At 44.0% G+C, this 126,126-nt stretch overlaps 1 protein-coding gene across 1 annotated transcript; it reads right to left on the bottom strand.

Moving 5' to 3' along the window:
• Nucleotides 1-30,279: 30,279 nt before the first annotated feature.
• On the bottom strand, nucleotides 30,280-90,970 carry LOC120937548 (sulfotransferase 6B1-like). The gene is made up of 8 exons (XM_040350863.1): nucleotides 90,878-90,970; nucleotides 78,026-78,280; nucleotides 50,513-50,622; nucleotides 48,563-48,652; nucleotides 38,995-39,121; nucleotides 34,612-34,706; nucleotides 32,191-32,347; nucleotides 30,280-30,511 (listed from the first exon to the last, which is right to left on the bottom strand). The coding sequence occupies exons 2-8, from the start codon at nucleotides 78,228-78,230 to the stop codon at nucleotides 30,381-30,383; spliced, it is 915 nt and encodes a 304-aa protein (XP_040206797.1). The 5' UTR covers nucleotides 78,231-78,280; nucleotides 90,878-90,970; the 3' UTR covers nucleotides 30,280-30,380.
• Between the last annotated feature and the right edge of the window lie 35,156 nt (nucleotides 90,971-126,126).

The raw sequence follows: 126,126 nt of genomic DNA, 5'->3' as shown, positions 1-126,126 counted from the left end.
TCACCAATGTACATTAAAAAGGAGAGGTTCAGATCCATAGGATCGATTGAAAATAGGCATAGAAAAAAAAAAAGAGGGGGTATTAAACAGATCAAACTCTATAGACAGTGGGCTGGATTCAGATAGGAGATACGAGTGCGGGTCGTCGTATCTATGCGCCTGATTCAGAGAATCAGTTACGCATAGATATCCCTAAGATCCGACTGGTGTAAGTGTCTTAGGCTGCATAATCACGCTGGCCGCTAGGTGGCGCTTCCGTATAGTTACGCGAGGAATATGCTAAATAGGTATTTACGCAGATTCAGAAACGTACGTCCGGCCGGCGCTTTTTTTTTACGTCGTTTGCGTTAGGCTTTTTCCGGCATTAAGTTACCCCTGCTATATGAGGCGTAGCTAATGTTAAGTATGGACGTCGTTCCCACGTCGAATTTTTAAAATTTTACGTTGTTTGCGTAAGTTGTTCGCGAATAGGGCTGGACGTCATTTACGTTCACGTCGAATCCAATACGTCCTTGCAGCGTACTTTGGAGCAATGCACACTGGGATATTTTACGGACGGCGCATGCGTCGTTCAAAAAAAACTTAAAAAATGTGGGGCCACGTGAAATTTAAATAAAACACGCCCCCAACATCCCCATTTGAATTAGGCCGGCTTACGCCGCAACACATATGTTATGCCGCCGTAACTAAGGGCGCAAGTTCTTTCTGCATACGGAACTTGCGCCCAAAGTTACGGCGGCGTAACATATCTGATATACGTTACGCCGGAAGAAAGATAGAGCATTCTATCTTAATCCGGCCCAGTGTTTCTGGCAGTGGCGACTGGTGCTTAAAATTCTGGGGGGGGGGGGGGGGCGGCAAGCAAACCTGACAACCTCCTCCCACCGCAGCAGTCAGTCCCCCCACCCTCACCCCGCGCGAGACAGGCGGTGGCAATCAGTGGCCTTACCTTAAGAGACCAATGCTGATGCTGCTCCTTGCTCCAGGGAAGAGCCGGGCCGTTGCTTCTCCTCGCGGTCAAATAGGAAGTGGGAACCGATTAGCTGGGAGTCCTAAGGCTCAGGGGCTGCTTCCTGTTTGGTCAGGAGGGGAATCAGGAAGACAATAGCGAATATTAATTGGCTATTTTCACACAACCGTGTGGGCTCAGGGCGCAGTGCTTTGCACCCCAAGCCCACCCTTTTTTACAGCCAATTAGAGCCCCATGCTCTAATCATGTGATTAACAAACAAAAAAACTCTATTCAAATCCATGTGTCCGACGCCCTGAATGTAGATTAGGGGCTCGAGTGCATGAATAAGGGGGGCAGCAACCCTGCGCACCTAATGGACCGGCCGCCACTGGTTTCTGGTCACCTTAATTTAATAACAGATACACAATATACCAGTGAAACTGCTAGTCATTGTGTGCATAAATAATTGGGGACAATATGTTATTACAGACAGTATGCTTGATGATATTTTAAATGTTATTGGTAATCTAATTATAAGAATATATTGCATATGATGGGCATTGTTGATTTAGCGGTATCTTATTATTGTATTGTGCAGATGTTTTCTGTATGTGTTTTTTGTGCCTTGGGTCATTAATGTAGGTTATCACACAGATATATTCTATTTAGTGAGGAAGTAAGAGAATCAAGGTAAAGGGAATTTAGCCACTGTGCATGTGCACCAATGTTATAGAGTTTTTAAGAGAACCCTCTGTCCTAATATGTAATTTTGTACCTTTCCAAAATGTATTTGATGGAAACCACCCATTGCATAGATGTAAGAGGGGTAGGAGAGATCTTGTGAATGGCAATGGCTAGGACTCAGAAACAAAGGATTTTGGGAGGATACCTAGTATGCAGGCCCGGATTTACTCCCTTTGGCGCCCCAAGGCGCAGTACAGGGGGGACTTTTTCGGCAGGACACTGAGAAGCGGGGGGTGTTGCTGCCATAAATGACATTGAGCATTGGGGGGTGCTGCTGCTGAAAATGACATTGAGCATTGGGGGGTGCTGCTGCCGAAAATGACAAAATGACATTGAGAACTGGGAGGGGGGTTGCTGCTGCCAAGAACTATCTCACCTCCTCTTTCCTCTGTTTTTTCCTCCTCTCACCATCTGCATGACAGGGGGGAATTCCCGATATGAAAGTAAAAGTGTCCTCACCCCTCTCAGCCGCAGTGCCGCCCCTGCACCCACTGCCGCCCCGAGGCCTGGCCTTGTTGGCCTTGTCTGGAATCCGGCCCTGCTAGTATGGCTATACAAGGGTCCAATGGTAATTGAAAATAGATTCCCAGTATCTAAAGAGATTTAGGCATTCCCAAAGCATGTGCCAGTGACGTAATTGTTGGGGAGTGTTATATACCATGTGAATAATTAACAATTGGGTTTTTTGGTAGGCAATAGCAATGTTACAAGTAGAATTCTAAAGGTCTTTTCCCAGTGGTCAAGTGGACCAAAATCCTGCCACCAGCCCTCAGTGCATTTTTATGGTAATCCCATGGTTAATAGAGTCTATATCAGTTGTGTAGCGCTAACCCCCGGAGGAGCCGCTGGTTTGATTTTGGGCCTACTCTCGGATCTATCCACCCTTTTAATGGGAGGGTGTGCCAGGGAGGCTCAAACCCTCCCTGGCACACCAGATAGATGCAATATATTGCAAGTCCCCTTCTTGACTGGGATCACTATAACACATGTAAAATATGCAGTAATGTTATTACCTTTTCTTGAATGCAGTTCTCAGGAGCAAATACACTTCACACAATTAATGTAGTAAACCAAGAATAACTTTACTTGGCAATAAAGGGGTAAATGAATAAACAACAGATTTAATGCACATAAGCATGTATAGTGGACTCTGCAGGCCATCCCTGCAAGAGTAAGTAAAACAAATCTAAAATGTTAATATAAATGAGTCTATAAGTAATTTAGGATAGTCTATGCTCGCGAGCTCCCCCTAGTGGGCAGTTCTGTAAAACACAAGTACAGGTAAACTTGATCAGGCTGGTTGAACTGGGATATTGCAACTGTTTCTTTATGTTGATGTATAGGATGGGATTGTAGTACCTCACAATGCTTCCGCTGGGCTTAGTTTAGCGGTTACAAGATCTATGTGGAGATATCTTTGTCAGAATTTATCTGTTTAAAATCTCAGTAATTCACAGAAATGTGAGGTTTTGGGACAGACCAGGCTATTTGTATATCCGAATCTATGTGTAAATTGGGGCTTATTTTTTTTAATAGTCCTAAGCTGACTTCCTGATCACAAAGATGGAATCCTGCCCCTCCCTGTAATGGTGGCACAAACTGGGTGTGTGAGGAATGTGGGAGGTCCGGACTCCCACACCCTCACCGCCCTGGGCTCATTCACCAACCCCCCCTCCTTCACCCCCCCTCCCCCTTCCTTAGTTAACTCTTTCTGTGCTGGAAAGTAATTAATTCCTTCTCTTTCTTTCTCATCTCCCCCCTCTCCTGCTGAGGGAAGAGAAAAAATTAGGCGAAAGGTTTTTAAAAGACAGACTGCTGTATTCCTAGCATGAGCGCCTGGTTATGTTTATGTATGTGAAGGATTTTTACTAACTTACCTTGGTAGCTTGTTTCCTTCCGCTGAGCTTGATTTAGATATAGAAAAATGGGGACTATGATTCTTGGCTATAACAGTATTACCTACCCTGCCCTGACGGTGGTATGCGTTTCATGACCTGATACATAAAGGGCTTTTTGCCAGTTTAGCTTTTGTAATGTGATGCCCAGGGCCTATTGCTATGATTATTGTCCCTTCATTTCCCTCATGTTCTGCCCACGATGCCCCAGCTGGTGGATACATGGGCCCGCCTGAATGCTGTTCTCTGCTGGAAGCATGGGCTCCGCCTGAATGTTCAAGGCCTTGCCCCGTCCTGCCCCTACCCCATGTGCAGTATTGCACTGTGAACGCAGGTGGTGCTCAGTGTTGCACTGTGAACGCAGATGGTGTCATCTCCTGCCCGCTGCCCGCTGCCCATACTGGATTCTGTGCTCTGCGGCCCACTGGCCCTTCTTCTTCTTCTTCTTCTCTCCTTAGTTTGTCCAGGGGGGGTAGGTAACATGCCACTTCACTAGACAAACGCGAAAGGAAGAGAACGAAGAGAGTGGCAGACCTACCTGGAGGTAGAATCCGCTCATGTGTGCCCTGACCCCAATGCCTTGATTCACCTTGTATGTTGATGGCTCAATGGGGTAGCTGAGGTGGTAGAGAGTGAGCCCCCGTACACACGTCCGAGGAACTCGACGTGCCAAACACATCGAGTTCCTCGTCGAGTTCAGTGCTGAAGCAGCCGAGGATCTCGGCGGGCCGACTTTCCTCATTGAACAACGAGGAAATAGAGAACATGTTCTCTATTTGGCCTGACGAGTTTCTCGTCGGCTTCCTCGCTGAAAAGTGTACACACGACCGAGTTTATCCGCAGAATCCAGCTCCGATCGAGTTTCTGGCTGAATTCTGCCGAGAAACTCGGTCCTGTGTACGGGGCCTGAGTAAATCCTTGCGTTCATTGCTACAGTCCTTGTGTTTACAGTCACAAAAGAAATATGAGGGGATTCTGGGTATCACATTAGAACGTTTTACATATCACATTTAAATGGTTTTATTCCACATACCATGCCATGCCACCCTCAGGGTTAGTGGGAAAGTGGCCCCAAGGGGGGAGCATTCATTATCCCCTTTTGAAATCTTGTTTGAGACAGTCTCTAGATTAGGTTGTTATAAGCTATGACAGTTGCAATTACAGTCTGATACTTTGAGAAATTATGTGACCGCTCTTGGAAAATAGTTAACTAATATCCGTGTACAAGTTTTTTCTTGCATTTCTGATGTAGGTACAGATAATTACCGATATCCCCTGGGTGATGATTAAGAGGTTCCTTCGAAAACATTCTCTGGAGATGAGATATGATGGACTGTGCCATCCACATCTGAATGAAACTATATATCTTTTTTCAAATACATGGGATTGTGATCACTGGGATTTGTGGGTTGGAATATGGTTGATATATAGATCCCAAAGGGGGGTCCCGGATAAGTTTAAAGTGACTACAGGTTTTGAGTCCCATAATCACTGTGATATATTCCATAGGGTAATTAGTTGATTAATGTCAGAGTGTAAAGAAGTTCTTTAATAAGATAATTAAGTTTAATTCTGTCTGTAAATGTTTATGAATATGTTATCCTCAACAACTGAAAATGTATTATGATATGTCAAAGCATAAACATGGGATTAGAACAAAGGTTTAATAGAAAAATTGTTGATTGAGATTGTGTGAAGAATTGTATAAAATTCAGATAATGGTAAACAACATGGTATTTAATATTTAACAGAAAATCCTACAGATCTGGTTGTTGGAATTAATAATAAGTTGAGGATTGAGTAATGTTTACAACAGATTCTAAACTTGGGTTTGGTTTATTATAAGGTTCCCCAGGAAAAATATTAAAATATGAAAGTTATGTTCAATCTAAAAACTTTATAAAATAGTAAAAAATTGTAAAAAATTATTATAAAAATTGTAAAAATAAAAACAAACAAGTGTTTTTTATAATGTGACGTTTCTGACAGAATATAAATCAGTAATTTTCTCGGAGGAAAACGCTGGTCGGTTCATGCACAGGGACTGATCAGTGGGTTTCACAAGATTTGTCTTCTAAACGATCTTTTGTCATTGTTGTAGTCAAGAAATGTCATATTATAATGTAATGTACATGATTTTTGGCAGATGTACAAACCAAATATGTAAAAACTTTAAAAAACGGTTAAAAATTAGAAAAACGGTACAATTCGATTGTATGGTATATGGTGTATCGTATAGATCTTGTACAATCTGGGCAAAGGGGGGGGACAGATGTTTTCTCTTAAGAGATTGTTAAATAGATGTTTTCTTTTCTCTAGCATTTAGAGATCAGGTTACACAGACTGACACTCTGTGACCTTAGCTGACATGACATGACATGACTGAATGCTGGTGTTGAAACCAGAAACCATGTGACTTTCTAGAGATGGGTTTTAAATGACTCTGAGAGTTCATTGAGTTTTTTTATCTCTTTCTCTTGTCTTCTATTTCTCTCTCTCTCTCTCTCTCTCTCTCTCTCTCTCTCTCTCTCTCTCTCTCTCTCTCTCTTTCTCTCTTTCTTTCTCTATTTCTCTCTCTCTCTCTGGTATTTTACTAAAATGTGGGTTTTTGCACCATTTGTTTTGAAGAACATCTTCTCGTAACAACTGGATGTTAAAAAGAAAAGGTCAGTTAAAATAGTGAAAAATAAAGATACAACATGAACAGATGATGCAGTATGATAGAGCCATATTTATGGAACAAAATGCCACTTTCCAGGCTTCAGATTGACAGATGTATTAATGGAGGGGATACTGTGCCTTTATATTTGGATCCATGTAGGGGAACAGTGAAACTTCCTGTATTTTCGTTTGTTTAAACAGTCATGTGACAAGAGTATTCATACTGTATGATCGGTTCTGAAAACTAGTGTAATGTAATGAATAACTTTCTTTAGGAAATAAAATATTTAGGACAGAGACCAATATAAAATTAATGGGGGTAATCCACAAAGATCGTGCGTAACTTAATTTTTTCCATTTAAGTTACACTGCCTTAAAATTTCTACCTAAGTGCCCGATCCACAAAGCACTTACCTCGAAATTTTGGGCTGTGTAACTTAAATTACGTTACGCCGAGCTTTGTGGATCGCGTCGGGTCAATAAAGTTGCGTTGGGGAAAAAAAAAGATACGGCGGGAAAAAAAAAAAAAAATCGCGTCGCTGGACAGAAAGGTCTGCTTTTACATGGTGTACTAACTTTACACCTTGTAAAAGCAGCCCTAATTTTGCGTTTGCAAACTAAAACTTATGGAAAAAAAACAAAGCTGAAAAGCTTTGTGGATCTCCGTAAGTGCTAATTTGCATGCCCGAGGCGGCATTTCGACACGAAATGCCCCCAGCGGCGGATGCGGTACTGCATCCTAAGATCCGGCAGTGTAAGTCCCTTACACATGCCGGATCTTCTGCCTAACTATGGAAAACTGATTCTGTGGATCAGTTCCATAGTTAGGAACAGGGATACGACGGCGTAACAGCAGTTACGCCGTCGTATCCCTTTTGTGGATTTGGCCCAATGTTCTTCTGCAAAATTAAATCGCTTATGAAGGAAAATATAGTAATTAGGTGAAACGGATGCTTTTATGAAATTTAACTTAGTAATGGGAATGTAGATTGGATAAATTATGTTTGCTATGGTCAACAGAGGTTTGTTAATTATAAACAGAGATATACTCCAAGGTTTAACTGAACACCTAGAGGCCACTTCACAAACGTCTTTGTTAAAATCGCATGACCCTAAACATATGGCCCTAGTGAACAAGGGGGGTGCATTTAGAATGTATGGACAGTACTGATAAAATAGTCATTTTAAGGGGGGATTGTGATGGATTAGGCTAAAATCCCTATTTTCAAATTGGGCTAATTCTTTTTATTATTAGAATCACTGAAATGTTTCTCTTTCCTATATTCCTTATACTGTTTATTTGTTTTTATACGCATTATGCATATGTATGTATGGGTATGTCATGTCACAATACTGCTTATTTTCCTTGAGGATTTTATATCAGATATTGTTTTAAAGTTATGAACCCAGCATTGAAAATATGAAGAAACAGATATTACATTGTAAAAAGTTACCATTTGAAATGGAGATACAAAAGGTATTGAAAGCAGCTCCATCCCCCTCACTCTCCACTCTTTGCTCTCACTCCCAAACCACCCTCCCTTCTAAATTCCTCAATTGTAACAGGAGAGCCTCCCCTCCTTTTCACTCGGATCTCCTGAAAGCTTGTGTGACGCTTGGAAGGAAACTTGCTGAGCTGACAATGGACTCTTTATGACACGTAGACTTATAAGGAGGATGTGTGTGCAGCCTTCCCAGGAATGGACTTGTGGGAGTAAACCATCCCTATATGAACTGACCTATGAGGGTGCCATGTGCTACAGACGTCACAGGGAGGGTGGAGGGTACAATGGGCAAAATTATATTGAGGAGGATTGTCTCCGCTATCATTATTCTGAGGAGGGCCTGTGGCAGAGGCTTTTCCCTACTTTCATTCCAGGAGGGTCTGTGGCAGAGACTTTTCCCTAAACTTCAAGTTCATTCCAGGAGGGTCTGTGGCAGAGACTTTTCCTTTAAGTTCCGAGTGATACTCTGGCTGCCAGGTCAGTGAGAGACACCTGTCCAGGTACACTATACCCACTCTGGCTAGAGTGGCAAAGAATTCCATTTATTGTTGGAAGCAGGACTGTTTCCGTATTGTTACGCCTGAGTCTGCTATTTCTCCTTCTACGTCACCTCTACTCTTCATCACAAGTTTTAAAGTTTTTACCCGGCTGGGTAATAAAGAGCGCAGAAAAAGACACCTGTGGTGGACATTCCGTTACTGCTACATTCATTATACCCAAAACAAACCAGCAGGTCCTTTGGGGGTAGTGCTACACGTGGGGGCTCGTCCAGGATAGGCTGTTACCTCAAAAAAACACATTGAGAAGTTTAATCTGCCATTGAAGCAAGGAATTGTCGTGGTGTTGGACTGTGCTGGTGAGGAAAGAGTTAACTCCATAGAGTGAAGTCTGGGCGCACGTGCAGCCGAGTGACTGCAACGTGCGAGAAAAAGACTCGGAGTGGGAGGGGTTACCCACCCCTGCGTGAGGCGTTTTGCGAGTTTGGCGCCAATAGACAGAGTGATTGCCCGCCCACGAGAGAGAGTCGTGCAAGTATGTCTGTGCCCCCAACGCCGTTTGAGAGGTTGAGACCTCCGATGTCTGTACTGGGAATCAATCCGATGCCTGCTGCCACCGGAGTCCCCCTGACCGATACCGGAATCCGAATACGGACCCAGGGGAGGTTCGTACTATTCTCCAGCCTTAGTGTTGAGGCCCTTGGACTGTCCTGCCCCCGATGCGCGGAGCTGGCAGTCCAGATCCTGCCATTTGCTCGGTGAAAAAGATGGCGAGAATATTTGTTCCACGTAGAGCAACCCACTGAGTCTCCCCGTGAGTATCGGGTGGATTGGGTCAGCAGAACAGTGACTGCGGAGGAAGAGGTCCCATGTGCGGCCCCTGCTGCTTCCACCACTACCATTGCTGAGCCTGATGTTGTGACTGTCTCTTCCACCACTGCGATCACCATGTCGTCTGCTGCTACTCCGATCGTGTCGCCGGAGGTAAGCGACACTGAAAACAAAAATAATGTACCTGTTGCAAAGGTGGAAGTTGCTACTGAGACAGTATGTATGGCAATGGTCTCTGCTTGGCTCACTTCTGGAAAAATGGGCCCCGTCAAGGTCTCCCATGGCAGTGGTCGAGGCCTACCTACATGTGGACATGACAAGAGCTCCAGGGAGAACATTGCCCCTGTCAGAGCCAAATCCAAGCCCAAGGACAAGGTCAGTACTTTTGTTGAAGAGCGTGTTTGTTTGCCTGCAGAGGAATATAATACTTCGGAAATTGACTCCTACTCTGATGTTGGGGATGACCACTGGTTTGAGACAGAGCTGCCCGAGTTACAGTGGGGCAGAAATTACCGTGCTTCTAAACCCCGCCAACACAAAAGACGCTTTAGGGATGCTGCCCCACGGGCGGACGTCCCGCAGTTAACCTGGGGAGTTGCGGTGCCAAGCACCAATGTTATTAAAGAAGCTGCATGTATGGCAGAGGTTTACAGTGACAAAGTGGTCATCAAAAGTCCCGGGAAAGTGGATCGAGTTTATTCAATTACCACAATGAATAACAAAGGGGTCATCATCACTTTGTCTGACCCAAGAATTTACCTGTAGAACCAATATCTACAGTGTCATGTTTTTGTGCTGTTTCTGCTACTTGAAGAAGCTATGGACGGGAACGATCGCCTGTTTTAATTTTTTGTTTTTATTCCTTCTCCGGATCCACATTTTGCGGTGATGTGAAGAACTTCGGGTGGGGTTATAATCATAAGTTATTAAGATTAGGGTCCTGCAGACTTCATTGCAGCAAGAAAAAGAAAGAAGAAGAAAGTTTTTTTTCTGAATGCTCTAATTTGACCGTGGACTGCATTAGACTGGTAGTACCAGCGCGCTGACCACTAGGGGCAGTGCTCTGCAACTTCTACCACAGCAGTAAGACTAAGGCCCCATACACACGATAGAATCCATCCGCAGATAAATCCCAGCAAATGGGTTTCTGCGGATAGATTCTATGGTGTGTACACGCCAGCGGATCTGTTTCCGCGGAGAAATCTCCTCTGGGATGGATTCCAGCAGATCGGATATTTGCTGACATGCACAACAAATCCATCTGCTGGAATCCATCCCAACGGATGGATCCGCTCGTCTGTACAGACTCACCGGATCCATCCGTCCAAAGGGATTCCCGCACACCTCGTAATGATTTGACGCATGCGTGGAATTCCTTATATGACAGCGTCGCGCCGTCGCCGCGTCATAATCGCGGCGACGGCGCGACACGTCATCGCCAGAGGATTTCCGCGCGGATTTCAATGCGATGGTGTGTACACTCCATCGCATAGAAATCTGCGGAAATCTTTGAGAGGATTTATCCGTGGAAACGGTCCGCTGGACCGTATCCGCGGATAAATTCTCTCGTGTGTATGGGGCCAAACTTGCACATAATTTCTCCTAAGCCCTTGCAGCTTGGCAAGATCTCAGCACTTGCTTTTGAATGTGTCTCTTTGGGAGGAAAGGAGGCTTCACCTTGGTTGGCAGAGGTGCAGCTTCAATTTCACCCTCAGTGACTATAAATGTATAGTAATGTATATTTGTGTGTGTGTTCTTCCATATCTTTTTGTTTGCAGGTTGTTGATCATCTATAAAAACTGTCGGAAAATGGGGCAGGATAGATAGTCAGGAATATTTAATGTTATAATGCATCACTGTGAATAATGTACAAAGTAATGTTTGATATTTTTTTTATATTTTCCTATCACCTCTATCCTTTCTCTTTACTGTTAAAGCAGATTCAGGCCAGGTGTTCAGGCTTGAACACCAAGCTAGACACTGAGGACAGTGTCTATTCAGGTGGGGGGAGTGTGTAGTGCCTGGTTACTTCAAAGTACCTGTGCTAGTTAAATTTAGAGGGGGACCAGAGAGTTAATTGACTCTGGTCCAGTTAATCTGTTCAAAATTGGGTCTCTGTCTCAGCTTGGGCTATTCTGTTGTTCCTGGGGTGCTGTTCCCACCCGGGCGATAGGTGGCAGCAGTGGAGTCGAGGTTTGGGTGCTCTTTTTCAGCAGCCTATCAGGAGGGGTTTTCCTCGCTGTGCATGCTGGGGGAGAGTATTTATGGAACAGACGCCATTGGTCTGGGTTCTTCTTTGAGTGCGGCACCCACCTTTAGGGTGACTGCATCACGGCGCCCCGGAAAAATGGCCTACCTGGCCAGAGTGCATGTGCCACACAGTGTTCCTGGTTCTGGGACCACGTCAGTCCAGGACATTCCAGTTGTGGCAGGGCCCCAGTAATCGACTGGGTCCCCAATCTTGAAAAATCCCAAGCGAGGAAGCTGTTCTGTGGGGAGTCCATCTGAGGAGAACCAATGAGAGGCTGGCAATCCAATAGGGTCTCGACAAACCACCGGGTATCTAGGTAACTGAGCACTGAGAGGCTGGTCACCTGTCAGTCGGTACCTGTAATCTACCTGAAGGAGATCAAGGCGAAATTCTATTGAGGAGGATTGTCTCTGCTATCATTATTCTAAGGAGGGCCTGTGGCAGAGGCTTTTCCCTAAAGTTCAAGTTCATTCCAGGAGGGTCTGTGGCAGAGACTTTTCCTTCACATTCCGAGTGATACTCTGGCTGCCAGGTCAGTGAGAGAGGCCTGTCCAGGTACACTATACCCACTCTGGCTAGAGTGGTGAAGAATTCAAGGTATTGTTGGAAGCAGGACTGTTTCCCTACTGTTACGCCTGTGTCTGCTATTTCTCCTACTTCACCTCTACTCTTCATCACAAGTTTTAATGTTTTTACCCGGCTGGGTAATAAAGAGCACAGAAAAAGACGTTCCGTTACTGCTACATTCACTATACACCCCTAAGATGGCAGAGGAGCCACGAGGTAACGTGTCACCCAAAACAAACCAGCAGCTCCTTCGGGGGTAGTACTACATGTACAGTATCTATGTTGTGGGGAAGGGATGGATTTCATTGCTGCAGTACTTTGTTGTTCTTGTAAAGCATGGCACAGTTGAAGGTACTGGGAAAAGGGTATGTTTGGCTGCAAATAACTCATTTTGAAAGGCTTGGTAAGACTTGAGGGTGTCCCCCTTGTAAGTCTGATGTAAGAAGAAAATATCTACTATCTTCCAGTTCTCAAAGCCACTTAGTTGTAAATGTTCTGGAAGAAGTTGTTGGCATAAACTGTGTACAGTATGTTTGGTAATAGTGTTTGTTCTTGTCTACACTATGGGGGTTATTTACGAAAGGCAAATCCAATTTGCACTACAAGTGCAAACTACAAGTGCAAAGGGCACTTGAAATTGCACTGAAAGTGCACTTGGAAGTGCAGTCGCTGTAAATCTGAGGGGTAGATCTGAAATGATTTTATTATCCAATCATATGCAAGCTAAAATGCTGTTTTTTATTTTCCTTGCATGTCCCCCTCACAGCGACTGCACTTCCAAGTGCACTTTCAGCGCAACTTCAAGTGCACTCTGCACTTGTAGTTTGCACTTATAGTGCAAAGTGGATTTGCCTTTCGTAAATAACCCCCTTTGTATTAGGTTCTCAACATCAAAGAGGGTTGATTCAGAATTTTCAGTGTTAACATGTGGTCACACCCCTTTAGCACCCGATGGGTTGTATATATGAATAAGCGATTTTGTTTCTATTGCATAATGCAGGTCAGTGACCAGACCAGAGTCTGTAGCTCTCCTTCACCTCTGTCTATTTGACTTACAGTATATTGACACTATATCAACTAAAGTATGCTATAAGCTAGCAAGTGTTTTGCATTTTGCAGAGTAGAACATGGACTGGCCAGAAAGGAATTACTTTGACATTTATTGCAATGCATGTGAACCAAAAATCCCTGTTTTTTATACAACGTTTTCTAACAAATGTTTAAGGGTGTATAGCAGTGTACAGAGATTTGATTCAGAATGTACAGTCTCAACATCAAAGGTACACAAACCTGCTGCATGTTGTAACAGGAAGGTTAAAAAGTAAAGTTTGGTGGTAGGAATAGCAAGACCTCCTGCATCTTTATGAAGTTAGAGGGATTCAAACATGATCCTAACCTGGCTACACTTCCAAAATAAATCTCTCAACAGCAAATCAATTTGTTTACATTTTTGAGGGATCCTCACAGGGACAGCATGTATGGTGTAGTAATTGGTGCATCCATATCATTTGGACTTAGGGCCCTTTCACACGGAGCGGATCAGTAATGATCCGCTCCGTGTGTCCGCAAAGCTCAGCGGGGATCCTCTGTAAAATCCCCGCTGAGCTGGCAGCTGACAGGGCGGTCCCCACACAATGTGCAGGGACCGCCCTGTGTTTCCTCCGCTCTCCCCTATGGGGGATCGGACGAACACGGACCGCATGTCCGTGTTTATCCGATCCGATCCGGCAGACGGAAGAAAAATAGGATTTCTTCCGTCTGCAAATGCGGATCTTTGCAGAGGCGGACAAATTACGGGTGTCAGCAGATGTTCATTCGCTGACACCCGTAATCACATAGGGACCCATGTATGTCCCGTTTTCATCCGCAAACGGACGGATGAAAATGCGGACATACGGTCCGTACGTGTGAAAGGGCCCTAAGGCCTTGTACACACGACCGAACATGTCTGCTGAAACTGGTCCGCAGACCAATTTTTAGCAGACATGTTCGGTCGTGTGTACGGCCGACCGGACAGGTTTCCAGCGGACATTTGTCCAGCCGACTGTTTTGCAGCGGACAAATGTTTCTTAGCATGCTAAGAAACATGTCCGCTGGAAGCCTGTCCGTCGGACATGTTCGGTCGTCTGTACAGACTCACCGTACATGTCCGATCGGCCTCCATCCCTCGCATGCGTCGAAGTGATTTGACGCATGCGTGGAAGCATTGACCTTCCAGAGTCGCGCACGTCGCCGTGTCATCGTCGCGCCGACGGCACGGACACGTCACCGAGCTGTCTGTCCGCGCGGATTTCGGTTTGATGGTGTGTACAACCATCAGACCGAAATCTCCCAGCGGACATGTCCGATGAAAACGGTCCGGCGGACCGTTTTCATCGGACTGTCCGCTGGTGTGTACGAGGCCTTAGTGTGCCCTTCCAATGACAGACAGCTGTAGTTTACACCAACTTCCACACTTCGTTTTTTAATTTAAGCAGTAGGAATTTTATTATACATCTTGGGCCAGATTCTCGTAGTTCTGCGGCGGCGTAACGTATTCGATTTAGGTTACGCCGCCGCAACTTAGACATGCAAGTGCTGTATTCTCAAAGCACTTGCTCCGTAAGTTGTGGCGGAGTAGCGTAAATCGGCCAGCGTAAGCCCGCCTAATTCAAATTTGGATCAGGGGGGGCGTGTTTTATGTAAATGTACTGTGACCCGACGTGATTGATGTTTTTCACGAACAGCGCATGCGCCGTCCCTGGAAATCTCCCAGTGTGCATTGCTCCTAATACACCGCAAGGACGTATTGGTTTTGACGTGGACGTAAATTACGTCCAGCCCTATTCACGGACGAGTTACGCAAACAACGCAAAATTTTCAAATTTCGACGCGGGAACGACGGCCATACTTAACATTGTTACGCCACACTTATGCCACCATATAGCAGGGGCAACTATACGCCGGGAAAAGCCTAACGCAAACGTTGTAACTTTACTGCGTCGGTCGGGCGTACGTTCGTGAATTCGCGTATATAGCTGATTTACATATTTTGACGCGTAAATCAGCTTACACGCCCCTAGCGGTCAGTGGAAAAATGCAGTTACGATCCGACGGCGTAAGAGACTTATGCCTGTCGGATCTAATGGATATCTATGCGTAACTGATTCTAAGAATCAGGGGCATAGATACGATGGGTCGGATGAGGACTTACGACGGCGTACATGGCGCTGCGCCGTCGTAAGTCCTTTCAGAATCTGGCCCCTTGTGCTTTAAATCATCTCCTTCAAGCATTAGCAGCGCTCCTCCAGTGTAATCCACACTGCATGCCTTAGGAAAGTTCAAAAAGTGTACACATAGAGGTGTCTAATACAATCCGCACACTGAGATTGTGCTGTGACTTCTTATGTCCATAAACACCATCACCACACCTCATGGGTTCCACGCCCTACTGATATTGCACTTACCAGATCTCCAATATAATATAGTGGATGTAAACCTGATTCATACAATTTGACCTAAGCACATACATGTGCAGTGTTGTCTTATCTCTCCCCAAAGCCCTAAGTCTTGTGTCTTTCTGCATTTCTGTTCCTCTATTATCAGCATGATAACTTCTGACAAGTTCTCCGACAACTGTGATCAAACCAGCCTGAAATTTGTATCGGGGTAAATGCTATAAATAGATTAGCAGGGAGCTTGTCTGTTCACAGCATAGCTCTGCACATTCCTTACTCCCTTTGCCTATGTGGAGGGGTGTGTGTGTGCCTTTCCTCCAATCAGCTGTCACACAGTGTATACCAAGAATTCACACCCAGTGCTGAACAGGAAGAAAAAAATCTCTAACAAGATGTGCACTTTCTAAAGAATATAGCAAGCTGAAGACAGCAGATATACATGTAAAACTTATGTGAGGAGATTTGTTTAATCTTTGTGTATCATCGGAGGCTGTTTACTTCACTTCACTGGGTATACTTAGGTCCACTTTAAACCTTATAACATTAGACTCTTCATCCATGATAAACCCCACATCATCCGAGTGAAATTCATCTCACACAAGAGAAGAAACACACTTCATAGCATAATTCCCTCGTAGATTTATTGCTAAAAAAAAAAACATCCCCTTTAAAATCACACTTACAAAGGCAGTATAAAAGTAAGAATTAGCAAAAACAGCAAACACTGATTGGCTTAAACGCTGTCTCCCACTGCTCTGTGATGTCCCCATAATCACAGTGATTCCTGGATCGAACAGAATACTCTTGGCCGATCAGTGTTTACTATTTTTGCTAATGCTTACTTTTATACTGTCTTTGTCAGTGTGATTTTAAAGAGGGGTGTTTTTAGCAATAAATCTATGACAGAATTACACTATGCAGTGTGTTTATTTTCTTGTGTGAGATGAATTGCACTCGGAGGATCCTATCTAGAGTAGGGTTTATCGTGGATGGATAGTCCAATTTTATAAGGCTTAATATATTGGTGATCTGGTGAGTGCAATATCCGTAGAAAGTGGAACCCACAAAGTGTGGTGATGGTGTTTATGGACAAAAGACATCTCAGCATAATCTCAGGAAACAGATTGTCTTAGACACCTCTATCTGTACACTTAGACCCCTTTCACACTGAAGCGTTGGAAAAATACCATAAAAACGCCTAGCGCCATTAGCGAGTCTTTGCCACGTTTTTGCCACGCTAGCGCTAAAAATAACGCACCAGCCATTACGTTTTTGAAGTGCTTTGTAGCATTGGCGTTAGCTAACATTTCCAACCCCTACATCACATCCTGTGCATTTCCTAGTCCTGATCCCTCAACTGTAACCCCAGTCCCAGTAGTCCTGATCCCCCAACCCTAGTCCCAGTCCCACTAGTCCCAACCCTAATCCTAGTGCCACACCCCCAACCCTAATCCCAGTCCCAAACCCCCAACCCTAACCCTAATCCCAGTCCCACTAGTCCCGATCCCCCAACCCTAATCCTAGTCCCACTAGTCCCAAACCCCTATCCCTAATCCCAATACCCCAACCCTTACCCTAATCCCAGTCCCAGTAGTCCCAAACCCCTAATCCTAATCCCAGTAGTCAGAATTCCCCAACCCTAATTCCAGTCCCACTAGTCCCGATCCCCAACCTTAACCCTAATCCCATTTCCAGTAGTGCTGATCCCCCAACCCTAATCCCAGTCCCAGTAGTCCCAAACCCCCAACCTTAACCCCAGTCCCAAACCCCCAACCCTAATCCCAGTCCCACTAGTCAGAAACCCTCAACCCTAATCCCAGTCCCACTAGTCCCATCCCTGACCCTAACACTAATCCCAGTAGTCCCAATCCCCCAACCCTAATCCTAGTCCCACTAGTCCCAAACCCCCAACCCTAATCCCACCAGTTCCAAACCCCCAACCTTAACCTTAATCCCAGTCCTACTAGTCCCGATCCCTCAACCCTAACCCTATTTCCAGTCCCACTGGTCCCAAATCCTAACCCTAATCCCAGTCCCACTAGTCCCAAACCCCAACCCTAACCCTAATCCCAGTCCCACTGGTCTCAATCCCCCAACCCTAACTCTAATTCCAGTCCCATTAGTCCCAAACCCCCAACCCTAATCTTAATCCCAGTTCCACTACTCCCAATGCCCCAACCTTAACCCCAGACCCACTACTCCCAATCCCACAACCCTAATCCCAGTTCCAGTTAGGCTTAGCCTATGGCATAGTGTTCAGTTTGGTAGAGGGTAAGGCTTGGGTTAGGCTTAGCATAGGGTCAGGGCTGATCCTAGGCAGGTGCATGGGGTGCAGTGCACCCAGGCACCACAGAGGTGGGGGCACTGAAGCGCCAGAGTGCTCCCCTCCCTCCTCTCTTTGTCCATGGCCAAAGGCAGCTCTCTCCACCGGTCACCGCTGCCGCCACTGTGTTTCCTGCCCAACCCCTGCTTCCCCCTGTCAGAGGAGGAGAGCGAAGCAGTGGCTGTCTCTGTGTGGAGAGAGACCAGCTGTGCAGTGATGTCACTGGGGGAGCGGTCCGTGCCCGACGTGTTCTCTTTGTCTGTGTTGGGGGAGCATGTCTGTGTTTGAGTCATTGCCATTGAAACATTTGTAAAGGGGAGGAGTTGGTAAGATCACCACGCCCACCAGAAATATTTCTGCACCCAGGCGTCTGTGACTCTAGGATCGGGCTTGCATAGGGTTAGACTAGGGTTCCATTTTGGGTAAGCAAAAGGTTATGGTTAGCATAGGGTTCCGGTTAAGGTTAGCATAGGGTTAGGGTTAGCATAAGGTAATCGTGGGGTTAGTGAAGTAGGGTTCTGGTTTGGGTTAGCAAAAGGTACCAGTTAGGTTAGCATAGGGTTAGGGTTGGGTTAGGGTTAGCTTAGGTCAATTGTTTAGTAGTGTTAACAACTGACCTATTTCCCTGTCCAGATGTGACTTTCTCCTTGAAATGTTGACGACTGCCTTGTTGACATGTTGTTATACTTACTATCTCAGCTCCATCAAGGGCTTCAGTAATTGGAGCTCTGCATATTGACTATATACACGGCTTGACTTGCCACTAGAACCAATTCTGGTTTGAGTGTGCTTTTTGTATTCCCTTCTGAAATTGTCCCTCATTTTTTTCCATAGTGTTTTAATCAGTCATACTGGAAGATGTAAAATTAATTGTTGTTTTTATTTACAGATATCATGCCACAGGAAATACTTACACATCACTACAATATGAATTTCGCACTGGAATATCGACCATTAGTGAAATTGTAAAGCTAACTTAGGATGCTATCTGGAATCTGAAAAAAACATTCATGCCTATTCCAAACAAAGACAAATGAGCCCAGCGGTTTTTATCTTAAGTAATTGAAGAATTTTACTTGTTAGCTTTAAAGTGTAGCAGAGACCTTTTATATTGTTTTATGTATTGCTTTTCTCACTTGCACCTTTCAGTTTTTTTTTTTTTTGCTAGTTGCCTACAGGAAAGCCTGCTCTCTGTGCATTGCTATATGTATATGTCCCATAGCTGGGGAGATAGTTCAGAGTTTGGGACTATATTTGTGGACACGGGGTTGGCCTGTTTTCCCTTGTGCTAGGGAATAGAACAGTGAGGTAGATTCAGGTACCGCTGCGCACTCCTTACAGAGGCGCAGCGTCCCGTTTTTGCCCTGCGCCCCCGCAAATTATTTGCGCTACGCTTCATTCACGAAGCAGTAGCCACGTAATTTGCGTGGGCGCTCCTCAAAAATGCCCGGCGTAAGGGCGCGTAATTTAAATGATCCCGTAGGGGGCGTGGATCATTTAAATTAGGTGCGTTCCCGCGCCGAGCGTAGTGCGCATGCTCAGTCGGGAAACTTTCCCGACGTGCATTGCGGCAAATGACGTCGCAAGGACGTCATTTGCTTCAAAGTGAACGTGAATGGCGTCCAGCGCCACATCACCTGCCACATCACCTGGCCACATCACCTGCCACATCACCTGGCCACTTCACCTGCCACAAGATGCGAATTGTCCACTTGCCACATCACCTGGTCATGTCACCTGGCCACGTCACCTGCCACATCACCTGTTCACATCACCTGGCATGTCACCTGCCACAAGTTGTGTATTGTCCACTGGCCACGTCACCTGGCCACTTCACCTGCCATGTAACCTGGCCACGTCACCTGCCACAAGTTGTGGATTGTCCACTTGCCATGTCACCTGGCCACGTCACCTGCCACATCACCTGGCCACGTCACCTGCCACATCACCTGGCCATGTCACCTGCCACAAGATGCGGATTGTCCACTTGCCACTTCACCTGGCCACGTCACCTGCCACATCACCTGTTCACATCACCTGGCACGTCACCTGCCACAAGTTGTGGATTGTTCACTTGCCACATCACCTGGCACGTCACTTGCCACGTCACCTGCCACAAGTTCTGGATTGTCCACTTGCCACGTTACCAGGCCACATCACCTGCCACGTCACCTGGCCACGTCACCTGCCACAAGTTGTGGATTGTCCACTAGCCACATCACCTGGCCACGTCACCTGCTACGTCACCTGGCCATGACACCTGCCACAAGTTGTGGATTGTCCACTGGACACGTCACCTGGTCACGTCACCTGCCACGTCACCTGGCCACATCACCTACCACAAGTTGTGGATTGTCCACTTGCCACGTCACCTGGCCATGTGACCTGCCACAAGTTGTGGATTGTCCATTGGCCACATCACCTGGCCACATCACCTGCCACACGTTGTGGATTGTCTGCAATGCAATGCAAGCAATTACAGCTTTTTTGTTTTTTTAATGGTTTTTCAGAATTTGCCATAATTTTTGAGATTTCTAATGTAAAAAAATAGGTCACCTTTAAAAACGCCTATAAACAAAATCGCGACAAAACGCCGGTACCGCGTTTTGCATCTGAAACGCAGACATTTTTGCGTCTGAACCAATTTTTTTGCTCCTGGAAAAACTAGGTTAAACGCAACTGCCTAAAAATGGCAATAAACTGGACTGTGTGCATGGACACATAGGATAACATTAAATGTGTTCAGGGGCAGTTGAAAAAGCTGTCCAACTGTCTCTGAACACGCGTTTACCAGCATCTTGTGTGCATGGGGCCTTAGTCTTTACTCCTGAAGGTAGTAAACAAACAGATGAATTACTTGGTCAACATTCTTCTCTTTCTATTAAAATGGCATAACATTCCCCTTTTGGTGGTTTAAGACACAACTCCTCTCAAAGTGCACCTGTGCTTAACTAGTCTACAGAAAGTGGTAAACAGCGTCCCAAGATTTTACTTTTCCCATTCAGGAGGGAAAATCCCCACAAGGAGGTACTCACAGATCATGGCCCAGCATGAATTAGGTCCACTGTAATGGGGTAATGCATGCACAGCCACATACTCCATGGGTCACACTCCTGTTTCCCTCATCTAGACAAAGGTTCACTAAGGACCTCCTCTAACACCACACATGTCCTAGATTACCAGTTACCAGGGCCAATGACAGACAGGTGACCAGTTGGCTGTAGACAGGTTTTGGGTTCCTCTCTGTCCAGCATGTGGAAATCCCCTTAGGGAATTCATCAGAGGAATTAAAGCGGGGTTCCGGGCATAATTTTTTTTTTTTTTTTTTTGCAAGCTAAAATGAATCACATTAAATAGTCCCTAAAACATATTAATAGCTCCCCAATTGTTCCAGAAATCATTGCAAACACTTGCCTTATATCCTCCAGCACATGTTGTGGCCGTATCCATCATATGTGTGGGCATGTAAAGCCCAGTTCCTTTTTTTTTCTGGTTTTCAGGGAAAGGTGCATGCTGGGAAATTTTTAGACACAGTAATGCCCAGAGACTCCTGAGAAATGAGTGTCATCATTTCCCAGGAGGCAATGGAGTCTGAGGACAGGAAGTTGAATTCTTCACAGTGGCAGTGTCATTGATTGTCTGTTCCCTGATATAGGGAAAGGTGATCAATGACGTCACGCGTCCAGCCCCGCCCCCATATAGTTAGAAACACATATGAGGTCACACCTAACCCCTACAGCGCCCCTAGTGGTTAACTCCTAAACTGCAATTGTAATTTCCACAGTAATCAATGCATTTTTATAACATTTTTGCTGTGAAAATGACAATGGTCCCAAAAATGTGTCAAAATTGTCCGATGTGTCCGCCATAATGTCGCAGTCACGAAAAAAATCGCTGATCGCCGCCATTAGTAGTAAAAAAAAATTATTAATAAAAATGCCATAAAACTATCCCCTATTTTGTAAACGCTATACATTTTGCACAAACCAATCATTAAACGCTTATTGCGATTTTTTTAAACAAAAATAGGTAGAAGAATACGTATCAGCTTAAACTGAGGAAAAAATTTGTTATATGTTTTTTTGGGGATATGTATTATAGCAAACAGTAACAAATATTGAATTTTTTTTTAAATTGTCGCTCTATTTTTTTTTTATAGCGCAAAAAATAAAAATACCACCAAAAGAAAGCTCTATTTGTGGGAAAAAAAGGACGCCAATTTTGTTTGGGAGCCAAAGTACATGGAATTTGACATTAACCATTTTTTGTAATATTAGTAATTTATTTTAGAAAGTCCTTCTTTTTTCTTTTTTTTGTCAATTAGAAGTAGGTCACAATGTTTTGGGGATTAGTAGCAATTCATGTTGGATAGTTCTTTCTTTGCTAATCAGCTACAGATTGTTTCATGTTTCATGTGGTAGAAGGAAGGGCAGTGCAGACAACATACTGGCTCATATAATATTTATAAGCAGTGCACTGTTATGCCCTGTACACATGATTGGAATTTCCGCTGAAAAAAGTCAGACGGAATTTTTTCATCGGATTTGTGTGGGCCCCATCTGACTTTTTTCGGCGGAGTTTAGAAATAGAACTTGTTTTATTTTTTCCCGATGGAAAAAATTCCCCTCGGAAATTCCTATCGTCTTTGTGGAACTCTGACGGAGAAAAAAACACACATGCTCAGAATCAAGTCGATGCACAGAGCCGGACTGACCGACCGGGATACCGGGATATTTTTCCGGTAGGCTGCCTGTCCTGGGGCCGCAGCATAGCTCAAAGCGCAGTCACGCTGTGTCACAGAGCTCAGTGTGACTGTGACTGTGAAGTGTGAAATGTTCGAGCTGGGCGCGCTGTGAGAAAATTCCCGCCCTCCTCCTAGACCAGCTTGTGTGATAGACGCGGTGTTCTGTCTATCACACAAGCTGGTCTAGGAGGAGGGCAGGACTTTTCTCACAGCGTGCCCGCCCTAGACATTTCCGACTGAGCTCCGTGACACAGCGGGAGGAGATGCCCGCTGTGTGTAATCCACTGGCACTGACTAGTAAGGCGGCAATGTTTGGCAGGTAAGGCGGCAATGATATGCATGGTGAGGTGGCAATGCTGGGCATGGTGAGGTGGCAATGCTGGACACGGTGAGGCACTTTTATGAACAAGAAAAAAATGCTGTTATGCCGGTCTGGTATAATAATGCTATGGGGCTGACATTATTTCCACAGCTGTTTTTTTATTCCCAGTCCGGCCCTGTGGACGCATGCTCGGAACTTCATTTTTCCCGGCTCGTCGTAGTGTTTTACGTCACCGGGTTTTAGACGGTCGGAATTTGGTTTGACAGTGTGTATGCAAAAAAGACAGCTTGAACGGAATTCCGACGAAAAATTTCATCGGATTTTAGGCCATCAGAAATTCCGATCGTGTATACGGGGCATTAGTGATATCTAATTTGTAGAAACTTTCTATGATGATCTTTTTGGGAAATAGTTTTAAATGACAGTATAGTTTTTATGCAATGAAAGTGAAAAATGAATCCGTGCAATAGGACCAAATATTGCCTGTGAGTGAGTATAGAGTTTTTACGCCCTTAATTAATTAATTTAAGCAGCTGCCCCTACCTGATTTATTTCCCCTAGGTGAGATAATGATTTGAGAGAGGATGGAAGAAGGAATGGCGCTAGATTTTAAAATGCAGTGCTGATGTGGTAAATTGTGTTACAGGCGCGTGTACTTAATAGTGAAAAACGCAATGACATATAATCAAATACAGGTAAATTGGTGCATTAAACCTAATTTTGAAATCTTAGTACGAAAAGTAAAGGAAAATGCTGGTGATATCCAAAATGTGTGTGTAAATAGCAATGCGATTATTTATCGGCGTATACCGCGCACTTTTTTGCCCTGAAAAATCGTGGGTGCGCGGTATACGCCGATACCCGCTTTCCTGCGCCGAGTTTGAATACTGCGCCAACATATGCCGAGCGCAGTACACTCGTGTATTGTCGGGCAGTCTCGGGTCCTCTCGCGCTGACGTCCTGGACGTACAGGACGTCAGCGCGAGAGTTGCCGAGCCTGCCCGACGATACACGAGTGTACTGCACTCTGTATATGTCGGCGCAGTATTCAACTCGGCGCGGGAAACGAGCGGGAGGGACGCCGCAGAAGGACGCCAGACCCGACGAAGAGGACACCCGAAGCCGCAGACGGACGCCGGACCCGACGAGGCCGCCGATGGACGCCGCGCAAGACACCAAAACTGTAAGTACAAAAAAACTTTTTTCCACAGGAATTCGGGGCAACTTTAGGGGTGCTCGCTATACGCGGGAGCGCGCTATGCCCCGATAAATACGGTAAGTGAAAATAGATGAATTAGATTGCTTGAGCAGCTGCGATAAAAACGCAGTTCCAAGTGATCCAAAAACAATATATATAATAAAATGGTGCACCTTAATAAAATCCTTGTGCTACAAAGGCTAGTGATATCCACTCCAAAGGTGTGAGATATGACAAAGAAAAAATTAAGTGCCAATAATTATAAATAAATTAAATAAAATGAAAATATTTTTTTTTTTGAAAAAGTGCTTCATGCTGTTGTGAACGTCTAGTTCTATGCTTCACACAGTGATCCACTCCAATCTGTGCTCCTATATGGACCGCACTCACCAGATTTGTGCCCCCTCTTGGGGTTTGCAGCATTCACAGTGTATGCCACTGTGCAGCACCCTGGCAAAGGCACGTCCTGCTGTGGTCCTGGTGGTGCTCTCAGTGTTTATCCCATATACAGGAAAAAAGAAGAAGGAAGGGGTCCCAAGATAGTGTAGTACCGTTTAAAAATTCAGCTTTTATTGGTAAAAAACAAAAGGGTACTCACAATTTTGTTGAAATGACAGAGCATTACTTTAGCATGCAGAAAACGTTTCCGATGAAAAAACTCTAATGGGGCTACACACGATCAGACAGTTTCCATCGGAAATTCCGATCATGTGTACGCAGCATAACACTTCCCCACCCCCAGCCTGACAATGTTGCTGTCCAAAGGTGTCCCTGTGTTCTTTCATCCAGAGGGCAGGTACTCTAAAACAGGAGGTGTACAGTGCCTTGAAAAAGTATTCATACCCCTTGAAATTTTTCACATTTTTTCATGTTACACCAAAAACATATGTAGCGCCTGGTTACTTTAGGTACCGGTGCTATTTAAATTTAGAGGTAGATCAGAGTGTAGTTAAACTCTGATCCAAATTTGTTATGTTCAAAACAGGGTCTCTGTCTCAGCTTGGCTGTGCTGTGGGCTCATTCTGTTGTGCTGGGATGTTCTTCCAACCCCTGTGCAGTAGGTGGCAGCAGTGGAGTCAAGGTTTGGGTGCTTTTCCCCAGCAGCCAATCAGGAGGGTTTAGCCTTGCTGTGCATGCTGGGGGAGGGTATTTATGGGACAGACGCCATTAGTCTGGGTTTGTCTTCTTCGCCGTGTTGAAAACCCACCATTAGGGTGGCCACATCACGGCGCCCCGGCGTTATGGCCTACCTTCCCGGGGCATGCGTGCCATGCGGTGTTCCTGGTTCCGGGGCCATGTTGGCCAGGAGCATTTGAGCAGCGACGGGGACCCAGTGATCGACTGCGACTTGAGGATCCCAAGCGGTAGTGCTGTTCGGTGGGGAGTCTGTCTGAGAAGCGCCATTGAGAGGCTGGCGGTCCAATAGGATTTCGACAAACCACCGGGGATCAAGGTAGCCAGACATTGAAGGATTGGTCACCTGTCAGTCGGTACCTGGGCGGCATAAAGAAGGAGATCCAGGCGTAATTCATCTAGAGGATTGCCTCCGTAACTACAACCAGAGAGGGCCTGTGACAGAGGTGTCTCCCTGACAGTCATTCTAAGGAGGGTCGTGGCAGACTTTTCCTCAAGTTCAAGTTCTTGGCAGTCTGTGGCAGAGACTTTATCCTACTAAGGTTTGAGTGATACTCCGGCTGCCAGGTCAGTGAGAGAGGCCTGTCTGGGTACACTAAACCCACTCAGGCAGGAGTGGTATGGAAAGTGTTACGTATGGGAGCAGGACTGTTCCAAATACTAAGCCTCAGTCTAGGTTCACACTGCTGCGAATTCAAAATCGCGGTAAAATGCGCGATTTTACCGCGATTTTGCCGCGATTTCGGCAGCAATTTAATGTAAATCGCGGCCCGAAATCGCAAAAAGTAGTACAGGAACTACTTTTTGAAATCGCAGATGCGGCGTCGCACTGATTAGGACAGTGCCATTGCCGACAATTGCCGCCGATTTGATATGCGATTTGACATGTCAACTCGCATCTCAAATCGTTCCAAATCGTACCCAGTGTGAACCAGGGCTGAATCTGCTGTTCTCCCTCTTCTTGCAAACTCCCTTTCATCACCAGTTCATTGTTTTTACCCGGCTGAGTAATAAAGAGCACAGCAAAGACACTTGTTGCGGACATTCTTTTACTATTGCTATATGCACCATCCACCCCTAGGAATTCGGAAGAGCCACGAGGTAAATGTGCCACCCAAAACAAACCAGCAGCTCCTCCAGGGGTAGTGCTACACATAAATGTATTTTATTGGGATTTTATGTGATAGATCAACACAGAGTGGCACATAATTGTGAAGTGGAAGGAAAATAATAAATGGTGTTCATTTTTTTTTTTTTACAAAAAAATATCTTAAAAGTGTGGTGTGCATTTGTATTCATCCCCCCTGAGTCAATACTGTGTAGAAGCACCTTTCGCTGCAATTACAGCCACAAGTCTTTTTGGGTATGACTCTACCAGTTTTATACATCTAGAGAGTGAAAGTTTTGCCTATTCTTTGCAAAATAGCTCGATCTCTATCAGATTGGATAGAGAGTATCTGTGAGCAGCAATTATCAAGTCTTGCCACAGATTTTCAATTGGATTTAGGTCTGGGTCTTGACTGGCCATTCTAACACAGGGTTTCTCAAACTTTTTTCAGACAAGACACCCTTTAAAATTGCACACAATCTCAAGGCACCCCTTTCTAATAAACTAATAATTTTGCATAATGTAGCAACATCCACATGGGTAGGACACCAAACTTTAGCAGTGATTTATTCTTCCAAAGCAAATATACCGTATTTATCGGCGTATACCGCGCACTTTTTTTACCTTAAAATAAGGGGGAAATTGTGGGTGCGCGATATACGCCGATCCCCGCTTCCTGCGCTGTTTGAACGCCGCCGCCGACATATAACGAGCGCAGTACACTCGGGTACACTCGGCCAGGCTCGGCTCCCCTCGCTGTCACACCCTGTGCCGCCTCCTAGCCTTTATGTGAGAGGAGCCAAGCGTGCCCGAGTGTACTGCGCTCGGTATATGTCGGCGGCGGCGTTCAAACACAGCGCGGGAAGCGAGGATCGACTCAGAAACAGCGCGGGAGATGCGGGGAGGACACCACCAGGGCCGCAGACGGACGCCGGACCGGACAAGGCCGCCGATGGACGCCGGGCAAGACACCGATGAGGGGCATTCAAACTGTAAGTATTTTCTTTTTTTCAGGAAATTTCCCTTCCAGGTTGGGGGTGCGTGATATACGCCGGGGCGCGCTATACAAAGATAAATACGGTACCTTTGCACACTGGTACTGATTAGTATTCCAATGTTTCTCTTCTACCTCGATTTCTCTCCCTCACTCAGCTAATGTGACCCTGGTACTGAAGGAGAGGGGGAGGGGCAAAGAAGGATGCTGTGCAGGTGCCCAACATCCTCCTTATCAACTGATGACATCCTTGGTTTTTAGGAAACCTAACCTGTGGTTTTGTGTAACTAATAGGCAGGCTGGATCCACCTACTAACTTGTATACAGTTGTTTTAGGTATTTTTCCAAGGCACCCCTTAAAAAAAAAAAAGACATCCCAGGGTGCCTGGCAACCCTGGTTGTAAAAGGCTGTTCTAACACATGAATATGCTTAGATCTAAACCATTCCATTGTAGATCTAGCTGTATGTTTAGAGCCTTGTCCTGCTGGAAGGTGAACCTCTGCCCCAGTCTCAAGTCTTTTGCAGAATCTAACAGGTTTTCTTAATGCAGTTCCACTTGTCCCCACTAGGGCGCTTAAGCCCCACCCACAAACTGATAATAAAATATATCTGCCAGCACTGTACAGACAGGGTTAACTATGGTAAGCACACACCCCTAGCCCCCTCAAAAACATTACAGAAGGGGAGAGCAAAGTATTTTTCTTTAGGCCCCTTTCACATTGGGACGTTTTTCATGCGGTACAGCGCTAAAAATAGCGCTGCTATACCGCATGAAAAATCATGCCCTGTACTCTTCAATGTGAAAGCCCGAAGGCTTTCACACTGAAGCGGCGCGCTAGCAGGAACGCTCCAAAAGTCCTGCTAGCCGCTTCTTTACCGCGGTATAGGAGCGGTGTGTTCACCGCTCCTATACCGCGCCTTCCCATTGAAATCAATGGGAAAGCGCGGTAATACCGCTGTAATACCGCGGTAATACCGCCGCAACGCGGTCGGTATTAACGCTTTTTCGGCCGCTAGCGGGGGTTAAAACCTCACCGCTAGCGGCCGAATATCGCGGTAAAAACGATGGTATAGCCGCGCTACAAATAGCGCGGCTATACCGTCACCGCGGCTGACGCTTCAGTGTGAAGCCAGCCTTACATTTTGGAGTGTTCAGAAAAAAACATGTAAAAGGGTACCCAGTAAATTTTTTTGATTTTTCTTAAATTATGCTTTGTGAATGGGAGCACATAAGCTATAATAAAATGGAACTCTGGGAGATTGACACACTGGAAAGAAGGTGAATATAGCTCTGTTTCAAGTAGACGTTATCCTAATTTGGCTGTAATGGTGCAAATACAGTATTCCAGATATGGTAATTTTTACATAGTTGCATTGGCCCATCTTCCACCAATGTAAATATGTAAGTGCCATATGTGCTGGATTCCCATGGAAGCAGGAAATCTAGGCACCACTACAGTAATCTCCACTAGTTTCTGGGTCTCATGCTCTTCTGCTGCATTGTGAACACAGAAGGTCACTTGTTTGGCATAGGCACCATTCAGGGAACACTTTGCATTTGGTCAACAATTCTCTGATTGAACAAACTTGAAGCATAGTAGTGCAGTGGCATCACAATCTCCATCTTTTTTGGTGTCTACTAAAATGATTTCCAGCTTCCACAGGGATTCCACAGGTATAGTACTGTAAGGGGTTAGCTCGGTAGCGGGGGTGTGTGACCACCTGAGTGGGTTCACTACACACTGAATTATACAGAGAGGCAGCCGTGGGTGGTTGGACAAACAAGGGTTATTGTTTATTCTTCCATATTGCTGGAAACAAGTGCAAGCATCCAAACAGCATAAACAAAACAAAACATAAAATAAACCCTGGGCACTTGGGCCGTCTACCTTCACAACACAGGAACCTACCTATGGAGTCTGGCACAGCCTATTGCTGGGCAGACACTGCTGGTCTTCCAGCAGAAAACAATAGTCTTTTTGATTTTCTTACCACACAGCAAAAAATATCAACAACCACTTCACCTTCAGAAGTCTTCCTCAGCTCACTGCTCTCCTTAACTCAACAAGCCTCAGGATGCAGCATTCAGTAGGAATCCTCTGGACAACTTATAGAGGCCTTAATTTTTCCATTCTGAACAGCTGAAGCTATCCACCGTCCTTAAACCTTTCTGGCTACCTCTGCAGCCGACACCTGATAGTAATCGGTGAATTTTCTAAACAAGGCAGAAATGTATCTCCCGTCTGTGACAACACTAGAGTCGGACCACTTGGCCTTCAGGAGAAAGATTAAAACCCATCTCTTCCAAGGTCAAGAGGTTTTCTTACCCATGAAATGGAAACAGCGCCCAGAGGCGATTCAGTTCGCATGTGTTGAGCTTTACAAGTTCCTTACTCACTCAACACCCCCAGATTTACCTGACTTCCTGTCACAGTACATACATACTTACATGGGTCCAAGCTGTCCAATGTAAAAAATTGCACTACCCCAACTTCAGCTTTTAAGATTCCAAAACTGCAGGTTTTCATAGACTTTGATATGTACAATATGCAAGTCGAAGTATATGTGTTTATTTGTATTATTTAAACAAACACAAAAAAAACAATTCGTGTAGCTCACATACATTTTTTAATAAATTCTTATTTACTTAAAGGGGTTGTAAAGATAAAAAAATGTTTTCCTAAATAGCTTCATTTACCTCAGTGCAGTCCTCCTTCACTTACCTTGCTTTTAAATGTCCTTATTTCTTCTGAGAAATCCTCACTTCCTGTTCTTCTGTCTGTAACTACACGCAGTAATGCAAGGCTTTCTCCCTGGTGTGGAGAAAGCCTCTTGAGGGGGGAGGGTGCAAGCAGGAGTGTCAGGACACTCTCTACTTTGCAGATAGAGAAAGGAGCTGTGTAAATGGAAGGATGAGGTAAGTGAAGGAGGACTGCACTAAGGTAAAGGAAGCTATTTGGGGGGGGGGGGGGAATTACCTTTACAATCCCTTTAAGCCTTTGGATAAGTGCATGCAAGAGGTTAAATAAAGTCAAATAGAAAAGGGTATACAGAGTAACAAGCCAACCAACATGACATATTTCCATGTCAGTATTCTATATTCTATAATATGTAGTTTTTAGTAGTATAATATATTGGCATTATGTTAATTATTATTTGGGGTAATGCTAGAAAAAGTGGTGTATTATTTGCATTTTGGTAGCTTAATTGAAATGTCTAAAACGTGCAGTATTTAGAATAGTTCATCATATCTCCCAGCTTTGTTCCAGCCAGATATTGTTGGAACTTTGCATCCACCTCCTTGCTCTGTTCTTCAGTGAAGAGGCTTTTCCAGTCTCCAACTTGTCCTGTTCAAAAACAAAAATGATTTCTAGATTTCATAATAGAACTAGCCCAGCACAGAATGAAGAAATGTATGAATTATTAAAGAAACATGTGTGTGTCTATACAGTATAGGTCGTTTGCAGTGACAGTACTGATAGATATTATGCCGCGTACACACGACCGTTTTTTGGGTTCTAAAAAAATGACGTTTTTTTTAACCACTTAAGCCCCGGACCTTTAGGCAGCTAAATGCCCAGGCCAGGTTTTGCGATTCGGCACTGCGTCGCTTTAACAGACAATTGCACGGTCTTGCGACGTGGCTCCCAAACAAAATTGACGTCCTTTTTTCCCCACAAATAGAGCTTTCTTTTGGTGGTATTTAATCACATCTGCGGTTTTTATTTTTTGCTCTATAAACAAAAATAGAGCGACAATCTACCCCATACTCATTCATGTATGGGGGGGCGGGACCAGATTCTGATAATCCCCCTATTTGTAGACCTTTACAACCACTGTCCAGGGTTGTGGGGAAGAGGCCCTTGTCCCCAAAGCAGCCCCCCCCCCATGTTGAGGGCAGGTGGACTGGTATGGTTCAGAAAGGGGGGCACTCGCTTGCCCCCCTTTCCTGGCCTCCAGGCTGCATGTTAGAATAAGGGTCTGGTATGGATTTTGGGGGGACCACACGCCACTTTTTTTTGCATAGGGGTTCTCCTCAAAATCCATATCAGACCAAGGGGCCTGGTATGGATTTTGGGGGAGGACCCCACACCTTTTTTTATTTTTGGTGTGGGGTTCCCCTAAAATCCATACCGGACCCAAAGGCCTGGTATGGATTGGGGGACCACCACACTGTTATTTTTCAAATTTTTGTATTGCCGGCAATGTTTTTTTTCCCATTCAGCTGTTAGTGGGGAAGTCCGCTGACAGCTGATGACTCATCTGTTAAGGACACGGCGGCCAGCTTCCCAGCCGGCTCCTTAACAACCAGCTATTCACTGTGCCCTGATTAAGCAAAGCCTTACATCTGACTGGTGTGTATTAAAACAAATGTGAATAGCAGAGAGGGTAGAAGGGGTAGGTGAGCAGCACAAGTCTTCTTAGTAGCAGCCACCATGGTTAACCTTCTCAGAGTAATTTAATCTAGCACGTCAGATTAATTGTAGCAGGCAAATAGGTGAGTTGAGGCTTCAATTATCTTAGAGGTAACAATAGCAATAAAGCTGGGTTCACACTTATGCAAATTGGACACGGATTTCACTGCATCCGATTCGCATAGCAGGAGATTGTGACCGGCTTTCTATGGAGCCGGTTTACACATCTACACGGCGGCTCTGGTGCGAATTGCACAGGAGTCCTGTGCGTCTTTTGGTCTGTTTCAGGTCCTAATTCAGTCAAAAATTGTGCTGAAATTGGACCTGAAACGGTAAATGGAGAGGCAGAGGTGATCAAATACCACTAAAAGAAAGCTCTATTTGTGGGAAAAAAAGGACGTCAAATTTTGAGTACAGCATCGCAATTGCCGGTTAAAGCAGTGCCGGATTGCAAAAAATGCTCTGGTCATTAAGGGGGTAAAACCTTTCCGTGGCTGAAGTGGCGCAATAATTTTATATCTGCCTGGAATTCAGCTTTAAATATGTGCAAGTTTTAGGACCTAATGAATTCTAATATTATATTCTCTCACAAATTTTAGAAGTGTTGTTACCTTTTCTGAAGAAAGCTTCATTAAGTTTCCCGTGTGTGTTCTCAGATTTTTCTTTCATCGATGCAAACGAAGTTCGTCTTTCAACCTCGCAAAGCTGCTCTTCTGTCAGAGCAAATCCAAGGAATTCTGAGATTTCTTTCAGTTGAGTTAGACCATCCTTAAAGTGAAAAGAAACAAATGATTGGTTGATTTTAAACTATAGGTAGAGTAGTGACAATTTTTGTTTATAAAGTAAGGCTTCATCTACATGGGCGATTCCATATGCGACTCTGAGCTGCTAAGTGCAGCCACTGGCCCCATTCACTATATTGACAAGTCGCCAGGGGCCCTAGCTATTCACGGCTCTCTGTACAGCCAGTGATTATCTGTGGTGATTACTGCTGGACATACTATGTGTGCATCCAGCAGCGATCACCGAGGGTAATTGCTGGTTGTATGGACAGCCGCGAATACCTGAGTTCACCAACGACCTGTCATTATAGTAAACCGCACCTAGCCGTTTGGAGCTGCAGCATCAATCAGAACATTCCTGCCACTAAAATTCTCACCAGCCTAATTCACCTGTGTAAATGTAGCTTTATTCCCTATACACATGAGCGCAATTTCCGCCAGCAAAAGTCTGATGTGAGCTTTTAATCGGAAATTCCGACCGGGTGTATGCTCCATCAGACTTTTGCTGTCGGAATTTCCACCAGTAAAAGTTCGAGAGCAGGTTCTCAATTTTTCAGACAGAAAAAATTCCTATCAGAAAATCCGTTCGTCTTTATTGAATTCCGATGGGGAAAAAGACACACATTTTTTGTAAACAATTCGACGCATGCTCGGAAGCATTGAACTTCTTTTTCTCGCCTCATCGTAGTGTTGTACGTCACCGCGTTCTTAACGCTCGAAAGTTCAGAGAACTTTTGTGTGACCGTGTATATGCAAACCAAGCTTGAGCGGAATTCTGTCAGAAAAACCCTCCAACTATTTTCTGACTGAAATTCCGCTTGTGTGAAGATGTCTTAGAAATCCCCTATTTCTATCTAGAAATGTCTTCTGTCTTCTTTTTTACTAAAATAGAGTATCCCCACCCTCACAGAGCTTATGGTGAATAGCTAGGAATCTGCCTGGGTTTAATTTACGGACAGTTTAATAAAACATTCTCAAAAGCCAACTAGGATAAAACTCACATGTTAAACACTCATCATAGGCTTATCAGATGTTATGGTACCAAAAACAATGTTGTGGATGGGTCCCTCCGACATGTTTCGACTAGAAATGTCATCATCTGGGATGTGGACCCCCACCACTGCATCGCTACTTATAAGAAAGATGATGACCCCCAAATTGAGAAGGCTAAGAGGCCGGACAGAATGTGACTTCACTTCCGGTTTTATTAACCCGGAAGTGATAATAATGGCAAATATTTCACCTATATATGGAATATTGTGGCATATATTAAACATATCACACTCCCAAACACAAAGAAAATAAGGGAAAAACATGTCAAACTACCTTTCAGTCCGAATAAACGGTCAAAAAGGCCCAGGAAGCAAGGCAGTTCCATTTGGGACATTTACTACAACAAAATTTAAATAAAATTTAACACAAAGCTGGGGGAGGTCGTTTTCACGCTTTGAGGACTACAATGAAGATACACAAATTCTTTAACTGCTTCCCACCCGGCCTATCAGCAAATGATGTCAGAGCAGGAACTGTAGTTCCAAGTGGATGTCATATGATGTCCTCCCAGTCACGCGCCTTCCAAGCTCTCTAGCTCCATGCTGCAGCATGATCTGTCACCCACTGTGTCCACTAGACACAGCAGATGACAAATCATTGCACCAGGTCGGCCCTGGTACCATGTGATTGCTGTGTCCAATCAAAATGATCACATGACAGTTGTACACAAAGAATGGCTTTCATTCATCATTGTGTACTATTGTGATGCTCTCTGTGATTGGTCACAGTGATCACATGGTAGAGACAGGTACCATTCACCGTGCATCTGTACCATGAGAGAGCTGTGACCAATCACATTCACAGCTAGCACAATAGTACACAATAAATGCCTTTGAATGAATAGATTCCATTCATAAAATTATTGCTTATAACAGTGATCATTACTGTTATAAGCAATCATAGTGTAGAAAAAAAACATGATGATTCCCCCATAGTACAGTGTCAATATAGTAACACTGCACTGCTCTGGTCACAGTATATATATATATATATACACACACACACACACACACACACACACATATATATATATATATATATATTCTCCAAAAATCGTGAAAAGAATTACATTTTAAAAAAACTCATCATGCCACCTGTAAGTGGTTTGGGGGATATGTTAAAGCTGCATGTAGCTTTACAGAAAATCACATTGTTCATCATGGCCAGCATCAGAGTAACTGTAAAAACTAAACTTACTGTTTTCATCTCTTCAAATTTAACTACCATTACATTGTCTTCATCAATGTGTTTGTTCCACTCAGCTAGAAATTCAAAATATGATCCAAAACACACTAAAACACAGAAAAAAAATGTGGGTATAAACTGACTGTATTATATTAAATTATTTCTGTTGGAAAAAATACAGAAATGTAAAGCATATAAATAACGAAAATAGGGTTATGAACCAATAACAGTATCAATAAATGAATAAAAGCTGACCATTTTAAGCAGCAATGTCAGTGGTAAATGGTTTGTCTCAACCTTCTGGCTGCTACATTGTCTAGACAGCTTGGTCTGTTAAAGGAAGTTGAAAATAACAGACTTATTTACATTCACCTTACATTCTGGGAATTATTATTTAGTGGTTCTAAAGGCAGAAGTTTTTACCGTAATGCATTCTATGCATTGAGATTAAAACCTTCTGGGTGAAGCAGCTCCCCCCAGCCCCCAATACTTACCTCAGCCCCATCTTGATCCAGCTATGAGCACAAGAGCCTCGGATCTCTGGGGACTCGCCCTCCTCATTGGTTGACGCCACTACCTCCCGCTGCTGTCAGTTACAGCCAGTGAGCCAATGAAGAGAGAGGGGGGGCCAAGCCATAACTCTGTGTGTGAATGGACACACAGGTCAGTGGCTCAGGAGCAAGCCTGCTTGGGTGCTCCCAGAGCAAGCTGCTTGCTCTGGGTGCACTCGGCAGGAGTGAGGAGCCAGGAGCGCCGATGGGGGACCTGATAAGAGGAGTATTGGGGCTGCTCTGTGCAAAACCCCTGCACAGAGCAGATAAGTATGACATGTTGTTATTTAAAAAATAAAAAAATAAAATAAGCCTTTAACCGCTTGAGGACTGCCGCATGACGATATACGTCGACAAAATGGCGCAGCTGGGCACAAGGGCGTACATGTACGTCCCCTTTAAGATCCCAGCCCGGTCCTCTTCTACGTGACCGCCCCCGCAGGAACAGCGCACCCAATCGCTAATTGGGTCAATGGTCCCAAAAATGTGTCAAAATTGTCCGAAGTGTCCGCCATAATGTCGCAGTCACGAAAAAAAACGATGATCGCCGCCATTAGTAGTAAAAAAATAAATAAATAATAAAAATGCAATAAAACTATTCCCTATTTTGTAAACGCTATAAATTTTGCGAAAACCAACCGATAAACGGTTATTGCGATTTTTTTTTACCAAAAATAGGTAGAAGAATATGTATCGGCCTAAACTGAGGACATTTATTTTATATATATATATTTTTTTTCAAAATTGTCGCTCTATTTTTGTTTATAGCGCAAAAAATAAAAACCGCAGAGGTGATCAAATACCACCAAAAGAAAGCTCTATTTGTGGGAAGAAAAGGACGCCAATTTTGTTTGGGAGCCACGTCGCACGACCGCGCAATTGTCAGTTAAATCGACGCAGTGCCGAATCGCAAAAACTGTCTGGGTCCTTTAGCTGCCTAAAGGTCCGGGTCTTAAGTGGTTAAAGCGTAGTCCGGCTGTGGATCTGCTCCTATTTTTTTTACTTCGGTAGGATATTGAAGGTGCAATTTTATCTGAGCTCTGGTGAGTTGAATATCCACGGGGTGTGGAGCCCCATGAGGTGTGGTGATAGGATTTATTTAACAGACCCGGATTACCAATATTATTATTATTTAACTGGCCTTGATTATGAAGGATTTAGGACTCATATGTGTGATTTGAACTTATGCAGAGCTGTAGAGCTGCTAGTGTCTTTATTTTCTTTGGAGAGATGAGGCATTCAATATATATTACATTTCATTGCTGTCATTCTTATAGAGTGCATCCTAAAGTGGATAAAGCCTACTGTTTTCAGAGTTGTATGCTGTTATAGCCTAGTAAATACAGTATCTCACAAAAGTGAGTACACCCCTCACATTTTTGTAAATATTTTATTATACCTTTTCATGTGACAACACTGAAGAAATTACACTTTGCTACAATGTAAAGTAGTGAGTGTACAGCTTGTATAACAGTGGGAATTTGCTGTCCCCTCAAAATAACTCAACACACAGCCATTAATGTCTAAACCGCTGGCAACAAAAGTGAGTACACCCCTAAGTGAAAATTTCCAAATTGGGCCCAATTAGCCATTTGCCCTCCCCGGCGACATGTGACTCGTTAGTGTTACAAGGTCTCAGGTGTGTATGGGGGGCAGGGGTGTTAAATTTGGTGTTATCGCTCTCACTCTCTCATACTGGTCACTGGAAGTTCAACATGGCACCTCATGGCAAAGAACTCTCTGAGGATCTGAAAAAAAGAATTGTTGCTCTAGATAAAGATGGCCTAGGCCAGTGATGGCGAACCTTAGCACCCCAGATGTTTTGGAACTACATTTCCCATGATGCTCAACTACACAGCAGAGTGAATGAGCATCCTGGGAAATGTAGTTCCAAAACATCTGGGGTGCCAAGGTTCGCCATCACTGGCCTAGGCTATAAGAAGACCCTGAAACTGAGCTGCAGCATGGAGGCCAAGACAATACAGTATTACAACATGATAAGGACCCCAAACACACCTCCAAGACAACCACTGCCTTGCTAAGAAAGCTGAGGGTAAAGGTGATGGACTGGCCAAGCATGTCTCCAGACCTAAACCCCATTGAGCATCTGTGGGACATCCTCAAATGGAAGGTGGAGGAGCACAAGGTCTCTAACATCCACCAGCTCAGGGATGTCATCATGGAGGTGTAGAAGAAAACTCCAGTGGCAACCTGTGAAGCTCTGGTTAACTCCTTGCCCAAGAGGGTTAAGGCAGTGCTGGAAAATAATGGTGGCCACGCAAAATATTGACACTTTGGACCCAATTTGGACATTTTCACTTAGGGGTGTACTTACTTTTGTTGCCAGTGGTTTAGAAATTAATGGCTGTGTGTTGAGCTATTTTGAGGGGACAGCAAATGTACTCTGTTATACAAGCTGTATACTCACTACTTTACATTGTAACAAAGTGTCATTTCTTCAGTGTTGTCCCATGAAAATATATAATAAAATATTTACAAAAATGTAAGGGGTGTACTCACTTTTGTGAGATGCTGTATATTGTCTAGTGAACTATGATTAATCGGATACTTTATTTACTCCTTTATGTGCACATGCTGCTGTTTACTTCAACCCGTGAAATTATGTTGGGCTAATTACCACTAACCAGTTTGATGCTTTTTGACACTGAACCTTAGTTCTATGTGTGTTTATATGTGTGCTTCCAATAGCAGTACAGTGTCCATTTACTTAACCTGGTGTGTCAGTGGGGCTGAGGTTGTTCTTTGGTAGATTAGGATTCTCAGTCCTCAACTCAAACAGAACCTGTGGGGGTGGCATACGTATGTTCAGGGCCGCCATCAGGAATTTTGGGGCCCCTTACACAGCTTCAGGCATGGGCCCCCTGGTGGAGCAGAGAACTGGGGGGGGGGGGGGGTTGCCGCTGCAAATTGAGAACCGGGGGGGGGGCCGAAGCGGGGGTGATGGCGCAAATTGAGGTCGGGGGGGCTTTGGGTGCTGATGTACAAAAAATAAATAAAAATAAATAGGGGGGTTGCCATCCGGGCCCCTTACAGGTCGGGAGGGGGGGCAGGGGGTTGGGTGCTGATGAACAAAAACAAAAAAATAAATAAAAATAAATGTTACAAAAAAATAGGTGGTTGCCATCTGAGCCCCTTAGGCCGCGTACACACGGTCGATCCATCCGATGAGAATGGTCCGACAGACCATTTTCATCGGTTCACCGCTGAAGCAGACTGATGATCTGATGTGCCTACACACCATCAGTTAAAAAAACGATCAAGTCCAACGCGGTGACGTAAAACACAACGACGTGCTGAGAAAAATGAAGTTCAATGCTTCCAAGCATGCATCGACTTGATTCTGAACATGCGCGGGTTTTGAACCGATGCTTTTGTGTACTAACCATCGGTTTTGACCTATCGGTCAGCCGTCCATCGGTTAGATTTTAAAGCAAGTTCTCTTTTTTTTGACCGAAGGACAACAGACCGATGGGGCGTACACACGGTCGGTTTGGACCAATGAAACTGAACTTCAGTCCGTTTTCATCGGTTTGGACCGGTCATGTGTACGCGGCCTCACAGGTTTACTGCCTGTACCCCCCTGATGGCGGCCCTGCGTATGTTTGACAGTGCTTCTGGTTTTCAATTTTAATATATGACCTAAGTTTCATTGTCTACACAGCTCAGAGTCACCAGCTCCTCTAAGCATGATCAGTAGCCCCCTGCTACTTGTTATACATTTATGATAATCAGTTTTGATTTCAATGTTTCCTTTTATGAAAAGAAAAAGAAAAGGAATTTGTCATTATTTTTACGAACCATAATATGCTAGGAAATACATTACCATTGCCATTTATAAAATCCTTGAAAAACAAGTCCCAAGATTCATAAGTGGGAAGCGCAGGCAAGCTTTTATGAAATCTGTAATAAGAGGTGGCTGCATCTTTTGGGTTGCGAAGGACCAACAATATCTGTAGAGATAAAAAACATTTAAATGTTTGTTTTTTTTTCACTTTACACAGTCCTTCCTCTCTACTAATAATGAATATTTACCTTTAGCTTTCACAGCCCACGCAGGGAACAAACATTAATTTATTGAGGTTGGTTTACGAAAGGTAAGTATGACTTCCATCATCCAATCATGTAGAAGCAAAAATAGTGCTTTTATATTTTCCTTGCCTGTGATTGCATATTCTTTGCTTGGTGAATTGTCCTCACGTTCACTAAGCTAGTAGGAGCCTTTTTCTGTATTAGGGTAAAAAACCTTTCACACTTACTTGAGCCAGATCTCAATCTTAATAACTTTCCATAGCCTGATCTTGATCTTAAACACTTACCTGAGCCCAAACGGGATCCAGCGATGTGCTTGTCTGCAGAACCTCTTCTCTCCTCTCTCTCTTCTCACAGGAGACTATGCAACAGTGGGAGCCATTGGCTCTTGCCCCTGTCAGTCAAAGCCTTTGAGGAGGAAGTAAGTGTGGGGCCAAGCCCTACTGTGTGTGTCTATATAGGCACAGGGCCTGGCTTGAGAAGGAATAAAACCTAAATGCTGATCGAGTACTATGCACAGCTGCACCTGATTCTGTGTGTGCTAGTATTAGTAAATCTCCCCTCAAAGGGTTATATACACTGTTAGCTGGATTCAGAAAGCTTTACGCCGGCGTATCAGTAGATACGCCGTCGTAACTCTGAATCTACACCGTCCTAAATTTAGGCGTATTCTGGAAACCAGATACGCTTAAATTAGGCTAAGATACAATGCAATATTTACGCTGGCCGCTAGGTGGCGCTTCCGTTGAGTTCGGCATAGAATATGCAAATGACTAGATATGCCGATTCAGAAACGTACGCCGCATTTTTTTTACGTCGTTTACGTATGGCTTTTTCCGGCATAAAGTTAGTGGAACAAATAGCTGGCCTAGTCAATGTTAAGTATGGCCATCGTTCTTGCGTTGAAATTTTAACATTTTACGTCGTTTGCGTAAGTCGTCCGTGAATGGAGCTGGACGTCATTTACGTTCACGTCGAAACCAATACGTTCTTGGGGCGTACTTTGGAGCAATGCACACTGGGATATGTACATGGACGGCGCATGTGCCGTTCGTAAAAAACGTCAATCACGTCGGGTCACCACCCATTTACATAAAACACGCCCCCCTCATCCTCATTTGAATTAGGCACGCTTACGCCGGCCCCATTTACGCTACGCCGCCGTAACTTAGGAGGCAAGTGCTTTGTGAATACAGCACTTGCCTCTCTGACTTACGGCGGCGTAGCGTAAATACGTACGCTACGCCGCCTGAAAGATGCGCCGCCGTACCTGAATCTAGCTATAAATTACCAAAAGTATTGGGACACCTGCCTTTACACGCACATGCACAGCACTGGCTTAAACCTTGTGGACAGTCTTTCCAGAAGAGTTGGATCTGTTAAAGCTGCAAAGGGTGGGCCAACTTTGAACATGAACACTACGGACTAAGACTGCAATGCCATTAAAGTTCATGTGTGTGTGTAAAGGCAGGCGTCACAATACTTTTGGAAATATAGTGTATACCTAATTCACCACAATTCAATTCACAGTAATGTAGGACAATACAGCACAGTAAATACAGGTGGAAGGGGGTACATTACACACTATGTAGCCCACCACACTGAAATTCACTGTAATGCAACACAACAGAGCTCTGTATATAGCACTGTATAGCTCTGTATAGAAATGTATAGCAGTGACTAACTAAAACTAAAAATGCTCTGTTCGTTATCTCTATCTACCCCAAGTCTCCACCAATACTGACAAAAGGCTCCTGGGTACCCCTGATTTTTTTTTAGAGAATAGGCTGACACATTGAAAAAAAACATTATTAGCCCATCTATATCACCTGACCACAGTTCGAAGACAAAAAATTGCATGATAGGTTGCTACAGAGGCAAGTGAGTACATATGTTTGCTATTTTCCCAAACTGGAAATTGCTAGAATTTGGGTCAAACTTATCTCTAGTCACAAGGGCGGAAAGCTGTGGCTCCTGGTAGTATTCCATTGGTCAGCCCCCACCTCTCCCCTCCCATCTCATCCCCCATTTTTTTACTGCTCCATCCTTCCTGGGGTCTGGTGATTTCTGGAATTGGTGGTGAGTGGTGAGTACAGAGTTCTTCCTACAAATGTTATTATTGTTAGTACTAATGGGGAAGTCATTTGTGTTTCATGTTGGCCCTTTATTAGTACTGGCTAAGCCGAGGGAGATACTAGGGTTGCTCTGTGCACAGGAAGTGAGTGCTATGTTCTCCTGTGATCTGTGCAGGGGCTAAGTATGCCTGCCATACCCAAGGAGGAGAAAGGCAGTCATGGGTGCAACCCTCTGAGGCAGTAGGAGGAGCTCTGGTGGCATTTTTTTTAAGGCTTCTGCCCTGACTACTACATTGTATTTCAGCCAGAAGGAGGCTGAGGAAGGGGTAGTTCTGCAGCACAAACCCTGACAGCTTAATTCCTTATGTGTGTGCAGACTGTTGGTTAAGTATTAATATGATGCGCTGGAAGCTTATTGAATACAGGAAAATAACTTTACTTGCATGGTAGATAGCAGAGCATATCATAAAGAGGAGTTCTGCCTGGGGAAAAATAATTAAAAGTCAGCAGCTACAAATACTGTAGCTGCTGACTTTTATTAAATGGTACTTACCTGCCCAGGGAGCCCGCGTTGTTGGCACCGCAGTCAATTTTCAGATCAGCTGTCGGGTGCTGTCGCGGCCATCTCCACCATGGGAACCCTTTCGGCTTCACAGCTGGTTCCCTGCTGCACATGCGTCAAGCATGCTGTGCTTTCTGACTGGCCTGGCGGCAGAGAAAGCAGAGGGGGGCGAACTTCAGAGGGATGGCGCCACGGCACAGTCTCCCAGAAGTGGGGAAGACTTCTGGGAGACTGTGCTGTGAAAAAACAGTCAAACAGTCAAAAACAGGTACCCGTTCCCCCCATCCCCTAAAAGGTGCCAAATATGGCACAGGGGGGGGGGGGAGAAAGCAGATAAGCGGAAGTTCCACTTTAACAGTATGGAAACAGGAACACAACTGAACACTGAAGAAAAGCACTTCCTCTCATTACATCATACAATAGAGTTACATGCACATTACACTCTAATAGTACAGTGCCACCTGCTGCATAGACAGGTATAATGCATATATACAGTCATAATACATAAGCAACTTGCTGTTGTTCTTCCAACACCCCTTATCAACAGTATGTGCTTTGTCAAATTATATTTAGCTTCTTCTGGATATAACTATGACGTTTCTTCGACAAACTTTTGGTGAGTGCATCAGCAGTTATCTCCTCTGATGGGCAGTATTAAATGTCAATAACACCTTGCTCTTGATTATCCCTCAGTAGGTGATACTTGACGTTGATGTTTTTGGTCCTAGGATTGACCCTTTCTGATTGCATAAGCTTTATACATTCCTGGTTGTCTTCAAAAATGAGAATTGGATTTGACATGTCTACACCAATGTCCACAAAAAGTTGACGAATCCATATCGCTTCTTGACACACGTGTGCTGCTTCAATCTACTCTTTAGTTGAAGATAGAGAAACAGTTACCTGCTTTAGACTAGACCAACTTATGGTTCCTTCCCCATACTGGAAGATATGCGCTACTATCCTTCATGCAAGTAATGTTGTTTTCCTGTATTTAAGAAGCTTCCAGCACATCATATTAATACTCAATTAACAGGTTATGTGCCCAGGCACTGGAGAGAATATGAGAAGTCAGTGAGTACTCTATACAAGCTGCTGAAAGATGGCAAACAGTTCAAATGTGAGGTTTGCAATCACAAAGCTGAACAATGTCAATTACCAGCTGTGGAAGTTCAAGCTAGAAATGCTTCTTAGCAAGGCCGACTTGTGGTAAGTGTTGAATACAGACAGACCCACTCCAGATGGTCACAGAGGGAATGAGGAGGACCACTGCCGTCTGAAGCATTTCGAAGGACAACCTTCTTCATTAGAGCTCAGCAGTCAGACTGACTTGCCATTTTATTCAGTTGCAGACAATACAACTCATAAAAGCCTCCAGCCACCTGGCCCAGAAAGTGTAACATTCTTCCTTATTTGTGGATTCATTTAATAATAAATTTTGTGTTTATACAAACATTAGCTCACTTGGCCACCAGGTGGCACTCCGAGACTAGACATGTCTATCTTCAGGTCTTCAGGGGAAATACATTTTCTAGTAACTAATCTGTTATAGGATAAATTTATCTTTTACTATAACAGATTCAAATATGTGATTTTACCTAAAAACATAAGCTTTAACTCTTTGGGTGTAGCAACATGGAACATTTTTTACTATAAAGAGGTGGAGTTTCATACATTTCAGTCCATTATTATAATATTGATGATATATTGATGATACACATAAAATAAATAAAATAATTTGTATTGTATTTGTTAAACTACTATTTGAATATGGATACATTATAACACACATACTTCGAACAATATTGATAATGTATAAAACAAACAAACAACGATAAGATTATTGCTTCCTTTTTATATAATCTATTTCATCCTGATTTTATATATACAGTGTATGTACTGTATATATATATATATATATATATATATATATATATATATATACACACATACATACATATATATATACACACACACTGTACAGTGGAACCTGGGATTGCGAGTAACGTGGTTTACGAGCGTTTCGCAATACGAGCACTGTATTTTTAAAAATCCGGTTTTCGAGTGTTGTTTCGCAAAATGAGCAGAATTCAGGCCAAAGCGTTGTGCATTACCATGTTTGGCCTGAGGTGGGGGCGCCGGAGCCCATCGGCACCGATCCCAGCCGATCGGCGTCATTCAGAAATGCTCGGAAAGACACGGAAATACTAAGCCTTTCTGAGGTTTGCCGAGGTCAGCCGAGCTGTCCTTGGGCTGTTTTCGTGACTCTCCGGCACCCCCCACCTCTGGCCACATGCGGTATTGCATGTCATTGAAGTCAGTGCGCAACAAATTATTTTGGTTTCCATTGACTTCAATGGGGAAACTCGCTTTGATATGCGAGTACTTTGGATTACGAGCATTCTCCTGGAACGGATTTTGCTCGTAATCCGAGGTTCCACTGTATATGAATTGACAAGAGTTCTTAAAAATCAAAAAATGTCAGTCTGTTTCTACAATGTCCCAGAAATATCAAGTTTATTTCATACAATCCTGAAATATATAATTCCCTTCTATGTTTTATTTTTTTTTCTTGGTTTCAGGCTCCTTCCAAAAGAATGTCTTACATGTTGATTTTTTAGCTGTCCTTCATTTCAGTGAACAATAAAGGAGCTATCATTGACTGGAATATACAAGATTGGTCACTCTCCTTCACCTGGACAATACCATATTTGTGAGTTCTGAAGTCTCATAAACATAGACAAGGGTTTTTGTTTTACTTTTGTCATGTTCATAGGACAAGAAAAACTGTTTAATTTGACTGAAACCATTTCAGTGTACCTGGGATTTCCCCCCTACCAGGTCTATTTACTAGACAATTTCTCCAATGTTCTGGGATATTTGATGTCAACAGTGTCTCCATATCTCAACAAACAGTCCTTCCAAGGCATTTTATCAATAACTAGGAGATTCACTTGAACCTAATCTTTCAATCTTCCATAATTAAAAATTAATTGCGGGAGTTGTCCGGCCGCCATAGGAGAGACATATCATAGTGGACCAGTCTGGATAAAGTCCAGGGCCAAATTTTTGTCCCAGTCCAACCCTGGCTTCAGCACATAAATTCCCTGTGGTGTTGTCCTGCACATTTTTTTGGCCTTCATGAAGATAAGGTCAACCTCTGTCCAAGACTCTCTCTCATACCAAAAGTAGTATCCACTTTCGATTTTAATTAAGACATTGTGGCTTTCTAAGCCAGTCTACTCTAAGGAAACACAGTAATCAGGATGATTAGGGTATATTTCACTGCCACATCCAGGATTTGTAGGACAGAATCCGTGTTTTGTGTTAATAGGGCCCATATAAGTGTCTTGCAGTGTCAACTGCTACTATCTTATTCTGGATCCAATATAAACCATTGCCCAAGCGTACGTCATCAATCACAGAGAACCGGCAGCGGCGATACACAGTCGCATTTTACCCTTTCGTCGACCTCTAGCGGGGGTTAAAAGCGCCCCCCCATGTTAAAATGTAAAAACACCCCACTGTGCCCCCTGCATCTTTCATATCTCTTTGTCACTACTGTGTACCCCCTCTCCACAACTGCACCTCTGGACCCCTTTACATTACACAGCACCCCACAGCTCTGGACCCTTTTACATTACACAGCACCCCACAGCTCTGGACCTCTTTACATTACACAGCACCCTGCATCATTGGACCCCTTTACATTACACAGCACCCCTTTCCCTTGACTGAAACCACTACCACTGCGTTTCCAGACTTGCTAAAAACACATCAGAAAATAGTCTAGTGTTACCTGTGGCAGCAGATGTTGGAACAAACAAAGCACATGCCTGGTAAACGATAAAAAGCGGCGCTCCCCTCCCTCTGTCCTCTGGCGCTCATATCATATGTCACGGAGCTGGGTCTGTGTGCAAGGTCCCGCCCCCCTAGTTCGGCTTGTGTGATAGGTGGAACACTAGAAGACTATCACAGGCGGGACCTTGCACACAGACCCAGCTCCATGACATACAATACGAGCGCCTGGGCTTTCAGATAAGGGATCTGGGTGGTTTGGAGAGCAGCCACTTGGTTTTGAGTTCATACATTCACCTGGCCTTAAAAGGTGTATGCAGAGGCATATCTAGTGAAAATGGCACCTATGGCAAGCACTGAAACTGCGCCCCTGTCAAAACAAAAAAAAAAAAAAAAACAGCTAACAAAACTACAAGTCAAGTTCTTTAATCTTTCAATTAACAACTTATGGATTGGCACTACATAAACTGGCCCGATGGGTCAGTTCACCTCTGCTCATTAAACAGTCTACATTCAGTGAAAGTTCATGTACTGCAAAGTTTGCACTACATGAACCTTCACTGAATGTGGACTTAAGGAGCTTGTTGCACAAATCACTTTATTACACTTTATGATATCTATTTATTTAATCCATATTGAGCACTATTTGATTGTGCGTGTGTGCCAAGCGGAAGCAGCCAATCAAATATAGTGCTCAATATGGACTAAATAAATATGTATAGCCATAGATATCAGAAATAAAAGTGTAATAAAGTAATTTGTGCAACAGCAGGTAATACTTTTAAATAGACTGTAGATGCGACTACAGGAAATAACCAGAGACTGCAAATGCGTCTACAGGAGATGACAAGACTGCAAATGCGACATACTACAGGAGATGACCAGAGACTGCAAATGTGACATACCACAGGTGATGACCAGAGACTGCGAATGGGACATACTACAGGAGATGACCAGACTGCGAATGCAACATACTAGAGGAGATGATCAAGTAGCCAGTTTTAAAATTTAAACTTTCAGCAATGCACAGCTATACAGGGGGGGTAAACAACATTGTCAGGGAGGGTTTTAGCTTAACAGTGAGTCTGAAGGCAGAAAGACCTACCTGGCCAGCCGGGCTCACCTCCCGCTCTTAGAGGTTTGGGAGCAGAGCTTTCCACGGTAGGGGCAAAGCTAACGGCGGTAGGGGCGGGGCTTTTGTTGTAGGGGCGGGGCTTTCGGTGGTAGCAATGGGAATATTTGTGGTCCAGGGCAGGGCTTTCAGAAGTCCAGGAGAGCCCAGCTCAGCGCTCCGAGGTCCAAGCACATACAGAGTACATAGGGCAGGGTCAGAGCATCAGTGGAGCTCCCTGCCCCTCCCCTCCCTGCTGACAGAGCCTCCCTCAGCCTAAGCCGAGCCCAACATCCAGCTGGCCTGCGGCGCCGGGGGCTATATTAGTCTGGGAGGACATGTGTTTTTTTTCTTTTCATGTAGACGGCAGGTTTTTTGCCACCCCTCCCCCCATGGCGCTCATGGCACTTGCCATGGCTGCCATACCTTAGATACACCAATGTCAGTTTTAGGCAGTTTTTGCAGGTGACAGTTTGACTGGCTAAGCAATTAGTCTTTTTTCTTTCCTATTTTTTCCTGCCCTGCTTTGACACTAACATGGGACGTCTCTGTTTCTGATTATCTAAAATGGGTCTTTGCCCTGAAAAATTGTATGTTGGTGCAAATAAAAAAAGTATCACGGTCAGTACTCAATTGTTTCTGTCGCAAGTGCAGCAATACAACTACAATCACCTCCTCCAATATGTGAAAGAGAAAAGAAGAACTTTTGTAATCACAATACAATTGTTTTCTCTGTGTTCATTAGATGACGCTGCATCTGGCCCTCCACTGTCCATGCGCGTAAATACTTAGATTTTGTTTGCACTGCTATGCTATTTGAGTTGTTCCCAGTGTGTCTGTTGTTTTTTAGTTGCACCTAGCATCTAACTCCTGAAGATCACGCCATACCCTGCTCGGAGGAGCTGTGTCCTCCACTGAATGCAGAGAAAAATATTTTTGATGAGTACAAAAATTTATATTTTTGCATTATTTTGATATTAATTGTAAACTGAAAAAATTTCTATTGTTATTAGGCCCCTTTCAGACATGCGGACTGTATGTCCCTTTTTCATCCATCCGTGTACGGATGAAAAAGGGACATACATTGGTCCCAATGAGATAGCGGTTGTCAGCGGATGGATATCCATTGAGACCCGATCTCATCAGTGTCCGCAATCCTCCGATTCTGCAGACTGAGGAAAATCCTATTTTTCCATCCGTCTGTAGAGCGGATCGGGTGAACACGGACAGACGGTCCGTGTTCATCCGATCCCCCCATAGGGGAGAGCGGCGATCTGACAGGGCGGTCCCTGCACAGTGTGCAGGGACCGCCCTGTCATCCGTCGGCTCAGCGGGGATCAACGGAGCGCTCCCCGCTAAGCAAGCTGATGTTCACAGGGCGGATCATCACGGGACTTGCCCGTGTGAAAGGACCCTTAGACAAAATTTGTATAGTGTGACAACATTTTGCACATTACTTTACAAAAGAAAGTATGAGACAGTACAGTTACAATACAGTGCAAGACAATTTGGTTAGGAGGGCCCTACTCTTCAGAGCTTACTTTGTACATATATCACCACTGCTCTTTGTATTGCAATTTCTTTATAGTAGAAGCTACTTAGGCTGCATATAGAGATGGTAATATCAGAAAAGCAGTTCAGTAACAGCTATCTTCTAATTAAAAGGAATTTTCCCTGCCTCAGTTTATGAATTAATTAGCAGTACTAATCTGCTTAATATTTTTTTCTGCATGCTGAAATATTCTACCTATAACGTTAGTAGTCATTTAAATATCAGTACATTCTGGATACAGCTAGACGCTCAGGTAGCACTTACCTTGACCTTCTTTTCAAAGAACGACCTTGGTATATTGTGATTCCTCAAATGTGTTGACATGACCCTTGGTGAAGGTTGTTCTTTACGTTTCTAATAGGATTTTGAAAAAGTAAGTCCTTTAGTTGCACTCAAAATACATTAGCAAAGAAATACAAAGGTTTGTTCATTAAAATAGCACAGAGTCCAGCAACCACAGTGAAGAACGGGGAAGCTGTGTTTACAAACAGCTCTCCCCGTTCTTCAGCTCCGGGGACCGATCGCGGGATTTCAGCGACGATTGGGTCCCGCAATCACGGTCACGTGAGCACGCCGCGCGCGCAAGCCCGCGACTCCACGGCTGGGCTTAAAGAGCCATGTACATGTACGTGGATGTGCCCAGCCGTGCCATTCTGCCGACGTATATCGGCGTGAAGGGGTCCTTAAGTGGTTAAACAATGTCATTTTTCGGGCTGTAAAAAATTATTGTGTGTGGGCTAAAACGACGTTAAAAACCTGTGCATGCTCAGAAGCAAGTTATGAGAAGGGAGCGCTCGTTCTGGTAAAACTACCGCTCATAATGGAGTAAGCACATTCATCACGTTGTAACAGACAGAAAAGCGCAAATCGTATTTTACTAAAACGAAATCAGCTAAAGGGTGACGTCATCCGAATGGAACTTCCCCTTTATAGTGCCGTCGTACGTGTTGTACATCACCGTGCTTTGCTAGAGCATTTTTTTTTTAAACGACCTTGTGTGGGCAACGTCGTTTTAATGAAGTTGGAAAAAAAATTGTTTTTTCTACATGCTGAAAAACGTTGTTTTTTACATGCCGAAAAATGATCGTGTGTATGCGGCATAAGTCTCTCAAGAGAATCAGTGATTCTATGTGCAGCGAATGGCTGACTTCTAAGAGAGACGGCTCAAGGTTCTAATATGGGCATATTGATTGGCACCCTTCCCAACAGCTACTATGACATAGGATCTATCCACAGTTATATGTGGTGGAAACAACGTCAATTTTTTTTTTTTTTTTACTTTCATTCTAAAGCCCCCCCCTGACCCCCGGAGATAAGTGAGGGACCCCCAAGTGGCAGAGTGAGCTGGCCTTATCCCCAGGGTTAAGTGAATGGCTAATATTGGGGAATTGAGAAACACTGGGCATTTTTCACTTTTTTCCTTCAAATATACAGAGAAAGAGGGTTAAGTGCAACTTATGAATTTCAGATCTGTTTCCAGCTCCTACAGTGTAAAAAAACTTCAAGAAGGCACTGACAGCACCATAAAGCAGTACAAGCAAGGTGGATAACAGGCCTCTCGGAGCTTTATCCAGCTTCATCCAGCTCCTTCCTCTAGCAGAGTCTGCATTCCTTCTTGGGGCAGGGTGGCTGCAAATTCAGTTACATTGAATTAAAGTGGAGTTAAAGAGGAGTTCCAGGCAAAAATGTAACTCCTTAGCAAACTCCTTTGTGTAGATTTTCCTCTGAAATTTCTGTCCCATGGTGCCACAGCAATGAAAAATCAAAGCACTCTATCATGAGCAATCGGTAAACTTCTTCTTATGTTCTTTTTATTATACAGTTGTATGGTAAAGCTCTGTTATGAGTGAAATGTCAGGGGGAGGAGTTTGCTTGGGTCGGTGTTGCATCAATAAATTATAGGGAGAATAAAACTTAGAATGTAAAGCCCTGCACATCTGGTGCTGTATAAATCCTGAAGAATAAAAATAATAATAACCTTGGAATATAGCTTCTGCTTCTTGAAATTGTGCATGTTCGATAGGAACAAGCCATGGAGGACCCATACCCAATCTAGATGAGGTATGTCATGGTGCTGCCTTAAGCAGGGTAACATTTGTATTGTGTACTTCCTCTTTAGGTGCATCTCCTCCTAACTGTTCCTGCATTACCTCTAACTTTATCTAATTGGTTTTTACAATTTGCACAGTTTTTATTTATTCGTCAAATACTGACCTCTAATAGTTCTGGGGTTCCAAACTCAAGTGTTAGTTGGTCTAACACTGTTTCTTGATTTTTAAGTACGCTCACCATTTCATTTAGTATTTGGAATAACCAGTTAGTACCTAAAGAAAATGGGAAAAGAGCATGTGAATACTGTATTCTTTTACAGTTGTGTACATTGCAATACTTCTGATAAGGATATTTAAGTCACACAACCAGTTAATATTTTTAACATATCCATACAGGTAGCTAAAATAAAACCCTGCAACATGCAAAAAAAAAGTTTTGACTTTAGAATCGCTTTAAAGAGGGTTGAGATCCCCAGTGACCACCAATACCTGGGAAGGGAAGACGTTGGGCTAAGCTACTGACCCCAAATGCTGGTGAAGGAAGGTGGGGACCTTTAGAACCCATTCTGCCAGGGCATTTAATGCATGGTGTGTAACATGTTAACATGCATTCTGTTGATGCCGCCCAGCGTACCACAGAGAACCATTGGAATTGGACTTGCACCAAGTTGTGTTGAGAAGGGACATCGGAGAGCCATTCAAAATGAATGACACCACAGTGCACCAATGCACAGTAACACAACGCACTGGTGTGAATGGGCCCTCAAAGACTGCCAATGCCTGTAAAGGGAGGTGGGAAATTTGCCTCCCAATAACACCAGTGTCTTAAAAGGGGTTTCTACTCCCAATGATGCAGATACTGGGAGGGGGATTCTTTCTTCCACTGATGTTGACAATTTGTTTTTTCACCCATTGACCAGTCATATTTTCCTTTCATTGACCACCAAGGCCTGTCTTTTTTTTCTTCCCACTGACTGCTAACGCCACAACATTTTTGCTGACCAATGAGCAGCAGACATGACTATGTTTAATACTCCTGACCTATGCACTCTTTATCTTGTACTGTGTGTTCTACTCGTGATCCCTGCATTTGATAAGCAGTGTTGTACATTACATACAGTATGTAGCACCCCTTAGCTAGAGTGCTAGATTTTTGTAGTGTAGGTAAATTGTTCAGGCTTGTTGGCAGCCAAGCCTGTATTGTTTTATCTCGGTCGGGTGAGTGACTCAGGGAGGGCTGGATGACTCACAGGCAGCATTCCGAGAAGTCCCCCTACTTCATGGAACTTGCTGGAAAATTCCAGAAGAATGTGAATGGAGGAGAGGAGGAGCTGTCTGGAGTATTCTGAGGGCCTTAACAAAAAAGGTGAACAAGGAAAGTAGTGACTGTGTAAATAGAGTGAGTAGTGGCTTTAAAGGATTGAGTGGAGTCAATGACATTTTTAAGTAAAGAATCAGAAGGTGCAGATTAGGAGCCCTGACCCTGAGAAACATCATGGAGAAAGTGTGAGGTGACCACAGAAAAGGGGAGCAGTCACAGTAAAATGGAGAGAAGAGCTAAGAGAAAAACTGGAGAATAAGAACAAAGCAAACAAAAAAACCCAAGGAAGAATAACTGGGTGAGAATGATCAAAAGAGGAGAAAAGAGCGGTACTGAAGATGAAAGTGAAGTGAGAGAGAAAGGATGATGTAGAAAGACAGCATAGCATTTAAAATCCGTGTGAAGCCAAGTTTTAAAATCACTATTAGTGAAATTTATCCTTACTTCCTGCCACGTTGATAATGGGTGTGACTTGTTTCAAAGATGGCACCAGCTCCTTTGTATGTGGCTGCAAATATATACATGATGTCCATTCAGGATTTTGGAGACAGGATTAACCAATAAAATGGTGAATTTTCATTGGCCCACGGTGATCTGGTAGTTGCACATAATGATTACGAAACAGACACACAATGGCTGAAAACTAAACTGGAAGATGTGGTAGACCGCGTCAGGCAAATAAATATCGAATTCAGAGGTACCCCTGGAACAGTAACCCAGACAGCTCTCCTAGACTACCTACGCTAGTTATTGCAGTCCTTTATATCTGAAGCAAAGGGTTATGAACTAATTATCAACAGGGCACATCACCTCCCCAAACCAAAATTCCTTTCTAAATACATCCTTAGGATGTTATGGATAAAATACACTCCTATTAAGTATATAAAGAAACTGCCAGATAGAACACCCTACTCCCAAAAACGTTTCTATATACAGATTACTCTCAATTCACCATCCAAAGCAGGAACTAGATTCAAACTTTGACCAAAGTTTTTAGAAACCACAATATTTCCTACAGGTGAGGGTAACCCACAAAGCTTTTGATTAAGGGACAGGGAAAAATGATTACTTTCTCTTTGCTGGATACATGACTGACATTTTTTAAAGTGTGGGTATCCTATCGGAATGTGGGTATAGGATAGTATATATGGAGGTGTATGTGTGTGTGTGTGTTTTTTCTATGTTGGTTGAGCTGGATGGACGAGTGTCTTTTCAACCAGATTAACTGTGAAACTATATGATGGTGCTTCTGTTCCCTAAAAACAAGCACCTGATAAAAACCAATCTGATTCTACTTTACTAAGCTTTGGAAGAGCTTCATGTTAAATGCTCATTGGGCACACTAGCAGGGATGGACTGGCCATCGGGACTACCGGGAGATTTGCGGTGGGCCGATGGCTCAGTGGGCTGGTCGGAGGTCTGCTGCGATCTACCCGTCAATTGCCGACAGCAGGCGCCTGACAGGAAGATCGAGATTTAGTAAGCATGCAGAGTAGCGCAGGAAGCGTGTGTAATATGTTCTCTCTCCTGTCACGGCACTCACGCTCCTCCTTTCTTCTCGTCCATCCCCATTTGCTTGTGACATCTGGGATGGACGAGAAGAGAGGAGGGGCTGCCGGGGAGCAGAGTGAGTGCCGTGACAGGAGAGAGAACATATTACACACGCTTCCTGCGCTACTCTGCATGCTGGCTGGTAAACGATGTGCACCATAATGTGCCCTGTGCCTGATGTGCTATGTGCCCTGATGTGCTATGTGCCCTGATGTGCCCTGTGCCCCAGTCCCTGATGTGCCCTGTGCCCTGATGTGCCCCGCCTCAATGTGGTGTGCCATGATGTGCTGTGATGGGCCCTGATGTAATGTGCCCTGTACGTGTTGTGCCCTGATGTGCCCCATGCCTTGATGTGCTGTTCCCTGTACCCTGATGTGCTGTGCCCTGATGTGCTGAGATCTGTACTGTGCCCTGATGTGCACTGTACCCTGATGTGTTGTGCCCTGGGCCGGTCTGGATAAAGTCCAAGGCCACATTTTTGTCCCAGTCCAGCCCTGCACACTAGAAAGAACTTTGATACTGTTTAGTGACCTAAGGTACAGCCCACGCTTAGGCAACCTTATTGCCTAAGATATTTTCCAAGTTGTTTCTTATTGTTAACTGTTTCTTCTCTGTTAAGTACCGGTAATCAGTTCTTGATATCTCAAACTCTACCTTCTTTTTTTCAAGATATTCACTTTAAAGCATATCAACACACTAAATCTAAAATATTCTACATAATAGACCCAACCACCCACAAGTAACTATTAGCCTAGGTTCACTCATATGCAATATCAGACATCGCATGTGATCCACACCCGCACCACAGGTGCCGATCACATGCGATGTCTGTGCGAAGCGAGTTCAGCCATACAGTTGTATGGCTGAACTCACATTAGATTCACAGAAAAAAGTGCAGGGACTTTTTTCCCCCCATCACTGAAATCGGAATGCATGGGTGTGCTCACCCATGCAATCCGATTCCTATGCGAGTTCACAGTTCACACTGCTATCTGTGAACCGATCTGGGGGTGTCATTGACATTGTATTGACACCTGCAGTGGTTCGCAGAGGGCAGTGTGAATTGCCTGTGGAAAAGATGTGATGCTGGAACTGGCGCTGTAATCGTGCTGGTTCTCGTAGAGCATATGTGTGAACCTAGGCTTAGATACTCAAGGTATTTCCAATTTGTTCAGTAGCTACTAACTGCATAAACTTTGCCTTGATTTTGATTGATTTTTTTATCTTTATTTTTTATCTTTAGTAAGCTGGACATTGCAGGGATAACCTTTGCCTTGATCCCTGCACCCCCCAGCTTACTGAAGATAAAAAAAGAAAAAAAAATCAATATGTTACAACTTTCCTCCCTGACACAAGCGCAACTGCAACCTTTGTCTCACCCATTCTCCCAGCTCGAAATAATACTTACTTTGGAAGAGCTTCATGTTAAATGCTCATTGGGCAATCTAAAAAAGGAACTGTGATACTGTTTAGTGACCTAAGGTTTTTCCAAGCTGTTTCTTATTGTTAACTGTTTTTTTCTATTAAGTAATCAGCTGTTTATATCTCAAACTCTACCTCCTTTTTCTCAAGATATTCCATTTAAAGCATATCAATACGCTAAAGGTAAAATATTCTTCATAATAGACCCAACCACCCACAAGAAACTATTAAATGCTCAAGGTATTTCCAATTTGTTTAACAGCTACTAACTGTATAACCCTTGCCTTGATTTTTATTTATTTTTTATCTTCAGTAAGCTGGGGGGTGCAGGGACAACATTTGTCTTAATCCCTGCACCCCCAGCTTACTAAGGATAAAAATCAATATGTTAAAACTTTCAAGAAGCCTTGTCCTCCTTAGTTATAGACCATTATCCTTTTTGAATGTGAATATTAAATTGTATGCTAAAAGAATTCCCTGTAGATGGACATACTACCTAACCTGATCTCTGCAGATTAGGTGGGCTTTGTCAAGGGGCAACAAGCCACTTGCCACAGTTTAGCCTGAAATTTCCTGCCTATGAAATTTTTACTTCCTTGCTGCAGTGATTCTGCTGGGCCTGTGATTCTATTCACATGTGTCGTTTGGCTTCTGTGTTCACCTATGGGTGACGCCAGCTATACTGTGGGTTTAAATTCCTTTCCCTTCTATCGTGTCCTGGTCCGCCTCCTAATTTTCTTCCCTATATAAGACACGCTAAGTGCACCCTGTGTTGCCTAAGCAACTTCCTTGTTCTCTGTGCTTGCGTTTGCCAAATATTACTTGTATTGAGTGTCTGACTTCCCATGTACAGGCCCCGACTGTGCTTGTGCTTGCCTGCCACCCGCCCTGATCTCAGCTTATTTCCTGGATCTTCTTCTGTCTCCTGTTGTTAGTCCTCTGCACATGTGAGTGGCCTTTGCATCTTCAGCTGGGTATACCTGGGGGCCGTCCATCACCACCATCTAAAAATAGCGGCGCTATACTGCAGAGGCGCATTGCGGGCGGTATTACCGCGGTTTCCCATTGTTTTAAATGGGAAGGAGCGGTGAAGGAGCAGTATACATGCCGCTCCTCTCACCGCTCCAAAGATGCTGCTGACAGGAGAGTTTTTTCTCTCCCGCCAGCGCATCGCCTCAGTGTGAAAGCCCTCATGCAGTGAAGGAGTTTTTCAGGCGGTATAGCAGCGCTATTTTTAACGCTGTACCACCTGAAAAACTCCTCAGTGTGAAAGAGGTCTTAGACTCTGCGCCCTGGGGAATCCTGAGTTTGAATTCCACAGGGACTCACTACCACTAAAACCTGACCCCCCTAATGGGACGAGGAGGTTGATACATTTTAACCACTTCCCGGCCGCCGCATGTAGATATACGTCGGCAGAATGACACGTACAGGCACATTTGCGTACCTGTACGTCCCTGCCTATACGTGGGTCGGGGTCCGATCGGGACCCCCCCCCCCCCCGCTACATGCGGCGGTCGGATTCCCGCAGGGAGCGATCCGGGACGACGGCGCGGATATTCGTTTATAGCCGCTCCGTCGCGATCGCTCCCCGGAGCTGAAGAACGGGGAGAGCCGTATGTAAACACGGCTTCCCTGTGCTTCACTGTGGCGGCTGCATCGATCGAGTGATCCCTTTTATAGAGAGACTCGATCGATGACGTCAGTCCTACAGCCACACCCCCCTACAGTTGTAAACACACACTAGGTGAACCCTAACTCCTACAGCGCCCCCTGTGGTTAACTCCAAAACTGCAACTGTCATTTTCACAATAAACAATGCAATTTAAATGCATTTTTTGCTGTGAAAATGACAATGGTCCCAAAAATGTGTCAAAATTGTCCGAAGTGTCCGCCATAATGTCGCAGTCACGAAAAAAATCACTGATCGCCGCCATTAGTAGTAAAAAAAATAAAATAAATAAAACTATCCCCTATTTTGTAAACGCTATAAATTTTGCGCAAACCAATCGATAAACGCTTATTGCGATTTTTTTTACCAAAAATAGGTAGAAGAATACGTATCGGCCTAAACTGAGGAAAAAATTTTTTATATATGTTTTTGGGGGATATTTATTATAGCAAAAAGTAAAAAATATTGAATTTTTTTCAAAATTGTCGCTCTATTTTTGTTTATAGCGCAAAAAATAAAAACCACAGAGGTGATCAAATACCACCAAAAGAAAGCTCTATTTGTGAGGAAAAAAGGACGCCAATTTTGTTTGGGAGCCACGTCGCACGACCGCGCAATTGTCTGTTAAAGCGACGCAGTGCCGAATTGTAAAAACCCCTTGGGTCATTTAGCAGCATATTGGTCCGGTACTTAAGTGGTTAACAAACAAGCTGATGCCACTGGGAAGCCTTCTCTGCTTCTGTCATTGGACAGAAAGGGCATTCAACAGAGTTCATTAGCTATTAATCAGACTGGGTCTTGAAAAGTTTGGGTTTGCTGCTCTAACCCTATTGCCAGTTATGTCTCTATTCCAAAGATTTCATGAGAGTGTATACCATCATTATATAGAGATGACAGGGACACATATGGTTGCCCTGGCCCTATTGCACATCAATATAAAAAATGTTTTATTTTATATATACTAACCATAAAGTTGTAATTGCTCATCTACTGCAAAGATAATGAACATTATTAGACAATAGGAAACTACCACTTCCCCAGATCTAATGCCCTGTACACACGATCGGTTCGTCTGATGAAAATGGACCGTTTTCATCGGACGAACCGATCGTGTGTGGGCCCCATCAGTTTTTTTCCCATAAGTGAAAAAAAATAGAACCTGTTTTAAAATGTTCGTATGGTTAAAAAAAAACGATAGAAAAAAACGATCGTCTGTGGGGAAATCCATCGGTCAAAAATCCACGCATGCTCAGAATCAAGTCGACGCATGCTTGGAAGCATTGAACTTCATTTTCTCTGCACGTCGTTGTGTTTTACGTCACCGCGTTGGACACGATCAGATTTTTAACCGATGGTGTGTAGGCAAGACTGATGAAAGTCAGCTTCATCGGATATCTGATGAAAAAATCCATCGGTTCGTTTTCATCAGACGAACTGATCGTGTGTACAGGACATTAGAGAGGACATCACAGTGTTATATGGAAAGTGTGCTAGCTATGAAAAATAAAATGTTTATGTTTGTTAAAGCTTGGCTAGTGTGGTTACTGAAACCTAGATATGCATTGTGATTATGAGCATGCAATAAACTGTTTTTTCATTCTCTTTGGTGGCTTACCTTTCACCTATTTAGCATAGTGTGCGTCAGTGGTGGTGCGTTCATAGAGGGCGCAGGAGTGCCACCCCCTCTCTCTTCTGCACCGCCACTGAAATACAATATATAGATTCATGTTGCTGCCGCCCACTATTCAGATGGCCGCCCCCCTGGTGAGGGTCGGCCATCTGAATAACGGCAGCTGGTTGGCTTTGAAAGTGCCAATCAGAGCCGCTTTCCGATTACAGCCCTCAGGCTGTAATCGGCTTCCAAATAGTTATCCAGGGGACGCATGGGGGGTGCATTCCCTGGATAACACTGACAGGCGTCTCAGCCAATCAGGTTTACCGGTTTTGGTTACCGGTAACCTGATTGGCTGAAGCGTCATCGAGGGCGGGAGAAGACATCGAGGGACGGTGGAAGCAGAATGGCTGACTCCAGGAAGGTAAGTGCCGGATGGGGGGGAGGGGGCATTTTACAGGGCACAGTGGCAGCATTTAACAGGGCACAGTGGCTATAATTGATGGGCACAGTGGCTATAATTGATAGGCACAGTGGCTATAATGGATGGCACAGTGGCTACAATTGATTATTGATGGGCACAGTGGCGACAATTGATGGGCACAGTGGTGACAATTGATGGGCACAGTGGTGACAACAATTGATGGCACAGTAGTAACAACTAATGGCACAGCGGTAACAATTGATTGCACAGTGGCTGCGTTTGATAGCATGGCACAGTGGCTGCGTTTGGCATGGCACAGTGGTGACAATTGATGGGCACAGTGGTGACAATTGATGGGCACAGTGGTGACAATGGGCACAGTGGTGACAATTGATGGCACAGTGGCTGCGTTTGATGGCAAGGCACAGTGGTGTCAATTGATGGGCACAGTGGCAATAAATGATGGCACAGTGGCTGCGTTTGATGGCATGTCACAGTGGCTGCATTTAATGGCATGGCACAGTGGCGACAATGGATGGCACAGTTGCGACAATTGATGGCATGGCACAGTGGTGACAATTGATGGCACAGTGGCTGCATTTGGTGGCACAGTGGCTGCATTCGATGGGCACAGTTGATGCCTTTAATGGGCACAGTGGCTGCGTTTGATTGTCAGAGTGGCTGCATTTGATGGGCACAGTGGCTGCAATTGATGGGCACAGTATCTGCATATGATGGGCACAGTGATGCTGCAATTGTTTTTTTTTTTTTTCATTTGTTTGAGCCCCCCCAAAAAGTTTGAGCACCAGCCGCCACTGGTGTGCGTAAGACACGAGACTGAATCTTGCAATAAACTGTCAGGGTTATATATTAACCTCTTGAAACTCTGTTTATTGAGAGAGATTTTTTCTAAATAGTTTATTTTATCTTTTCATGTGAGAAATTACACTTTTCTACAATGTAAAGTAGTGGATGTACAGCTTGTTTAACAGTGTACATTTTTACTGTCCCCTCAAAATAACTCAACACACAGTCATTAATGTCTAAACTGTTGGCAACAAAAGTGAGTACACCCCATAAGTGAAAATTTTCAAATTGGGCTCTCACTCTCTCATACTGGTCACTGGAAGTTCAACATGGGACCTTGTGACAAAAAATGGTTTGGGGCTGCATGAGTGCTGCCAGCACTGGGGAGCTACAGTTCATTGAGGGAACCATGAATGCCAACATGTACTGTGACATACTGAAGCAGAGTATGATCCCCTCCCTTCAGAGACTGGGCCGCAGGGCAGTATTCCAACATGATAACGACCCCATACCTCCAAAATGACCACTGCCTTACTAAAGAAGCTAAGGAGAAAGGTGATGGACTGGCCAAGCATGACCTAAACGCTATTAAGCATCTGTGGGGCATCCTCAAACGGAAGGTGGAAGAGCAAAAGGTCTCTAACATCCACCCGCTCTGTGATGTCCTCATGGAGAAGTGGAAGAGGACTCCAGTGGCAACATGTGAAGCTCTGGTGAACTCCATGCCCAAGATGGTTAATGTAGTGCTGAAAAATAATGGTGGCCACACAAAATATTAAAACTTTGGGCCCAATTTGGACATTTTCACTTAAGGGTGTACTCACTTTTGTTGCCAGCGATTTAGACATTAAAGGGTTTGTAAAGGAAAAAATGTTTTTTATCTTAATAGCTTCCTTTACCTTAATGCAGTGCTGTTTTCATGTCCTCATTGTTTGTTTTTGCTCTCAATTTGCTGTAATTCTTCTCTGATCTCCACACTTCCTGGTTGTCTGTTTCCTGATAACCACAGTACTGGGAGCTTTCTCTCTGTGGTCACTAATCAATGAGGTGTGATTACTGTGTGTCTAAAACCCCTCAGCACCAATCAGTTTCATTTTCCAAACCATCACTGCCCTGTATTGGCTCTGTGGCTCTGTACATCACAGAAGCAGGAAACAACATGCAAAAACGAAATTAGAAACTGAAGGTACATTATATGATTGATTTTTATCTATTTTTAAAATGAATCAGTTAACTATTATGTCTCTATACCCTGTAAACAGTCATTTCAGCAGACAAAAAAAATTCCTTTACAACTCCTTTAATGGCTGTCTGTTGAGTTATTTTGCGAGGACAGCAAATTTACACTGTTATACAAGCTGTACACTCACTACTTTACATTGTAGTAAAATGTAATTTCTTCAGTGTTGTCACTAGAAAAGATATAATAAACTATTTACAAAAATGTGAGGGGTGAACTCACTTTTGTGAGATACTGTATAGTACTTGTATTACGCTGTTTTATTGATAAATCAGTCTTAACAATATACCATGACGCTTGTAAGTCTGGCACACCTGGATAAAGCATCCTATTGTAAGGACATGTTGCCTTTTTATTTCTCTTGGAATCAAATAAAAACCTAAGAGAGTAAAATGATGAGAAGGAGAGAAGGGGGTGGTGTATGAGCCCTAGGCTTTTATAGCTGAATGCGTGCCCTTATTGCTTGTTATAGATTTATATCAAAATCACTCATTTCATATACAGGTTATGCCTATTGCCAACATAGGCAAACTATTTTGGGTGTACTTTGGGGTGATAGTACATAGAAAACGCTTGCTGCAAATAACTAGGGTGAGTTTTTTAACAACTATAATGCACTGCAGAGCCTTTGAACGATGGCCACCAGGTTTTAAAACATAAATAAGGGGGCTTTTAGGTGTTTGGATAAGCCAACCCCCTCCCTAATATAGGGTGTCTCAGAGCAGCCATAGGGGTTGATTTACTAAAACTGGAGAGTGTAAAATCTGGTGCAACTTGTCACAGAAACCAATCGGCTTCCAAGTTTTTTATTGTCAAAGCTTAAAGATTACCTATAGGTAGTCTAAATATCTCCTTAACGTGTACCGTTTAGGAGATATTTACATTACATGCAGCCAGTGACATCACTGGTGCAGCGCTTTGAAGGAACGTCCACCCATGCCGTTCTTCCTATCCCTGTACCACGAACGGCAGCTCCTGTGCGTATGCCTGGAAGCAAGATGGCCGAGGATAGAAGCGGCTGCAATGCTGACATCGTGGAGCTGGATCAGCTTCGTTATAAGGTACGTTTCACATAATCTGCTAGTTTGCGATGCAGGAAAACAAAATCCAACGGTACACAACCACTTTAATTGAACAAGCTGAAATTAGAAGTTGATTGGCTACCATGCACAGCTGCATCAGATTTAGCACGACCCAGTTCTAGTAAATCAACCCCATAGTTGCAGTGTATTGGAAGTTACTATACGGTTTAGGAAGAGATTAGGGCCAGTTAGGAATCCTTGTTTTAATTCTGATTGCTCTTTTTGAACAGTCACTCTCTTTGCTGACTGGGGGCTTTCTTACATTTCGTTTTAGGGGCGGTATTTTGGGTTTTTCTTTTCTTTTGAGAGCATATTTGCTGTTTAAATGCTCAAAATACAGCTCATTGTACTCTCTTCAATCCTCCAGCAAAGTGTACATAAAACCATGTTAAAAGAGAAGTATTTTTTTTGTTATATATTATGCTGTACTTGCCTAGGTTGATGCAGCGGCAGACTGCTGATCACTCAGTTCTCAGTGTTCTGTGAGCAGAGAGCTGGTGACTGTGGAGCCCTGGGCTGTGGACTGTGGAGTGGTGCTGGAGCGGCTGGCCCAGGCTATCAGTGGCTCACTGAGAGCCTGAGCTAGGTGCCGGTCCAGGGTCCTGGTCACGATCTTACCCCAGCCTGGACTGGCTCTTTGATGTCAGCCAACAGCTGGCTTCAGATCGAACTGCAATTTTGCTTTGGCTGTACTTCTCCTTTAATTAAACAGAATACTACACTATTTTTGGTCAGCAAAACTTGAATGTTGTGCCACTGCATTATTTGAAAGAAGAAAAAAAATAAGTGCAAAAACATGTAGCACCTGATATTCACAACACCTTGTATCCCCATAGTTAAAATAAAAGTTAGACATACACCAGTTAGGCCTATTATCTATGATTAAAACTACCCCACTGCTGCCCAATTTTTCATTGCATTATCATCTGGAATCCCCCAATTCTTCAAAAAAAATACCTTTCTGTGTTCTAGGTCTCTAGTACATTTGGGCCTAGTCTTGCTCAAACTGTCCTGTTGTCTAATTTTACACTGCTGTCATCTGTGGTCTTAAAATTTAAAGATACCGTAATTAAAGAGCCTTTGGTAGAAATCGGCCAGTGGAATAACAGTTTTGTATCAGCGAGAAGAGAGACAGCCAATTTCACTGCAGATTCACTGGCCAATTTATATCTTCTGGCCAAAGTGTGCCTATTTCTGCTTGATTGTAGATATTAACATTATGTAAATCCATAGTCAACATGAAATTTACAACTACTGTGTTGTATGATAAAGATACTGATAATGACATCAATAGTTATTTTCATATTTAGCATAGATGTTAGTTACTCTACTTGATATAAAATAATCTTTGATAAGGGAGTCCAGCTGGGCCCCCTGTATGGGGCCAGGGCTCCAACAGTTCAGCAGAGGGGCCTAGGCAGCTAACAAGCAGGGGGAATTGGATCGTGGACAGGAGGATGTGAATTACTACTACTTTTTCTTTAAATAGAATGTCTTATTTGGTTTTCTTCAGGCATATATAACCATGAGGAACCATTTAATCAAAAAACACCCACTACCCTAATTTTAATTTCCCTATTGACTCTAATGCATTATGCGAGGAAAAATGCCTCTTAAACCCCCCATTTTTTTGCAAAAAAAAATCTGAGAAATAACTTTTTATTTTGCTCATACGTAGTAATTCGTTATAAGTGTTCTATAAGCACAGTAGAAAATATAACAAAATGCATTTTTAATAAATTAAATAGTCGTGACTATTCCGTTTTTTACTTATGTTCACTATGGTTATAGCTCATGGTCCGTCGCTGCTAATTTTTTTTTTTTTTTTTTTTTTCATCTTTAGCGCGAAATACCACTTTCTATTGATTCAATTGTTAATAATAGCAACTTATGGGGTCAGGTTCTTTATTTTTTTAAGTTCCATTTTATTTACTGGATTTTTAGGCTAAATATTTTCTTTTTTTAAAGTCTCTATTTTTATTTTTATTTTTCGAAAGAAAGAAATACAAAAAGGAGAACATACAAAGTCCATACAGACATCCTATATGGATATTACATTATATCTTCCTCTTCAACTATATTATATTGCATATTTTACATCAAAGGAAAATAATAATATACCCACATCGCCTTAAGGTCCAATATAACGGGGGGGGGAAATGGCAAAACAAATTACTATTCCTTCTTTAACTTTACTCCATTTTTCCCCATTTATTGCCTGCCCTAATTCATCAATATATTCCATTCTTTTTAATTTTAAAGCTGATTATTTCTTTAACTCCATTTTCCTTCCTTCACCCATTTCTTTTCCCCCATTCCCTCACCCCTTATCCCCTCCTCAAGACCCCCTTCCCCTCTACTTCCCATCTCCGCACCGTGCAGAGCCACAGAGCAGAGAAGAGAAAGAAGAGAAGAAAAAAAAGGGGGAGGGGGGATACCCCAACCCCCTCCGCTATCTTCTCCGGTGTACGATGTCCAGGCAACCTTCCTTTTTCTCTCTCTCTCCCTGTCAGACTAATTCTTCTTCTTACACCCCTAATAACTTTTTACCTTCCTCTGATTGTACAAATAGCTCCCAAGGTGCTCATCTCATTTTAATTTCTTCTTTCTTATCTATCGTCATTGGGTAAAGTTTCTCCATTATTCCTATTTTCCTGACTTTATTAAGCCACATTGAGATTGAAGGTTCTTTAGGGTCTTTCCAGTTTATTGCAATACAACTTTTTGCCGCATTTATCAAATGACACATCACTGACTTCAAATATCTTTTCGGTGGAATTTGTATATGATGTAACAAAAGAAAAGCAGGGTCATCTGGAATCTGATATTCCGAAAATAGTTGAGTAATTCTCTGAACTGTTTGCCAGAATTGTCTTATTATTGGACAGCCCCAGAATATGTGTATCATTGTCCCTTTCTCCCCACAACCTCTCCAGCATCTATCAGAAAAATGTGTTTAGAAGCGATGGCGTGTAATACCAACGTGTTAATATTTTATAATTTAATTCTTGTATTTTCGTACACCTTGAAGATTTTAACGACAGATATATAATATTCTGGCACTGTACTGGGTAGAAAGTTTGGCCTAAATCTCTCCCCATTTGGCCATGAAATGACATTTTAAAGTCTTCTGGGGGTGCAGTCAACAATGTATACATTTTGGAAACCACGTGGGGGAGTGGTTCACTCCCTCCACAATATTCCTCAAACTTTGTTAATATCTGATTATAATTTTCTGCATTACCCAGAGTTTCCAAAAAATGTTGAACCTGCCTCGCTTGCCATACAGGTATTTCACAACGCCCCCCACTTTGTGTTAATTCACCTATTGTTAGCCACCCCCTTTCTCCTAAAAAAAGGTGATGCTTGAAATCTACCCTTTTCTCCTAATTTCTTAAATATTTGAGATTCCATGCCTGGCTGAAACTCTGGGTTACCTACAATCGAATAGAGGGGGGAATTTTTAGTAGAGAATTTCGGATCTTGGCATACTTTGTTGCCAGTCCATAAAGTTGGGCCTATCGTAGGGTGAGTTTGAACTATGTGGGGTAATGCCGTATAGCACCATATTGCTCTATTTAAAGGTACAGGACAAAATTGTTGCTCAATAGTAATCCACAATTTGGATCCCCATGTCTACTCCAATCGACTATCCTTCCCAGCTGGGTTGCCTGTTAATACTTTAACATATCAGGTGCTGATATTCCTCCAGCCCCTTTGGGCAAGGTCAATAGTTTCCTACCAATCCTTGGCCGTTTACTAGCCCAAATAAATTTAGTAAATATAGCCCGAACTTGATTGAAGTACGACATGGGGATCTGAATTGGTAGAGCTTGAAAGAGATAGAGAGATTTTGGCACTACGCTAATTTTTAAGATACATCTCCCAAACCATGAATGCATCCCTCTGCTCCAACCATCTAGCAACGTCCTGACTTTACAGAGTATTGGTTTAAAGTTTAACTCAAAAATATCCTTTAAATCTGGGGGCATTTGTGTACCCAGATAGTTCAGTGCCCTAGTTGTCCATTTAAACTTAAAGCTATATTCCAGGCCACTTTTAATAGACTCAGGGAGTGCCACCCCTATCGCCTCCGATTTACTGTAGTTTATTTTAAGGTTCGACATCTTCCCATACAGTTCTACTTCTTTCATTAAATTTGGTAACGAGAATTGTGGTTTTGTTAAGAAGAAAAGCATATTGTCTGCATATGCCGACACTTTATACTCCCTTCCCCCTAATTCAATACCCACAATATCCTTATTCTGTCGGATCCAGGGCCGGCCTTTGGGGTGTGCGAGGTGTGCAGCTGCACAGGGCGCCATGGCCAACAGGGGGCGCCGTGCGGCCATCACAGCTCGCAGAATGCTAGTCACCTCTTCCTCCTTATTGTTGCTCCCCAGGCTCCTGGCAGAGGATGGAGGGGCCCCGGACAGCAAGGCGCTCAGTGCGGGTGTTAAGTGCAGAGTGGTGTGCACTGTGCAGCTTCCCCCCCCTCTCCCTCTTCCTCCCTCGGCTTTCACATGCTGGAGGGAGAGGGACAGACCAGTGTGTCAGGCAGCCAATAGCGCTGCTCTTCTGAGTGGGAGGGCGTGACTTCTAAGTTGCTCCGCCTATCACCAACCCCTTAGCCAATCAGATTGCCCAGCCCGCCACATTTGACCAGGAGAAGATGATAGTGAGGGATGCAGAAGATCCGACATACCTGAGAATAAAGAAGGTATGATCATCATGTCACTTACTCTCACTGGTAATGCAGAAGTCTAATGATCAGTGTGTTCTCCTGTCCTGTGTGTAGATTAGACAATGATGGAGGGATGACTTCCCCTCAGTCTTCTCACAAGGCTTCTTATCTGTGTTTTTATTTACACTGCACACAGCACAGTGACTGAAGATTATACTTCTGCAAGACGTTTCTATAGCTATGTGTGCTGGAGTTGGTGTCATTTATCTAACTTTCCTTGTTATCTTTGAAGTAATTAGCTGGTCAGGCTGGGAGCTTCACAGACCTGTTAACCATTTACTGTCCTCCTGTGCTTGAGAAATGACTGTTAGAGAATATGTTTTGTTTTTTTTTGCACTAAAAGCGAATGCTCCCTGAAAAAAAAAAATTAAAAGCCAGTAGCTACAAATACTGCAGCTGCTGACTTTTAATATTAGGACACTTACCTGTCCTGGAGTCCAGCGCCGTCCGCAGCAGCGGACGAGCGATTGCTCGTCACTCTGCTGCTCCCCCCGCCATCCTCAGTGAGGGAACCAGGAAGTGAAGCGCTCCGGCTTTACTGCCCGGTTCCCTACGGCGCATGCGTGTTCTGTGTTCTGGGAGCTGTGTGTTTCCCAGAACACAACGGGGGGACGGGATCTGACGTCCTGCCCGCAGTCTGCCCGCAGACTGTGTGGCCAGAAGTGGGTGCAAATACCTGTCTTTAGACAGGTATCTGTACCCCCCTCCCCCCTGAAAGGTGTCAAATGTGACACCGGAGGGGGGGAGGGTTCCGATGAGCGGAATTGGAGGGTGGAGCTCCGCTTTAAAGTTATAGCTTTTAAACTTTTGTTTGCAGTGATCAATGTTTTTCCACACTGCTCACTGCTAGGACACACTTGTATAATGTCTGCAGTCTCTGACCATCTCCTGTGTTATGACTACAGTCTGACCTTCTCTTATGTTATATCTGCAATCTCTGACCCTCTCCTGTACAATGTCTGCAATCTCTGACCCTCTCCTGTACAATGTCTGCAATCTCTGACCCTCTCCTGTACAATGTCTGCAGTCTCTGACCCTTTCATGTACAATGTCTGCAGTCTCTGACCCTGGTCGGATCTTATTTAACAGTGGTTCTAGTGTACACCCCGTTTACTTTTACTAAGGCTCTGGGCCCCGCATACACTCCCGCTATCCACTGTACCATCCTCTCTCCCAGATCCATTTGTTTTAGGGCTCTTTCACACGTCAGCTCAGTTTTTTAGATCAGTTTATTTTTCATCAGCTGATCCGTTTTTCCATCAGTTTATCGTCCGTTTTTTGTCCGTTTTCTGTCAGTTTTTCATCAGTTTTTCCATCAGTTTTTCCATCTGTTTTTTTTTTTTTTTTTGTGGCTTTTTACATATTTTGATGAAAAACGGATGTTAGCGGATCGGATGGTAAACGGATCATCCGCTAACGTCCGTTTTTCGTCCGTTCCGTTTTTTTTGACGGAAGAAAAATAGGGTTTTCTTCCGTCCAAAAAACTGAACTTAATGCAGACGGATGCTAACGGACGTTAGCGGATGCTCATCCGCTAACGGACGTTAACCCATAGGGAAGCATTGCGGTCCGTTAATAGACGTCCAAAAAACGGACGAACGGAACGGACGTGTGAAAGAGCCCTAAAGGTCTCCAGCATAAATTCCCAATTAACTCTATCGAATGCTTTCTCTGCGTCCGTATTCAGAAACACACTGGATATCTTTTTTTTATTTGCTTGATGTATCAAATTTAACACTTTAATGGTACTATCTCTCGCTTCTCTAGTTGGTATAAACCCTACTTGATCTAGGTGGACAAGTTTTGATAGCTGGGTCTGTATGCAGGATGCCAGGATCTTTGTCATTCATTTTAGGTCAACATTCAATAAGGATATTGGTCTGTAACTACTACATATCCCTGGATCCTTCCCCTCTTTAGGGATGATTGTAATATGCGCCATTACAGCCTCTGGTGGTAGCGACCCTGTATGTCCAACTGCATTAAATACCTTGGTCATATATGTCCCCAGTTGTGTACTAAAGCTTTTATAATATTGTATATTTAACCCGTCTGGGCCTGGCGCCTTACCATGTTTTATTGTTTTCATTATTGTTTGCACTTCTTCCAAAGTAATTGGTTTTCCTAAATTCCTTCTTTCTTGAGATGTTAGTCTAGTTAAGCATGAAGAAGATAAATATTTCTCCACCAACCCAGGGGGGTTCACTGTCCCTTGAAGATTATATAAAGAGGCATATTATTCCCTAAATTCTTGCGCTATTTCTTTTGAAAGGTAAAGTTTTTGGTCTGCTTTTGTTTTAATAAATGGGACATATGACCGTGTCTGTAATTTTTTTGCTAATTATTTCCCACATTTATCTCCTGAATTGTATGTCGTTCTTTGCGCGTATTGTAAAACCGCTTCGGAGGAGATTTGCTACTTGTCTTCTGAGGCCTAGTACACACGACCGTTTCCGCGGATAAATCCTCTGAGGATTTTGATCCGATGGAGTGTACTCACCATCGGATCGAAATCCGCGCCGAATTGACGTGTCGCGCCATCGCCGCGATGATGACGCGGCGACGTGCGCGACGCTGTCATATAAGCAATTCCACGCATGCGTCGAATCATTACGACGCATGCGAGGGACGGGTTCGGACGGATCGATCCGGTGAGTCTGTACAGACCACCGGATCGATCCGCTGGAGCCGATTCCAGCGGATAGATTTGTTAGCATGCTTACAAATTTTTATCTGCTGGAAATCGGAAATATCCGCAGATAAATATCCGCTGGAACGTACACACCAGGGGATCTATCCGCTGAAACCGATCCGCTGAGATTTTTCAGCGGATGGATCCTCTCGTGTGTACGGGGCCTGAGATGTGTTAATTCAATTCCTATACCTATTTCTGTCTTCTTTTTATGCTGTATCTCTAGTCTCTGTATCCTTTCTAACAGTTCTTTTATTTGTTCTTCTCTTGCCTTTTTAACTTGGGAGCCGTGTTTAATTAGGACCCCTTGAATTACAGATTTATGGGCTTCCCATATTATTCCTGGGTCACATTCTTCATTGTCGTTTATCTGGAAATACCACATTATTTCTTTTGTTACATCTTCCATTATTTGAGGGTTCTGTAATAAGCTCTCATTTAACCTCCATCTCCAATCTGATGACCGAGTTCCCCCCTCCAAGGTTACCATCATAACTGGTGCATGGTCTGTCCATGTTATGTTCCCTATTGAAATTTCCTGTATTAAATGTAGCAACTGATGGGGTATCAAAAAAAGGTCTTTTCTTGAATATGTTTGGTGTGGATTCGAATAGTACGTATAATCCTTTTCTCCTGCGTGTAAGATGCGCCACCCATCTACTAGCTGTAATTCATGTAATTTCCGTATAATACGTTTCCTGGGTACCGATGAAACCCCCCCAGAGGTATCTGCTTTTGGATCCAAGGGGATATTTAAATCTCCGCCACATATCAACTTTCCCTCTCTGAAGTTCATCAATTTAGAAAGCACCTTAGCTAGGAAACTGTCTTGATGTACGTTCGGTGCGTATATAGTAGCTAATGGTACCTTCTCTCTGCCTATTGCACCTTTAAGAAAAAGAAATCTCCCTCCCGGATCTACATATTTATCCGTTAAAGCTCACAGTATTCTGTTTGATATTAAAATAGCCACTCCTTTACTTTTAGCCTCCTTATATACATTCTGGAAATGCCTATTTTGAAGATAGGGATATACCCCCTCTTTAAAATGTGTTTCCTGGATAAATCCTATGTCTGTGTTAAGAAGTTTTAACTCTTTAACTCATTTGCCTTCCAACTCCCCTTTTCCTCTCCTTCCCTTTCTAATCTCTATCCAGATATCTGACTAATCTTTAATCTACATTATCTTTTCCTTTCCTACCATCCGCCCTCCTCTCTCAATCCCCTCTCAATCCTCCCCCCTCTAAATCTCCTCCTTATACTTATAAATACACACAATTCTACCCTCTTCGTATCTGAATTCTCTCCATATATATTACGCCCCACTATCTCATTGATGGAAATTCATAATATTCATATATTGCTAGATCATTTATTTCAATTAATTTCATATAACCCATTTACATTTTATTCCAATTTAATTCTTCTCCTGTCCCACTTCCCCCTCCCCCTTTCAGTAAAGCTCCTCCTCTACATACTTTCATGGATCCCTCTTTATACTTTAGCTAAAGGATCTGCATATAAGCCCTCTTAACCTCAAATATAACCCCAAATGTGTTACCCTCTTCCCATGTGTGTATAAATATATTTATCTTCCTATAAACCCCATCTCCCTTCCCCCCGGAAAATCATTTTACTCCTAGTGAATATCGTGTAGATCAGGAGTGTCAAACTGGCGGCCCTCCAGCTGTTCCGAAACTACAATTCCCATCATGCCTCTGCCTGTGGGAGTCATGCTTGTAACTGTCAGCCTTGCAATGCCTCATGGGACTTGTAGTTTTGCAACAGCTGGATGGCCGCCAGTTTGACACCCCTGGTGTAGATAGTGTATTCTATATTTTAATTTAAAACATTTTTATATATATATATATATATTATGTGGCAAATTGTGGGAAATATATTACATGCATTTGATTGACCCCCCCCCCCCCCCCAATCCCCATTCCACCCACCTCTTCTCCCTCTTAATTCCTACTCCCACACTTCTCCCTCCTCCCCAAAAAAAAGGGACAACCCCGTGATATTGTCTCATATGCAAACTATCCAGTGACCCACCCCTCATTACCCCAACAAAAATAAAAAAGGAGGATGCATATCCTAACATAATTTGCCTATATACAGTCCTGTCCTAAATATATGTATCATATTGTATTCCAACTTAATATACCCATTTCTATTTCTTTTGTCTCTAAAATCACCTCTATGGGTTTTCAAAACTGGACATCCCAATAGATGAGCAACACAAATATTTAAATATTTAATATATTTTTAGTTTTTAAATAGTTCACATCAATCCTGCCCAAAAAAAAAAAGAGAAAAAAAAATTAGGGATCACGAGACTGGGATTCAGCTTAATATGTCCATAAGAGATAGCTCCTACTGGAGACCAAAAAAAAAAGAGAGAGAGAGAGGCCAAACAAAAAAAAAGAATGGAAGTGGATTCCATCTGTATCTCCCCTTTCTCCCCTCCCCTTTCACTCCTTATATGAAACACTACTAAAAAATATAGCAGAGTACAGGAGGAGGAGAAAAAAAAAAAGGAAAAAAAAAAAAACACACAAAAAAAAAAAAAAAGGGGGGAAAGTGTTAAACGGCCGGCAAAGGCAGTATTAGGATCAGTCATATATCTAGTCACACTCTTATACGGCCGTAATTTCTCCTTCTGTTTTACACTTTTAACTCACGTTTTTTCCTGACTCAGTCTCTATGATTCATTCCTATTTTCCGCCGATCTTCTGCGCTGTGACTCTCGATCTTTTGATGTTTGTGGGCCTCCTTTTCGATGTGTTCTCTGTATTGGCTGCAGCCACTCTGGTCCCTTAAACTGTTCTATACCCACAAAATTAAACAGGTCAGGGAGCTCTGACGGCTCTGATAGTAGGAAGGAGAGTGACCCTTTCTTAACAAAAAGTGCAATAGGATATCCCCAGCTATAGGTTCCACCTGCAGATTAAATTTTTTCTAAAAGCGGTAGTAGTTGTGCCCTCCGTTGTAACGTAGCCCATGAGAGATCTGGCAAGATTTTTATTGTCATTTCTTCAAATCTTATTGACTTTGCCTCCCATGCCTTACGGCTAATCATTTCTTTGTGGGCATAGTGATAATGGTCGGCCAATAACATCTCTGGGTCTTGTAGGGTCTGTGGACCGTGGCCCCAGGGCCCTGTGTAGTCTATCAAATTTAAATTGCTTTTAATTGTGTTAATTCAACCCCAAGCTGTCGGCATATTGTATTTACTGCTGTATGTAGGGATTCTCCCTCCATCTCTTCCGAGATCCCTCTAAACCTGAGATTTAGTCTCCGACTTCGATCCTCAATCTCTTCAAATTTCAGATATATCGCTGAGTTCTGTGATCCATATAAGGACTGCTTTTTTTCCAGCCCCTCTAGCCTGGACACCCAATCTTCCAGTTTGACCATTCGCATCCCTTCTATTGAGATTTTATCTGACAGGGCCTGCACTTCAGATCTTATTAACTGTAATTCCTTCCGATGACCTTCTTCAAGCCGGGTCACCAGAGTTTCCATCTCATCTCTTGTCGGGAGCGCCTGCAGGATAGCCATCTCATCCCGTATGGGAAGTGCCTGCAGGATCGCCATCAGGTCTAGTTCACCTGAGATATTTTCAGGCATATTCCTATTGTCCTGGCAGCTTATTTCTCCCTGCTCTTGCCCCCCCGTTTCTCGTGAGGAGGTAAGGCTCATTCGAGGTGCTACTCTTGGTATCTCCGGAAACTCTGACCCCCTTGTCTCCACAATTGAAGCCCTTATTGTAGCTGTAGCTGCCCGTGTGCGTTAGAAATAGGGGCAGATCCACGTACATCGGCGCATATTAGCGCCGGGCGTAGCGTATCTAAGATACACTACGCCGCCGTAACTTACTTTTTTTTTTAATCCTCAAAGAATGCGCGCCGTAGTGTATCTTTGGCGGCATAAGGGCGCGCAATTCAAATCGATGTAATGGGGGCGTGTTTTGTGTAAATACGTTGTGACCCGACGTAAACGCCATTTTTTTTAACGGCGCATGCGCTGTCTGTGGGGGTATCCCAGTGCGCATGCTCGAAATTAAACCGAAACAAGCCAATGTTTACAACGGTGACGTCATTCTACGCAAATCCCTATTCGCAAACGACTTACGCAAACGACGTAAAAAATTCAAAATTAGATGCGGGAACGACGGCCAATTCCTTTACATTGAGTATGCCTCATATAGCAGGGGTAACTATACGCCAGAAAAAGCCGAACGCAAACAACGTAACAAAATGCGCCGGCCGGACGTACGTTCGTGGATCGCCGTAACTAGCTAATTTGCATACTCGACGCGGAATTTTACGGAAACGCCACCTAGCGGCCGGCGGAAAAATGCACCTACGATCCGATGGCGTACTAAGACGTACGCCAGTCAGATCGAGCCCAGATGCAGTTGTAACTTGTTTTGTAAATACAAAACAAAGATACGACGCAGGAAATTTGAAATTATGCGGCGTATCAATAGATACGCCAGCGTAATTCTTCTGTGGATCTGGCCCATAGTCTTTTATCTCGGGCTGTGTCAGTGGAGCCAGCAGTGTCTTCGTATGTAGCTTTTGCTGCGGATTCACTTCCGTTTTTTTCCTAGCTACATTCATCCCGTAACACCCTCCAGAGTGTGCACTGACCGGCCCCCAGAGTCTAAATCCCGTCTGCTCGATATGATCACAAAGATCTAAAATAAGATCTAAAATATATTTCTTACACACAGCCCGCCTCTATCATAAGCTCACCTACTTTTCATGGCGTCTAGCTTCAGGCATCCGGGCTTCTCACTGCTCACACTCAGCTTCTCAGTATATATCGGCATATACATCTCGCCTCTGTCTTAAACTCCCAGGCTTTTCGGGGGTAGTTCCGGGGGTATTTTCAGGGCTTCTAACATCCAGACTTTTCCCAGTTTGGTTACATACTATGGAGAGGCTCGGTCCGTGCTCAGCGCGTGTCTCCTCTACTCCGCCATTGCTAAGCCACTCCCCCCGCTAAATATTTTCTAAGCAAATTAAAGCTGCATTAAATCCAAAAATGTTATATATTACAGCTTACCAATCATTAGATGTGGTGGCTGCATACATTTTTCTTTTTCCCTCTGTTTTCACCTGGTGATCTGGCCGGTAACACATCTCCTATATTAAGCCCCGTACAAGCGCTTAGATTTTCAGATGACCGAAAGTCAGTTTTTTGTGGCATGCTAGTCTCATGTCAAAGTAAAGAGGTTACTCACAATATGAACATTTTTCGTAACAACAGAATACGTCAGAAGTGACGTAATGTGTTCAATAGTTTTGTATTTTTTAATTTCTGAGCATGCATAGTCTTGCTCTTACGATTTTTTTCGTAAGAAAACCGTACTAATGAATAGAAAAATCGGACGTTGAGTTTACATCCGACAAAAATTTTATAGTCTGCACATCCAGCTTTTGTCCGATTAAAAAGCAAAATCGGCTGTCGAAAGCACCGTACTAACGATTCGAAAATCGGCAGACAGCTGTTCGTACAAATTTTTCCATCCAATTTTCATATGGTGTGTATACGGGGCCTTTAGAGTCCCCCCACTCTCAATGATGGAACACACTGGGCACCTTTGGACAATAGCATTATTAACCTGCAGGGAGGGGAGTAAGGCCCCATACACACGACCAAACATGTATGCTGAAACTGGTCCGCGGACCAGTTTCAGCATACATGTTCGGTCAAGTGTAGGCGCGAGCGGGCAGAATTCCAGCAAACATTTGCCCGCCGGGCCTTTTCCCAGCGGGCAAATATTCCTGGACTTGTTTTTAAACCGTCCGCTGGAATCCTGCCCGCTCGGACATGTATGGACGTCAGTACAGACCTACCGTACATGTCCGAGCGCCCGCTGTCCCTCGCATGCGTCGAATGACTTTGACGCATGCGTGGAAGCATTTAAAAGGCAGGCCCGCCCATGTCGCCGCGTCATCGCCACGTCATCGTCGCGGCGACGGCGCGGACACGCCCCGCGTATTGTTTACACGCGGGCTTCTGTACGATGGTTAGTACAGCCATCGTACAGAAGTCCCCGGGCAGACATGTACGGTGAAAACGGTCCGAGGGACCGGTTTCATCGTACATGTTTGCCCGTGTGTACCCGGCCTTAGAGACACAAATGGTTTGTCTCATCCATGTAACTGATACTTTTTCAAGAGAGTTTATTCTTACTAGCCTGATCACCAGATGAAAATAAAAGAAAGAAAGCCTAAAAAATAAAATAAATGCGGCCATCACATTTAAGAATTAGTAAGCCACAATATAATAAACGCTTCTTTTGGGTTTAGTACCACTTTAACTGTATACATAACCAGCCCCAAGAAATTACATATGAATCACACTACAAATGAAAAAATCACAATATAGAAATGATATGATAATGATAAAAGGCAAGACATCAGTGTCCTAATCCATACAATCATTTAATATCCCCCAGAAAATACATGAGGATCTCTGCAAAATTACAAACATATCAGATCAATATCAGTCAAAATATACACAAGATAGAGCAAGCGGACACTAACCATGGATTATATTATTCATTTGGTAAACATGATAGTATTGGTTTAAATACTATAGGAATTCTAAATAGAAACTTCTATTGTAGAGAAATGGGTCCAACAGAGCAAAAATAAATTAATAAATAACATAATATAAAAACGTGAATCCAAAAATAAATAGGAATAAAAAGATACATACTCTATTGCCCCGTACACACGCTCGGGATTTCCCACAGGAAAAAGTCTGTTGGGAATCCCGACGGGAAAAAGAGAGCTGGTTCTCTTTTTTTGCCGAGGGGTTTGGCAGTTTTCCCGTCGCAAAAACTGCGAGGGAGCATACACACAGCCAGGATTCCCGGCCAAAAGCTCTCCTCCCAGTTTTCCCGTCAGAAAAACTTGGTCGTATGTAAGGTGCATTAGTGTGTGTGTGCAAAATAATAGGATGTTCTGTAGCACTAACTTGAAAATAGTTGTGAATCTCCTGGACTACCACATTTTTCAAAGTGACCCAGCAAAGATGCTAAAAGTAGTAACAAAATAATCCTCAACAAATAATAACCCAAAAAATTGTGTAGTCCTGGGGCAGCCCATGACCCGTCCTGGCGTATCTATGGTACAATTAGGGAAAGATCCAAAAAGTGCTCCACCTTTGCATGCCAATTGCTCATTATCCAAAGAAAGACTGGGTAGGGGCTATCTCACACGAGCTGGTGAGTTGAATAAGCAGATTTATTAGTTAATATTTCTATAGCACTTTTCTCCCTGGGAACTCAAAGTGCTTTTATCTTCTGTTGGGTCAGACTGAGGCAGCCATTATGGGCACGCTCAGTAGAATATCATAGTAGGAACCCTTTTTGACAGGGGCCAAATACCTACCAGCATGTCTTTGGAGCAGTGTTTGTCAACTCCAGTCTTTAACCTCCCTAGCGGTATGATTATTTTAGGTGCTGAAAGCGGTACCATTATTTGCAAGGAAATTTGGCGTTTTACATTGTAGGCCTGTAATTTTTAGGAAAAACTCACTTAAATCTGACCAAACAAGAGTCTAGTAGGCATCCCGGGTATGATTTTTTTTTAAAAACTAAATATAATAAATAATTATAAATAATTATAACAAATAATAATATAATTATAATAAAAATTATTCAATAATGTAACTCAAAATCACTGAAATTTGCTCAGTTGCAGAATTGTCGCTGTCATTACTTTTATTTTTTTATGACGAATTTCCCCACAAATCACTATCGCACAATTCTGCAAGTGATTATAATTTATTATCGCTGTTTTCTAGCTGCTCTAAAATCATTTTTGACATAAAGGGACACTTTTGGTTGCTATGGACAATCTACAGTTTGCAGGCAGAAAGAACAGTTTTTATTATATAAAAGTACATGTAGAACACTGGGCAGACCACTAGGGACAAGAGGGGTGTGTATTTTTTACATACAGTACTGTAATCTATAAGATTACAGTATACTGTATGTAATGTGTTTGTTTACCTTTTTGAATTTGGCGCTGTTCTCCGCCCCCATGCATCGTAACATCGCAGGGAACGGAGATCAGCGGCACACAGAGGCACTGTGTGAATCGAGCGAGCACCCACTCGCTCACACAGCGCGGTGGCATCGCTGGATCCAGGGACAAGGTAAGTAAACCATGCCTGTGGATTCAGCGAGGCGATCCTGAGTCTGACTCGAGGTTACCGATCGCAGCACAGAAATGTAACCCCGAGTCAGACTCGGGAATACCGCCAGGGGAGTTAAGGCGCCCCAACAGGTCATGTTTTCAGGATTTCCCTCTGATGAAACAGCTGTGGTAACTACTAAGGCAGTGAAACTGATCAAATCATTTGTGCAAGATAATGGAAAGCCTGAAAACATGACCTGTTGGGGCACCTTGAGGACTGGATTTGAGAAACACTGCTTTGGAGTGTGGGAGGAAATTAATCCTGACCGCTGATGTATATGCCTGTGTAAACTCTTAGGCCCCGTACACACGACCGAACATGTCTGCGGACCAGTTTCAGCAGACATGTTCGGTCGTGTGTACGGCCGACCGGACAGATTTCCAGCGGGCATTTGTCCAGCCGACCGTTTTCCCAGCGGACAAAAATTTCTTAGCATGCTAAGAAACATATCCGCTGGAAGCCTGTCCATCGGACATGTTCGGTCGTCTGTACAGACTCACCGTACATGTCCGCTCGGCCGCCATCCCTTGCATGCGTCGAAGTGATTCGACGCATGCGTGGAAGCATTAACCTTCCAGGGCCGCGCACATCACCGCGTAATCGTTGCGGCGATGGCGCGGCCACGTCACCGCGTATCGTGTACGCGCGGATTTCTGTCTGATGGTGTGTACAACCATCAGACAGAAATCTCCGGGCGGACATGTCTGCTGAAAACGGTCCGGCGGACCTTTTTCAGCGGACAGTCCGTCTGTGTGTACGAGGCCTTAAAGTGTCTGAAAGGAAGTGAATGTAGGTGGGTATGGAACTTATTTTCTATTGTTTGGACTTAAAAGGTTTAATTAAAATGTAAAATTGTACAGTTATATTGAGTATGTGTACTCACCACATTTGGGAGAGCAAGTAATCAATAAATCATCCTCCCTGGCTTCAAATGTTTCCAGTGTTTTCAATAGCTCCTCACTGCAGACAGTACGAAGGTACAAGATCCCCTTATAATCAAACAGTAAATCCTCTGGCGATGTTTTGTCTGGTGTAAATAACATGTTCATCAGTTGTTCCCGCTCCTTTGTTTGCTTAGTTAGTGCCATGTCTCACTCTTGCAAAGAAAAGTTAGAATGGTAATTTCTTGTGCAACTACCTGTATATAAAGGCAAAAGGTGTGTTAGTACATTGTGACAAAGGGCACAATCACGTGCACATTAAACATTAACTGTAGGTTTACTAGGTTTAACCAGTGCAGAAAAATTTGCTAGGGCTTATGTTATGTTTCGCAGATAGTAATCGTAAGATAAGAAAGACTATAAAAAATACAGTATGTAATTTAACACTAGATTCCTAAGGCCCCTTTTACACATTCCTAAGGTTCCTAAGGTCCGTCTGTCAGTTTTTTAGGCGGACCTGAACAGACGCTCCATACAGTTCTATGGAGCGACAGATGTCAGTGGTGACCTGTCCGCTAAATTCAGACGGATGGAAACCCTATTTTCCATCCGTCCGGCAGATCAGATCAGATGAAAACGGACAGACGGATCTGTTTTCATCTGATCCCCCGAGAGCAGAGAGCTGAGGGGTCCGTCTATCCACAGTGAGCAGAGATGGACCTGACATCAACGGAGCGATCCCCACTGAGCAAATGGAGTCCGTCAAAAACGGACATTATGTGTGAAAGGGGCCTTAATGTTCATTCTAAAATGTATTTAGAGTATTTTATTGCTGAAAAAAAATCATATAAGCTAAAAACAGTGGCACATTATTTTAGATATAAAAAAAAATGTTTTAAACCTTGTTTTAGTTACAGTGCCTTGAAAAAGTATTCATACCCCTTGACATTTTCCAACATGTTACAACCATAAACGTAAATGTATTTTGTTGGAATTTTATGTGATAAACCAACACAAAGTGAAACATAATTGTGAAGTGGAAGGAAAATTATAAAAATTTTATTTAACCACTTAAGCCCCGGACCATTTTGCAGCTAAATGCCCAGGCCAGGTTTTGCGATTCGGCACTGCGTCGCTTTAACAGACAATTGCGCGGTCGTGTGACGTGGCTCCCAAACAAAATTAGCGTCCTTTTTTCCCCACAAATAGAGCTTTCTTTTGGTGGTATTTGATCACCTCTGCAGTTTTTATTTTTTGCGCTATAAACAAAAACAGAGCGACAATTTTGAAAAAAATCCAATATTTTTTACATTTTGCTATAATAAATATCCCCAAAAAACATATAAAATTTATTTTTTTTCCTCAGTTTAGGCCGATACGTATTCTTCTACCTATTTTTGGTCAAAAAAATCGCAATAAGCGTTTATCGATTGGTTTGCGCAAAATTTATAGCGTTTACAAAATAGGGGATAGTTTTATTGCATTTTTATAAATTTTTTTTTTTTTTTACTACTATTGGCGGCGATCAGTGATTTTTTTCGTGACTGCGACATTATGGCGGACACTTCGGACAATTTTGACACATTTTTGGGACCATTGTCATTTTCACAGCAAAAAATGCATTTAAATTGCATTGTTTATTGTGAAAATGACAGTTGCAGTTTGGGAGTTAACCACAGGGGGCGCTGTAGGAGTTAGGGTTCACCTAGTGTGTGTTTACAACTGTAGGGGGGTGTGGCTGTAGGACTGACGTCATCGATCGAGTCTCCCTTATAAAAAGGATCACTCGATCGATACGCCGCCACAGTGAAGCACGGGGAAGCAGTGTTTACATACGCCCCCCCCCGTTCTTCAGCAAGGACGTATATATACGCCCATCTGCCTGTCCGTGCCATTTTGCGGACGTAAATAGTCGTGCGGCCGGCGTTAAGGCGTTAATTTAGTTAATTATTTTTTTTACAAATAAATATCTGAAAAGTGTGGCATGCATTTGTAGAACCACCTTTCGCTGCAATTACAGCTGCAAGTTTTTTTCGGTTTGTCTATACCACCTTTGCACATCTAGAGAGTGACATTTTTGCCCATTCTTCTTTGCAAAATAGCTCAAGCTCTGTCAGATTGGATGGAGAGCGTCTGTGAACAGCAATTTTCAATTCTTTCCTCAGATTTTCAGTTAAATTTAGGTTTGGACTTTGACTGGGCCATTCTAACACATGAATATGCTTTAATATAATATTTAAGAAAGGAGCAAGGGGGCCAGACTTTACATGAAGTATGTGAGGGACAAGAATAATAGCAATTAAAATATCTATGGTATATAGTATATATCATATTCTATTTTTTTTGTTTAACACTTAATATTTCATTGACACTTACAAACACCTCCTTAAAGGGTCACTAAAGGAAAAAAAAATTTTGGCTGAAATGACTGTTTACAGGTTATAGAGACATAAAAGTTAACCGATTCCTTTTAAAAATGATTAAAAGTAGATAAAAATCAATCATATAATGTGCCTCTAGTTTCACTTTCACTTTCACTTTTAAACTGGCTTTATGTTTCTGTGAAGTAGAGAGACACACAGAACAAAAACAAACAAATCCAGGGCAGTGTTTTGTTTTTAAAATGAATCTGATTGGTTCTGGGAAGATTTAGACACACAGTAATGACAGCTTAGACCACCGTGAAAAGCTCCCAGTACGATGGTTATAAGGAAACAGACGAGCAGGAAGTGTGGAGATCACAGCAGAATTACAGCTACTTCAAAGCAAAAACAAACAATGAGGACATGAAACCAGTACTGCAGTAAGGTAAAGGAAGCTATTTAGATTAAAAAAAAAAATCATTTAGTGACCCTTTAATCACTTTCTTTACTGAATGGTGGTTTCTTCGATTCCTCAAAATTCTAAAAGGCAAAAAAAAAGGGGGGGGTAAAAAGGAACAAAAAAAAAAAAGGAGAAAAAAGGAAGTAGAGGAGGCAACTGAGGAGAATGGAATAAGGGGTGTGTTGTGCTTTTAAAGGATATATTCATATCTCTATATTTAAGTGCTTTGTTACTGTGATTTTATTGTGTTTTCTATGTGTCTTATACTTATTATGTGTCTTCTTCTACTTGTTTATCTGTGATTCCAAATTTACCTCCCTTAACTTAGGGGGTAGGAAAAAGAGAAAAAAAAAATATATTATATATATATATATATATATATATATATATATATATATATATATATATATATATATATATATATATATATATAAAGAAGTGTTTCCTTTATCTATTGTAATAGTGAGGGTCCCGGTCACCATAAAAACGCAGCAAAAACTGACACAGAGTCTGCATGTCAGTGGACTGCAGAACTTCACAGCATAACTTTAAAACGGAGAAAACTGTTTTGGCAGCTTTCTCCGGGCTTTGCCAAGTTTGAATGGGGCTGTGTGGTTTGGAGATCCTGCAGAGACTTGGGCGGGATGGGATCTCCGGCCCTGTGTCCAGGTCTTGGGAATAGCCAGCAGGTTGGGTGCTCAGGTGAAAACAGCCAATATAATCAGGTATATGCCATCTGGTGATGAATCATCCTTTTCCAGATAATGATATATTTTAGTATAGTGCTTACGCCAGCATCTTTCCAAACATCAGCTGACAGGTGCAGATCTAAGCTATTTTGTATAATGAAATGGCTGAACATATTCCCAGATCTTATTCTACAATACATTGTGTATTCATGAGAAGGCCCAATTACAACAATCCTCTACAAACCCAATATGCCCCCTGACATATGCCCCTGACATCCACCTGGGCCTCTTTCCCACAAATGTATCACCACATTAAGCATGTAAAAATTTAAAACAACAAACACATAATCTCAGCAGCATAGCAATTGTCCATGAAATACAAAGGGGGAAGAGGAAGGTGCATGACATGGGCGTGACAGTCCATAAAAGCAAGTGGGAGGGACATGATAGCCTTCACGCCACATATAAATAGTCCCAAAAAATACACAGAAAGAAAGTCTCTTGTATGGCTTCCGAATGTCCATTCAATTCATAAAAAGGAAGGAAAAGGAAATTTCCACATTACGATTCTCATTCTCCTCAACTTTTCCCAAAACCTTTGGGTCGATTCTGTCTGTGTTCATCCATATTTTACAGAGATCCTCTACCCCAAACCCTGCCTCACTGTAAGAATAGAACTCAATATCCACAGACAAACTGGAACTGATGCATTGGGCTAGACTTCGGGCTGGCATTTGGATCTCTCTCATGTGGTGCTCATTGGAATTTTGTAGACCGTGGGTGTGCGTCATTTGGCTAGCCCTTAAGGTGTCATTCCCAGGAACACTTTCCAGCAGGAGTCCGCCCTTAGTCATCTAAGCACATCCCATGGTATTTGAACAACAAAGATGAACAAAGAAGATTTCCATGTAAAAGATGTAGTCATCTCTTAATCCGCATAGGGTATAGGGCAGGTTATGAATAGGGTGTAGGGTATGAATGGGGTGGGCATTTCTTCATGTGCAGGGGGCTAGGGGTGACTGCTGGCTGGCTGGGGTTGATACTCCTCATCCAACATGAATAACCACAGAATCCACCTGATCAATTCAGGCCTTAACCATTGGAGGTATTAAAAATAATATTAATTATTGACACAAACATACGTAAAGCATACATAAATAAAAATGTTTCTCAGCAAGGGTTTTCATTATATAGAGGGGGTATAGAAAGATTTGTTCTGAGGTCCCCAAACCAAAGAGCCAATTAAGGGGGGGTTTTGGGCCAAAATTGGACTATCGCGGTACTGGTAACATGGATATGAAATATGGAAAGGAACAGGTAAATGATAAAAACATTTTATTGAATACAGTATTAATAAAGACACAAAGAAGGGGTACAGAGTTAAAAAACTAAACGACCAACACAACTCCAATGTAATGGTCCCCAGGGGGGGGGAGAGGAACAGTGGGTTGAAAGTCATATCGAACATCTTTACTAGTTTCGCGGCTTCAGCCGCTTCATCAGAAGAAGGTCTAAAATTAAAATGACAAAGCTTCAAACAGTTATATATTAAACAACAATTAAACAGGGTACATTGGGGAATAAAGGACTCAGCTGCTCACCTAAGAAACCCCCAACAACAAGCGAGGAGGGTGGTTGCCACCACAGAAGGTCCCGTGTGACGACCAGGGGGTACGCAATAGACGGATGGACCTGCTCATCGGATAAGTGAGATAAGGAAGATAATTAATATACTAAGCCCAGGACAGTGGATAAAAAGGTAGGTGCAAGTGACGTGGTGTCAACCGGTGATAAAAAATGATCAACTGAAAAGTGGAGTGAAAATTAAGTGGTGAGGTAGGGTGGTGATAGAAGGGCAGGTAAAGACAAGGAGAAAAAGGGAAGGAGAAAAGGGGGGACACCCTCCTGTGGAGGTCATACGTGGCTCCATCGAAAAACCTTAACCAGGACTCTCGCCCCCGGGCCCCCCTAAATGTGATACACTTCCTTGTATTCAAGGAAACCCCTTCACCTTCCCCTCTCTCTCTCTTCCGGCGCATAACTATTTGGAACTCCTGTTAAGAAAATTGTATAAAATAAAGAATTAAAAAAAAAACTGTTGTTGAAAAATGCCTTGGCACTGTACCCCCTCTTGAAATTGCTGCCAAGCAAAGACTGCAGATTGCAAATTTGGGGTCTTGATCAGAAACTTTAAAATATTTCCACACTGCAGACATGGTTTCCTTTGCTGGTAGCGCAGAATCAATTTTAAAACTAAACCCCAGGCAGCTATATAAAAAAAAAAAGCAAAACTTGCCAATCTTTAACAGTGCAGTTATCTTGCCATTAAAGGTAGTTATGCCTGCACTACATCTTGGACCAATGAATATATGCATGCTATTTGTTTGAGATATTCAGTAGTATGTTACTACTACTACTGTGTCTACTACTACTGGTTGCAGCATGTTTAAAAAACTCATGCACTTGTCAGTGTAGTAATAACTAAAACATACACTACACACTACAATGACCACAGGGGAGGGCTGGCAGGGGGGGGCAGGGTGGAAATCTCCCCCCGGGCTGGTGACACTATGCACAGCCACCGGCTGCCACTACCAAATGCTGTTTTTGCAGTGCAGGAATAGACCTGCTGGAGCTCTGTTAACACAGGTCATGGCCGCTGCTCACCTTCCACTGTGCAGCCATGCCTGTGTCGGCTCCGAGGTAGATGGCTGCAGAGCTGAGCTATGTCTTGTTTCACACATAGCTCAGCCTCAGTGCACACTAGTGCTGACATCCCCTTCTCTCTGCACAGACACGAGGACTCTGATGTAATGGGAGGCTCTGTGCGGACTCTGATGTAAGGGGGGGCCTCTGTGTGGACTCTGATGTAAGGGGGGTCTCTGTGCGGACTGTGAGGTAAGGGGGGCCTCTGTGCGGACTCTGATGTAAGAGGGGGCTCTGTGCGGACTCTGATGTAAGGGGGGCTCTGTGCGGACTCTGATGTAAGGGGGGGCTCTGTGCGGACTCTGATGTAAGAGGGGCCTCTTGTGATCATGAAAAATCTTAGACTGTTTTCCTCGATCCATCACCTTTCCACGCTCTATGGGCCACTTGACTGGACTTGCCCCCCAGGCCTAAGGCTGCCAGCCCTCCCCTGAATGACCACTACACAACACTGACTATTACCTAGGTGGGTGTTGGATTTCCCACGACTCAGTTTCTTTTGGCACAGGTTGCAAATGGCATCACTGTTATCAGAGGCAGACACACAAAAAAATTCCACACTGCTGAGCTTTGCAATGACGGCATTCTGGTGGTGGCAACAGCATGCGTTGATTGGCGGGCTGTCTGGCTGACCTCGGGTGCCGATACATGCTGTCTGACTGTGCCACTAGCTCCTTGCGATGACCTCCCCCTGCTTCCAACTCGTCTCCTCCTCCTCTCTGTCTCCCCATCTTCTTCTTCTCTTCGAGCGGCACCCACGTGACATCTCCGGACACATCGTCATCATCCACCGCTTCACTTGTATCTGACAACTCAGCAAAGGAAGCAGCAGCGGGTACATCATCATCACATCATACGTCCATGTGTGTAATGCTGCCTGACTGAGTCATATCCCTTTTATCTACAACCTCTGGCAATAATGGTTGCGCATCACTCATTTCTTCCAACTGATGTGTAAATAACTCCTCTGACAGATCAAGTGATGCAGCTGTGATGCTAGTGTTGGTGGTGGCGGCATGCGGGCGAGTGGTAACCTGAGAGGTGCCCGAAACTGAGCTGGAGGAGGATGGTGCGTCAAGGTTAGTGTTGCTCACGAATATTCGTATTGCGAATATTCGGCTCGAATATAGCATATTCGAGTATTCGCGATATATTACGAATTTCGCAGTGAATATTCGCAATTCCGAATATTCGCATTTTTTCAATTTTATTTGTAAAACAGATCACATTCTATCGACGTCTAAAAGCATTGCTGGTATGATTAGAGACCCTGGGCCGAGTAGCTAAGCTGAGGCGATCCTTTTATGTTGCCGAATATAAAAAAAAAAAATTGCGAATTTTCGCTAATGCGAATGCGAAAATGATTGCGAATTTTCGATAACTGTGGTAGGAGAACTCTGATTGTCTCTGATGCAAAAGGGGGGGGCTTTGTGTATGTTTCTGTTATGAATATTTGTATGTTTGATATTATTTTTTTTTGTAAGAAGGAAAAAATTGCGCATACCTTAAAAAAAGGGGAGAATACAGCAGCAACTCAAAAATGTTATACAACATAAATTAATACAAGACAGAAAATGGAGTCGCTCTACAAGAATAAAAAATATGTCTAGTGACAAGACATGTGGGCAAATTATAAAATAAGCAAGCGCAAATAACTTGTGAAATACACAGTGAAACAAATATATAAAGAAATATAGTCCCAATAATAGAAAAATAATCTTTCATAAAAATGTCTTTGATATGTGAAGTGAAAAAAAGTCCAAAGCATGCAGCATGAACATGTTCAATCTTCAAGGTGTTTGATTGACAAACGGCTGTGACAGATGGATAGAGTAAAGAATCACCACCAATGCAAAACACTTTTTATTTTCTATTGTAAAATATCACGAATATTCTGAGCCAATCAGAGTGCTCCTTCCGCATTTGCCGAATATTCGCAATTATTTTGTATTGTAAAATATCAAGAATATTCTGAGCCAATCAGAGTGCTCCTTCCGCATTTGCCGAATATTCGCAATTATTTTGTATTGTAAAATATCAAGAATATTCTGAGCCAATCAGAGTGCTCCTTCCGCATTTGCCGAATATTCGCAATTATTTTGTATTGTAAAATATCAAGAATATTCTGAGCCAATCAGAGTGCTCCTTCCGCATTTGCCAAATATTCGCAATTATTTTGTATTGTAAAATATCACGAATATTCTGAGCCAATCAGAGTGCTCCTACAGCATTTGTCGAAATTTCGCAATTATTTTCGCATTCGCAATAGCGAAAATTCGCAATCATTTCATTTCGATAAAATATCACGAATATTCGAATTTAGCGAATATATCTCGAATATTCAACTATATATTCGATATATATCGCAAAATCGAATATGGCGTATTCTGCTCAACACTAGTCAAGGTTACGAGCGGAAGCTGTAGAAGATTGGGTGTCCTGTGTTAGCCAGCCAACTATGTCCTCAGAACTTTTCGAGTTCAGGGTACATGGCCTCTGAACACTGGGCATTATTGTAGGGCCAAAGGGAATCACAGCACCACGACAGCCCCTGCGGGGTGGCCTGCCTCTGCCAGTCATTTTTTTTTATTTGTTTAGTTGTACTATGGGTGCAAGCTACTTTGACACCAGATATGAGTGGCACTGTGCACTGGCAGAAGTTGGCAGAGTAGACGCTGTAGGCCTGACACACGCCTACAGACAACTAACTGCTATTCTATTGCAGTCAAAATTGTGTTTTTTCTTTTTAAATGTAATATACTATGCCAGATATATTAGTGGTGGCACTGGGCAAGTGGGCACAGTATACAATATGAGCCTGACACACGCTGGCAACAGACTACTTTTCTATTGCAGTCAATTTTTTGGGTTTTTTAAATGTTATGTACTGTGCCACCAAGATAGATGAGTGGTGGGTGGCACTGGGCACAATGTACGCTGTACCCCTGACACACGCTGGCAGCCAGGCAACTGACTACAATTATATTGCAGTAATAATTTTTTTTTTAAATGTTATGTACTGTGCCACCAAGATAGATGAGTGGTGGGTGGCACTGGGCACAGTGTACGCTGTACCCCTGACACACGCTGGCAGTCAGGCAACTGACTACTATTATATTGCAGTAATAATTTTTTTTTTTAATGTTATGTACTGTGCCACCAAGATAGATGAGTGGTGGGTGGCACTGAGCACAGTGTACGCTGTACCCCTGACCCACGCTGGCAGCCAGGCAACTGACTACTATTCTATTGCAGTAAAACAATTTTTTTTTTAAATGTTATCTACTGTGCCGCCAAGATAGACGAGTGGTGGGTGGCACTGGGCACAGTGTACGCTGTACCCTGACACACGCTGCCAGCCAGGCAACTGACTACTATTCTATTGCAGTAAAACAATTTTTTTTTTAAAATGTTATCTACTGTGCCACCAAGATAGATGAGTGGTGGGTGGCACTGGGCACAGTGTACGCTGTGATCCTGACACACACACGCTGCCTAGCAGGCAACTGCAATTAGATTACAGGGGGAAAAAAGCAGACTGATATACTAGCCCTAAAAAGGACTTTTTGGGGTGCTGTCCTTACAGCAGTGATCAGATGAGTCTTTCAGGACTGGAGTGGACACTGAAAACACTAGCCTAGCTATAGATTTGCCTATAAATTCAGCAGCAGCAACACTCTCCCTCCTCTCACTAAGAATGCAGGTTTAAAATGAATCAAAAATGAATGCTGCCCGAGAGGTGGGAGGGTCAGGGAGGGAGGGTATGCTGCCGATTGGCTGGAATGTGTCTGCTGACTGTGAGGTAGAGGGTCAAAGTTTGCTCAATGTTAATTAATAGGCGGCGGATCGAACAGCGCATATGTTCACGCGCATCAGCGAATGCGCAAAAATCGCCGCAAATTATTCGTCGGCGAACAGTTCTGTACATCTCTAATAATGGACACTTCCAATAGTGAAGATGAATCATCCAAGCATTTCAAGATGTACGGAACAAGAAGAAAAAAACGAGGGTGCACATAGCATAAATCCGTAAAAAATGACCTTGCCGTATTTATTTAAAAAGTTTACACTCACATTTAGGTGAACATAACAAGCGCTTTAAAATCAGTCAAGCAGTGGGGTCAGTGTTCAACCTGACGCGTTTTGTTCTCATGAACGTCATCTGAGTGGACAGTATAGTATAGTGGTCAGTGTAGTGGACAGTATAGTATAGTGGTCAGTGTAGTTCTCAGTATAGTGGATAGTATAGTATAGTGGTCAGTGTAGTGTACAGTATAGTTCTCAGTAGAGTGTGCAGTATAGTCAGGGCCGTTTGAAGGAATTTGGGGGCCCCAAGCAAGAAGCGGGGGAGGGGGTGTTGCTGAGTTTCAAGTTGAGAAGCGGGGGGGTAAGTTGACAAGTGTAAAAAAGTATTCTGCTATAAACCAGATAAGCGGGGGGGGGCTGCTGCCGAACATCAGCCAGTACTTCTTCTGACTGCCTCCCCCCCATGTTCTTTTTAGCCCCCCCTCCCCTCCCTACCGCATACCGTTGCATACAGCTGCTGCCACCCTCCCTACCGCATACCGCCACATACAGCTGCTGCTGCCGAACGTCAGCTAGTACTTATTCTGACTGCCTCCCCCCATGTTCTTTTTACCCCCCCTTACCGCATACCGTGCTGCAGAAGATTCAGTTTGCTGTTCCCGGCCGGACTGAAAGGAAGTGAGCACTGAGTGTGTGCACTTCCTGTCAGTCCGGCCGGGAACAGGAAACTGAATCTCCTGTACCACGCGGATACGGTACCCGGCCGGACTGCAGGAGGAATTAGGAAAGGAGCTCGGCCACGCTACAGGCTCCAGCATTTATAGGAAGCTGCGCTCTGCTGGGGCCCCAGGCCAGCTCGGGGCCCCAAGCAGTTGCTTGTTTTGCCTGTCCTGTTCTGATGAGTATAGTTTAGTGGACATTGTAGTGGACATTACCCTATAGTGGACTGTATAGTGGTCAGTGTAGTTCTCAGTGTAGTGGACAGTATAGTATAGTGGTCAGTGTAGTATGTAATGGTCAGTAAAGGAATCAGTTTGGTCAGTACTATTGTTTTGTTGGAAGGGACTTGAAGAGTGATAAAAGTCTGCAGGTTAGGGGGTGCAAATTTCTTGCCTTGCCCCGGGTGCTGACAACCCACGCTACACCACTGCACGGTAGAGGTTCATTGCTAGTTTTTGGGCTGCATTTCTGCAAATGGAGTTGAAGATTTGATTAGGATCAGTGATGTCCTCAACGCTGAGAAATACAGGCAGATAGTTATCCATCATGTCATACCATCAGGGAGGCGTGTAATTGGCCCTAAATTAATTTTGCAGCATGACAACGACCCCAAACATACAGCCAATGTGATTAAGAACTATCTTCGGTGCAAGAACAAGGGTCCGGATTCAGAAAGGATTTACGGCGGCGTATCTCCAGATACGCCGCCGTAATTTTAAATGTGCGCCGTCGCATCTTTACGCCTATTCAGAAAGGCATTTACGTTAGTTTTTGTTCCTAAATACGACTGACGTAAGTCTCTTAAGCCGTCGTATCTTGGGTGCATATTTACGCTGGCCGCTAGGGGCGCTTCCGTAGATTTATGCGTAGAATATGCAAATTAGGTAAATACGCTGATTAAGAAACGTACTTGCGCCCATCTGATTTAGCTACGCCATTTACGTAAGGTGTCGGTCCGGTGTAACTTTACCCCTCATAAAGCAGGGTAAGTCATGTTAAGGTATGGACGTCGGAAGCGTCGGAACAGCGTCGTATTTTACGTTGTTTGCGTAACTCGTACGTGAATGGGGCTGGGCGTAAGTTACGTTCACGTCGACTAAGCATTGAGCCGATGTATGTTGGGGAGTATTTGCGATGTGACTCTGAGCATGCGCGCGCATGCGCCGTTTGTTCGGCCCCTCATTTGCATAGGGTCACGGTTCATTTTAATAAAACACGCCCACTGCCAACCTACTTTGAATTACGCGGGCTTACGCTGGCCCATATACGCTACGCCGCCGTAACTAAGGATGTAAATTGTTTCTGAATACGGTACTCGCTTGACTTAAGTACGGCGGCTGAGCACATATGAGATGCGCTACGCCCGCAGAAAGATACGCGATTCTTTCTGAATCCGGGCCAAGGAGTGCTGGAAGTGATGGTTTGGCTCCCACAGAGCCCTGATCTCAACATCATAGAGCCTGTGTGAGATCATCTAACCTACATCCACAGAAGATCTATGGTTAGTTTTACATGACATTTGAAACAACCTACCTGCTGAGCTCCTCAGAAATTGTGTGCAAGTGTACCTAGGAGAATTGAAGAATTGATGCTGTTTTGAAGGCAAAGGGTGGTCACAATAAATATTGATTTGATTTAGATTTCTCTTTTGTTCATTTACTTTCCATTTTGTTAATTGATAAAAATAAAACTTTTAACACTTCTATTTCTGCATTCCTAATTTACAGCATGTTTTCACATCTATCTAAAACGTTTGCACAATACTGCATATACTACATACATGGATATCATTAACGCGTAACTCCACTTTTGTTGAGAAAAAAACATTCCCCCTCTGGGTGATGTCTGTACATTACAAGGACTTTGATAAACTTTGTTGCAGATTCCTACCTTGTTATTCGAGATGAGTCTGGGATGGGAGTGGAGCACCACGTTTGACAGGAAGCATGTGACCTCCACTCCACAAACATTCCATACATTCCATACGATAGAAACAAACATGGATGTGGAGGTGACGTGTTTCCTGTCAGATATGTATTTCCCGATGATATCTGGCTGCAGACTGGAACTCCACTCTCCACAGGGAACATGTGGCCTCCAAAGTTTTTTCTTCTAATCGGCTTTAACCCTTTCGCTGCCAGAGTTGTTTTTGCATTTTCTGCACACATGTATAAAAAAATCAATAAAAAAAAAAAAGAAAAATAGGCCTGAAGTTTACATAAAACTCCAAAATAATATATATTTTCTGAGAGCAGACACCCTAGAGAATAAAAAAGGGTAGTTAAAACATTTTATGTCACAAGATATTACCATAAAGGTCTGGGAAATGCAAAATTTCAGTAACAAATACACCAAATACACATACACTTCAGTACCCTATATTTTCAATAGTCGACGCCTCAAAAGCTATAGGGGGGCTATAGGTCTTTAGTTTAGTGCTATGGAGGAGGTCTGATGTTTTAAATATGTCTCTCTGGCGTGTGCAGCGATATGTAACATGTGTATCGCAAGCAATGTTTTCAAGCATAGGCTCCCCCCGACGCTTGTGTTTACATTCATATGTGCGTATATATGGGGGTGGGAGGGGTCTCAATTTTTTTGGAAGGGGTGATTTTATGTGCTTGGGTGTAACCCTCCTTTATGATCAGGCCATTTTTTTCATACGGCACTGCATTACTTTAACTGACAATTGCACAGTGCCTTAAAAAGTATTCATACCCCTTGAAAATGTTGTCATATTACAATCAAAAATGTAAATGGTTCAATTTTGGTCTAATCTGACCAGAGTGCCTTCTTCCACGTTTGCTGTGACCCCCACATGGCTTCTCACAAACTGCAAACGAGACTTCTTATGGCTTTCTTTTATCAATGGCTTTCTTCTTCTCACTCTCCCATAAACACCAGATTTGTGGAGTGCACCACTAATAGTTGTCCTGTGGACAGATTCTCCGACCTAAGCTGTGAATCTCTGGAGCTCTTCCACAGTTACCATGGGCCTCTTGGATGCTTCTCTGATTATTGCTCTCCTTGCCTGGCCAGTCAGTTTAGGTGGATGGCCATGTCTTGGTAGATTTCCAGTTGTAAAAAACAGTGTAGCGCTGGAAATTGAATCAAAATGAGTAAAACAATGAACGTAAAAAATGAAAAATACGTGATATTCAAAAACCTTAGAAAAAAACAATGAAGTGAAAATCTTAGGATATATGCAATTGACATATAATATATTCAAATGGTGAGTGATCAGTGAAAACAATGAGGCCAATGAATCAGCAGATGGAAATCCAGAAAGGAAAGTTCAAAATATAAAAGGAAGCTATGAACATCCAGGCCCGGATTCACGTAGATGCGCGTATCTTTGTGGGGGTGTAACGTATCCTATTTACGTTACGCCTCCGCAACTTTGACAGGCAAGTGCCGTATTCTCAAACCAAAGTTGCGGCGGCGTAGCGTAAATAGGCCGGCGTAAGCCCGCCTAATTCAAATGTGGTAGATGTTGGGCGTGTGTTATTTAAATGTAATGTGACCCCACGTAAATGCTCCAAATTAACCCGCAAGAAGCCAATGCTTTCGACGTGAACGTAAATGACGCCCAGCCCTATTCGCGAATGACTTACGCAAACGACGTAACATTTTCAATACCTTTCCGTATTTGGAGATGAAATCTCTTTTCCTCTAGACGTAAAGAGTGCCCCCTTGTCCTCAGTGTTGACCGTAAAGTGAATAACTCAACACCAAGTTCACTATATGGACCCCTTATATATTTGTACATGTTGATCTTATCCCCCCTTATTCTCCTCTTCTCAAGAGTGAATAAATGTAGTTCTTCTAATCTTTCCTCATAGCTGAGCTCCTCCATGCCTCTTATCAGTTTGGTTGCCCTTCTCTGCACTTTCTCCAGTTCTCCTATATCCTTTTTGAGAACTGGTGCCCAAAACTGAACTGCAAATTCCAGATGAGGTCTTACTCAGGGGTCAAATCCTGGGGAAAAAAGTGTGGGAACTCCCACCCAAGATCCACTCCCCCACCAAAAAAAAAAAAATGATACGCTCATATGCTTAATTACTAAATCGCATGGTTTTTTTTTTCCGATCCACTGTACCTTAGTAATCCTATATATTACTGGCCACAAGTTCTTTCTAAATACCGCGATAACTCTCGGCAGACCTCCGCAATGTCTCCTGGGAACAAAGACAAAAGCTCCCAGGAGACATTGCGGTATCGAGGAAGTGACGGAATACCCGCATGCTACCCGATGAATCCATATACAGGAAGCGGCCAGTAACATAAAGGATTACTAAGGTTTGCCTGCCCCTGACAGTGACTCGAGCTAGGCATCGCCGCTTAGTGAAGAATTGGCTCGGGCGGCTCGGCTGCTCTAGTCCTGCAAAGGGAACTGCGTTCCTACTGTGAAAAAAGTGCAGGAACTCCGTTCCCACACGTTCCCGCAGGACTTGAGCCCTGGTCTTACTAATGATTTGTACAGGGGCAAAATTATATCTCTGTCTCTGGAGTCCATAACTCTCTTAATACAAGAAAGGACTTTGCTCACTTTGGAAACCGCAGCTTGGCATTGCATGCCATTATTGAGCTTATGATCAACTAAAACCCCCAGATCCTTCTCCACTACAGATCCCCTCAGTTGTACTCCCCCTAGCATGTATGATGCATGCATATTCTTAGTCCCTAAGTGCATAACTTTACATTTATCAACATTAAACCTCATCTGCCACATAGTTGCCCAATTAGACAGAGCATTGAGGTCGGCTTGTAAATTGGAGACATCCTGTAAGGACGTTATTCCACTGCATAGTTTGGTGTCATCTGCAAAGACAGAAATGTTACTTTTGATCTCAGACCCAATATCATTTATAAAGATATTAAAAAGTAAGGGTCCCAACACTGAACCTTGGGGTACACCACTGATAACCTTAGACCATTCAGAGTATGAATCATTAACCACTAATCTCTGAATTCTGTCTTTTATCCAGTTTTCTATCCATTTACAAACTGATATATCCAATCCTGCAGACCTTACCTTACACATGAGCCGTGTGTGCGGAACTGTATCGAACGCTTTTGCAAAATCCAAGTATACCACGTCCACTGCCACCCCTCTGTCCAGAGTTTTACTTACCTCTTCATAAAAGGAAATCAGGTTTGTCTGACAACTTCTGTCTTTCATGAATCCATGCTGTCTGCTGCTTAAATAGTTTGTTTCCAGCAAGCACTCATCCATGTGATCTTTTATTAAACGTTCCAGTATCTTCCTAACTATAGAAGTTAAACTAACAGGTCTATAGTTACTTGGTAAAGACTTTGTTCCCTTTTTTTAAAAAGGGGCACCACATTGGCCCTGCACCAATCCAGTGGTACTATTCCTGTCATTAAAGAGTCCCTAAATATTAGATACAGTGGCTTTGAAATTACAGAGCTCAATTCTTTTAGGATCCGTGGGTGGATGCCATCTGGTCCAGGTGCTTTATCCACCTTTATTCTGTCTAAATATTTCTGGACCATATCACTTTTGAGCCATTGTGGATTTGGGGCTGTGTCACTCCCACCCCCATTTTGGACATGAGCTCCCCCATGCTCCATTGTATACACAGAGCTGAAGAAAGTATTTAATACATTTGCCTTCTCTTTGTCCCCAGTCACCCACTCTAGATTATTTTGCAAGGGCTCTACATGCTCAGACTTCACCTTTTTACTATTAATATATTTAAAGAATTTTTTGGGGTTTGTCCTACTATCTTTTGCAATCTGTCGTTCGTTTTGAATTTTTGCATCCTTGATTTCCTTTTTACATATTCTGTTATATTCTTTGTAACATTTAAACGACACTAGTGTTCCTTCATTTTTATATTTTTAAAAAGATATTTTCTTATTGTTTATAGCTTTTTTAACTTTGACCATGAGCCACATAGGTTTTATTTTTAGCCTTTTAAACTTATTGCACATGGGAACATACTTTGCAGTGAGGTTCCAAACAGTCTTTTTGAAGAATTCCCATTTCTGTTCTGTGTTCATCGGTGCCAATATTCCCTCCCGATCTAAGTCCTCGAAAGCAGCCCTCATCCTTGGAAAATTTGCTCTCTTGAAATTTAGTGTTTTTATCTTTCCTGTATGTATTTCTTGCTTATAGTTAACATTAAATGAAATCATGTTATGATCACTGCTACCCAGGTGTTCCTTTATCTGAACATTAGTAATAAGCTCTGCATGGTTTGAGATTACCAGGTCCAACAGAGCATCATTCCAATAAACTGGACCATAAAATTGTCCTGCAATAGGTTTTTTAATTTTTGTCCTTTAACTGTCCCAGCGGTGCCATTATTCCAGTCAATTTCTGGGTAGTTAAAATCCCCCATTATTATCACCGTCCCAGCCCTTGCAGCCCTTTCCATCTGTGCAAGGAGCTGAGTCTCCACCTCCTCATTAACATTGGGTGGTCTATAACAAACTCCAATGATTAACTTTGAACTATGCACATCTGTATGCAGTTCCACCCATAATGCTTCAGCCTCATCACACTCTCCATCAACCAGGTCCTCTTTCACGCTTGCTTTGAGGTCACTTCTCACATAGAGACAGACCCCCTCCACCTTTCCTTTTTACCCTGTATTTCCGAAAGAGAGCATAGGCAGGAATATTAAAAGCCCAGTCATGTGAGGATTGAAGCCAAGTTTCATCAATACCGATTACATCATAGCTCTCCTCATGCACCAGAGCTTCCAACTCACCTGTTTTGCTTGGCAGACTTCTGGCATTGGTGAACAAACACTTAAATGTATTGTTACATTTTTCTCTGGTGTTTTTCATATAATTTTTAGTAGTACAAATGGCACTATAATTTCCAATGGCTGTTTGCAACATGGGAACTTTCTTGTCACCTCCCATAGCCCTCCCCCCATCTATCCCCATTCCACTCTCCATTAATGTCTGACCCCTAACTGACCTGTGTGCCTGATGTAATTCTAGTTCACCCTCCCCCTCAAGTCTAGTTTAAATACTCCTCCAGCAGTCCCATAAACCTCTCCCCCAGCACAGCAGACCCCCTTCCATTCAAGTGCAAACCGTCTTTAGCATATAGGTTGCACCCCAATGAAAAGTCAGCCCAGTGCTCTAGAAACCCAAATCCCTCCTTCCTACACCAGGTGCGGGCGTAGCGTATTATATTTATGCTACGCCACCGCAACTTAAACAGGCAAGTGCAGTATTCACAAAGCACTTGCTCCGTAAGTTGCGGTGGCGTAGCGTAAAAGGGCCGGCGTAAATCTACGGAAGCGCCCCTTGCGGCCAGTGTAAATATGCACCCAAGATACGACGGCGTAGGAGACTTACGATGCTCGTATCTTGGCCATATTTATGCGTAACTGATTCTAAGAATCAGGCACATAGATACGACGGCTCACATTCGGACTTACGACGGCGTACGTGGAGATACGCCGTCGTAAGTCCTTTGTGAATCTGGCCCCAGGTCTTTAGCCATGCATTCAGGGGGTTCTCTACATCATATCACTTTGAGCATATAGGGATGTATTAGGACACTAAGGGAGATGAAATAGCATCAACCCCTAGCATAGAAAAGTGAACATAGAGCGAACATGTTCAAAGAATTAGGACAAGGCCTATAAGGGATTTGTACTTATGTCAAGCTTGGAGTAAATAGGAGTTGTAGTAACAACTAGTGCTTGCGTATGAGAGGCACTATAGTTAAAGTAATAGTACTTGCGTATGAGAGGCACTATAGTTAAAGTTAATATAGCCGGATTCAGGTAGACTTACGCCGGCGTATCTAATGATACGCCGCATAAGTCCATGGATGCGCCGTCGTATTTATGTGCCGTATTCTTGTAATAAGATACACCTGAATTTTGGCTTCCTACGACCGACATAAGTCTCCTACGCCGTCGTATCTTGGGTGCATATTTACGCTGGCCGCTAGGGGCGCTTCCATTGATTTACGCGTCGAATATGTAAATGAGCTAGATACGCCGATTAACAAACGTAGTTGCGCCTGGCGCATAAGTACATGCCGTTTACGTAAGGCGTACGTCTGGCCTAAACATAAACCACCTCTATAGGTGGCGCAGCCAATGCAAAGGTATGGACGACGGAACAGCCGTTGTATTTTACGTCGTTTACGTAAGTCGTACGTGAATGGGGCTGGGCGTAGGTTACGTTCACGTCATTGCTATTGAGCCGTCGTATCTTACCGCGTAAATTTGACGTGATTCTGAGCGTGCGCGCGCAAGCGCCGTTCGTTCGGCGCTTCATTTACATGGGGTCACGGCTCATTTAAATACAACACGCCCACTACCTTCATAATTTGAATTAGGCGGGCTTACGCCGGCCCATTTACGATACGCCAACGTAACTTAGGGAGCAAGTGCTTTGTGAATACTGTACTTGCCTCTCTATTTTACTTCGGCGTGGCGCATATGAGCTGCGCTACGCCGGCATATATATGCGCCACTCTACCTGAATCCGGCTAATAGTTCTTGCGTCTGAGAGGCAATATAGCTCAGATAATTATAGTTGCATATATGAGAACCCCCCCCTCCCCAAAGCTATAAGCTAAAGTTCCCCCCTCAGTATAGACCCCTCCACTTAGTACATACTCCCCTCCCTCAGTATAGACCCCCCACTAAGTATTAACCCCCTCAGTACAGACCCCCCTCAGTAGAAACCACCCCCCTCCTCCATCAGTACAGACCCCTCCCCCAAGGACAAACCACCCCCCTCCATTAGTACAGACCCCTCCTCCCAGGAAAAAGCACCCCCTCCATTAGTACAGACCCCTTTATCAGTACAGCCCCCCCCCCAGGACAAACGACCCCTCTTTATCAGTACAGCCCCTCTCCGGACAAACTACCCCTCTTTATCAGTACAGCTCCCCCAGGACAAACTATCCCCTCCATCAGTACAACCCCTACCCCCAGCACAAGATACCCCCTTTATCAGTACACCCACCCCCCCAGGGCAAACTACCCCCCTTATTAGGCCTTGTCACATACTTTTGCCAGTTATAGTATATGGCAGATGTGTGTGACTCAGACTCTAATCCAAATTGCTGCTGGTAATGAATGATCTTTTTTTTTTACCAGGTCATTTATTCTGAGGTGAAGCCTAGAATGGAGACACGATCAACTGCTGAACCGAGAGACCCCGGGGGACTTTGCCCAAAGGTGCAGCACAATCCCAGTATTTGCAAAAAAAAAAAGATTATAGAAAAGAGTGTCATATCGATCCATGGTGATTCTGCAGCTTTATCCTCCCAGAGGATAATATAACTACACAGCATAGCATCTGCATATCCAACAACCAAAGACTAAAGCTGGCCATACACTAAACAATCAGATAGTTCAATCTCCATACAATCTTTTTATGATAGCCAAACACTATACAATCATACAATTACTGTATAATCACCTTTAGATTAAATGAAACTTGGTAACATAAGGTCATACCTAAACTATCCTTTTAATTTGTTTCCAATAAGACTGACCCTTGCACTACATGGTTGTTGGTAGATCTATTTTAAATTGTACAATCAGATTGTATAGTATATGACCAGCTTTAGATTTACTAAAACAAAAACGTATGTCCATTCAATTGGTATCAAATCAAGCAAGTCCCCACACTACATAGTCATTGGTAGATCTAAAGCTGGCCATCCACTATGGATTCTGATTGTACAGTCTCTATACAATCTGCATTGTCCTGCAATCTGTCCTTATATTACATAATTTTGATAATTATAAAGGAGATTACCACAGGATGTGTCCTCGTCTCCACTGTTGGTGGAGATCCTCCAGGCGGATGCCAGGAAGGGACAGATCTCTAAGGTACAATCAGTACTGTTGTCCTCCATTCAGGATCATGCCTTTTTGAAATGTAGAGCTAAATGGGTGAACGGCATTGGAGAGATCGATGGAGATCAGTGGGATATGGCATTGAAGGCGATCCCTGTAGTCTCTGTCTCAGCCTCCCATAGGTTGTCGCAGCTATTTATCCTACACAGAACACCTGAGAAACTGCATACATGAGGCCTGAGGGATTCTCCTTTATGTCCAAAGTATAAAGAGCAGCAAGGCGATTTCATTCACATGCTGTGGAGATGCCCGAAACGTAATCGATATTGGGCTGAGGTCATACAGAACATCTCTCATCTAGCCCAGGCACCAGTGTCCTCCACCCCCCTAATATGGGAGCTATAGACAAGGAAATGTACCAGAATGGAATGTATATTATGATTACTAGATTATTGTACCTAGCTAGAAAGCTCATAGCTAGACATTGGATGGCACCTATCGTACCTACTGGTAAACAATGGATTTCATATGTAAACTCACTCCTTCTTAGAGAACAATAGGCTTATAGGAATGTGTGGTGTCAAAATTTGATTTAATTTGGTAACCATGGTTAAATGACCCTAATCTTGCCCCTCCGCAGTTGGTCATGGATAGGTTATTGTGGCTTGATGTAATACAAGTTGGTGGGGAGGCTGGGCGGAAAGAGAAGGGAGGAGGGAAGATACGTGTATTTCAGTTTTGCATTGTTAGATATCTGGTCTACCCAAATTCAATAGAACACAGAAAATAATATGTTCTATAATGACTCAATGGATATTCAACCAAGTACTAAAAAGTTTGCTTTAGTTGTTATGCCTAGATGAATAGTAACCTATATGTTCTTAATTGATGCTCTGTAACGGCTGTTGGTCTTGTCAATACTTGATGTACATCTGTATAACCATAATGCATCAACAAATAAAAAAGTTTTGGAGGTAGAGCTCACAGCCTACCTCGATGAGACGGATCTCCCTTGCCTTGCCTGACATCCACATACAGGGAGGCGCTAGATGGCCCTATCACCCTAGAGGAGCATCAGTGGGTGGTAGCCTCCCTGCAAAATGGCAAAATACCAGGCCCAGATGGCATCCCTGCCAAATTCTTTAAAACATATGCGGTAGAGGTTCTCCCCTCATTTAAACTAATGCTCCACAAGGCAATGGAGGAGAATTCTCTCCCCCCAACAATGGCTGAGGCGGTTATTGTTGTCATTCTTAAGTCAGGCAAGGCCCCTGAACAGTGTTCCTCGTACCGATCAATCTCTCTCCTTAATGTGGATGCCAAACTACTGGCCAAGGTACTGGCCGGACGACTGAACACTGTGATCACGGCATTAGTGCATGCAGACGAGTCTGGCTTTATGCCAGGCAGGGGTACCGATTTTAACATCCGCCGCCTCCTTTCCCATCTCTCCAGGGCGAGTGGGGACGGTATGGAGATGGTAGCCACGTTAGACGCCGAGAAGGCTTTCAACTTGGTTGAATGGCGCTACCTCTGGGCCGTTCTGCGTAAATTTGGGTTTGGCCCCCCGATTTATTGGATGGGTTCAGATGCTATATCACAGTCCCACAGCCCATATCCGCAGGAACAACTCGCTGTCATCACCCTTCCCCCTGTCCAGGGGCACCAGACAGGGCTGCACACTTTCCCCTGGTCTGTTTGCGCTGGCCATGCAACCCATGGCGGCCCGCATCAGATCTGCCCCCTTACTTGAGGGGATTCAGATTGGAGTAATTGTGGACAAAATATCCCTATATGCCGATGACACCCTCCTTTTCCTGAAGGATGTTTCCTCCCTCCCACCTGCACTTCAAATAAAAGATGTGTTCGGTTCGTTCTCTGGCATTAAGGTCAATTGGAGGAAATCAATCCTCTTCTCGCTACGCACGCCAGGCCATCATCCACCGACGGGCACCCCCCTAAACTGGACACCTGACTTTAAATATTTAGGGGTAAGGGTTGGGACTCCGCTATCCTCATACTATGAGCTGAATCTTCAACCTCTACTACAAAACTTTTCATGGAGATGTACGGCCTGGAGGACTCTCCCCCTCTCACCGGTGGCTAGGGTAAACTTGGTTAAGATGATATATTTGCCTAAGTTTATCTATTTCAAAATTCCCCTCTGATCCCCCCTGCCTCATTTTTTGTCAGGCTAAAAAGTATAAAATCCTCCTTTATTTGGAACGGGAGTACCCGTGGCGGGCCATCTCCACCCTCCAGCTTCCCAATTACCGGGGGGGCTTGTCCCTGCCAGACTTCCAGGTCTACTTCTGGGCAGCTGTCCTGGTGACGGTTAGGTGGTGGTCCTCCCAACCCCGCGACAACCCAGCAGTGACTCTGGAGGCAGCCATAATGGTGTTCAGACGGACGAGATCTCATCCTGGCATCACGGACTTAATGCGTACGACCATTGCGGTGTGGCACAGGGCCAGGATTCGTTTTGGATCTCACGAGATATTCACATCCCCCTCTGGGATAACCCTAAACCTTCCACACATGAATACTGTTCCAGATCCACAGATCTGGGCAAGAAAGGGAATAGTGAAACTGAAACACATTGTCGCGGGCGGTAGACTGCAATCTTTCTCCGATCTCAGGGATGCTTACTCACTGGCGGGCTGGATGTTGTTCCGATATTACCAGCTCCGTCATGTTTATAGGAAACAGTTCCCGTCACTTCTCACACTGGAATCTGACTCTGTGGAGAGATTGCTGACTGCCAAGATCATAGTTAAACCTCTGTCCTCCCTGTATTTCCATCTGTCCATAGCTCCCACAAAGAAACTTGAAAAAACCCTGGACAAATGGAAGATGGTACATCCCTGATCTGTCAGAGGAAGAATGGGAGACACGTGTATCCTCCTTTGTTACTAATATGATCTCGGCTAGAGATCGATTTGTGCAGGTTAAAGGGTCACTAAAGGAAAAAAAAATTTTTGCTGAAATGACTGTTTACAGGGTATAGAGACATAAAAGTTAACTGATTCCTTTTAAAAATGATTAAAAATTGAATTTAATCTATCATATAATGTGCCTCTAGTTTCACTTTCGGTTTTAAAGGTACATACATGAAGTTCCGGGTGAGAGGTGAGTCGGGAAGACTCACAGAACAAAAACAAACAAATCCAGGGCAGTGTTTTGTTTTTAAAATGAATCTGATTGGTTCTGAGGAGTTTTAGACACACAGTAATGACAGCTTAGACCACCGTGAAAATCTCTCAGTACCATGGTTATAAGGAAACAGGCAACCAGGAAGTGTGGAGATCACAGCAGAAATACAGCTACTTCAAAGCAAAAACGAACAATGAGGACATGAAACCAGTACTGCAGTAAGGTAAAGGAAGCTATTTAGCTAAAAAAAAAAATTCCTTTAGTGACCCTTTAAGTTGCTCCACAGAGCCTACTTCACCCCCAAAACGGTTGACAATCATGAATCCTGCCACCCCGATAGCCGGTCTCAGGTGTGGCATAGAGGCTGCTTCCATTTTGCACATGGTCTGGTCCTGCCCCCGCCTCTGAGACTATTGGTCGGTAATAGTGGGCACCCTTAAACAGATCACCTCCCTGGATCTGGGAACTGACCCTAAATCGATGTTGTTGAACGCCTTTAACCCTGGGGTATGGGGCAAATACACAAAATAATTCCTCAGTTATGCTACTTTTTATGCCCGTAGAGAGATATTCCTCCACTGGAAGGACGCTGCATCTCCCACGGTGCCCTCATGGCGCTCTGTACTGAATTTGGTGATGCCACTGTACAAGATCACCTTTGCTAATCGCAACTGCCCTACTAAATTTGACAAGATATGGTCGGGATGGATAGATGCTTGGGGAGCAGAGTTCACGGATGATAATGTTGATAATGACCCATTGATATGATTTCCTGGAAGCTATTTGCTATCTATTTAAAGTGTATTCAACTGTTGGATGAGGTCCCTCCTCATCCAAAAAAAGGGACATCGAAGGAAAAGGTAAGTGAACCAACAATTCACTAGCTTAAAGGAACCTATTTAGAAAATAAAAAACAAACCTTTACAACCCCTTTAAAAGGGATTATACAATTTGATTGCATAATGCATGGCCAGTTTTGAGGATTGCGTTGGAATGTCATTTAGAATAAACATATATTAAGTCTTATCTTTTTTAAATATTGAATCTCCTATTGAGTCTATTGAATCTTATCTGTGTAGGTTAGCCCTTGGAAGACCCCTCTGCACAGATGAGCTCATAATATTCAGCCTGCAGTGATTGGATGGGATTATAATGTAACAATGTCTCTATACATCTGCAGGGGAATTTTCCCAGACGCTTACCGGTACTACACCATGCTGCAAACCCTGCTCACACAGGTGGGGCTGTAGAGCCACTTGGATCACTTTCACAAGGAAGCCAATTACTTGCTCCAAAGAAAGATGTTTAGAACAACCTACCTGCCGAGTTCCTTCAAAAAACTGTGTGCAAGTGTACCTAGGAAAATTAAAGAATTAATGCCGTTTTGAAGGCAAAGGGTAGTCACACCAAATATTGATTTGAATTAGATTTGTCTTCTGTTCATTTACTTTCCATTTTGTTAGTTGATAAAATTGACCATTAGCACTTCTATTTCTGAAAGCATTCTTGATTTACAGCATTTTTTCACACCTTCTAAACTTTTGCACAGTAGTGTATAACCAGATAATGATAGGCAAGCCACTTTGGATTGCTGCTGATTATTTTGACCCTGACTTAAAACTTCAACAAACCTGTACTTGTATCTGGAAGTAAGGGAAAACATGACCTGGTGGTTCGAACTAGTCCATTTCCATTAATCTTTGACGTCTCGTCTATTCAGTGCCTATTTTCTTCATGATCTCCTCCTGATACACTTTCAGCGATGGGACAATGACATCAGAGATAGTGAACAAGAGACATCTTGTGGCATGTTAAAGGTAGTGCAGCATCTTGTGTTGTACTGGTAAAATTGTGACTTCTAGTGCATAGATGGAGGAAGTTCAGGTAAGAGAAAACCAAAAGGTGACCCAACTTTGTGCATACAAAAAAGCAAAGACTGCGCAGATGAGGTATTCCTCTATATAATTCCTTAATTTAGGGCATATATCCTTGAACCCATAGGGCCCTAATTGTGAGTACAACTTGGTAAAGTGTTCATGCCCCTTCCAGACGCAGCATATTTCATTCTGTCATAGACTGACAGGCACTGGGGCTGGGTGCTGCACCTGTGCACCCCAGGGGCACTGAAACACTAGAATTGGGCATCGAGGTGGTAAATGCCCAGGGATTTCTGACCAGCTCAAATGTTTGATAGGTCAGTCCCTAAAATAAAATGTATGTAATCCCCTGATCCTTGTATCTTATCTTTATAATTCACTGCATTATTTGATTATGACTGCATGCTACTGTCCAGCAGGGTGACATCATTGACTATAAGTGGAACACGTTGTATATGCTATGATTGGAATGTGAATTTTGACATTACTGCTGTATTTTTGGAATGTCTTGATCTTCAGTAAAAAAAAAAAAAAAGCTATAAAATATATCACTGCACCTTGGCAGCATCTTTTGTAACAATGCATTGCCACAATTTCTTATATTAATATAGACAACCAGCACTCCCTTTCCACCATACCCCAATTGCTATAAATTACACCAGTAAATCGTATTCAATTCTAAAACTATATATAAAAATTTAATAGTGTTACTGTATATGCGATCAATTCATTAATGCTATATTAACCAACAGGTGAAAAAGTTAATAAGTGAAGTTTACATAAATTACAAATTCTCAGTAGCACTCATAAAAAGTTTGTTAACAACTCTAAAATAGGTTAACAAAAATGTTTTTTAACACATCTAATCATAAATAAATGTCCATGAAAAATAAACTGAAAATATCTTGCAATTTCACATCAAACATAATCGACAGTCCTCTTGAGAAGTGCAAAAAAAATGCAAAAATTGAATTCACATCAATTCCTCAGGCTCACCAAATAATGTTGCCATTCACTTCCGTATTGGGCAAATACAGTGCATGGAAAAAGTATTCATACACCTTAAAATGTTCCATATTTTGTCATGATACAACAAAAACGTAAATTTATTTTTGGGGGATTTTATGTGAAAGACCAACACAAAGTGGCACATAATTGTGAAGTAGAAGGAAAATAAATGTTTTTCCAAATTTTTTCCAAATAAAAATCTGAAAAGTGTGGCGTGCATTTATATTTAGCCCCATTTACGCTGATGCCCCTAACTAAAATCTAGTGGAACCAATTGCTTTCAAAAGTCACCTAATTAGTAAATAGAGTCCACGTGTGTGTAATTTAATCTCAGTATAAATACAGCAGTTGTGTGAAACCCTCAGAGGTTTGTTAGAGAACTTTAGTGAACAAACAGCATCATGAAGGCCAAGCAACACACCAAATAGGTCAGAGATAAAGTTGTGGAGAAGTTTAAAGCAGAGTTCGGTTAGAAAAAAGTATCCCACGCTTTGAACATCCTACAGAGCAGTGTTCAATCCATCATTCGAAAATGGAAAGATTATGGCACAACTGCAAGCCTACCAAGACATAGCCGCCCACCTAAACTGACAGGCCGGGCAAGGAGAGCATTAATCAGAGAAGCAGTCAATAGGCCATTGGTAACTCTGGAGAAGCTGCAGAGATTCACACCTCAGGTGGGAGAATCTGTCCACAGGACAACTATTAGGCCCCATACACACCATAGAATCTATCCGCAGATAAATCCCATCAAATGGGTTTCTGCGGATAGATCCTATGGTGTGTACACTCCGTCGGATATTTATCCGCAGATAAATCTCCCCTGGGATGGATTTCCAGCAGATGGATATTTGCTGACATGCACAACAAATCCATCTGCTGGAATCCATTCCAACGGATGGATCCGCTCGTCTGTACAGACTTACCGGATCCATCCGTCCAAAGGGATTCCCCGCACGCGTCGTAATGATTTGACGCATGCGTGGAATTCCTTATATGACAGCGTCGCGCCCGTCGCCGCGTCATAATAGCGGCGACGGCGCGACACGTCATCGGCAGAGGATTTCAGCGCGGATTTCAATGCGATGGTGTGTACACGCCATCGCATTGAAATCTTCTGAAATCCTCGAGAGGATTTATCCGCGGATACGGTCCGCTGGACCGTATCTGCGGATAAATCCTCTCGTGTGTATGGGGCCTCAGTCATGCACTCCACAAATCTGGTCTTTATGAAAGAGTGTAAGAAGAAAGCAACTGTAGAAAGAAAGCCACAAGAAGTCCCGTTTGCAGTCAAACATGTGGAAACAGCAAACGTGTGGAAGGTGCTCTGGTCAGATGAGACCAAAATTGAACTTTTTGGCCTAAAGGTAAAACGCTATTTGTGGCGGAAAACTAACACTGCACATCAGCCTGAACACACCATCCCCACCGTAAAATATAGTGGTGGCAGCATCATGTTGTGGGGATGCTTTTCTTCAGCAGGGACAGCAAAGCTGGTCAGAGTTGATGGATGGAGCGAAATACAGGGCAATCTTAGAAGAAAACCTGTTCGAGTCTGCATAACACTTGAGACTGGGGCAGAGGTTCACCTTTCAGCAGGACAACGACCCTAAACATACAGCCAGAGCTACAATGTAATGATTTTTGATCAAAGCATATTCATGTGTTAGAATGGTCCAGAATAAGTGCAGACCTAAACCCAATTGAGAATCTGTGACAAGACTTGAAAATTTCTGTTCACAGACGCTCTCCATCCAATATGAAAGAGCTTGAGCTATTTTGCAAAGAAGAATGGGAAACAATTTCACTCTCTAGATGTGCAAAGCTGGTAGAGACATCTCCCAAAAGACTTCCAGCTGTAATTGCAATGAAAGGTGGTTCTACAAAGTGTGGAAAGTGTATGAATACTTTTTCAGGGCACTGTAAGCTCAGAGATGGTATTAAAAAGCTGTAACGCTACATTCTTGTTCAAATGCCTGATTGAGATCTCTGTGCATAGTAAAAAAAATGCCTCCAATAGTGTAAAATCACTTAAGATGATGGGCCCATTAAATAATATATTGCACGTACATCAAATACAAATAAAACAAGCCTTCATGTTACATGGTACAGGACATGCCTGGAGGCACTGTGCTACAATCTCACCACTCCTATATTTAATATTAATGCTATATTGTTTGTGCCAAAAAGCGATAAATAAATTGTGGAAAGTCCACATAATTTATATATGTACAATTTAAAAAAGATCAGTCCATTTTCCAAAAGCAACCACATATTCCACAATGACATACTGTAATGTGCAATCCTATTCACAGCACAAACCACCTTCATACCACTTAGTGCTTGTAGTGCAGCTCGCTGACCAGATTCTTATGACTCCTTATCTCTAAGGCCCCGTACACACGACCAAACATGTATGCTGAAACTGGTCCGCGGGCCAGTTTCAGCATACATGTTCGGTCGTGTGTGGGCGCGAGCGGGCCGAATTCCAGCAAACATTTGCCCGCCGGGCCTTTTCCCAGCGGGCAAATATTCCTGGACGTGTTTTAAAACCGTCCGCTGGAAACCTGCCCGCTCGGACATGTACGGTCGTCAGTACAGACCTACCGTACATGTCCAGGCGCCCGCCGTCCCTCGCATGCGTCGAATGACTTCGACGCATGCGTGGAAGCCTTTAAACGGCAGGCCCGCCCACGTCTCCGCGTCATCGCCGCGTCATCGTCGCGGCGACGACGCGGACACGCCCCGCGTATTGTTTACGCGCGGACTTCTGTACGATGGTGTGTACAACCATCGTACAGAAGCCCTCTGGCAGACATGTATGGTGAAAACGGTCCGACGGACCGCTTTCACCATACATGTTTGTTCGTGTGTACCCGGCCTAAGAAAGTCAAAGAGGGCTGTTTAAACACCCATCTCTGCTTTCCCTATTTTAATACTCTCTCCTTTAGTTCGAATGATCATCCCTCAGTTTAGCACGATATGCTATATGTAGGGCGGCGTACACACGGTCGAACATGTCCGCTGAAACTGGTCCGCGGACCAGTTTCCGCGGACATGTCCGACCGTGTGTATGGCCTAGCGGACAGGTTTCCTGGCCTAGTGGATCGTTTTCCAGTGGACAAAAGTTTCTTAGCATGCTTAGAAACTTGTCCGCTGGAAACTGTCCGTCGGACATGTCCGCTGGTTAGTACGTCTAACCAGCGAACCGAAATCCCGCACATGCGTCGAATTGATTTGACGCATGCGTGGAAGCATTGAACTTCCTGGTTTGCGCACGTCGCCGCGTCACCGTCACCGCGTTCTCTGTCCGCAGGGATTTTGGTCTGATGGTGTGTACACACATCAGACCAAAATATCCCAGGAGACATGTCCGATGAAAACGGTCCGCGGACCGATTTCATCAGACATGTCTCCTCGTGTGTACAGGGCCTAGCACTACCCCCGTAGGAGCGGCTGGTTTCGATTTTGGGCCTACGCTCTGCCTCTCAACCCCAGAAGTTTGGCTCGAACCCTCCCTTGGCACAACTGGACTACACAATAATTGTGGAACCCACTGGCAGTTGGGAACCACAATGATATCAAACAGTTATAAAAATACAATTGAATGTTATTACCTTGTGCTGACCACCTGTTCAAATGGTAATAGATAAGGCTCCACACAAAATGCAGTGAAACCAAGAAGCGTTTACTTGGTAGAGAGTAGAGCTGATGATTAATCGTCAAGAATCGTTATCGCAATCTTTTTCCCGTTGTGATCTTGACACAGGGTTTCACTATCTTTGGTATGCAAAGAATTTCCTCTCTGCTCTCAGCCAAAAGTCAAAGTCTGGGCAGTCTGCCAAGTTTTGAAAACATTCTATCAGTGGAATGTTAAGTCTAAACATTATATCAATTTGACTTTTACATCAAAGGAATAGACTTATGTATGTAAATTAGGAACGTTTAACCACTTAAACGCCAAACCTTTATCTGACAGCTCTTTTCAAGTTAAAATCTTTTTTTTTTTGCTAGAAAATTACTTAGAACCCCCAAACATTATGGCCCGGATTCTCAAAGGAGTTACGCCGGCGTATCTCCAGATAGGCTGTCGTAACGCTGAGTGCGGCCCGTCGCAACTCTGCGCCTGATTCATAGAATCAGATACGCCTCACAGTTGCCTAGATACGAGCGGCGTAAGTCTCCTATGCCGTTGTTTCTTGCTTATTTAAGCTGGCCGCTAGGTGGCGCTTCCGTATATTTCCACGTCAAATATGCTAATTAGCTAGATACGCCGATTCACGAACGTACGTGCGCCCGGCGTATCAAGATACGTCGTTTACGTAAGACATACGCCGGCGTAAAGTTACCCCTCATAAAGCAGGGGTAAGTCATATTAGGTATGGACGTCGGAAACGTACGAACAGCGTCGTATTTTACGTCGTTTGCGTAAGTCGTCCGTGAATGGGGCTGGACGTAAGTTACGTTCACGTCGACTAGGCATTGAGCAGGCGTAATTTAATTTGAAAATTTGACGTGATACTGAGCATGCACGCACATGCGCCGTTCGAAAAAAGCGCCATTTACGTGATTAGTTTACATGATTAGTTTACATAAAACAGGCCCCCTGTTCCTCATTTGATTTAGGCGCTCTTACGCCGGCACAATTACGCTACGCCGACGTAACTTTGGACGCAAGTGCTTTGTGAATACAGCACTTGCCTCTCTAAGTTGCGGCAGCGTAGCATTACTACGATACGCTACGCCCGCTTACATTTACGCGGCCCTACGAGAATCTGGGCCTATATATATATATATATATATATATATATATATATATATATATATATATTTTAGTAGAGACCCTAGAGAATAAAATGGCAGTTGTTGCAATATTTGATGTCGCAATGTATTTGCGCAGCGGTCTTTCAAATGCAATTTTTTGGTAAAAAATTACTTGGTATAAAATAATTATGCTATGTATATGAGTCTATAACTCTTTAGCTCCCCCTAGCGGGCAGTTATTGGACACGTATCTTACTATGATAGCTCAGTTAGTCAGACTGAATCCTGTAATCGCTCCGTCCAGTTAACTGAAGTCTTCGCTAGCATTAGTTGGTGCACGTTAACAAGTTGTAATCCAATAGGGATAAAGAAAATGGAAACGAACACTAAAAATAAATATGTCGTGTTGGCGACACAAGCGCCAATTTCTTTAATGCACAGTCACTGCCGGATGCAATGTATCCCTGCACGTGGCGTGTTAACCTCCAAACAACAATGGATAGTCTAAACGATCCACCTTCCTTCGCCTCTCCGGTATGCTCTGTCTGTAGTGTTCCGGTTCTTGGCCTCTCCGCAACTGGCAGTCTCTGGTCCTCCGTGCAGCCGTCACAAAGTGCTGGTGGACAGACGACCCTGGTTGCCGTGGAAAAAACACTGTGTCAGGGATCCCCCCTCAGGATAGGCGACCTGCGTTGGCGACTGTAGGCCTAGGCTTCTGAGGCCTAGGCTTTTTTTGAAGCCTGGGCAGTAGGGAGCCAGGAAGTGAGGCCATAAGGCTAAGGCCCCGTACACACGACCAAACATGTATGCTGAAACTGGTCCGCGGGCCAGTTTCAGCATACATGTTCGGTCGTGTGTGGGCGCGAGCGGGCCGAATTCCAGCAAACATTTGCCCGCCGGGCCTTTTCCCAGCGGACAAATATTCCTGGACGTGTTTTAAAACCGTCCGCTGGAATCCTGCCCGCTCGGACATGTACGGTCGTCAGTACAGACCTACCGTACATGTCCAGGCGCCCGCCGTCCCTCGCATGCGTCGAATGACTTCGACGCATGCGTGGAAGCATTTTAAAGGCGGGCCGCCCACGTCGCTGCGTCATTGTCGCGGCGACACCGCGTCATCGACGCGGCGACACCGCGGACACGCCCCGCGTATTGTTTACGCGCGGACTTCTGTACGATGGTGTGTACAACCATCGTACAGAAGCCCTCTGGCAGACATGTATGGTGAAAACGGTCCGACGGACCGCTTTCACCATACATGTTTGTTCGTGTGTACCCGGCCTTAAGGCACACTACAGCAGCTACAGGCAGCTGAAAATGAGAAAACTAAAATAAACACAATGGCCCAGATTCAAGAAGCACTTGCGCGGGAGCAAGTGTGATTTGCGCCGCGCAAGTACTGATTTGCTCCCAGGCAAATTTGCGGCTGATTGTGTAAACCATTTAAGCCTGAAAATCTGCCTTTTTCCGGCGCACGCAGCCTCGCTGCTCCGGCGCAATTATTGCGCGGGGTGTAACTTGCGCATTCATGAAATTCCCTCAGCGAATATGCAAATTAGGTACTGCCGATGATTCAGAAACATGCGCGTGTGATGCGCATCTTGCGCTGGAAGCGCGCAAGCTTTTTTCCCCGCGCAAACTTGCTCCTGCTAAAAGCAGGGGCAAGTTAGCAAAAGATGGCCAAATGTCAGCTGCAGGAGCGCGCAACTTCAGCAGCACCTAGACAGACGAGCTGAACAAGCAGAGCACCCACATTTTCGGGACCTCACATCTGTGCACCAACATGCCAGGGGCAGCTATGGTTCTTGATATTCTATTGACTGAGCCGACTCGTAGGAGGGCACGGGAGAGGATTTACAGAGGGCGCTACATATATGAGTGATAATGAGGTGTATTGCATGTTTCGCTTCAGCCCTGAAGTCATCCTTGAGTTGGTAACAATCCTGCAGGATGACATCAGCAGCCCGACCCATCAGGGACAGGCAGTGCAGCCACTGGTGAAGGTAGTGGCAACCCTTCATTTTTTGGCAAGTGGCTCATTTCAGCGCACAGGTGGAATGGTGGCGGGGATGTCCCAATCCAGCATGAGCAGGTGTGTGCACCAAGTGATCCCTGCAATACTCAGACGCATGGGCACACAATTTATCAAACCAACCACGGCTGACCTGCGGCAGAAGGCAATCAGTGATTTTTATGAAATAGCCAGATTCCCACGCACTGTGGGTGCAATAGATTGTACCCATGTGGCACTACGCCCCCCCGGCTCCTCGAGCATATCTACTGCAACAGGAAGCATTGGCATTCGATAAATGTGCAGGTGATTGTGGATGCACATGGCCTCATATGGCATGTCCGTGCCAAACACCCAGGGTCAAGCCATGACAGTTTTATTTACCGACACAGCCCCATCCCAACCGAGTTTGACCAGAACATGTATGGAGACAGCTGGCTGATTGGTGAGTGACATGGGTGTCACGTATGACTGCCCCCCCCCCCCCCCCCATGATGCAGACATCACGACTAACATCCTCCTGTCTTTTCCCTTCCAGGTGACTCTGCATATGCCCTGGGACCTCACATGATGACCCCATTTCGTAACCCTCAAACACCAGGAGAGGAAAGATTTAACGAAGCCCATGCACGTACCCGTGCGGTGGTAGAGCGCATATTTGGCATCCTTAAATCTCGATTTAGATGTCTGGATAAATCAGGGGGGACCCTGTTGTATTCACCCAACTTTGTGTGCCAAATCATCGGGGCATGTTGTATTCTCCACAATTTTGCTGAGAGAAGGGGCATGCACATTGAGCTATGCAATGACCTTACCCCCGAACCACGCAACCCCCCCCCCCAATAAACACTACCGGATCTTCTGAGGGAAGAGCAATCCGGAATGGTCTTGTGGAACGTCTCTTTGCACATTAAACACACCCTGATCTTGTCACAAGTATAATGCATGTATGCACACCACTGTAGTCCCTAGCACACACACGACACATGCACCCCAAATTGGATTAGACCCAACAATACCCCATGGTATTAGGGAGCAGCAACGCCGCGTCAAGGCTCCAATTATGTTGCTGTCCATTCATACACCTTTCACATGGCAGAGGGTGACACCCCTTTTCCAGCAGGAGTGCCACCCCCCCCCCCATTCACACACCAGTCACACTGTAGTATACAGTCCTCACCGTGTGTAGGGACTACAAATAAATATAAAAGCTCATATTCTGAGCATCTAACAAAAAAAAAAAACTCATATTCTGAGCATATAATAATTTTTCAAATTATATTAATTTTTTTTTTCTTCTTTGGGCCAAGGGTGCCCCGGCTCCTCAATCTCTGTGGTGCGGAGGAGGCATGGGGTGGGGATGGAGGGGGGGGAGGAACATCAACCCCTACTTCCAGACTCCTCGCAGGTGGTGGCTGCATGCCCTCCATGGCGTTGGCTAAGCGGGCGAGGATGGTGTTGGTCTGGGCCAACATCCGCATTTGGCGGGTGGTGGTGTTCCGCTGATGACGGCGGGTAACTCTCCCCTCCTCCCGCACTGCAGCGGTGTTGGCCTGCACAGCAGCGGTGTTGGCCTCCACCGCAGCTGCCATCCTGCTGACCTCAGCGGTTATTAAAGCGGGGGCGTTCTGCTGAGCCACCAAGCAGGTGACTATGGCCTTGGAGTTGCCACTTATTTCATCCAGGCTCTGTGAGACATGTTTGTCCCGGTCTGCATGCAGGGTGAGGGCATGCTGCACAGAGGTGGAGGTGGATGCCATGCTGTCCGCCAGACGTCTAACATCTCCCACCATGGCCCCTATATGGCGGCTCTGGAGGGCCTGCTCCTCCAGCAGACCGTCACAGAGGCTGGAGGGTATATGCCTGGTTTTTGACAGAGCCTTCCTGGGAGGAGAGGCTCGGGCACGGACAGAGGGAGAAGGGGAGGGGTCCACAATGGAGGGGCTTGCCCTGGAGGGGCTTGCCCTGGAGGGGGATGACGTGCTGGCCGGGGGGGTGGTGGGTTGATCAGGGATGGTGGTATCCTCCTGGAGGGAGCCAGAGTCCTCCTGGATGAGGAAAAAGGAATCCTCCTCCAAAACAACTTCCTCCACCATACTTGTCCCCGGTAGGATCTCCTCCTGTACAAGCATTGCCATAATGTCCATGGGGCCTGACTGGACCCCTGGCTCAGGTATGGATGGCGTGGGTCGCCCCGCAGCCGAAGACGGCCCAGCTTCATCATCCTCATCACCACCTGTGGATGACACCAAAACGAAAGATTTTGCTGGTGCAACACACTGCTCACATGTTCACTTCTACCCCCTCCCATGATGCACAGCAGATATGAAACAAAAATAATAGTTCCATCTTCACTTCTACCCACAAATATGTTCACTTCTACCCCCTCCCATGATGCACAGCAGATATGAAACAAAAATAACTTACCAGTCCCCAAGTTCCCAACAGTGGAGTCGTACACTGCAAGTCCCTCCACCTGCTCCTGCACTAAACTTTGGGCAATAAGCTTCTCCTCATGATTTAGGCGGATCTTACATCGTGGTCCACCTCCCGTGCCACCGGTATGTTTGCGGATAAGAGCCAGTTTCTCCCGGACCCTGCGCCTCATGTCATTACGTTTTTTCTGGATGTCATCCCAGGAACGGTCTTCATTACCCAGGGCATTGATGTCCAGGGTTATGGCTTCATAGATAGCCCTCCTTTGGGCAACGGTGGTGTTTGCCCGCTGGGCACCATATAGGACTTCTTTATGTTGCTGGAGTGCAGCAATTAGGATGTCCATCTCCGCAGGCACGAATTTTGCCTTTCTTTTTTTAGTTCCTTTGGGAGGTGCCATCTCTTCAAAATGGGCTGAATTTCCTTGCTCAGGGGGGGTTGGAAAAAGCAGGATGAAATTCAGCAAAGAACCTGCGCAAGTCTGCTCCTATTTATTTGCTCAGTGCAAGCAGCTGAGCAGGATTTGCCCTGAAAGTATGCTAGGCGCAGTTTGACGCATGCGCAGACGGAAGCGCCATAACTGCGCATGCGCGCGCCCGGCGCAAACCTCTGCTGAGCCGAAAAATGCTCATTTACATAGGGGCACACCCACTTTCACTTGCGCGGCCTTGCGCCCTCAGCTTTGCCTTAAACAGGAGCAAATTAACTGAACAAACGATTCCTGAATCAGGTGGCAATTTGGCTAATTTGCCCCAGCGCAGAGAAATTCAGCTGAGCAGCTCATGTGTAAGTAATGGGCAAATCTACCTGAATCTGGGCCAATAAGAGTAGTGTTGAGCAGAATACGCCATATTCGATTTCGCGATATATCACGAATATATAGCCGAATATTCGAGAAATATTCGCTAAATTCGAATATTCGTGATATTTTATCGAAATGAAATTTTTGCGAAATTTCGCTATTGCGAATGCGAAAATAATTGCGAAATTTCGACAACAGCGGAAGGAGCACTCTGATTGGCTCAGAATATTCGTGATATTTTGCACTCTGATTAGCTCAGAATATTCGTGATATTGTATAGAAATTTCGCAAAATGCGAATGCGATATTGATGGCGAAATTTCGGAAGGAGCACTCTGATTGGCTCAGAATATTCGTGATATTTTACAATACAAAATAATTGCGAAATTTCGACAAATGCGGAAGGAGCACTCTGATTGGCTCAGAATATTTGTGATATTTTACAATACAAATTAATTGCGAATATTCGGCAAATGCGGAAGGAGCACTCTGATTGGCTCAGAATATTCGTGATATTTTACAATACAAAATAATTGCGAATATTCGGCAAATGCGGAAGGAGCACTCTAATTGGCTCCGAATATTCGTGATATTTTACAATAGAAAATAAAAAGTGTTTTGCATTGGTGGTGATTCTTTACTCTATCCATCTGTCACAGCCGTTTGTCAATCAAACACCTTGAAGATTGAACACGTTCATGCTGCATGCTTTGGACTTTTTTTCACTTCACATATCAAAGACATTTTTATGAAAGATTATTTTTCTATTATTGGGACTATATTTCTTTATATATTTGTTTCACTGTGTATTTCACAAGTTATTTGCGCTTGCTTATTTTATAATTTGCCCACATGTCTTGTCACTAGACATATTTTTTATTCTTGTAGAGCGACTCCATTTTCTGTCTTGTATTAATTTATGTTGTATAACATTTTTGAGTTGCTGCTGTATTCTCCCCTTTTTTTAAGGTATGCGCAATTTTTTCCTTCTTCTTAATAATATCAAACATACAAATATTCATAACAGAAACATACACAAAGCCCCCCCCCCCCTTTTGCATCAGAGACAATCAGAGTTCTCCTACCACAGTTATCGAAAATTCGCAATCATTTTCGCATTCGCATTAGCGAAATTTCGCAATTTTTTTTTTTTTAGATTCGGCAACATAAAAGGATCGCCTCAGCTTAGCTACTCGGCCCAGGGTCTCTAATCATACCAGCAATGCTTTTAGACGTCGATAGGATGTGATCTGTTTTAAAAATAAAATTGAAAAAATGCGAATATTCGGAATAGCGAATATTCACCGCGAAATTCGAAATATATCGCGAATACTCGAATATGCCATATTCGAGCCGAATATTCGCAATACGAAGTGAGGGAGGGAAAATTTCTGTTAAGGTAAGAGAGATGTGGTTAAACCTATAGTTTGTTTTAATATAACATTGAGAGACATCTTATAGCCCGCCCTACTCCAGCCACAGCTTTTTGCAGCACATGCATATTTGGAAAACACCCAGAACTCTGATGTCATGGTTGTGATTTGAACCAATGACCCTAGTACTGCTAGGTATATATGCTAACCACTGAGCCGCACTGCAGCCTGAAGCTCTAGAATGTATAGTAGTACCATGATTCAAGAATTAAGATATATAATTATACGTAGATATTCTAATGAATTAGACTTGAATATTTGTTTGTCATATACTAGAGATATAAATATAATTGAACTGCACTGCACTGAACAGAGATTCTGGTCCTCACACAGCACATAGCTGAGATCAGATTCTCTTACAGACACAGCCTCTATCTGCACCACTCTCCTATGTCCTGCTGACCCCTTTCCTATGCTCTGCTGACCCTTGTCCTCCACCCTGTTGACCCCTGTACACTGTGCTGCTGATCCCTGTCCTATGCCCTGCTGGATCCTGTCCTCTGCTTTGCGGACTCCTGTCCAGTGCCCTGCTGACCCCTCATCTTCTGCCCTGCTTGCCCCTGTACACTGCTGTACAAACGAATGGCTTCTGTACACTGCCCTACAAACTCCTGACCCTACACTGTGCCCCCTGACCATTTTTACTGCATCCAAACATCAGATAGGCTAGATTAAGGTGACCAGATTTTTAAAATGAAATCCGGGGACATATTTTTTCTTTACTAGTAATGGCAACAATCAGCGACTCTCTGCCCGTCGCCACCCGTCTCACAGTCTTACTCTCCAGGCCCCAGCTACTACAGGATGGGGAGCGGAGGATGATCACTCTGCCAGGGAAGGCAAGGAGATAGGCAGGCGGCTGGCCAGGATTTGAGCCAAGGCAGAAGAACAAGCGAGCAAAGCTGAATGGGCATGCGCCCGAAATATTCCCTCTGCTCCGGCCAGCACATGATCATCAGAAAGGGGCACAGATAATGGGAAAAATACACCCCCCTATGCTAGTAGGCACGGTGAAGCGGGGGGGGGGGTAATTCTATTTTTTTTATTTTAATTCTGCACTGATTGTCTTTGAAATTGCCCCTGCCCCCTATTAAATCCAATCTGGGGACAAAACCAGGGACAGACTTGGTCCAGGGACAGTGTCCTCAATCAGGGCACTGTCCCCTGAAACTGGGGATGTCTGGTCACCCTAGGCTAGATCTGGCTCCAGTGTTGACTTGGACATCCCAGGCTGCTTGCTCTTATTTTGGACTGATAATCCTACCTTTTGGAAACGACTAATTTAAAGGTACAGGAATTAGGACTGTGGTGTGATGGTGCAGGAGTTGGGGCTGATCTGAGGTGTGAAGGTGCGGGAATTGGGGTGATCTGAGGTGTGAATGCGAGAGAATTGAAACTAATCTGAAGTGTGAAGGTACAGGAATTGGGGTTACTTAAAATCTGAAGGTGCAGAAATTAGGGTGATCTGAGGTGTGGAGTTGCAGGAATTGGGGTGATATGAGGTGTGGAGGTGCAGAAAACGGGCTTATTCGAAATCAGAAGATGCAGGTCCTGGGGTGATCTGATGTGTAATGGTACAGGAATAGGGGCTTAAATTAGATCTAAAGGTGCAGAAATTAACCACTTCCCATCCAGGCCAATTCTGGCTGTTCGCTCCTACATGTAAAAATCATATATATATATATATTTTTTTAATTACTCAGAACCCCAAAAAAATTATATATGTTTTTTTAGTAGAGACACTAGGGAATAACATGGCAGTCGTTGCAACTTTTTATGTCACATGGTATTTGTGCAGCAATTTTTCAAACGTGTTTTTTGGGGAAAAAAACATTTCATGAATTAAAAAAAAAAAAAAAACTAGGGCTGGGGAAATTTAAGATTAATTCCTCAAAATTCTTGATGTCACCGGACAGCCTGGACAGTGAGATTTACCCTGCTGGATGCGAGCAAACTGCACCCATTGGATTGAGGTATCTTTGTATCCGTGGAGCAGGAGGATGCATCAGACTCCATCAGGGGAAGTGGGCAAAAATAATTATTGTTTTCCTGTCCTAAGCAGTTTTGTGCAGACAATTATTTGTGTATCGGCAACATCTGTTCCGTGTGAAAGACTGTTCAGTTCTTCAGGGTATATTGTCAATAAAAAGCGATCATGTCCGCTTCCAGAAAATGTAAACACTCTGATATGTCTGCGTGACTCGCTAAAGTGATGCCTACTTGCCTACTATAAAGTGACTGACAGTCAATATACTAGATAGGTTTTATAATTAAAGTTAAACTAACTTTCTACATTTTTCTTAAAGTTTAATAAGAAAAAGCTACTTATGTCAGTGCTACAGTTTGAATTTAAAATGTATTTGTGTGAACTGTGAAGTTAAGTCATGGATTGTGGAAATTAACTAGTGTCGGGTGATTTGTATATAGTGTATACCACATATACCACTGACTAATGCAGAGTTGCAATGCAAGGAGGTCAGCTAAAAGTAATGGGATCTGTATGTGCATTATAATTAATCGAAATGAGTCGATTAAAAAAAAAACAATTAACCGAACACGAAAATTTTAATCAGTAACAGCCCTAAAAAAAACAGTAAAGTTAGCCCACTCAAAAAGATGATGTTACGCTGAGTAAATAGATACCTAACATGTCATGCTTGAAAATTGCGCTCGCTCGTGGAATGGCGCCAAACTATGGTAAAAATCTCCATAGGCAACGCTTACAATTTTTTTTTTTTTTTTTCCCAATTAACATTTTTTTTATTTATATAATTCGGATCACAGGATACAGAGAAATGCAGGTAATAACAGTGGCTAAAGCATACACTTATCCAAGAGTACAGATATTACCCTTGCCCTTTATGGGTAGAGGGGGAGTTGAGGTTCCGGCCCTGGGGGCCCTATTCCAAAAGCTGGCTCTACCATCTGATATGTCATCACATTTATGCATTTCAAACCGTTTTTTTTTTTGTTTTTTACCTCGGTGTCAACGGCGACACCAGAGCAGTAGGTTGTGTAAGAAGAAAAAGGAAATCAGAAAAAGAAAAGAGAAAAGGGAGGGAGAGAGAAGGGAGATTTTAAGTTACCGCGCCTGCCACCTCGTCCGCCCCCTGCGGGTCCTCCCACCGGTGCCACTCGCTCCAGACCTCGTCATGGGCATCCATGCGATTACGTATCCTAGCTGTCATCCGCTCCATCAGCTCTACGTCCTTGACCCTAGCGTAAAGAGCCTCCTGAGATGGGGGCAAGGTTTTTTTCCTATCAGGCATCTAGCCGCCGTTAGTACGTGCCTGAGCAATTTTTTATATGGCTTGGCCAGGCGGGGTTGGGAGATACCTAGCAAAAATAGTTTAGGGGTCAGGGGGATTGGCACCTCAAAGAGATGGGTAGCTTACAATTTTTTTACAGGTTAACTCTTTAGAGTTACAGAGGAGGTCTTGGTATAGAATTATTTTTCTTGCGCTAACGCTTGCGACGATACCTCACATGTGTAAATTAAATGCTGTTTACATGTGTGGGTGCGATGTATGTATGCTTCCGCTTCTGTGTGCGAGCTTGTGGGGACAGGGGCGCTTTAAAACATTTTTTTATTGTTTATTTTATTTTCACACACTACCTTTGAAAGAAAAAATGTATTCCTATTATAAGGAATGTAAACATCCCTTGTAATTGGAATAGTGCGTGACAGGCCCTCTTTATGGAGAGATGTGGAGTCAATAAGCCTCCACATCTCTCCTTCCGGCTGGAAAGGCCGAGATAAAAAAAAAACAGGAGTATCTCAGCTTTCCAGCCAGTACACGGCAGTATTTACAACTGCCAGGCCGTGCGTGACGTCATTACGTAGAGCCCGGACCTCCGAGAGTCATAGAGATGACCAGGGATCATCTGTTCCCCAGAAATCTCTACGGTCAACTTCCTCCGCCAGTGGATTCCTTCTCCGGCTCACCGATCGCACAGGTGAGTCGGGAGAAGCACTGGCTGACCTGCCACCATGATTGTTCTTAAGGTGTAGGGAATTGCCTGAGGTGTGAAGATGCCGGAATTGGGATGATCTGAGATGTGAAGGTACTGGAATTGGGACTGACCTGAGGTCTGATGGTGTAGGAACTGGGTTGATCAGAGGTGTAAAGGTGCAGAAATGATCTGAGGTGTGATAGTGCAGGAATTGTTGCAAGGTACTGATCTGAGGTGTGATAGTGCAGGAATTGTTGCAAGGTACTGATCTGAGGTGTGAAGGTGCAGGAATACGGATGATCTGAAGCGTAAAGGTGCGGGAATTCGGTTGATCTTAGGTGTGATAGTGCATGAATTGTTGCTCATCTGAGGTGTGATATTGTATGAATTAGGGCGGATTTGAGTTGTGAAGGTGCAGGAATTCCATCTGACCTTTTTCATCGGAAATTCTGATCGTGTGTACGAGGCATATCACTGGGACTTTCCTTTTCAATGAAGGGACCACCTGCATTCATCCGTCATCAGTCTGCCAAGAGAACAGGGCACTCTTTTACATGGACTTGACAATTGAGCCATCCCACACTCTTTTATGAGGGGATTTCACACAGAGGATATGGTAGGATTTTCCCAATTTTACACTTTTTTGGGCCACAAAAGATTATGTTCTATACGAAACCCAACAAGGCCTGCATCCTTCTTTAAGGGCTGAAACTAGCTCCACACAATTTTTATTTCTGCACATTAAGGCCCAGATTCACAACCAAGATACGACGGCGTATCTCCAGATACGCTGTCGTATATCTGCGTTGCGCCGTCGTATCTATGCGCCTGATTCTTAGAATCAGTTACGCATAGATAGCTGTTAAATCCGACAGGCGTAAGTCTCTTACGCCGTCGGATCATAACTGCATTTTTACGCTGGCCGCTAGGTGGCGCTTCCATCGAATTCTGCGTCGAGTATGCAAATTAGCTAGATACGCGAATTCCCGAACGTACGCCCGGCCAACGCAGTAAAGTTACGCCGTTTACGTTACAGTAGGCTTTTCCCGGCATATAGTTGCCCCTGCTATATGGTGGCATAAGTGCGGCGTAACATTGTTAAGTATGGCCGTCGTTCCCGCGTCGAAATTTGAACATTTTGCGTCGTTTGCGTAACTCGTCCGTGAATGGGGCTGGACGTAATTTATGTCCACGTCAAAACCAATACGTCTTTGCGGCGTATTAGGAGCAATGCACACTGGGAGATTTCCACGGACGGCGCATGCGCCGTTCGTGAAAAACGTCAATCACGTCGGGTCACAGTACATTTACATAAAACACGCCCCCCTGATCCAAATCTGAATTAGGCGGGCTTACGCCGGCCGATTTACACTACGCCGCCGCAACTTACGGAGCAAGTGCTTTGGGAATACAGCACTTGCCCGTCTAAGTTGCGGCGGCGTAACGTAAATCGGATACGTTACGCCGCCGCAGAGATACGCAGAACTACGAGAATCTGGTCCAAGGGTCCAGTTTAACACTGCTGTAGCCATCCCTTTGCTTAACTCTTATAGCGCTAAATACCTTTGACAGGACTACCATTCACAAATTGTTATTCCATTTAAGAAGAATTGAATTAATAAACAGCTTAGAAAGTTAAGCTCTCTAATGCCTACTAGGCACAGATTGTTTATGCTTATATTGATGGGTACTACAGCTTATTATTGGTTTATGCAGACCGATACCTTAAAGCTCCCCTGATTGTCCTAGGGATCAATTAATGCTGTTTCTTTCAGATAGTCAAAGAGATGCTAACTGAACTGTAAAAAATGATCTTCCCAGATGCTTCCCAATCGCATAGACTTGTGAGTTTATATACCGTATTTTTCACTCCATACCACCTAGGTTTTAGAGGGAAAAAAAAAACAAGAAAAAAAAAATTCTGAACCAAATGGTGTACTAAAATATTTACCAGTGCCCATAAAATGCAGCCTGATTTATGCCCATAATATGCAGCCTTACTTGTGCCCATAAAATGCAGCCTTACCTGTGCCCATAAAATGCAGCCTGACCAGTGCCCATAAATTGCAGCCTGACCAGTGCCCATAAAATGCAGCCTGACCAGTGCCCATGCAATGCAGCCTGACCAGTCCCCATGAAATGCAGCCTGACCTGTGTCCATGAAATGCATCCTAACCTGTGCCCATAAAATGCAGCCCAGTCAGTACCATGAAATGCAGCCTTACCTGTGCCACCTCCACCTCACACAGACTGACATTCCTGTATGCATCCGCTTGTCACTCAGCCATAGATAGAAGACAGAGCAGCCCAAGCGGCCGCCGCGGGAGATTGCCGCACCACAGTCGGCCCGGTATTGTAACATGGCAGTGACAGGGAGGGGTGGTCCTGGTCAGTATTCCTCCATAAGACGCAGAGACTTTTCCCCCTATTTGGGGGGGTGGTGTTTCTTATGGAGTGAAAAATACGGTATATTTCACGGTCTTTACTTAAACCAGGGGAAGCTGAAATATCTCAATCGTGACTGTTAAATGTTTTTAGTTTAACATAACTGAGTTACATTTGAGTATTGAAAATGTATGTTGTTATATGGGCTTTGTGGATTAAAAGGGGTTGTAAAGGAAACATTTTTTTTCCCTAAATAGCTTCCTTTACCTTAGTGCAGTCCTCCTTCAGTTACCTCATCCTTCTATTTTGCTTTTAAATGTCCTTATTTCTTCTGAGAAATGCTCACTTCCTGTTCTTCTGTCTGTAACTACACGTAGTAATGCTAGGCTCTCTCCCTGGTGTGGAGAAAGCCTCTTGAGGGGGGAGGGGGTGAGCACGAGTGTCAGGACGCCCACTAACACACAGCTCCTTTCTCTATCTGAAAAGTAGAGAGTGTCCTGACCCTCCTGCTCGCCCCCTCCCCCCTCAAAAGGCTTCCTCCACACCAGAGAGAAAGCCTTGCATTACTGTGTGGAGTTACAGGCAGAAGAAAAGGAAGTGAGGATTTCTCTGAAGAAATAAGGACATTTAAAAGCAAAATCAAAGGATTAGGTAAGTGAAGGAGGAAGCTATTTAGGGAAACAGTTTACCTTTACAACCCCTTTAACCACTTAAAGCGGATCTCCACTCTAAAGTGGAGTCCCGCTGATCGGAACCCTCCCCCCCTCCGGTGTCACATTTGACACCTTTCAGGGGGGAGGGGGGTGCAGATGCCTGTCTACAGACAGGTATCTGCACCCACTTCCGGCCCTACGATACGGGCAAAGGACGGGTTTTTTCCTTCCTTCCCGTCCGTCCCCCGTTGTATGCTGGGAACACTCGGCTCCCAGCACACAGCGGGAGCCAATCGGCGGGCGCAGCGCGACTCGCGCATGCGCCGTAGGGAACCGGGCAGTGAAGCCGGAGCGCTTCACTTCCTGGTTCCCTCACCGAGGATGGAGGGGGGAGCAGCAGGGTGACGAGCGATCGGCTCGTCATCTGCTGCGATCGGCGCTGGACTCCAGGACAGGTAAGTGTCCTTATATTAAAAGTCAGCAGCTGCAGTATTTGTAGCTGCTGGCTTTTAATATATTTTTCCCGTGGCACATCCGCTTTAAGACCCAGACCAAAATGCAGCTAAGGGACCTTGCCCTTTTTTGCGATACGGCACTGCGTCGCTTTAACTGACAATTGCGCGGTCGTGCGACGTAGCTCCCAAACAAAATTGGCGTCCTTTTTTTCTGACAAATAGAGCTTCCTTTTGGTGGTATTTGATCACCTCTGCGGTTTTATTTTTTGCGCTATAAACAAAAATAGAGCGACAATTTTGAAAAAAATGCAATGGCCCGGATTCAGAAACTTACGCCGACGTATCTCAATATGCGCTGCGTAAGTGTAACTGTGCGCCGTCGTATCTGTGCGCCGTACCCAGAACACAAGATACGCCTGAAAACAGGCTTCTTCTGACCAACGTAAATTTCCTACACCGGCGTATTGTAGGCGCATATTTACGCTGGACGCATCTGGCGCTCCCATTAATTTCCTATTCAAATATGCAAATGAGTGAGATACGGCGATTCAGAAACGTACGTTTGGCTGGCGTAGGCTACGCGCGGTGCGCGTAAGTGCAACGTCCGGCGTAAAGTTACCTCTCATAAAGCAGGGGTAACTTTGCACCAGAGTTGCACAGGTCAGCTGGAGAGCAGCTACAGCAGCACCGTTACGGACGAGCTGAGCAACCACACTTGCAGGACAACACATCTGTATGCCAACATGCCAGGGGCAGCCGTGGTCATAGCACTACTGCGTCTACGGGCACGTAGGAGGGCACGGAAGAGCATATACCGCACGCGCACAGATGTCTTCGGCATGGGTGATTCGGAGGTGTATCGCATCTTCAGTTTCAGCCCTGATGCCATCCTGAAATTAGCCACAACCCTGCATGATGACATCACCAGCAAGACACAACGCGCACATGCAGTACAGCCACTGGTCAAGGTACTGGCAACACTGCATTTCCTCGCCAGTGGATCTTTTCAACGAACAAGTGGAGTCGTGGCTGGGATGTCACAATCCACCATGAGCAGATGCGTGCACCAGGTTGTCCCCGCAATCCTCAGACGCATGTCCCACCACTTCATCAAACCCACCAATGTGCATCTGCGGCAGAATGCAATGCAGGATTTCTACAGAATTGTGGGATTCCCACGCACCGTGGTGGCCATTGATTGAACACATGTGGCACTACGGCCCCCCCAAGCCACAGAGCACATATACCGCAATCGTAAGCATTGGCATTCCATCAACGTACAGGTGATAGCCGATGCCCAATGCCTCATATGGCACGTCCGTGCCAAACACCCCTGGGCCAGCCACGACAGCTACATATACCGTCAAAGCAACATCCCAACAGAATTCGAACAGAACGTGTACGGGAACAGCTGGCTGGTTGGTGAGTGACATAGGTGTCAGGCAGGACTGTCCAACCCCATGATGCAGACATCACGAGGGGCACATGCACGACTAACATCTTCTTGTCTTTTTCCCTTCCAGGTGACTCGGCATATGCACTTGGGCCCCATCTCATGACTCCATTCCGGAATCCCGAAACCAGAGGAGAGAGAAGATACAATGCTGCACACATACGCACCCGTGCAGTGGTGGAGCGCACATTTGGCATCCTGAAGTCCCGTTTCCGATGCCTGGATAAGTCCGGGGAAACCCTGTTGTATTCCCCAAACTTTGTGTGCCAGATCATCGGTGCATGTTGCGTGCTGCACAACTACGCCATGAGAAAGGGCCTGGAGATAGACATACGTGATGACCTGACCCCCGAACCACACAGTCCTCCCCTAACCGAGGCTACCCCTTCTGCTGAGGGAAGAGCAGTCAGGAGATGCCTCGTGGTAGGCATCTTTGCACGTTGAACACACACATTCATCATGGCACAAGGAGAATGCACGCATGCACGCATGTACACAACTGTGGTCCCTAGCTCACACACACCACATCACATTGGATTAGCCCAAGTCCACCATGCAGGACTTGGGAGCAGCAACGCCACGCCAAGGCCCCAATTATGTTGCTGACCATTCATACCACATTCACACGGTCGTGGAGATAATTTCTCCCCAACGACCCAGGGTGACACCCCTTTTCCGTCAGGAATGTCACCCCCACATTCACACACCAGTCACACTGTAGCCTGCACTACTCCCCGTGTGCAGGAAATATACAAAAAAACACAACTCATAACCTGAGTTACAAAAAAAAAAAAAAAACTCATCACCTGAGTATACAAATAAAACAAAAAACTCATCACTTTAGCATAAAAGAAAACCAAAAAAAAATCATCTGCCCTGTCGTGGGCTGTGCCTGGTGCCTAGGCTCCTGGGCCGCAGTTGCCTGGGGGGAGCCTCAGGTG

Source organism: Rana temporaria, chromosome 4, assembly GCF_905171775.1.
Source record: "Rana temporaria chromosome 4, aRanTem1.1, whole genome shotgun sequence".
Lineage (NCBI taxonomy): Eukaryota > Metazoa > Chordata > Amphibia > Anura > Ranidae > Rana > Rana temporaria.
The sequence above is the reverse complement of the archived record's forward strand: the minus strand, read 5'-3'. Positions and strand labels throughout refer to the sequence as shown.

Excerpts from the sequence above, each read along its gene's own strand:
- LOC120937548 (XM_040350863.1), bottom strand. The coding sequence starts at position 78,230 with ATGGCACTAACTAAGCAAACAAAGGAGCGGGAACAACTGATGAACATG. Across the intron at positions 48,653-50,512 it reads GAACCCCAGAACTATTAGAG|AAACGTAAAGAACAACCTTC; the intron begins GTCAGTATTTGA and ends AAATCCTATTAG. Across the intron at positions 30,512-32,190 it reads TGAAGCTTTCTTCAGAAAAG|GACAAGTTGGAGACTGGAAA; the intron begins GTAACAACACTT and ends GTTTTTGAACAG.